General features: G+C 48.8%; 3 protein-coding genes, 1 non-coding gene and 1 pseudogene across 5 annotated transcripts; 1 reads left to right on the top strand and 4 right to left on the bottom strand.

Annotated features, from left to right (window-relative positions):
- Window positions 1-8,752: 8,752 nt before the first annotated feature.
- On the bottom strand, window positions 8,753-57,382 carry Il6r (interleukin 6 receptor). Of its 2 annotated transcripts, none has more exons than XM_032897940.1 (10): window positions 57,250-57,382; window positions 32,285-32,521; window positions 31,250-31,373; window positions 29,076-29,260; window positions 28,601-28,767; window positions 28,000-28,141; window positions 18,960-19,006; window positions 17,923-17,992; window positions 16,883-16,982; window positions 8,753-12,117 (listed from the first exon to the last, which is right to left on the bottom strand). In XM_032897940.1, exons 1-10 carry the CDS (start codon window positions 57,332-57,334, stop codon window positions 11,886-11,888), a joined length of 1,389 nt encoding a protein of 462 aa, XP_032753831.1. In that variant the 5' UTR covers window positions 57,335-57,382; the 3' UTR covers window positions 8,753-11,885. The 2 variants fall into 2 exon arrangements, with proteins under 2 accessions (XP_032753831.1, XP_032753832.1); XM_032897941.1 differs by having other exon boundaries at window positions 18,960-19,003.
- Window positions 57,383-69,288: 11,906 nt separating this feature from the next.
- On the top strand, window positions 69,289-70,400 carry LOC116895423 (annotated as a pseudogene).
- A 17,901-nt stretch (window positions 70,401-88,301) lies between these two features.
- Atp8b2 (ATPase phospholipid transporting 8B2) lies at window positions 88,302-111,596 on the bottom strand. Its single transcript, XM_032897939.1, has 28 exons — window positions 111,579-111,596; window positions 109,289-109,355; window positions 107,221-107,279; window positions 106,787-106,900; window positions 106,567-106,665; window positions 106,257-106,318; window positions 106,086-106,158; window positions 105,619-105,689; window positions 105,333-105,412; window positions 102,896-103,054; window positions 102,644-102,732; window positions 100,913-101,109; window positions 98,233-98,441; window positions 97,388-97,431; window positions 96,804-96,969; window positions 96,491-96,679; window positions 96,246-96,361; window positions 95,149-95,313; window positions 94,951-95,062; window positions 94,720-94,825; window positions 94,464-94,608; window positions 94,031-94,214; window positions 93,489-93,712; window positions 92,612-92,695; window positions 92,105-92,350; window positions 91,833-91,971; window positions 90,463-90,593; window positions 88,302-90,219 (listed from the first exon to the last, which is right to left on the bottom strand). Exons 2-28 carry the CDS (start codon window positions 109,317-109,319, stop codon window positions 89,941-89,943), a joined length of 3,573 nt encoding a protein of 1,190 aa, XP_032753830.1. The 5' UTR covers window positions 109,320-109,355; window positions 111,579-111,596; the 3' UTR covers window positions 88,302-89,940.
- Window positions 111,597-113,059: 1,463 nt separating this feature from the next.
- Aqp10 (aquaporin 10) lies at window positions 113,060-116,763 on the bottom strand. Its single transcript, XM_032896938.1, has 6 exons — window positions 116,665-116,763; window positions 115,612-115,738; window positions 114,458-114,595; window positions 114,243-114,361; window positions 113,790-114,007; window positions 113,060-113,225 (listed from the first exon to the last, which is right to left on the bottom strand). The coding sequence occupies exons 1-6, from the start codon at window positions 116,761-116,763 to the stop codon at window positions 113,060-113,062; spliced, it is 867 nt and encodes a 288-aa protein (XP_032752829.1).
- LOC116897437 lies at window positions 116,131-116,296 on the bottom strand. The gene has a single exon (XR_004387476.1). It is a non-coding gene; the product is annotated as a U1 spliceosomal RNA (small nuclear RNA).
- Window positions 116,764-122,428: the final 5,665 nt, after the last annotated feature.

Below are 122,428 nucleotides of genomic sequence, written 5' to 3'. Positions count from 1 at the left end.
CTATTCTTCACTTTTTAAAAAGGCTATTATATTTTTAGTTGTATGAAGACGGGTGGTTGGTATGTGGACCTTTCTGAGAGGCCAGAGGCATCCGATCTTTTGGAGCAAGGGCTACAAGCAGTTGTCAGCTGATGGATGTGTATGTGCTCTTAACTGGTGAGCGGCCTCTCCAGCCCTGATTATTTTTATTTGTGTGGATGTGTGCAGTGTCCGCAGATGACAGAGAGGGTGCTGGACCCCCAGAATCTGGAATTATGTGGTACTGGGAGTTGGAGTTGGTCCTGTTCAAAAACAGCAGCTGCTCTTAACCGTTGAGCATTTAGCATCTGGTTTTTACCTCCTGCTGAGCGTGGATGTGATTTGCCACCGGTGGTGTAAACACCTATTATTTTCCTGTGTTCATGTGCAAGAAAAAAGGATGCTTACATGCAGCACCGCTCCTTCTGCCCCATCTAGAATCAAAGTGAATGTTTTTTAGAATTCAGACTAAATATATTTGTAAGAGCCCACCCAGGTTTAGGCCCCGAATGCTGGACTCTGGCACTGTGAAGGGGCAGATGTGTAAGTAGCCTCCCTTTTCAAATAAGTGCCTCAACGCTCGGACGATCAGTATGTGTCCTGGGTCAGCCACGGGGAAGCAGCAGGCAGCCCAGGTGCGCCTCAAGTCCAGGTGTTTGTTGTAGCGTTGTTGTTTGTTTATTTGTTTTTTAATGTAGGCCAAGCTTCTTCAAACGTAAGGTCCCCCTGCCTCTACCTTCCTAGTCCTGGAATTGCTGGTGTGTGCCACCATGCCTGGCCAAGCGTGACTTTTAATTGCCACACCTCTACTTCCCTTCCAGGTCATACACTCAGCCTACGGAACCCTTCACAGCTGAAGAACAGGATCAGGAAGGCGAAGTCCTGGAGAGAAACTCAGGTTTAGGCGCACTGGCTGCTCTTGCGGAATTCCCTTCCGAGCATGCACTTGGCTCACAGCTATCTGGAACTGCAGTTCCACAGGAGCCTACACATCTCCAGGCTCTGTGGTCATACATTCAAGCAAACACTCATACACGTAAAATAAGAATACATACATAGTTTAAAAAACACCTCTAAGGGGTTGGGGATTTAGCTCAGTGGTAGAGCGCTTGCCAGGGAAGCTCAAGGCCCTGGGTTGGGTCCCCAGCTCGAAAAAAAAAAAAAAAAAAAGAACCAAAAAAAAAAACCAAAAAACAAAAAAACAAAAAAACCACCTCTATTCTCCCATATTTTAGGTGGTGAGCCTAACCTTTAACAGCCGAGCCCTCTCTCCAGCCCACCCTACTCTGTCTCTAACAATGGCAATGTATCAGGCCAACTGGAGATAAAGGTTTGCAGTGCCCAGTACAGAGTTCTCTCCCAGAGCCCCTGAGGTCTGAGCTGTCCAGTAAACCTGGGCCAAAGGCTCTCTACCTGCCCTTGAGGCAGCCATCACAAGAGAGAGAATGAATGGCTTAGAAAGAGGAGAGGCAGCCCCTGCCTATAATTTTGCTGGCCATTAAGATGAAATGGGCACTGGCCCTCTGTCCGGCTCAGCCACACCTCTGGACTGCATCCCAGTGGGCGTGGGGCAAAGGAAATGGACACAGGGAGGACTCCACCTCCAGGACAAAGCTGGGCTGAGGCTGACAGGTGGCCTCCTGGCTCCAGGCAGCCTTCCCCCTATCCAAGGAGCCCCTCCCCATCCTGGGCCACCCTGGGCCCAGACAGTTGTGAAATCCCACAGGCTGCTGAAGCCCTGACAGTCAGTGTAGGGTTACACTGAGGAGCTCTGCCCTGAGGCTGGATGGGTCGTTTCCAGTTTCTTTACCCACACTGTGAGTCACACTGAGGTCACCACTGACTCAAGATGCTTCCTCCATGACTTTTCAGTGATTCAGTTTGCCTTCTGATACATGTGCACAAATGAATAGGACTACTAATTTGAAATAATTACATTGAAAAGATGCATTACTGCATTTGCAGATTAATCCAGTTGACTTGTCAAAGAATGAACTGGTGTGGTAGACAAGAAAAAGCATCTACTGAGAACTAAGAGCCTGCTCTACGTAACAAGTTCCAGGCCAGTCTGGGCCACATGATGAAAACCTATCTCAGAAAAGTATAAATAGGGGCTGGAGAGGGGTTGGGGATTTAGCTCAGTGGTAGAGCACTTGCCTAGCAAGCACAAGGCCCTGGGTTCGGTCCCCAGCTCCGGAAAAAAAAAAAAAAATAGGGGCTGGAGAGATGGCCCAGTGCTTAGGAGCACTGACTGCTCTTCTAGAGGTCCTGAGTTCAAATCCCAGCAACCACATGGTGGCTCACAACCATCTGTAATGGGATCTGATGCCCTCTTCTGCTGTGTGTGAAGACAACTACAGCATACTTATATATAATAAATAAATCTTTTTTATTTAAGTATAAATAAGTAAGAGAGAGAGATAACAAAGATGTGTTCATTTTGGATTTTTTTTTTTTCCCGGAGCTGGGGACCAAACCCAGGGCCTTGTGCTTGCTAGTCAAGGCTCTACCACTGAGCTAAATCCCCAACCCCATTTTGAATTATTTTAAACTGAGTTTCCAACTAAAACATGGCTTCTACAACCCTGGTCTTTTAAAAACAGAGTATCAAGCTTTATTAGAGGGCAGTGCAAGCCACTTCATACCTACCAGCGCCTCCAGGACCACTGTCTTTGGGAGACTGACTATAGCCGCTTTGTTCCCTTGCTGGGTCCTTTGGTTGGTCAGTTTTTAGAAACAAAGAGGGCTTTACATTTGCATGTCCTTGGGCAGGGCCCACACTTGTTCTCTCTGTGCTGTTTCAATTTTAGTGTATGTGCTGCCCAAGTGACTGTTACACACTGAGTCTGGCTACGCTGCCCAAATACTCCTGGGTTCAAGTAATCTTTTAGCATCAGCCTTCCAAGGAGCTGGAACCACAAGTACGTACTGGCCTTCATAGACAACTGTTCTGAGACAGTTCAGCCTATTAAAAATAGAGGGAGGCAGGGCACAGTGCACTCACCTCTAATCCCTGCACTTGAGAGGCCAAGACTGGTGGATCTCTGTGAGTTCAAGACCAGCCTGGTCTACAGAGGGAGTCTCTACACAGTTGGGGCTACATAATAGAAGATCCTCCTCAAGAAACCAAAAAGTGAAACAAAGAAAGAGACGAGATGAGATTATAGCTTCTTAATGAAGTTTCCTTTCATTATAGAAACCATGCTCATGGAAAATGTTGCCACGTAATACACATAGAGGGAAAGAGAAAGCACGGGCCCACCTTGACTTCACAGATGTTGTTCTTAGGCTATTTTGCTGGAGGTAGCTCAGGTCTGAGGCCGCTGTCCCCATGAAGAGCTGCACAGCAGCCACCAGTCCCTGTACTGCTGCCAGAAATAGCCTAGCTGGGGTAGTGCCCCACCCAACTCCCAGGAGTAAATAAGAGAAGGAAGTAAGAACAGGAAATAAGGGGTTCAAGGCCGCTCTCTACTTCAGAGAAAACTGGATACCTGAGATTCTTATCTCAATGAGAAAAGAGAAGGAAGAGGAAGAGGAGGAGAAGGAGGAGGAGGAGAAGGAGGAGGAGGAAGAGGAGGAAAAGGAGGAGGAGGAAAAGAAGGAGAAGGAGGAAAAGGAGGAGAAGGAGGGAAGGAGGAGAAGGAGGAGAGAGGAGAAGGAGGAAGGAGGAGGAAAGAGAGAGAGAGAAGTATTAGGGATCTTGATTTGGTTTTTTTGTCATTGCTGTGGAAGCTCCAGAAAATCTCATATTATAGTTTGGTTGAGACACAGCAGAGCAGGGACTGGAGAGAGCTCTCTCTAGCTACTCTTCCAAGGCTCTCCCAGCACCCTGAGGCAGCTCACAACCATTTACAGTTGGATCCAACACCCTCTTCTGGTGTACAGACACATCTGCAGTCAAAGCACCCATATATATAACATACATCGATAAATCTTTAAAAAGAAAGAAGGAAGGAAGAAGGAAAGAGACAGAGACAGTGGAGCAAGGCTGGCTGTGTTGGCATACACCTTTAATCCCAGCAGTTGGGAAGCAGAGATAGGTGGGACTCTGTGAGTTCATGAACATGGTCTACAGAGTGAGTTCCAGGACAGCCAGGGCTCTGACTCAAAGCGAGCAGGAAAGCTGGAGATTCTGTCAGCTGCCAGGAGGAGGAAGCCCTGCCCTTTGAGTTTGGTCTGGTGGCCAAGAACCAATAAGAAAGCCCAGAGTGTCTCAGAGCTATATTTAGGCTTTAGTTAAAATCCAAGCAAGAGATGGGAAAATAAAGGAAAGTCATGCTTAGTTCCAGGCTGCAAGTCAGAGTTCAGAGGGCATCTGGGTCCTAGGCCAGAAGATGGCGCCAGGGGAAGTTGACTAGAAGTGGAAATAGGAATAAGTTATTCAAAGGGGACAGGGGGAGTCCTGAGAATACAAGTGGACTCAGGAGCTGAGAAGACAAGCCCCTAAAGCCAAGAGTTTGTTTCTCTTAAAACAGACTGGGTGTAACTCCCACACGGGGCAGGCTGAGAGGGGAGAACTGTGAACTGCAGGCCAGCCTGGGCTACATAGCAAGACTCTGTCCAGAAAAAAATAATAAAACAAAACAAAAGTCTCTTAGGGAGTGCTCCGTCTGCTTTCATCTCATGAGATCTAAAGGAACCCAAGTTTATAAATCCCCTGTGCGACACACCCACAGGAAGCCAGTGGTGAAGACTCTTCCCCTTAAGTAAAGACCTTCTCAGTAAGGTACTTCAAGTAACTGAGAGATATTTCTCAGAAACGGCTGTGATTTTATTCCAAGCGCTCCACGTGAACGTTTCCGAGATTTCTGGGTTTTCCATTGACTTTAACCTTCTGGAAGAGTGGCCGGTTCTCTTAACCACTGAGCCCTCTTTCCAGTCCAAGATTTTAACACATTTTATTATTTTATTTTATTTTATTTTATTTTATTTGTGTGGCCCAAAGAGGCCAGCAGAGCTGGGAATGGAACTTAAGAGAAATAATTAGAAATTTCCAGAAACAAAACTTTGTCTTCTGCTGCTTGTGTAAGGTCCAACTCAGACTCTCGGGGTGGGCTCTTAGGGTGTTTGCCTTTCCATACCGCCATGTGACAGAGCCCTGAGATCCAGGACAGAATTGGAGGGATCTTTAAAGGCCCATTAAAGTGTATACAAAATAAGCAGCAAAGTCTCACATCAAATCCAGGAATGAAAGGGAAGCCCCTGGTTCAGTTTAAGGAACTGGCCAGGGCAGCGGTGGTGCACACCTTCAGTCCCAGCACGGCAGAGGCAGAGGCAGAGGCAGAGGCAGAGGCAGAGGCAGAGGCAGAGGCAGAGGCAGAGGCAGAGGCAGAGGCAGAGGCAGGCAGATATCTGAGTTCAAGGCCAGCTGTGGTCTACAGAGCAAGCTCCAAGACAGTCAGGGCCACACAGAAAAAGCCTGTCACGGGAAAACCAAAGGTGGAAAAAAATTTAAGGAACCGATTTCTGTCCTTCCTTTCAGTGGCCCCCTCCTTGTGCTCTGGCTTCCTCAGGTCACCCCTGAAGGTGTCTGAGCCATGCCTTTGCCTGAGGGATCAGACTCCTGGTTGGCCGCCCGCCAGCCTCAGCTTACACACACAGAAGTTTGACAAACCAAATGAAGAAACACGGATCCTTGCTGGAGAGAGTAGTCCACTGGAGAGCACAAGGCCTGCAGAAGGAGCCATCAAGGTCACCAACAGCTATGGGACCTGAGCTCATAGTAAGGAAACAGCACCTGACTTGAGGTGGAGAGGACCTAAGCTTGGAGTCTAATTCCACCTCTTAACTAACCTGGGTATCCTGGACCACTCTTTACCTGCACGAGGTGTAAGCATCTCATGACCTTCCTGACACCCCCCACCTTAGGTGTCTATGGAGCTGTGCACCACTACCAATGTGTGTGATGCTGAAGGTCAAACCCAGGGTCCTATGTGTGCTAGGACTGCATCCTACCAGGTGGTCACATCCCTAGTACTGTGTTCTTCAGCTCTGAGCTTTCACCCTGGGCCGCTAGGCTCTGCCACTGCATCCCGTCCACCTACCCCTCACACTGAACAGGCACTGCAGTGGAACCTGCACTCCCCAGGGATCTGCAGAAAGCATTCTTTCCCTCGTGTCTTCAAAAACAAATAGAGTGCTTCTTAGCAGACACTTTCCACAGCGGAGCGCACCTTACATCCTTGACAAGAATCGCCATCTGCTCCCTCATCTTCTGCAGGGTGCAGTGCGGTAACTTGGCAGATGGGGAAGTGGCTCTCTCCCCACTCCTGGCCCCACAGCCCACTCTCCCTACAACCCACACAGCCTGGCCACCCTAAGGGACACCTGGTTCCTATGTTACTTTCTTCAAGGCAAGGAGCAACCTCAAGGAAAGAACAACTGTGCTGAGGGAGGGGGGGTCCAGGTGAAGGGCGGTGGGTGCTGCTCAACTCCAGCTTCATCGGAATTGGGGCCTTCGTATGCTTCTTGCCACCTGCTGTGGCATGGCCTTGGTGGGGACAGAATGACATGGCTCCTGCCCTTGAGACAGGGCCAGCAGGCATGGGCCTATAGAAGAGTGGATGGCTGCTGTGTTTGTATAATACTGAACATATTTTCATGGTTCTCTGAGGAATGTCCTCCCTGTGAATGTTAATAACTCTATGATAATTAGAGACATCATGAGTCCAGGAGGGGAAGGAGTAGCTAATGTCTCAGCCAAATGGTAAATACTGGGACCTTCAGGACAGCCCTTAAGGCTGTGGGAAAGAACTCTAAAAATATGAGTTCAAAAATGTATAATTTCTCAACTATGCAGAAATATAAAATGCAATATGAATTGTATAAGGAGCTTCACAGATCTAAAGGAACAGAGGCAGCTGCACTGTGAACCAGTTCATCAGAGCGATACAAAGGCAGGCAGACCCCTGAGTTCAAGCCTGGGACAGAGTGAATTTAGGTCCAGGAGTGGTGGGAAATGGTAACCTCAGGATAAGGTCCCACCCAGCTAAGTTTACAAAGGCAGGCAGATCTCTGAATTCTTTTTGCAATATTAAGGAAAGAAAAAAGGGGGGCTGGCTCAGTGGTTAAGAGCACTGACTGCTCTTCCAGAGGTCCTGAGTTCAATTCCCAGCAACCACATGGTGACTCACAACCATCTGTAATGGGGTCTGATGCCCTCTTCTGGTGTGTCTGAAGACAGCTACAGTGTACTTATATATAATAAATAAATCTTAAATGAAAAAAGAAGAGGAAAAAATGTACTTGCTGTTCTTTTCCTAAGAATCTGGGGGCTAAGGTCATAGAAGGCTGATTCCTGGGTGGTCAAGCGGGAACCTGGAATAAATAACTGACTTAATATGTAAATAAAAACCTAGGCTTTTGGTCCGCATGAGATGAGCTGGCAAAAAGTGATAGCAGTTCTTAGAATGTTTCCCTACCCAGAGCTGGGCTGTCTCAAGATCTCTGGAGAGGGAACACAGCTCTTCAAACATTTTGTTTTTAAAAAACAGGATTCCTGATTTTAGTTGGAAAATCCATGGAAAGCAAACACAGCTCTTTTAGAGTTTTTTCCTGATGGGATTTTTGACCACCAAGAATTACTTAGTAAGCTGACACCGCTCTTTTAGAGTTTTTTCTTTCTGATTTTGATTGGAAAACCCAAGAATTAATTTTAGAATTTTTCTAACAGGATTTCTGATTTGTTCGAAACATCCAAGATTTTTTTTTTTTATAGCAGTTTTTCTGACTTTGGTCAGAAAACCCATGAGCTAACCAGAGAGCTTTTAGAATGGTTAGTAGCAGAGAGAGTGGTCTTTAGCAGAAAGCTAGTTGTCTAACCAGAGAGTTTTTAGAATAGCAAGAAAAAGTTGTCTAGAGCAGAGCAGAACACACACATACACAGGTGCTCGAACCCCCCCACCACAGAGAGAGAGAGAGAGAGAGAGAGAGAGAGAGAGAGAGAGAGAGAGGGAACATATCTATCTCAGTAGAAGCTGCCAGCTTAGACCCACAATTTGACTTCAAGTTGTTTATTTTTGCTATTCCCAGATAATCCTTCTCTCAGAACCCTGACCAAGCTGAGGCTGGTCCTTGGCAGCCACCCCCTACTCTTACCTGCAAAGTGTCCACGTGATGGTTTTCCTTCTGTTCGGAACATAGAGAAGGCCGGGTCCCAGGTTTTTCTTGCCCAAGATCATTTTCAGTGGGAGACAGACTCAGCCATCTGATGACCAAGAAGGTTCAGGATGGCTCTCAGGGTCCATCATCACCTCCACCATCCAGTGGATACCTAAGTAGTGGGCCTTCCTTCTCTTTCCAACATGCCTACGATCTGGTAACGCTGAACAATGTAAACATGGCAGACACATGAGCTTCCTTCTAGAAGTCCCAGGCCTTGGTTGGGGGAAAACGTTCATTAACTAAAACCTTTTGAGAAATTGCTACTCCCAGGTTTAGTGTGTATCGTGTTTTATAGGGTGTGTGTGTGTGTGTGTGTGTGTGTCTGTCTGTCTGTCTGTCTGTCTGTCTGTCTGTGGGAGTGGTATAAGTGAAATACAAGGCCTCACTAGCCTCAAAGGTGCAGAAATCCTCACGCCTCTGCCTTCCTAGTGTCAGCTTAGAGGACCGAGCTGCTGTGCCCTCAAAAGCAGTCCTAATTAATTAGTTAACCATCCTCATTCTTCACTCCTCAATAATCACAGAAGGTTTCCCTTCTCATGAAAAGGTTCCCAACACAGAAGTACATCTCAAATGCAGTTTTAGAAATTATTTATTTCAAACAGTTACAATCTTCACTTTAAAGCAAACAATGGCAAAAAAAAAAAGGCATTGAAAAACCCTGACTTTGCAGAAAGTTTTAGGTATCAGCTTACAGGTAACAGAGCATAAAAACCTTAAAAACATTGTCTCAAAGACAAAAACATGTAGCACTGAGGTATTCTGCTTAACGGATGTGATCTCTTGCCAAAAAGTCTCTCTGTCTGCTCCAGCTTGCTACACACTGTACCAGTCCTTTCTCTGAAAACAAGATCTCCATCTGAGCATATGTTCACAAAACTGACAATGTTCCTTAATGAGCACTAAGGTTGCCATAGAAACTTCCTGGAACTGGCACCCGACCATACTAGGACTACAGGCTGGAGGGACCTTTGGCAGACCCTCCCCAGTGCCAGTCCCAGGACCTGAGCCAGCTGGCCTGCCTCCTCCCACAGTGAGGTACAGCCTCACTCTAGGCTCTCCCACTGAAAGCTTCTTGGGCTGATCCTGCCTCTCCAAATGAAAACAGCTTTCTCACCACCTCCACCTGCAGTTGAGTGTGGGAATCTTCCCCAACTAGGTCAGCCATAAAGAACTGCTAGGAAACTCTGCAGCTCAGAACCCAAGCAACCAGGCAAGCCAGGCATTCCTTAAACCAGCACACCATAACTAACCCTGGCCCACCCTGCCGGGCGCTGCTCCACGCTGGCTGCAAGCCAATTCCAGCAGTGAAGCCCATACCAGTTTCCTTTCTCCCAAGACACCAGGGACATAGGAAAGATACAGTGTGAGCTTTCAGCCAGGTGAGAAGGTGTAAAGACAAGGCTCATGGAGAGAAAGGACTGTCACCAAATGTCGTGGGTGTGGCCAAGGCTTCTTCCTTGAAATAGTTTAAAGCTATTTCACTAATGCCAGAAGGACCAAAGACCTCTTTAGAACCTGAGTTGGTATGGCTTCCCCTCGTTCTACCATACACGTTTAAGGTCATGTTTAAATCATCTCTGGGTAAACCCTCCACATCTGGCTGCCTGGGCACTGAATGCTGGTGTTAAGTGGTACTGTTGACAAGGCAGACCTGTGGGCTGTGGAAACTCTGGTAAGGATGACCCAAGGATGGGACAACCATTCAACTAGCACAGATCTGAGGCCCGAAGCAGCTGAGGGCATAACCTGTGCGAACTGAACAAAGCTGGAGCTCAGATGAAACAGACTTCATTGACTTAGCTTATAAAAAGTCAAAAGGGAAAAGCATCCTTTTGACATGGGGGGGAGGCTATCCTGTTACAACAATAGTGAAAGCAATAACAGCTTGGAGATCAAAGCTATTTAGCTTTCAGAGATAATGAGCTATCTGGATTTCAATCTTCCGCCAGCCTGCTCTGCCTGGCTTGGAACAGCACGCGGGCAGAGCCACGTGAGGGACTGAAGAACAGTGCGTGGGCACAGTCACCTATTCCCCGAAGATCGCTGTTTCTAATGTTTCCCTTTTCACAGCATTTTTTACTACCCTTGAGTCCCAAAGACTTAGCAAAGAAGGAAAAAAAAATAAACATGACTACCTGCCTGATGTTTTTGTCAACCGACAGAGCTTTTTTCTAAGACAGCAACAGGCCCTGAAATGAACAAAGCCCACAAAGAAAATAACTGCTTAAGTCAGTGGCCCCTTGGAGCTGGCAAGCAGATGGCACAAGGTGACAGCTTCCGAGCTCTGCCACGTCTCGTGGTGGTGGTATTTTGTGAAAAGGCGAGCTCCTAGCATAGTTCTGTAATACAGCAAATGTGGGGTGCTGTGGTTGCGTAACTCGCTTTAATCACAGCATTACCCTGTGGCTCTGTGGTCTCCTTGGTGACCACCAACCTCACTGGCTTTTTCAATGCCCCAGGGGAAAGCAGCTGAGGCGACTCAGTTGAATGTAAAGCAAGGAAGGCCGAGGTGGCAGTGAGGTGTAGCAGGAAGCAGACACCCTTCCTGCCCACGCCTGGGGAGTATTCACAGGTCATTCCCTGAAGCAGAGTATGGACAGACTATTTTTACACTTTTTAAGACAAAAAGAAAAAAATCAAAATACAAAACGAAACCAAAGGCTTTTCTGTTACAGGAAACAGGGTTGTTTTTTCCTCGATTTTCACCTGACTTGGTGTTTAGACTAAACTTACTGCACTTACCCTGGGGTGGGGGGGTGAGGGCTCATACACCAGGGTACAGTGAGCGGCCTCTTCCAGCGTCTCAAGAGGAACAAGCAACAGTCTTCTAGAAACCAAAATGGAAGTGCATTCTTGCTAGTTAAAGTTTTCTTTTTGCATGAATGTCATCTTTCCTAGTAGCTTAAGTCCAGTTGAAACCAGTATGGGCAAGGCCAGGGTAAAGTAGTTATACTCTCTGCCCTGGAAGAGGCGCCACCCCCTACCACCGTCCCTCTTCTGGGAGAGTAGGGGGACAGGAAACGTGTTTTCCGGGCTGTATCCCCCTCAAGTACCACACGGACAGTGGACACCCATCCTCTCTCTACTTCCGCTCCGCTTCTCTCCTGAAGTCCTGAGATCGAAGAAGATAAAACCTCAAGTCAGCAGTGCCTAGGATTACTATTCACATTTAAAAACTGCTTATGAGGAATTAATTGTCATTCCTCGTAAGCCATCAGGCCCTGAGATGTTAGTCACCACCACCGGGCAGCTGCTTCTCCAGGTGTTGAGAAGGAAAGTAGAACCAAGCTTCCTCGCGGCCTCGGTGGCCTAGGAAAGAGAATGGCCAAGGTGCTTGGATTCTAGGAGTTCAAGCTAAAAGGCAGCTTGGGGCAGTGAACCAGAGCTAGGCAACTGGGGCAGCCTTTGACGCCCCTTCCAGAGGCTTCCTGAGCAGATAGCTTGTGAGCCACCATCAGGTGTGGAGCTGACGGGCGAGCGTCTCTATTCAGAGTCATCGCAGGCTCTCTTCATGATGGCTCGTGCTCCTCACAGCCCCTTCTTTCGAAGCCCATGCAGCACACCAGTCTTCTCCCACTCAGAACCTTTGCAAGGCTCCTGTGGGATCGTGAAGCTGCAGCCCCGCCCACCCCGCCCCCCAGCCCTGGTGGCGGGGGCCGGCAGTGAGAAACTTGCGTGCCAGCTGCCAGGTACCCTCCAGACAATTATCTGGGGAATAAGTAGTCTCTGTTGCTGTTGTCATTAGGGCACTGTGGGTCCCTGACACCCAGGCAGCTGTGGCTTCCGGTGTTGTCAGTCCCAGAGCTGTTATGGGACCCTGATGGGGTGAGGAGAGGAACCAGGAGGAAGGTCGGCTTCAGCGGTCCCAAGGGATACGGTGGGGGAGAAGTCGTCTTGCTTTCCTTCTCAGCCTGTGACTTCCATTTCTTCTTGAGTCTTTATACAAACACACAAAAACAAACACACAGACCTTAGCCTCCGCCCAGGTCAAAGGCATAATGAAAGACCCTAGCAGCAGCAGGCTGCCTCTGTTGGTTAGGTGTGCCTAGGTTCTGCTTACAGAAATGCTGACTGTCTGCCTCCCACATCATCACCAGAGCTCCCACAACGCCCTGAAGAGCTGGTGAGTTTCAAAACCACCTCAAGAACATATCTTACTGACTTCATTTACAAAGGGAGGGCAATGGAAGTGTTCCTTTATGCACTTCAAAAGTCACCTGACATGCCCTCAATCTGCCCTGGGACAGGGGCTACCTATTGGGCTCACACCATCAGGTCTCTATCTATTCACGTAAAAAAAGAAAAGAAAGGAAAACAAGAAAAAAAAGGGGGGGGGGGGGGAGAATACCCTTCAGTAGGGAAGAAACATGGAACTCCGTCTAACTAAGGCTGGCAGGAGGCAGGTCATTCACAGAGCCCGCAGTGAGCAGCAGAGGACAGGCTGTCCACGTGGTCCTTAGCATCACTCAATCCTGTGCTCCAGATCCAGTACTACCATCCTCAGGTCTCCGGACACCTCCACCCGCCCACCCCACCCCAGCAGGGAGAGACGGGGGCAGCACTGGGCATGTGGTGACTCATCTGACAGGAAAGTCAGTGGTAGCAGGAAGGAGATAAGGCATCGCCTTCATCGCAGCCTCCTCCGTGCGATGTCTGGGCCCCGGGCCAGGCTCAATAACCACGAGAGTCACCTGACAGCTAGAAGAAAGCTGAGCCGCAGATACAGATCTGCAAAAGTGTGGTGGAGGTGGGGGGCTCCTTCCCAAGGGGCCCTTGGCAAGGCGTGCTGAACCAGGGCCTCCTCTCTCCCCTATGACTTCCATCTCCACGCTGATTCGCTGCATACTGACTCCACAGTGGGAATAAGGTGACCATACCTAAGGAAGGGCTAGGGTGGGGGAGGGAAAGCCAGCGTCATAAACAAGATTTGGGCATTTTGGGGGCTTGAGACCAGCAGACTATTCCTGTTCTTGCCATGATAAGTGATTGATAGCTGGCTCTGAATCTGCTGTTGGCTCTTGGCCTGTTATTCAAGCAACGTAAACAATCTGCGGAATGCTATTTGGCTGCAGGAAGAGAGCCCAGTAGTTGCAAAGGGGAGTGTGCTCAGTTGCTGAGTGGAATTCTCCCTGAAAGGATTGAGGACACGCTGCTACACCATGGACTGCAAAGCATTCAGACACTGGGGCCCAGGGATTCATGTGAGAATATACCCTTAAAATGGCTGTGGTGGTTTGAATAAGAACCACCCCCCCACCCCCCCAGACTCATATATTTGAATGCTTAGTCACCAGGGAGTAGTATTATTTGAAAGGATTAGAAGGACTAGGAGGTGTGGCCTACTGGAGGAAGTGTGTCACTGGGGGTGGGATTTGAGGTTTTAAAAGCCCCTGCCAGTTCCAGTGTTTCTATTTCTGCCTAAGGATCAGAATGTCGTTCTCAGCTACTTCTCCAACACCATGCCTGCCATGCCTGATGCCATGCTCCCTGCCTCCAATTAAATGGGGTGGTTCACGGCGTCTTCACAGCAATAGACTAGTGACTAAGACAATGATATAAACATGGAAGAACCTTAAGTGCAAAGATGTCCGGCACAGTGCTGTTTTTAAAAGCGAAACATCTTCCAGTGCCTGATAACAGTTACCCTGGGAATCTGTACTTCCAAGAGAAGCCTATTGCTAATGAGTGTGAAGTTTACAAAGAACATGAAAATATTTACAAAGTGAAAATATTTTCAAAAAGGTAGGATTAGAGGGGTTTTATTTTTATTTTTAGTCATAGGTATGTGTGCCTGTGTGCGGGTATGTACTTGTAAATACAGGTATCCAGAAAGGCTAGAGGAAGCTATTGGATCCCCTGGTGCTAGAGTTACATACAGGTGGTATAAGTCACCCAATGCAGGTGCTGAGAACCAGCTCAGATCCTATGCAAGGAGAGTTCGTGTTCTCAACTGCTGAGCCATCTCTCCAGCCCAGAGTTTAGAATACACACACACACACACACACCCCTGCAGAGGGGCTGGAGAGAGAGCTCAGTACTAGAGCACTTGCCTAGAATTCATTAAGCTCTAGACACTTAGCAAATTACCTGTAATAAAGCACAATTCTTACTGCTCTTTTAAACACCACATGGAAATGATCTCTACAACTGGAGGACTGTGGTGGTTTGAATGAGGATGGCCCCCATAGGCTCATATGTTTGAATGCTTGCTCCCTAGTTAGTGGAACTGTTTCGTAAGAATTAGAAGGTGTGGCCTTGCTGTAGGGGGTGCTTTATTCCTGTAGGACTTTGAGGTTTCAAAAACCCTCACCATACTCAGCACCCCTCCCATCTCTCTGCAAATCAGATGGAGTTCTCAGCTCCAGCTGTACCTCCAGTGCCAGCGCCTTATCTTCCTGCTGCCCAGACTTCCCAGTATGATAGACTAAGCTTCTGAAACTGGAAGCAAGCCCCCAGTTATACTCTTTCTTTTATAAACTGTTTTGTTCTCGGTGTTTTGTCACAGTAATAGAACAGTAAGTGAGACAAAGACAGGAGAGCCGAGCTCCAGGAGAAGTGAGCTTTCCTTTTGAAACATTGTTTCTGAGCATCACTAAACCAGTTGATACTCACACCTAGCATGGGCGCAGATGAATGAGCAGGACCTAGAGGCCTGGGCGTGGCCAATAGATGTGTCCAGTTTGCAGTCTGTGGGCAGCACACTCCCCTAGAGAGCTAGGAATACAGCCCAACACAAAACCATTAACTAACTTGAAACGATGTGACATATTTCATTTGGGGAGGATTGAGTCTCTGTAGCTCCTGCTGGCCTTAAACTCTGTGTTCCTGCGGAATTCATCACATCCCGCAGCAGTTTAAAGAATACCAGAATGAAACATTGTAACTAGTTCAAAATGACTTCGTGTCTGTTTGTTTGGGTTCTTTTCATCTGTTTGTTTGGGTCGGGATCTCATTAGGTGGCCCTATAGAATTCACTATGCAGATCACCCTGAACTGGAATTCAAGAGATCCTCCTGCCTCAGCCTCCCCAGGGCTGGGACTATGGTCATGTGCCACTACACTTTATGATGAGTTTTAAGCTGTAGGTATACAACTAATAATTTTAAGTCCACTCTAGGAAAATGTGCAGAAAAATAACAGAATTTTTTCAGTTTCAGGAGAACTGATCCCTGTAGGTTGTTACCTCCACCTAAGAAAGGGTAAACTTTGTCGGTAGTATATTTTAGTTGTTTTCATTTTCTCTAACATCGCTAGAGAAATATTTAGAAAAGTATTTAGCTCAGGGCATAAACTAAATGTTCTAAAACTATGCTATCCCGACTGGCAAAATGTCAAACGCCTACCACACTTGCAACCCAGACACTGTGTCTCAGCCAGCATTTAACTCCCTGACTCCATGGTGTCTCTAAGTGATAGTCTTTTCTTGCTAGGGAGTCTTAAAAAATAGAGGAGGTTCTCATTATTTGAAGTTACTAGGTTGTTTTGTTTTATTTGGGGGCTCAGGGGAGTTCAAGACAACAAGGTTTCTCTGTGTAGCCCTGGCTGCCCTGGAACTCACTTTGTAGACAAGGCTGCCTCAATTCAGAAATTTGCCTGCCTCTACTTCATGAGCACTGGGATCAAAGGCATGAGCCACCGGGCCTGGCTTGAAATTACTAGTTTTATCAGGCAAGTGTCACCTGCCTATAATCCCAATATGTGGGAGGTAGAGACAGAAGGATGAAGAGTTTGAAACCAGCCTGGGCTTCATGCTAAGACTCTCTCAAAAAAACAAAACTAAAGTAAGCAAACGGGCCTCTCTTACTAATAAATCTGCCCTATGCGGAATAAAGTAGAATCTCAGCAGGCAGGAAATAAATTGCTGGCACGTTCTTAGCACAGGCACTTACTTCCCTCAGGGGCTGTGGGAGCTGGCAGTAGCCAGTGTCTGAGCCTAAGCCACTGGCAAGCAAACTGATCTGTATTAGCACACCTAAGCGCCTAGTAGGGCCAGTTGGGTTACCTCAGCCTGTGTAGACTTGGTCCATGGGCTAGGGTCTACAGGGCATGTCATGCAGCCCTGGCTCCTGTACAACCCCTGGGGCCATTTCCTTATTGGTTGATTAAAGATTTTGACTACATGACCCTTAAGGCCCCATCCCATGAACCAAGCTTTGTGTCCTGGGCTTCTTACGAGGTGTAATCACACTACCTCTTTCAGCTTGAGTTTCCTCCTTCATTCTTTCACAGGAAAATCATAATTTGGACCCAGGGACATAGCTCAATGCCAGAGGTCCTGTCTAGCCCTGGGTTCAAACTCCAGCACTGAAAATAAGGAACGGAAGGAAGAATCAGAACAAGAACAGCCCTGAGCTGAGCACAGCCTGATGTGGTTTTGAGTGTTGGTTGTCAGGCCAGCTCAGGGCCTCTGTGAGGGCCTCAGGAGCTAGAATTCTCTGCCAAGGACCTCCGCTTCCTCCTCACCATGGCTGTGCTACTGTGGCTCTGCCCATGTCCCTTCTTCCTTGTCAGGGATTGTCACTAGACAGTACCTGTCCTGTCCCTGGCCCCCTGCAGCACCTGACCCAGGACTCAGTGTGTTATGTGTTCACTTGCTGAATGAAGAAATGAATGAGTGAAGCTCCTTAGGTTCTGACGCCCCCTTGGGCATCTGAAAGCTAAGACACAAGAGTGCAGCCCAGTGACCCAGGACCCATCTCACCTCAAGATGATGAAGACACAGAGAAGCAACCCAAACGCCAGGCTTCCTCCAGCTACCAGGAATGTGGGCAGGGGTATGGGCGAGGATCCTTGCACCGGGGCTGTGGGCAGAGGAGAGGAATGATAGAAAGAAGGAAGGGGGAGGGAAGAGGGCAGGACAGAAGGAAGGGAAGGGGGGAAGAAAGTCAGGCAGCGGATACTAGAAGCAGACACAGCTCTGGATGGCAGCAGAACTCTGAAGAGGCACTGCCCAGACTGATCCCTCAGTGACTGCGGGAGAATGCCCCATTCAATGGTTCATATGGGGTTGATGTCCACTGCAGCCAACCAAAGGGCCATTCACTCTCAAGAGTAGCTTTTCTGGTATCCTTTACCCTGGCTCCGGGAAGAAGGCTCATGAGAGTCAGAGGCTCCTAGGACTCTGTGGTGGTCACTAGGACCAAGTCAGGGAGACTCAGGGGCTTTCAACAAGTATTTAGAAGCAATTTCTACCTCGGGATGTCATCTCTTTCCTATTCCCAACTCGGCAGTGAAGCCACTGACTGGCCATGTCCCTTCTCCTGCAGGACTCCCCACAGATCTCCCTTCCTGACCAGAGTGTTCTGTTTACCTTTCCTGAGACCCTTTCCTGCCTAGTTCTAAAGAGAGGCCGCACGCTCTTGGCCGAGCCAGTGCAGCTATGCAAACAGGTTTCCTTCCACAGACGCTCCATTTTGGTCTCCGGCAATGATGCTCACGGTCTACTCTGTCACACTGTGGACTGACCGCAAGTTGACTTCCTGATCTGTCCATCTCTTCTCATGGGCCTCATCATATCTTGGCAAACAATGGCAAATGGGCGTATGGAACAATGAAAGGCGAGCCGGTGCTATAGTTCACTGGTGGCAGGTCGGCCTAGCATGCATGAGGACCAAGGTTCAGTCCCCAGTACTGCAAAGACTTACATAAAGCAATGGAAGATTGTTGCCTTTGATCATCTGCTAAGTGTCCACAGGAGAGCTTTTCTGCAGGCCAGAGGAACACCAAGATACTAGTGCTTACCGAGGACACTCGTTGCTTCTGTAGAACTTCCGTACTGATCCTCGTGGTTGTCATAGTCTTCAACAGAGACCTAGGAGAGATGACCCTCACCATCAGCCTGCCCAAACTTCACAGGGACTTCTACATGTCTTCCACAAAGCCACCACCTCCTTTCTGTGTCCTGAACCTCTCTGTGCCCCGCCTTCATCGACCGCCTGCCTGTCACTGGTGTTGTTTCTGTGCTCACTTCCCCTAGGCCAGGTGGAGTTCTTTCCACCCATGTCTCTGCCAAAGGCACACAGGATGTGTTCAGTAAACACAGCAGCTGTCCATGAGGTCTGTTGCCAGGTGCCATGGGAGCCTCCCAGGAAAATGGTCCTCCCACCCCTTCTGCACTCTGCACTATCCAGCTGTATGGGCAGATTTCTGAGTCCACATGGACTTACGTTCTGCTTCTAGATCTGAGAGATTTCACCCACATAGTGGAATGGGCGGCCAGTCTCAGCTGGTGTCAGTTCTCCTAGGACCTACCTGGAACTCTCTGGCCTGAGAGGCAAGGATTCACCTGCCTTTTCCTATGAAGGCACCAGAAATCTCCACAAAGATAGCCCCTTGAGGACATCCCTTCTAGAACAGCCCTAGATAGCCCTGTGTGTGAGGCCCAGACCCCTGCTTTCTTCTTTGTGCTTTGGGGGCAGAGGAACAAAGACTCCAGCTTCTTGTTGAGGGAATTAAGGACCACGCGAAGAGATAGAGATGGGCGGGAAATTGGATTAGTGAAGGAATTTGTTAAGCAGCCTCAGCCGTAATCCGCTTTCCAATACTTCATGATACCAGGCTGCCACAGGGGAGGGCTAAGATAAATTGAATCTGGTCTCAGACTAAGCTGTCAGTGATATCCAAAGACCTGGTGATGAAATAGTAGTCACCAGAGCCAGGCAGATGGCACTTTAAGGCTTCTGGGGACAGGGAACTGGCCACATCTCTGGAGGCTCAGTGGGCACTGAAACCAGACTTGGGGCAGTGCATGCCCTGACCCTTTCTGGGGGCAAGCTCACCTGTGTGGGGTTCCCCAGGATCCCTGCCGGAGTGGTCCTGGGCTCTGCTGGTAGAAGGAAGAGTTAGTGACTCATGGACCCTGGGACACACGGTCAGAGCAATCCAGAGCATCACAATGTGCTGGGAATGGCCCCACACCTGTAACCCTAACACCCAAGGAGGAGGGGTGCCTCAAAGTTGAAACTGGTACAGAGGAGATTCTATCCCCAAAGGTTTTTTTTTCAATATAATCCATATTTTTTGGAGCAGAATGCTGAGAATCCAGAACTCTCCAATACTAGAGGACTAGCTATGTCAATTATGATAAAGCCATCTAACACAGTGGCCTGGAAAAAAATCTGTTTCACATTATATCATATATATATATATATAAACATTACTATGCCTGATTATTTTGTAGCTACTAAAAATAAAAGTTCAGGGTGCACGCCTTTAAGCCCAGAACTTGGGAAACAGAAGCCAGCCTGGTCTTCATAGAGCATCCCAAGAGAGTCAGTGTTACACAGTGAGATGGTGTCTCAGAAACAAAAACAAAAAATAAAACTTCAAGTTTTAAGTGGTCACGAACACTGGCAGCTTTTCCAGAAGACCCAGGTTTGAGTCCCAGCACCCACATGTTGGCTCCCAACCCTCTATACCTCCCATACTCCTCAGTCCATCTGACCAGCCTCTGTAGGCATTGGCTGTGGTGCACAGGCACAGTGTAAACAGGACACCCATAAACAGAGATAAAAATGAAAAAAAAATCAAATGAAAAAAGGATGAGTTAAATTTTTAAAAGTAACAAATAAATAAAACTTCAAAATATGTATTTCAGAAAAACATTGAAGACATAGTATAATATATTAAAAAACACATGCTATGATCCAAAGTTTCTAAAACGTGTTTTGTTTATATTGTTGTACATTATATACTGCAATAAGTGCACAGAAAGAGAAAGGGCAGGATGGTATCCCTAGCGAGATATGAGCACTATGAACAGAAATTCCTTGAGCTCACTTTTCTGCAGTAAAATTTATGAAGGATCAGAGACTCGTGCCTGGATGGGCCAAAGACACCCTGATAAAAAGGAGTGGACAGCTGTGGAGGAGGCCACTCCCTTCATGGGAACTGCCTTCCACAGACATCAAACTTGAGAGCAGGCCCAGAATGGGGCCTGAGGGACCAGCTCTGAACCTTGCCAGGCAAGGAATGGAATGACTCAGAATCTCTTATCATCTCAGTGCTTTTTCCACTAAGAAGTTAAAAATACCACCAAATATAAGACATTCAGCGTCCCCAACCATGAAGAATAAGGCAGAGGACAGAGTGACCTGTTGCTGCTTGGGGGAGAATTTCCAATGGGCTACACCACCTCCAGGAAGGACAAGCACACGACAACCCTGGCGGTGTTGAAAGAAGGCCCAGAGAGGGAAAGCAATTTGTCTAAGTTCACAAAGCAAATTAACTCAGAACTGAACTTCAAATTGTGGCGAGGACCCAGCATCTCATACTTTTGTGCTCCTCCCAACTTAGGCTAATAAGAACAGTTCAGCCCACAGAAGGGTGTATACAAAAGGGAGTATACAGAAGGGAGTATACAGAGAGAGTGTACAGAAGGGAGTACATAGAAGGGTATACACAGAAGGGTGTATACAGAAGAAGGGAGTATACAGAAGAGAATATACAGAAGGGAGTACACAGAAGGGTGTACACAGAAGGGAGTATACAGAAGGGTGTACACAGAAGGGGTATACAGAAGGGAGTATACAGAAGGGTGTACACAGAAGGGGGTATACAGAAAGAGTATACAGAAGAGAATATACAGAAGGGAGTATACAGAACAGAATATACAGAAGGGAATATACAGAAGGGTGCATACAGAAGAGAGTATACAGAAGGGAGTATACAGAAGGGTGCATACAGAAGAGAATATACAGAAGGGAGTATACAGAAGAGAATATACAGAAGGGAGTATACAGAAGGGTGCATACAGAAGAGAGTATACAGAAGGGTGCATACAGAAGAGAGTATACAGAAGGGAGTATACAGAAGAGAATATACAGAAGGGAGTATACATAAAGGTGCATACAGAAGAGAGTATACAGAAGGGTGTACACAGAAGGGAGTATACAGAAGAGAATATACAAAAGGGAGTATACAGAAGGATGTGCACATAAAGGAATATGAAGGACAACAGAGCATGCATAGTCTGGTACTAGATAAAAAGCTAAAACCAGGAGATAAGGGCGGCAGTGAATAGAAAAACAGGTCGAAACACTCTGATGGCCATTTGGCCCAGAGGTTCCCCAGACCCAGTCATATTCAACACCATAGAATCTTTTTTCAAGCCCTACCCCATCCCTACAGGTCTCAGAACCCTGACAACAAGCCTCATCGAGTTCTACTAGGGACTGTGAACACGTGTGAGTGGATGGATTGGCTTTGGGAGACCGGGTCTCTCTATAGCCTATGATGATTTGGGACTTACTATTTAGACCAGGCTGACCTTTGACCTTGAATTCAATTTTATTTTTTCTTTCTTCTATTTTGGGGGGTGGGGTGAGAAGGGTTTCTCTGTGTGCCCTTGATGTCTTCTGTAGACCAGGCTGGCCTTTAAATCACAGAGATCAATCTGCCTCTGCCTCCTGAGTGTTGGAATCAAAGGTGTGCACCACCGCTACCAGCAAGTTCAATTTTCCTGAGTCCTAGGATCATAAATGTAAAACCATGCCAGGCTCCTGGCAGGCTCTTGTGGGTGAGTGGGTGTCTGTTTTGGTTTATTGGTTGTTGCTGTTGTTTGGTTTTGAAACAAAGTCTTACATTTCAGCTCAACTGTCCTGGAACTCACTATATAAATCAGCCTGACCCCAAATTTAGGTTAATCCTCCCGCCTTTGTCTCCCAGGTGTTAGGACTACAAGCACAGGTCACCGTGCCTGGTGTCTTTGTCATTGCTGTTTTGATCTTTGAAACAGGGTCTCATTCTGAAGCCCAGGTCACTCTGGAACTCACAGCAGTCCTCTGTCTTAGCCTCTCAAGTTCTTGATTACAGACGTGAGCGTCACACTTGACCAGAATCTTCAGTTTGGTGGGGGGAGGGGGCTGGAGAGGTGGCTCAGCAGGCAAGAGCACTGGCTGCTCTTGGACAGAACCTAGATTCGGTTCTCAGCAGCCCCAAGTCAGCTGTAACTCCGGGTCCAGGGGACCCAGTGCATTTTCTGCCTCCATGGGTGCCGGGCACACATCCATACACACGGGCAAAACACCCATCACATCAAATGGAACTTAAAACAAGTTAGTAAATGTGGGGAGTGCCAGCAAGATGCCTCACATAAGCCAGAAACCCACCCGCAGAGCTGGGGGAGGGAGAGAATCATGCCTGGAAGTTATCCTGTGACCTTCACATGTGTGCTTTGGTTTGCACACCTACACTCACAAGCACACCACACACTGAAAATAAATACATCTTTTAAAAATGTAAAGATGGGGAAACTGAGGCAAGAAGAAGGAAAATAACTTTCTCAAAGTTAGTAGAAAGTGGCAAAGCCATAATTTTGCATGTTTCTCCCCTCCCCCATGTGTATGTGTGTGAGCGTGTGCAGGTTTATGTGTGTGTGCTTACACGTGTGTGCCCATGCAAGTGTGGCCCATGGCATAAACATCGAGCGCCCTGCTCCATATCTTCCCTCTCCCTGAACCTGGACCGAGGCTGGCAGCCAGCAGCCCCCACTGTCCTCTATCTCTCCCCAGGAAAACATCCCCTCAGCCCCAAAGTAGCTTAAACCAAGTCTGTCTGGCTCCAATAGTGAACATTTAGAATACCTACTTGGATCTAGGGGTGTAGTTCAGTTTGACCCTCAGCACTGTATAAACTGGGCATGGTGGCACTGACCTGAGGGACACTCCCGCAATCCTAGCCTAAGGAGGTTGGAGACAGGAGGAGTGGAGAAGGAAGATATCATGGAGTCCTGGGTGAAAGCCAGCTCATAGCTGCTCTAAAATTGCCACTTTCCTTGTCTCTGAAGCCTCAAGGCTCCGGGAGGCAGGTCTGAGTTTAGGGTTTTCTAGGCAGGTGTTAGTACTCCTAAGTGACAAATAACCAAACTGGGGCTGAGTTAGGTACTTCCCCAAAGTCACACTAACAAGGGACAGAGCCAGCTATCGGACCCATGACCGTCCACTTGACTCCAAATAAGCATGGTGTGCCAGCTGCAGGTGGGGGACCAGGGGATGGAAGGTTTGAGAAAAGTGCAGAAGAGGCGCAGGGGAAGAAAGTGGGGGAGGGTGCTCTGAGGAGAGAGCTGGGCTGACTGAGACTGCAGCCAGAACCCTGAACCTGCAACAGTTCTATGAAGGTTCTGTGAAGGAGGAAATCTCCTTAGCTGCAGGAGCTCAGACCACGGGGAGTCACTTGCTGGAGCATCCCCTTCCCTGACAGTGACCTCCTGCTGACCCCAGCAGGAGAGGAGAAATTGCCAGACACCTTCCCTCCATCCTCCCAACCTTCTCACTTGTAAAAGCAGCCAGAGCTGGACCTGACCTCCAAAGAAAGGATATTAGGCCAGGTGAGGTGGCCACAGGCTCTGGGGGGCGTGGGTTTACCTCCCTTTCCCATTATCCATTGTTGATTTGTTTCTGTAGCCTGTGTGGTTTCCCCTCCTAGGGACTATGACAGGGAGTTGTAAGGGTTTTCTTGGAGTATAAAATAACCTATTACGTGCATGACTCCCAACTACACACACACACACACACACACAGAAACACACACACACACACACACAGAAACACACATATAGAGAAAAACACACACACACACACACACACACACACACACACACACACACACACACACACACACCATCTCAACCCTCCAGGCCACATCCAGCTCCCTGCATGGCCTTCCTAAGCACTTTGCCTCACATTCAGTTAAAACTGGAATCCGCAATCCTGGGCACTCCTTCTCTAGGAGCTCTGAGAAGTGCCTGTCCCCAGGGAATCCCTCCTCCCTGTGCTAAGAGCTCCAGCCTAGCTTTCCTACCCTAACACCAGTGGCATTCTCTCCAACAGCCACTGCTTTGGAACTGATGATGTGACCTGACCTTGCTTTTTGCTTTCTTTTTTTTTTTTTTTCTTTTTTTCAGAGCTGGGGACCGAACTCAGGGCCTTGTGCTTGCTAGGCAAGCGCTCTACCACTGAGCTAAATCCCCAACCCCCTGACCTTGCTTTTTGAAGCATGAACCCCAAAATGGTGTGAGTCTGGGACCCCCACTCTCCATACAGAGAGCTGTGCCAGAGCCTCTAGGGTGCAGCACCTGCAGACTCCCTGAGCCCCTTCTGCCACTCCTACCCCACAGAGAAGGCAGACCCTACAGCGGCCAGGAAGACAATTGTGAGCTGCGGTCCTAAGAGTGGAGCAGCCCTTATGCCTATCCCCATATTAAAATCACTCCAAACAAGATTTTTCAAACGTCCCACTTCATTTACTCCTCTAGATTCTGGTCCAGTCGGCTCAGGATGGCACCTGAGGGAGCACCTTTGAGTGTCCCAGCCCCTCCTTCTCCACCCCAGAGCTCACTACACAGGAGATCACTTCTGACGTGTCCCAGCCACCCCTTGCTAATCCTGCCATGCTTCCCTCGTGAGAAGACTGTTTTGACTCTGGACTCAAAAACCCCTGAGGTACCATCTCCACTCTACAGATGACAAGACTGAGGCTCTAAGATGTTAATCACCTTTGACAACATCCAACATGATTCCCATGTCCGGTGAGCCTCCTATGACCTCTGTGTCCCCCGAGTCATCAGTCCTACCTAATCTGGGAGCCAGCAGCTTCTTTTTGTCAGGGCCTGGAGAGCTTAAGGTCCTAATGGTCTGGAAGCCACCACGATACAGTATCTAATGCATCAGTGAAGCCCAACAGCCCAGGAGCTCTTTGGCCATGAGTGGGCCTATGCTTCCCACTCCAGCTTGTCTCATTTCACAGAATCAGGTGCCAATTTCCAACCTAGCCCCTCTAGCCTAAGACCATCCGAGTTCCTCTGCCTTGCCTCCCACGACCCTATACCCCACCGTCCCACCTCCATGCAGGAGTGCAGAGGTTTCTCTCTTAGACATGCCGCTGAAGTAGAGAGCCTCCACTCCACCCCCACCCAGGAAGGACCGCAGCCTTTGGCTTGTGTGAGGAGGCAAGGGTTCTGTATGAACTTTCTCGGCCATTGCACATGGACAGCACCTTCTACTAGAGATTCAAGGTCAGGAGACTAGATGGCTGAGGAACCCACCAACCACACATGCAGCCTAGCCTGGGAGTTGGAGCAGCCCCAGCAATGCAGGTCCTGAGGAAACCCAGGAGAGTTCAGAGAGCAGAGACTGCTGGGAGGCTCACTAGGGTTACTCCCCAGGGCTCAATGGGGTCATTGTAGGCCCTGTCTCAACAAAACAAACCAGAATAAGCCAAAAAAAAAAAAAAAAAAAAAAAAAAAAAAGAAAAGAAAGAAAAGGAAGGAGAAAAATGGACGAGAGAGAGAGAGAGAGAGAGAGAGAGAGAGAGAGAGAGCTAGTTTTGATAAGTTGAAGTTGAAGGAAAATGAAACCTTTTTAATTCTAGCGCTTGGGGTACAGAGGCGAGTGGATCTATGAGTTTGAGGCCAACCTGGTCTACACTGTGTACTCTCAAACAACACAAAGTGGAACCACTGCTGAGGTCGTTCCTCAAAAATACTAAAAACACAATCGCCCCACGTGTAAGTACACACTAGACCTGAACTCACTAGTCAGGAGAAGGTTTATAGCAGTATCCATCCGACAGGACGGAAATTCTAACTCACATGCATGAAGTGTGTAAGGTGGTCAAACTCAGAAACAGAAAGTTGGAGCTAGGGAAGGGGCGGGGATGGGAAGTGAATGTTCAGGGTCAAGGGATTCCAGATGCATCTGCCAGATGCAAGTGATCTGCAGATGGACGTGGAGACTGAAGGAAGCATTACAAATGTGTAACGATTAAAACAGGGCTGGCTGGGTTGGGGATTTAGCTCAGTGGTAGAGCGCTTGCCTAGGAAGCGCAAGGCCCTGGGTTCGGTCCCCAGCTCCAAAAAAAAAAAAAAAAAAAAAAAAAAACAGGGCTGGCCATGTAAGCTCAATGCCCCAGAATCCATGTTAGAAAAAACAGAATAAGGATGGGAGGGAGGGAGAATAAGGATGGCTGTGAGGGATGATGGTTAGGGAGGTGGACCAGCAGCATACCAGCAGCTCTCTGTTTCACCAGCCCAGCCCTCTCAGCAAGCACCGGGCCAATGGAAAAGCTTACAGCAAAAGCTGATGGGGTATAGTGCACAGGGAACCACACAGCAGGTTGACCTCTGGTCTCCAAACACACAAAACAAAAACCGTTATGATAACAAGGCATGGTGGCTCACGCCTGTAATCCCAGTACTCAGGAGCCCAGGTAAAACCAGAGTTCAAGGGCAGAATACATAATGAGGCCCTTCTCAAGAACCTCCTGCAAAAGAGTTTTAAAAGTGAATTCTTCAGCATGCACATTGTAGCACAATAAAAAAAAAATTAATTAATTAATTAAAAGAAAAAAAAAACTTGGGTTTCCGTTGCAATTGTTTGTTTTGAAATAGGATCTCACTATGTAGAACAGGCTGACCTTGGACTCACAGAGTGCCTCTGCCTGCACCACACTTAGCCAAAAGAAATTTTTGAAGAAGCTGTTTCTGGACCAGGCTAGGGATATAGATCAGTGGTAGAACATTTTCTTATCACATATAAAACCTTGACTCTCATAGCATACCAAAGGAAACAATAGGGATCAGAACTCTAACAAAAACTGTGTGTGGGTGTGTGTGTGTTTGTGTTTATGTGTGTGTCTATGAGTGTGCATGTGTGTGTATGTGTGTATGTGTGTGTGTGTGTGTGTGTGTGTGTGTGTGTGTGTGTGTCTCCATGCTGTGCAGAAGAGGGCACTGGAGTTACAGGTGGTTATTAGCCACTAGATGTGGCTTTTGGGGAACAAACTGGAATCCTCCAGAAAAGCAAATGCTCTTAACCACTGAACAATCTGTCCAGCCCCCAAACAGGAATCCGCAAAGGTGCTTATGACTATCTATCTAAGGTACGTGGTTGGAGCAGGGGCTGCAGCATAGTGGATTGCCCTTGCCTAGAACACATTCAACACCCAGAACCTATGAACCAGGTGTGGTGATACACACTTGGGATCCCAGCACTTCAGAGGTAGGTGTGAGAATGGAAAGTTTAACGTCATCCTGAGCTGCATAGTGAGTTCAAGATCAACCTGGGTCACAAGAGACTGCCTCAAACAAACAGAGTTGAGAGACAGAAACAACTGCCGGCCTGTACAGGAAGACGTCCTTTACACCATGCTGCAAGTTACTCGGCTCACCAAGACTTTATATGCTCCACATTCATGTAAGAGCTGTGTCAACACATGCACACGCACACGCCACGCACACGCGCACGCACACACATCAAGGACAGGTTGACACAGTCTAGCTTCTTAAGTGCTCTGATTTAAATGGCTTCACTAAATAAGTTATGTGCTCCTCACCCAGGTCGTAGCCGGAAGTAAGCTCAGAAGAAGAGAGCCCTGTAAGCAAACCACCTCGGGCTCTTGAGGGACAGCGGCAGAGCCTCACAGAGAGCTGGAGCCGGAGCGGACAATGCTGCAAGGGGAAGATGGTGCCACAGGGAGACCCCAAGACAGGAAGGGACAGAACTCCACAGGAGAGACGAGAGAGGAGGGGTATCTCTAATACCACACCTATGGGGCGAGAGGGATACACTGACACAAGAGTCCTCTTTCCCCCTGAGGTCAGGGTGGGGAAGTGGTGAGACTGGAACACGGCCCAGCCAGTGTTCTCCTTTTTGTCACTGAACTCAGTAAGTTCTAAGCCTGCCTGGACTGAGTGAGGCACTTTCTCAATGAACTGAAACGAAGGGGGTGACGGGGGCTTAGCATGCTTTGCCATACAGTACAAGGCTGACATACTCATAAGCTGAAAGGTGCCCCATCCTCCCTCCATGTAGACCCAGGTACCTAGCCAAGGAGTGCCTGTGACCTCCGGGGACCACTTGCTCCACTGGCCAATGTCAAACTCCTCCTTCCCACGGACCTGCACCACATGCTTTACTCCTCGCAAGGCATCATGGATGATGCATTGATGCTGGGCCACCTGGAGCTGAAGATGGAGACACAGTGAGTCCCAGTGACACCAGTGAGGCAATGCTACAGAGGGAGGGCACTCTTGACCACCCCGCTTAGTTGGCAGAGGCTTGCACCACCCGGGAGGCTGAGGTGGAATCATTCTCAAACAGAAGCCGGCCTTCTCCTGAGGCCAATCAGAAGGAGTCTGGCCTGGCATTATTAGTCTTATTTTATAAAGACAGAGCCAAGACTCATAAAGTTAAATGGCTCACCCAAGACTATGAAGGACAGAAGGGGCCAAGCTGGACCAGAACCCACTTCTTTCCTGATGTCCTACTTCCCCTAAGACCTAGGGGCATTTTTCTCTTTAGATATAGATCTCAGCTGGGCATGGAGGCACTTGGGAGCTTGGGAGGCTAAGGAAGGAGGATTGTCATGAGTCTGAGACTACTACAGGGTGAAACTTTATATCCAAATAAAGGAAACGAATTACCGGCCACACCGTGAACGTCTTTGACCATACAGGTCGGTATCGAAGCTCGAATTGCAACAAGTAGTAACTTGGGTCCCAGGACTCAGGGTCTTGCCAACTGACTTTGAGCCAACGAGGCCTTCCAGGTATGGCTGATACCACAAGGTTGGCAGGTGGATCCGGCTGCACTGTGGAGAGAGAATAGGGCTTCTATGGGGCAGCAAGCATGAGGAGACCTTCAAAGACTCGGCAGACATACACCACTCCCCAGAAATGTCTAAATCTTATTTATTTCGTGGAAACAGAACCCAGAACCTTGCACCTGGTAGGCAAAACCTCATTGGATCGCCCCTTAAAACCCCATGCTCGTCTGAAGAAGACCCCCATCTATTTATCAGCAATGCCCCAGAAGACCCAGCTGCCAAGCCCCTCTGCACACCCTCCCTGCCTCTCCCAGGGATAGATCAGAAACATTCCTCAGGAGAAGCTCGCTTACCCATTTTTAAACTCTGAAACACTACATTGTGGCTGGACCTGCTTCCGACACTGTTTGCAACGCACAGTGACACTATGTGGTACACTTTGTCACCCTCCAGGATCTCCACCTCGCAGGAGAAGCTTTTCAGCTGCTGAGAATACTGGCAGGGCACCTGGAAGTCACTCTTCCCGTTGGTGGTGTTGCTGTGGGACACAAGGGACGAAGGGCACCGAAGTTCTAGCAAATTTTTGTTTGTTTTTTCAAGAAAAAGAAGTCTGGCTCAGGAATTGGAAGCTCGGGAACTGATTCTAGCTTTCAGGTTTCAACTCAGCCAGTGTCTACTCCTATTAGTGTCTGTGATGTGCAGCATGCTTTTCAACCCACATGTTTATTTCCTCCCTAGAAAATAGGAAAGCTAATGGCATCAGTGCCCATCTGATAGGATCTTTGGCAGAGCCCAGCCAATGAGGGGCAGGTGGAGGAGAAGGCCCCTCTGATCTCACATTGTCACTGTGTCTTCATCTCTGACTTCCTTCCTGGGTCTTGTCCTTCGCACTATAAAGGATACAGAAATGAATAAGAAAAGCCCTTCCCTGTCCCAGGGCACAGAAGTGATACGGCAAAAAAGCTGGGGAATCACCAAAGCACACAAGGGGAACTGGAGGGAGAGGGGAAATAGAAAAGAACTCTTAAGACTGAAGACGGCCAAGGGAAGGCCCGGAAACCTGAGATCTCACCCACTTCCACCTTCCCTGCCACTAGAAAACAAGTGAGCAACCTCAGACTCAGATAAGGACCTTGGGCTCAACCCATGCTGGTCGCCACACTGGTTTTGTAATATGGAAATTCTCCCCCATCTGCTGGGGGTATTTGAGACCCTTCGGTGAGAGACCTGAGACAAGCAGGCCTGGTACAGCATTTGTTCCTAACGCCCTGCAGCACTGCAGGCTCCTGGGTGACCCTCGCTGCCTGATCTTGTTCTAGGGCCAGGGTGATGAACTCTGCTAACCAGATGATCAGGAGCTCTGTGGAACAGCGCTGGTACCAGAGCTGATTCACAACCTGGGTGGGGTAACTTAGAATGACCCAATTTAAAGGATGCATTTGTTTACTTCTGGGAATTTCCACTTAATATTCCGGGGCCATGTTTGACTGGTAGTAACTACACCCATAGGAGGGACCCATAAGAAGGAATACCACACTCTGACCCACTCAAACTTTATTATAAATATCTAGGCTTGTGGGTGGAGACTGCAGTTTCCCTAGCAGGGTACATTACACTTCCTCTACCTCCCTGACCCCAGGTCTCCATGCCATGTTCTAATAGGCAAAGGTCTGGATGGGTCGCACCTCATCCCCCATCCATGACCACTCTCTGTATCCTGTCCTTATAATGCTCACAGGGCCAAGGTACTGTCTGATAGCAGCCTTCCAGCCTCATTCCTAGCCCCCAGAGCCATTTCCTGTAGGACAACACCCCAAACCTTTAGACCCTGACAGAAAGTGGTCATCCCATCCTGGGCTTGGGTTCGCTTCCTAACCTCTTAGAACCACTTCCTAGCCAGATGGCCTCAAGCAAATTAATCAGTCTCACCGAACCCCATCCTGCATTTCCCATAGCTGTTGGGTAAGATAAATTGAATTGAGCCGAGAGCTTAGTTCCTTTATTCCAAAGGATCTTTCTTTCTTTCTTTCTTTCTTTCTTTCTTTCTTTCTTTCTTTCTTTCTTTCTTTCTTTCTTCCTCTCTTTCTTTCTTTCTTTCTCTCTTTCTTTCTTTCTTTTTTAATTTTTGGAATAACTGAGGATCAAAACATGGCCTTACACATGTTATGTGACAGACTTGGGGAGACTTTCTACTGATAAAGCCATTTGGTCCTGCAGCTGAAGAAATGGCTCAGTAGTTAAAGACACTTGTTGCTCTCGCAGAGGGCCCTGGAACCGAATGCTAGCACCCACAAGGCGGTTCACACCACCTGTAATCCCAGTTTCAGGAGGTTCAATAGGCATGCATGTGGTGCACATACATGCATTCAGGCGGAACACTCATACACGTAAAATTAAATAAATGTAAAAAGGTAACACAGGTCCCTTGCACTCAGTGCAGCAGTTATCTGGAAGAAGTCCACCCTTCTTCCTAGGACACCAGTGAGCATCAGCGAACCGGGAGCCCACAGCCCCCCCTCCCACTTACATTTTCTTTGCAAACATCACAGCCTTCGTGGTTGGAGAGGGCGTGCTGCTTGGATGCCACTCACAAAAAGCATTTACGAGGGGGTTCTTCCGGAAGCAGGAGAGCTTGGGCTCCTCTGGGGGAACTGAAAGAGAACTCAGCAGGATGAGGGAGTGCAAAGCACACCTGCTGTGTGCATCATCACCCCTCCCCCACCCCAGCGGAGGGGACAACCTGGTTCAGCTCGGAGCCACAAAGGACAACACAACTCCCCAGAGTCCCGGGCACAGAGAGAAGGTGCCATTCCCTTTTAGGGTTGCTGGCTACAGCAGTGGTTCTCAACCTGTGGGTCACGACCCCTTTGGCAAACTTTTCTCTCCAAAAACATTTGGGTTCCGACTCATAACGGTAGCGAAATTACAGATGTGAAGTGGCAATGGAAATAGTTTAATGGTTGGAAGGAGGTCACCACAACATGAAGAACTGTATTAAAGCATTAGGTAGGTTGAGAACCACTGCTCTAAAGGGTTGAAAAGATGAAGCGAAAAGATTGCCTCACCTGATGTGGACACTGAACACCAGAAGGACTACACAGGACGTAAGGAAGAAGAGAGCAGGGTTTGCCTCAGGGCATGACCCTCCAGCTTCCACTGGGGCTGAGGGAGCCTTTAGCCTGCTAATCCTGGGGGGTGTAGGGGGCGCCATCTGAGGGTCTCATGTGTGTTTCCTGTGAGCTGTGCAGTCTTCAGCCCTGACACTTACTTTCTCTTTGCAACACTTTGCAACAGGGAAACACGATAAAGTTCACTTTATTTTGCTAAAAGAATCTGAAGGAGTTAGCAGGAGTTAAGCCCAGGTGCCTGGCTGGGAGTCCAGAGCTATTAAATTTGCCAGACGGCTTCCACCGCTGGCCACATGCATGGCCCTTTCCTGAAACTCTTGAGTCAAAAAAGAAAACGACAAACTTAAAGGATCAGTCAGGAAATCTTTCTGGAATGCAGAGGACATTAAAGCCACCCTCGGAGCCACTTCAAAGACACTGAGGGCACAACTCACCATCCACCAGCAAGGGCACAGTCCCAACCAGATGATCATCCAGGAAGCACAAATAGTCCCCAGTGTCGTTGACCTGCACGGCCCTCAGAACCAGTGTGTTTCCCGTGGTAGTCCATTCTCTGCTCTGTGAGCCTGAGTACACCCAGTGAATGGTAGCATTGCCTGCTGCTTCCTTCCCGGGGCAGATCAGGGTAACAGTGGCCCCTGGCAGGCTCGTCACCGTACCATTTGCCACCTCTGGGGAAGAAAAACACAAAGTAAGCCATGGCAACTTGAAAATGGGGCTTTAGGTATGATTTGCAGAAGTCAAAGGCCTTCACAGGAACACCTGCGGAGCCCTCCCATGGTCAAGCCTGCCCCACATCTGAACGGCCTCCAGAAACCTCCCAGACCACCAAGCTGTCTGCTACAGTTCACCCGCTCAAGCCATGATCCAGCAATCCAGCTCCCCTGATAGAAAACCCTTTAAAGAGACAGGTGAGGTGGTGCTCACCTTTAATGTCCCCCATTTGGGAGACAGAGGTGACCAGATCTCTGATATTTCAAGGCTAAGGTCAACTTGGTCTACATAGCAAGTTTTGGATCAGTCAGAGCTACACTGTGAGACCTTGCCATAGAAAAAAGAAAGAGTTGGGCCTAGTGGTGCCTTTAGCCCCAGCAACATCCCTGCATTTGGGAAGCAGAGACAGGGGTTGGATCTCTGAGTTCCAGGCCAGCCTGAGCTACACAGAGAAACCCTGTCTTAAAAAACCCTAAAGAGAGAAGGGGGTGCAGGGGTGGGGAGGAAGGAAATGAAAGAAAAGAAAACAAACAAACCTTCAAGGACCTGATCCTGCCCGCAGATCTAAGATCCTAAGGCTCTACAGGGCCCAGGGTGCCTTCTTGGCCTCTGAAGCCTCCTGTCAATGCCCAGGAAGATCTGAGCCACTCCCTCCCTCTCTCCCTATGCTCTGCCCGTCCTGATACTCCCCTTTCCTTCCCCATGCTAGCCCCACAGCAGAACATTGTGTGTATTTCAGGGCTCAGCCTCGACACCCTTTTCCAAATGTGTTCTCCATTCCCAGTTGAGTTAAAGCTCATGCTTGGGCCGTCTTCCCAACCGTGTCACCGCGACTCACTGCCATACAACCAAATCCAAATCTGTCTACCACAAGACTTGAGGCACAGGGCCAGCGAGGTGGCTTGGTAGGTTAAACTCCTTGCCATGCAAGTCGGAGGACCTGAGTTGGACAAAGAGAACCAGCTCCCAATAGCTGTCCTCTGAACACATGTGTGCTGTGGCAAGCCCGCAAAACACACACATGCACCATACGCACGCAATAATAGCATCATTACTTTTTATTACTAAAAGACAAAAACACTAAAAATAAGCTGGGGCGTGGTGGCACTCGCCTTTAATAACAGCACTCGGGAGCACTCTGGGACAGACTGCACAAGTTCCAGGCCAGCCTGGGCTACAGAGCAAGTTCCAGGACAGCCAGGGCTATGTAAAGAAACCTGTCTCCAAAAATCCAAAATATACATAAATGAACAAATAAATAAGAAATAAAAGAGAACCACTTTTCTAAGTTAGACAGAGACAGGTGGACAGACAGACAGACAGAGACTGACTGACTCAGGCACCATAGGGACAAGCACCCTGTTTTACCTCAGTGTCTAGAATGGTGCCTGGCACATGGCAGCCACCCTTTTGCAACTGACGAAAGCACAAGTGAACTTATTAAGAATTCACCTAGGGATGAATGTCAGGTTCTCAAGCGGGAACCCAACATTCACAAATGCTCAGAAGTCTCAGCACGACCTCCTGCACACTGGCCCATTTTACACGCGGTAACCAACATTGAGAATTACTGGGAGCAGGGAGAAAAGAGCCAAGGCTTTGGACTCTCTGCTCCAATCAGAACCCTACATACCCACCACCATATAAACACCTAGGCACAGATGTTTTTATTTTAGGGACCAATTTGGGAAGTAAATACTACCAAATATATTCTTCATTCCCTGAAGAAGAAAAAAACCATAGTCTACACTTAAGGAAAACAAAGATTGAAGACTCAGGGAACACTGAGGCAGGCATAGTGATTCGTGTCTATGCTCCATTTGGGAGCCTGAGGCAGGGAGATCACCAAAAGCTTAACGCCAGCCTGGGACTCTCAAAACAGACTAGAGGGGCAAATCCACTTTTTTCTTAGTACAGGTTATAGATTATAGACTCACAGAATCTATGACAGATAAATAGACAGATAAAACGAGACTTGTATAAAAGTAGTCCCACTGGCTGAGGAAACAGAATCTAGGGAACATGGCCTTTTCAGGTTAGGATTATGTGGCCCTTCAAACCTTGTTATCAGCAAGGGTTAGCATCACATCTGGCCAAGGACTCGGAGAAGCCAGCTGCTGCCAGTGCCTGACCTCACAGCCACCCATGTGCTCCCGACACTGAGGATAAGCACAAGACTCTGTCTTTGGCCTTTGAGGCCTTCTTGCTTGGCCTGTGTATGAGTTCCCCCATACGCTATCCTCAGTGGCCATCAGAGGGGGGTGGGGGGTAAGTAAACTGCAAACATCAAGCCAGGGCAACCTGACCGTGTTCAGATACACTGCATCAGAGAAGCAGGCCTTCCGCCTTGCTACACAGATGTCCTTCATGCGAGGGAGGATGTTCTGATAGGTGCAATGTCAGAACGGTGGCCACTGTTTCCTCTCCACCTCCAGAGTCTTGGACTTAAAGGTGAAAAAAAAAAAATGGCAGAGGCTGGAGAGATGGATGAGTGGTTAAGAGTGACAGCATCTCTTCCAAGGACCCAAGTTCTGTTCCCAGTACCCACACCGGGCAGCTCACAACTGCTATAACTCTTGCTAGTCTCAGAAAGAACACACACAGTCGCCTACACTTACACCAGTGGTTCTCATCCCTCCCATACTGTGAACCTTCAATCCTCATGTTGTGGTGACCCCAACCATAAAATTATTTTCATTGTTACTTCATAACTGTAATTTTGCTACGGTTATGAATCATGATGTAAGTACTTTTGGAGATAGTGGTTTGCCATAGAGGTCACTGACCCTCAGATTGAGAACCACCAACTTACCAAGACACACGAATAAATAAAAATAAAACAATTCTTTAAAAAAAAAAATAGCCAGACATGGTGAAGAACACCTTTAATCTTATTAGAGTCTCTGTAAGCTCCGGGACAGCCGGGATTTCAAAGTCAGACCTTGTCTCAATAAGAAAAAGTCAAATAAGATAAAATAAAATAAAAATAGCATGCTACCTTGTAAGTAGGTGAGATTGAGGAGGCTCCCTAGACTTCTCTGTCCCACAGTAAGGAAGGAAGGCCCTCCCTCTGTCAATCACAACCCAAGGCTCCAATATGGGGCAGAGACAGGTCTGGGCACCAGAGAGCCCCGCCTGTGAGAAATGCAGCCTCTGGGGCAGACTCCACACAGTGCTCAGAGGAATAGCCTGAGAGATGACCCCAGAGCCTGAGAAGCCCAAACCTAAGGTGCTAAGGGGACTCTTGGGAGCCCTCTTTCAAGAGTCTCAAAAGTCCTTCATTCTTGCAAGCATTCGTACACATTCTTCAAAGACATTCTTTTAGCATTTCATTGTTCTGCAATTGTTTTACACACTCTTGAACATATGCAAATTAATATATGTAATACTCATAAGAATTATGAAGCATAAAATGCCCCAGAGATTCCCCTGAAACTAGAACACTTGTTATCTCTGAGTGGCTCTAGTCCCCAGATCTACAACTTCCTGTCCTATATGTACTTTACAATTGGCAGTTTGTCCTCCTTTACTTTAAAACATTTTATTACATTATTATATTACATTATCCATCCATCCACCATCCATCCATCCATTCACCCATCCATTCACATCATCCATCCATCCACCCATCCATATCCATCCATCCATCCACCCCCATCCATCCATCCACATCCATCCATCCATCCATCCACCCATCCCACCCACCCATCCACCCACCCACCATCCATCCATCCATCCACCCATCCACCCATCCACCCATCCATCCATCCATCCATCCATCCATCCATCCATCCACCCATCCACCCATCCACCCATCCATCCATCCATCCACCCATCCATCCATCCATCCATCCATCCATCCATCCATCCATCCACCCACCCACCCATCCATCCATCCACCATCCCATCCATCCATCCATCCATCCATCCATCCATCCATCCACCCATCCACCCACCCATCCATCCATCCATCCATCCATCCACCCATCCATCCATCCACCCATCCATCCATCCATCTATTATGGAGGGTTGCACTTGCCCTGGCACATGTGGAAGTCAGAAGACAATGTGTGGGCATTCTTCCCTTCAGTCATGTAGGACCTGGGGATTGAATTCATATCATCAGGCTAAGCAGCAACCATCTTTACCTGCTGAGCCATCTTGCTAGCCCTCTTCCTTCCCTACTTTAAGAAGTAAGTTGGTCACCCATGGGCCCCTTCCTCTTTTGTTCCTTTTGGTCTCTGAGCTTCATATGCATTCTCCTGTGCTGTGCTGTTTTCAGTCCTGTTTCCACAGTGCGTGGGTGTCATTTGCTTACTCTCACCTCAGTTTAGTATTCCATTATCTGAGGTTTCAACTTGTTTCCAGTGCTGTGGTGTTTGAATGCAAATGGCCCCATAGGCTCAAGAGTATGAATGTTTGGTCCCCAGTTAATGGGACTGTTTGAAAAGGATCAGGAGGTGCGGCCTTGCTGCTGGGGTGTGGCCTTCTGTGGGTGTGGCCTTGTTGGAGGTGTGGCTTTGTTGGAGGAAATGTGCCAATGAGGGTGGGCTTTGAGGTTTCATCTCCCTGCTATCTATCTGTAGATAAGGATGTCAAGCTCTTAGCTGCAGCTCCAGCACCATGCTGGCCTATCACCACGCTTCTCACAATGATGGTCTTGGACTTACCCTCTGAAACTGTAAGCATACCCCAGGCTCTCCTGTATCCCAGGCTAGCCTCAAACTATATAACTGAGGATGACCTTGAAACCCATGTCTGCACCTCCTGAATGCTGGGTTACAGGTGTGTGCTCTCCTGCCTGGCCTGAATGAGGTGAAGTTTAGCAGGTCCAGTGGTCCTACTATTTAATGTATCTTTATTCTCCCCCTCTTATTTCCTCTGGACAAAGCTCACGTCTATATTTTGAACATGTAGGACCTTAGATAGAAATACTGACCAAAGGGGCTGGAGAGATGGCTCAGTGGTTAGGAGCACTGTCTGCTCTTCCAGAGGTCCTGAGTTCAATTCCCAGCAACCACATGGTGGCTCACAACCATCCGTAATTGGATCCGATGCCCTCTTCTGGTTTGTCAGCAACAGAATGCGCATAAACATTAAATAAATAAATCTTTTTTAAAAGGAAAGAAATACTGACCAGAGAGAATCTCTGCTGGCAGGTGGCTCCACTGCAGTGTTGGCAGTAGCCGTCTGCAGCCGAAGAGCAAATATCAGAAGTCACAAGGCAGCCTGGGAGCACCAGTGCACCACAGATGAAAGTCCGACACCATGGATAGCTCACACTTTCTTTGGCATTTGTTCAGGCCACTGTCCTTAACTAGTCATGGGTACAAGATGTTTGGTCAACCACAGGCAGGCCACATACAGAATAAGACTCCATAAGATTAGAACTGCAGTAATTCTGGTGCAGTTCATGGCCAGTGACGTAGCCATCATGAGGTCACACCACGGCATGACATGCACGTGTCTGCAGCGCCGCTGGCATGGACCAAGTTACTGAGTCAGACAAAGGTATAGCACAGGGGCCAGGTAAGGCCAAATAATAGGGTTATAAGTATGTTTACTTTAGAATGTACTCCTATTTCCTTTTTTAAGTTTTAGCCAGACCTACTGCTATACTTTTGTCTTAGATAATGTTTTATTGCTGGAAAGAGACACCACAACCAAGGCAACTCTTATAAAAGAAAGCATTTTTTTTTCTTCTCTTTTCTTTTTTTCGGAGCTGGGGACCGAACCCAGGGCCTTGTGCTTAAAAGAAAGCATTTAATTGGGGGCTTGTTTATAATTTCAGAGGGTTAACCCATTACCGTCATATCGGAAAGCAGACCTACTATGGCACTGAGAGAGAGAGAGAGAGAGAGAGAGAGAGAGAGAGAGAGAGAGAGAGCGAGACCTAATCCTTCCCAAACAGTTCCACTAGTTGAAGACTAAGTATTCAAACCCATGATCCTACTGGGGTCCTTCTCATTCAAACACCAAATGCCCTAACCCAAATACTTTAGAGGTGGAGCAAGAGGATCAGGGGTTCAAGATCATGAGCTTCTGCAGATCCGGTTCAAGGCCATCCTGGGTTAACTGAGATTCTCTCTCAATAAACCAAAAGCAGCAGGCCAGTGGGAGGGCTCAGTTTGTAAAGATGATTGCACAAAGGCCTAACAATCTGAGTGTGATCCCTGGATCCAAGATGGCAAGACTGAACTAAATCCTCAAATTTGTCCTCTAATGTCTAATGTGTGTACATCTATGTGCATTGTTCACACACATACACACATAAGCATGCTGACACACACACACATGCGTATGCACACAAGTATGCTCACACACATGTGCACACACACGAGCATGCTCACACACACATATGCACACACATGAGCATGCTCATACACACACATGTGCACACACATGAGCATGCTCACACACACATACACATACAGTATTTTTTTTAAATGCAAGTGCCTGTAATCCTGTGCTAGGGGACTGGAGACAAGAGGATCTCCGGGGCTCACTGCTTAGCTAGTCCAGCTGAATTGGCACGCTCCAGATTCAGTGAGACACTGTCTAAAATAAAAAAGCCTGAGGTGGCGAGAGCCAATGGGATGGCTCAGCTGGTAAAGCACTTACTGGCAACCCTGAGAATCTGTGTTTGGCCCTTAGAATCCACACTGTGGGAGGCGAGAGCCAGCTCCTCAAATTTACCTCCATGTCCATGCCGTGGAATATGTGCACCCACACTCAATAAATAGATGTGATTTTTTTTTCCCTACAACAGAGTTTTTCTGTAGGGTCCAGGCTGTCTTGGAATTCACTCTGTAGACCAGGCTGGCCTTGAACTGGGAGATCCCACCCACCCACCCACCCCCGTCTCTGCCTCTGCCTCCTGAGTGCTAAGATTACTGCCAGGCTTTAGATATGATTTGTTTTAACTGACAAATGAATAAATAAGGTGGAAAGTGACTAAGGAACACACCCTAGGCCAACCTCTAGCCTCCACATACATGTGCATACAAATGCCCACACACACAATTTTAAATAAAATAATAAATGTTGCTGTAAAAGTGTATACCACGTTATGCTGGCCAAAGATACATCTGCTTACCTAGTATCAAGAGGGCCACATCAAGTGACTGACCAAAACATCAAGGATTGTGTAACTCTGTCTGCACACCAACAAAGCCATCGGACAGCACATTTCTCAGAGCACGTCCTCATTATGAAGTGGTGCATGACTGTCTACTCAGATCAGCACGCAGCCATGACGTAAGCCTGTAAGATCCTATTTGCCTCACCCCAGGGAACACAGTGGTGCTCCTTCCACACTTGTCTGAAACAGGACTCTGACGAACAAGGTCTCCACACCACACTCCCAGAAGCCCCGCTGGTCGATGGCACGGTGGTCCAAGCAGAGTCCTCCATAAGGCGCAGTGGTCAATCCCTGCACTGGGGTCCAGCCCTTCTGCTCCTGCCCTTGTCAGTTCCAAGAAAAATGTTCCTCTGGCCACTTCCCTATCCCTTTCCCTCCCAATAGAAACCTCTGTATGGTTGGTGACTGCATTGGCCAGGACTGTTCAGTTACTACCCTTGCAAACTGCGGCTAATGTATTCAGGTAACTGGGAGAAACACCACCCCCTCCTCCCAAACAATCTTTTTCCTTTCCACAAAAGCAGAGCCAAAAAGATCAGCACAATAGTAACTTCCTCCGACAGGGAACTTGACTAATGGGCTTCCGAATCTTTAAAACTAAGTCACTGGTTTGTTTCTTTCTTTCTTTTTTTAAATCAGGAACAATTAATTATAAAACCCATCTGTAAATGCTGCTTCAAAACATATTTCTTCTGACATTGAAAAAAAAATGCTGTGTTAACTTTGATTTCAGAAGCATGGTGTACGTTCTCAACAGGGAGGCCAGGACAAAAGAGCTCAGTGCCAGTCCAAAGGGACAGCCTGACCTCCCACCCACCCACTGCTCTGCCTCCCGACTCAGCTCAGTCAGCCTTTAGGTCCTGACAGTGGTCAGACAGCAGCCTCAGGGAGCTGGCGGGTGGCTTTTTGAAATGGAGGAACTGAAAGTCCTGGAAGCGCCCTCCCTGGATCCCTGTCTGCCCAGCCTGAGGATGGAATACCAGTGACTTCTTTCTCTATCTTTTCCAGTAGCTTTGCTATGTTTGCTTTGTTTTCTGAGACAGAGGGGTAACTACATTCCCCAAGCTGGCCCTGAACCCCTGGCTGAAGAGACCCTACTGCTTCAGTAGGAACGGGACAATAGGCATAACACCAATTTGGCTCATTAAAACCAAGGTTTTAAAGAGTCTTAACCTGCTCCTATTTTTTTTCTTTAAACAAAGACTGCATACTGATCCCAGGCATTACGTGGGGTGGGGTGGAGGGGATGGGGGTGTGCAGCATGCACGGAATCCTGGTGACGCAGCGGACTTAAGGCCGGCAGGTTCTCAAACACTTTCAGACCAGAGTGTCCACCCCACCCTTGCCCTCACCCTCAGCCCACCCTTCCCAGCAGGTTTGATTCTGGAGGGAACACAAGAAGCCATCTTTCCTCTGTCTGGAGGTCTCCTGCTTTGAAAGTGCCCAGGAATCCACCCCATTGGAGAAGGCACGGGAATCAGGTGGGTGCGAACTCGGGAACACCCTTCCTATGAGACTGGCCCAGGGACCACAGGCTCCCTCCCAGGCCCTGCAGGCAGCGTGGGGTGTGGCAGCTGCTACACGGATGAAATTCAGCAAAAAACACACAACATCTGCCCTTGAGCAACTGCTCAGCCCGTGACAACCAGTCAGCAAGCTCAAGCCTGTCCCCTCCTGAACAATTCAACATTTTTTGTGCAGCGTGGCACACAAGGCCACACATCTCCACTAGGAGAGACTCCTGTCAGCTCCTGAACGTTTCTTCCATGCCGTGTTCTCCCCACCTCTTCCGTACCGCTATCTTGTTCAATCTCCAGATTCCTGGGGGCCTTAAAAGAACCCATAATCCTGGCTAGTCTGAAATAAAATGTTCCTGATGCTGAGAACAGGGAGGAGAGATGAATTGTTCTAAAGGGCAAAGAGGAACTTGAGAAAGGCCTTGAAAAACCACTGGGAGTTTGATAAGCAGATTACCCAGCTCATAAAAAGGGAACCATGCATTTAAGGAATTCAGAAGGAAGCCACTGGGGGAACGGCTGGGGTCTGAAGTCTCCTCAAACAGAAAGGAGGGAAAAACCCCACTGAGGAGAGGCATTGTGTGAGATCCTCCAAGAGGATGGGTCAGCGCTTGCACTGCTGACAGAGGAGGCGCCAGCCAAGGTATGTGAGGACTAGGCACCGTTCTGCCTCCCATGCCAGCCTCCATGACAGTGGCCACATCTCTTCCTGCTTCTGTTTCTCCCTGCAATGACCTTGAGAAGGAACCAGCTCCTGGTGCACTTAAGGCATCACAGGCAGGAGAAGAGGGGCATCTGAGGATTGTGAGTCTTCCTGGTCCTTGCCAAGGCATTGTCACATGCACAAAGGAAGGTCCCTGCGTCCCAGGCTCCTAAAGAGACTCTGCAGGGAGGACAGGAGTACCTCAGGTGGGACTAAAATCAGGGAAGAATGCAGAACGTCCCTGCCAGTCTCCCAAAATGTGTCCTTGCCCCCCAGGGCACACGGAGTGTGATCTAGACACAGCTCAGTTGCTGGCTGGCTGGATAGTTAAGGCTTCCACAGCGTCTTGCCTAGTTTTGTTCATTTTTGAGACAGGCTTTTGCTATGTGGCTCTAAGGTGGCCTCAAAGTGATAGTGGTCCTCCTGTCTCAGGCTTCCAAAGGCTGAAATTATAAGCATGTAGCACCTGACCTTACCCATGGGTTATAGCAGTGTGGGGACCCCTAACAGGACCCTTTGCCTTCTCTGAGCAATGAGAGTTGAGACTGTGGTCTGGGGGCCTCTGAAAGCCCTGCTCCTGGTGTCTAGTGCCCTGTCACTCCCCAGTCATTACTTCCAAGAGGCACCTCTGTTTGTCACAGCAATGTCCAACTTGAAACATACACATCATCTCTGTGTGGTTATGGTGTGATCACTGGGTGGGGGTCCGGGACAGTTGATGGCTAGGCCATTCCAGGGCCCTCAGACTGATGCTTCTTTTCTCCCTCGGCCACTCTCGGGGAGGGAAATTCCCATGCCTTCCTTGCTTCCCTGCCTGAGTGGCCTATATGATCTCTCTGGAACACTGGCCCCACAGGTAGACCCACCCACCTCCTACTGAGGACTTTGCAACATAGCTTTGGTGGGGCTCTCTCCATTAGGATAAAGTCTGGTTCCAGAAAGCTGGAGAGCTTTGCTGTTGCCCCAGCTCCTCTCCCTCCTCGTGTAAACTTGCAAATGTCAATAGCCAGAGAGAAAAGTATGCACACGATGACATATTTCTCAACTTCTCCTGAAGCTACTGCTGCTCTTGCCAACAAAAACAAGTCCAGCTTCCTGGCCCTGCTTATGTAAGCAGTGAACCAGCTGCCAGCCTGTCACTGAGGACATGGGCTTCACATGTGCCTGCTAATCCCATCCCACTGCCCCACTTCAGGCAGCCCAAGGAGTGGCTTCCAGCCTCTTGGGTTGCAGGGCATCACAATGAAAGTCCTCTCAAGGTGCTAAAGCCCTCCATCTCAAAGGGGGTGGCTGTGCAACTGGATGGTGTGCAGCTAAGTAATCACCCTGCAGATAGAGACTTTGGGGCCACTCCGTCCTAAATAGGATCTCTTTCCTCGGGGCTCAGGCAGCTATGCAGAAGAGGAGGTGAAGGGACTGTAAGGGTCAGGGGTGTTTCTGAGGAAGCAGTGCCCTCCAGACACAACAGGACTGATGCACACATGAGTTCACAGAACTGGGGCAGCAAGCACAGGGTCTGCAGTCAAGCCTGCTGGGTCCTGGCACTGAGAGGGAAAAATGGACAAAACTCCCTTGTCTAACCAAGAACTGTCTGCTATTAGTACCCTCCTGCGAGGGGGAAAAGTTAGTGTTCTCCAGTGGAGTCTCACTGGGCACCTGACCCACACTTCAGGGTAGACCGCATGTCCAGGAGCAGGTGGCCAACATAAAATGGACTCAAGGGTATTTTATAGACGTTTTTGTCTCATTTAACTTAAGAGTTTTTTAGTTTGGTTTGGTTTGTGCTTACATATTTTGGCTTCTGGTTTTGTGTTATTGCCATTCAAGGCGTTTGTGGTTTTTGGTTTGGGGTTGTTTAGTATTGTTGTTGTTGTTGTTTGTTTGTTTGTTTGTTTTTTAAAGAGGGAGAGAAAAAAAGAATATGGAGTCTGGTGGGTAGGGATGATCTCAAAGTAGTTAAGAGAGAGGAAAAGCGTGACCAGAATATACTGTGTGAAAATGATTTCTTTTAATAAAAACAAAAAGAAAGCAGCCAGGTGGTGGTGGTGCAGGCCTTTTAATCCCAGCAATCAGGAGGCAGAGGTAGGCAGATCTCTGAGTTCCAGGCCAGCCTGGTCTAGTGAGCAAGTTCCAGGACAGCCAGGGCTACGTGCAGAAACCCCTATCTCAAAAAACCAAAAAGTAAAGAAAAATAAAATAATTTTTAAAAGCAAAGGACCAGCGCAACAGAAAAAAAAGAAAAGAAAGGGGATTGGTGTGGAGAGGTTGGAAAGTGTGCAGGGGTTGTCAGGAGCCTGTAGGAACTCATGTCCAAGCAGAAACAGACGCAGACTTAGGTCTGGTGGTGTTAAGCAAGCGCCCAGTGTTCATAGTCACCTCTCCTTGCATTCTCCACATAAGGGTTAGAACCAGTCGCCCATCTTCTGGTGTGATGGTACTTAAGCCATTTTTACAGGATGTTCACTGCACACTGGGCATTTTACTGAGCTCTCAGAAGTCTTGCAGGGACAGGGTGTTGTCCCCACCATTCCCTCCCCTGGTCTCATTGTTGAGGCAACAAGAGTCAGAGAAGTTAAAGAACCAAGTTAGGCACCGTACAGCCCATGAGCCCAACACTCAGGAGGCTGAGACAGGAGAATTGTGAGTTTGTTTAAGGCCAGCCTGAGCTACAGAGTGAGGACCCGTCTTGAAAATGAAATGGGACTATTAAGGAATTGGCTGCAAATCTCATAGCCAGTGTGTGTGTGTGTGTGTGTGTGTGTGTGTGTGTGTGTGTGCGCGCGCGCGCGTGGGTGTTGGGGGGGGGGGGTGGGTGCACACTAGGTATGAGTAAGTTGGGAGAAGCCAGCCACTCTCCACCTGACCCCAAGGATTTCTCTCTGACTCCCGCTCCACACACATGCACACACACACACACACACACACACACACACACACACACGCACACGCACACATTCACGCATGCACATACACATATGCATACACACTACACACAGACATGCATGCACACAAGCATGCACACACGTGCACACATTCCCCAGGCTGCTACCATCTTGTTTCCCTGATCTAATTTCCTCTCCTCTGTTAGCTCCCTTCATACCTTCCCTGCTTCACAGACCTTTGGATGCCTGAGTTCTGACGAAGACAGGTGAGGAAGAGGGAGCCATGTCTTCAGTGCCCACCACACCTAGAGGACCCTGGAGTCCTCTTCCTTTACCCTATACTAACAGCAACTGTATGATACCTCCCCTCTGCCTCTGAATCTCCTGCTCTCCCTAGTAGCCCCATACCTGGGCCTCTTCCCCCTGACTTCTCCAAGACACGGCCTACAGGCTCCAGCCAGACGACGTTCCAGGCTGTGTCATAGCCCTTGCCCTGTTCTGAATCAATTCCCAAACGTTTCTCAGAGTAATGGCTCCTGGCAGGACAGCAGCCCTCAGCCCACTAATGGGCCTGTACTTCTTGTACCTGCTTGTATTTACCTTGTATTTGGCAGAGTCAGTATTTACCTTGACCCAGCCTTCCTCCCCATCTACCCAGTGGACCATACGCCCGTGCGAGGAAGGCCCATGAGAGGAGCTCGTGTGGCCCCACAGAAGAGTAACTCTGGGTGCTGACTCAGACTCATGATGTGACTAACTCCAAAGCAGAAAGACACTGGGTCCCCTGGCTTCTTCAGAGGAAATCAGATGGCCCCAGACCAAGGACTCTCTGAGAGTATGAACTAGTCAGAGGAGAGATACCTGAGAGCAGTCCTGCAGCCCCACAGACATCTGCCCCATCGTAGGCCCTGCCTTCACTGACTCCTCACGGGGACTCTGGTGACCTTGGTCTGGAACCCACTGTGGGGACATGCACAGCAGGATGCAGGTGCTGAGACAGGCGTCACTCAGAAACCTAAGGACTCTTGCAGGGTTCAGACCAGGGTAGCCAGAACTGCACCCTGGGCTCTGGGCTCTGAGTTTGTGCCCACCCCACAGCATCAGCCTCTATAGTTGTACAACATAAAAGGGCTTTTCTTCCCATTTCTGACCTCTGTTAGGATCTAGCCAGGAACCTGGCCCGCAGTCAGGATTTCCGTGTTTCTGGAAGCAGTCAGCAGGAACCTTAAGTATCTCTCTCTTAGGATGTCCCACAGCGAATCTATCCAACTCACCTTCCCCCCAGCTCCCATGCCCACCCCTTAGACAGAGGGAATCAAAGCTCTAGAGCTGAATGCCCTCAGAGGGGAGCCATCCCTCCCCTGCTCACACAGCACCCTGACTTCATCATCGAAGTCAGCAGGCTCCCCTCATCTCCAGAGCCCTTCAGACCCACAGGATGGTCCTGGTATCCCGACAGTAGGTCAGCTTAGCTCAGACAAGATGCAGCATGGGTCCCTCAAAAAAAGAAAAGAAAGACCTTGTCACATCCAGGATGGACTTACAACAAATATCCTGAGCTCAGGGTTGGGGAGGACAGAGGCCAAGCAGCATCAAAAGGGTGTGACGGCTAAGGTAGACATTGGCCAGAGACCGAGCTATGCCTACCAACCGTGCTGGGAACAGTGCAGACCGCAAGGATCAAGGACAAGGATGGCCCCAGGAGGCCTTCCTAGGGAATCTAATGGGTGGCCAGGTGGAGCCTGTCTCAGGAAACCACAGACCTCCCTCGTCACCCCTCCCTGCCCCTCTCTTCTATGCAGCCTCCATAGGTCTTGCTGTGCCCTGGCCACCAGCACCCAGACATGGGAGTCAGCAGTGTTTGGAGCACAGTGCCTGGCTGCACACTCCCTCCGCAGCTACTGGCCCGAAAAGGTCCTCTGCCGGCCCAGCTCCTCCTGTCTGCTGACTTAGGGCCTGCTGCTCTTTCCCCAAGATTCTAGTGGGATGGAAGGAGCCACAGCTCAGTGCCCCTCTCCAGGGTCCCCATGACCCCCTCGTGAGACCAATCTGGCTCCTGGTTGCTGCCATTTTTGTGAAAAGAGAGAGAAGGAAACAGAAGGCTGCCAAGCACTGTTTTGTAGCCTTTGATAAAGAACAATATGGGAGAGAGTCCTGGGGTCAGCAGGATGGCTCAGTCAGCAAAGGGCTGCAAGAGGACGAGCTTGGTCCAGTCAGCCCAGCAGAATCGATGAGCCTCCATTCAATGAAATCCATCTCAAAAACGGTGCAAAAGCATGGAGGAAAGACCCCCAGCAGTCTATCTAGTCTATCTTTGGCTTTTACATGCACGCCTGTACTCGTCTCTGCATACACATGTGCACACACCTATAGCAACATGCATACATGTAACACACATGCACACACATACATATCTACACATACATGCATACACACACATACACACACATAAACTTAGGCAGACATACACATATATACATACACACATGCATACACATAACCACACATGTGCACACATATACACATACATTTATACACACATGCACACACATGCATACACATATGCATGCATACACATACACACACATACATACACACATACATATAATTTTTTTTAAATATAAAGGAAAGAATTTAGAGCTGTTGAGATGGCTCCGTGGGTAAATGCACTAGTGACACAACCTTGTGACTTGGGATTGATCCCCAGAACGCACATAAATATGGACAGAGAGAACTGACTTTACAAAGTGGTCCTCTGAGCCATTCAGTCATACAGAGTAACACCCTACCCTGGTGCTGGCATTTGAACCCAGGAATTTGAGCATTTTGAGCACACCAGGCAAGTGATCTACCATTGAGTTATATCCCAGATCAATGTTTTAATTATGTCTATATAATATGCTATAAATTGGGCAGGACTAATCTCTCTCTTTTTTTGCCTTTTCAAAAATTTCCTTGCTATCTTGACTTGTTTACTTTTAATCAAAGTTTACATTTAAACTTTAGAATCAACTTTATGTGTGGTATGTGTGTATGTGTGGCTAAGTGTGTGTGTGTCCATGTCCGTGTGTGTGTGTGTGTGTGCGTGTGTGTGTGTGTGTGTGCATGTGTGTGTGTGTGGTTATGTGTATGTATGTGTGTATGTGTGTTTTGTATGTGTGTGCTTATATATGTATGTGTGTGTGTACTGATGCCCATGAGTATGGGTATCCACAGATCCCGGAAGAGGACATCATCAAGTCCCCTGCAGTGGGAGCTACAAGCCGCTGGAAGCCACCCATCATGGGTGCTGGCAGTTTGATCCTCAGCATCAGCAGTGTGCTCTCCTAACCACTGGGCCATCGCTCTGTCTCTTTAAAACATACACAGTATCTAGGTTTTGGAGACAGGGTTTACACTGTAACTTGGCTGGCCATGAATTCCAAGTCATCCCATTTCTCAAATGTTAGATGTATAGGTGCAGTTTTTTTTTGTTTGTTTGTTTGTTTTGTTTTTAACTCTTGAAAAAGAAGAATCTCCTAAAATGATATTGGCGTGAAGATCTCACTAGATATGACACAAACTCAGAGGACATATAAACTCAACTATAGCTTTAAGAAAAATCTTGCTGAGAATGGTGGGCCATTCCTGCAATCCCAATACTCAGGAGGCTGAGATAGGAGGTTTGGAAGTTTGAAGCTAGCCTGGGCTACACAGCAGGACCTTGTTTCAAAAACAAAATGAAAAAAGCAAAAACCATCTGTGTGGGGGGAAAAACAAAAAACCTTTGCAATCAAAACAATAAAAGACAAACTGGAAGATATTTACAACTTGTATCAGAGAAGACTGTGTTCCTTTACATAGTAAGAGCTTCCGTAAACAATTGGAAAGAAGTTCACAGCTCAGTGAAAATGAACAGCATAAGCAGGCAGATTATGCAAATAAGTTATGAAATGCCTGCTGCACAGGGAAGCGCCCATCCAGCCTCACCCAGAGAAGCTGTGTGCAAAGAACACAGACTGTTTTGTGCAGAGACCAGTTTTTTGGTTTTTTGATTTTGTATTTTTGTTTCAGTTTTTTTTTAACTTGTTATTGTCATTTGTTTTGTTTTGTTTTTGAGACAGGGTCTCTATGTAGCCCTGCTGGCCTGGAATTCACTCTGTAGACCAGGCTGGTCTCGAAATCAAGACCCATCCGGTCTGCCTCCTGAGTGCAGGATTAAAGGTGTGGGCCACCCTGCTGGGCCAGATGACATTTCAGTAGCACACTGATAGAGTGTGTGGACATAGGCGTGCTTGTATTTTGCTGGAGCACAAATTCACAACTTACAAAGCTCGTGGCATCATTGTGTAAGAGGGCTACTGAAATCATTCCCCACACTGTCTGCATCAGCAATGTGGGGTGTGGCAAAATGTCTATCTGAAGAGATTGAGTGTGGGTGAATAGCTCGGCTGGCAGCATGCTTGCCCTTCAAGAGCAAGGCCCTTGTTTCCGTACTCAGAACCTAGGGGAGGGGCTCGGCAAAAAAAGCGGATATATTCATATAATGAAATATCTAAAGTGAATACATAAGTCAACTCTGTTTAGGTGGCACATGTCTCAATCCCAGAGTTTAGGAAGCAGAAATGGGAGGATTATTGCAAGCTCAAGGCCATCCTGCTTTACATAGCAAGTTCTGGGACTTTCTACCTCTCCAGCCTTGTTCTTTCCATTCACAGAGCAAAAATAATGACTGTACTCACGTCAAAAATGTTGCTGTGAGGGTAACATTCATATCTGAGGTGAAACCCTCAGTGCTGCTTTCAGAACACACCTAATCTCCCCAATCTGAGCTACTGTGTGAACTGTATTATTAACTTCTGCCTCCTTCCCACTCCTGTGACGAAGCCTCCCCCTCTACTCAAGACAGGTGTGTAGGATCAGCAGCAGTCGAGCCCCTGCCCTGGTTTGTTTCAGTATCAAAACTACTGTTACATCTTTGGAAGTCTAAAATAATGTTCCCAGAGGCTCCTGGGCAGGCTCACCCGAAAGCCCAGGTGCCTCTCCTGGAGACGGAAGAGTGGAATGTGCTTACAAAACCTTCCCTAGACTAAAAGTGATGTGAATGGATACTGAGGGGCCGCTGAGAGACCACACTGGCTTAAATCCACATCACGGCCTGGAGTGTTTTCTTCAGTTCTTAGGAGAAAGCAATGGGGACTTCCTGGGGGCAGGAAGGGATCATCTGGGTCACACTAATCAGGACACTGTCCCTAAGTCTCTAATGACAACACTGGGAAGAGAAATGACCTTGTACCTGTGCCCTGGAAGAGTTGTGATTGTTGACAATATACATACAATAAAAGGAGGGGCAGAGGAAAGGGCTTAGTCCATAAAGCTGGCCACACAAGTAGGAGTTCAGGCCCCCGGCACTCGTGTGGAGCACAAGGGCATGTGTCTGAAGTCCAAGTGTAGGGGCAGGGACAGAGAGAATCGGATTCCCCAAGCTGGCCGGCCAGCCAGAGAGACCCTGTCTAGAAAAATAAACCAGAGAACAATAGAAGACACCAGTGGCCATGTCTGGCTTTCACATGTGTGTATTGTATATGACCTCCACATATATGTGCACATATGTGCTTGTGAACCTGCCTGTGTATACACACACACACACACACACACACACACACACACACACACACACACACACACTATAAAATAAAAACTCAAAGCGTAGGCTCAGACCTTGCTCTGTCACACCCTTGCTGTATGATCGTGGGCAGTTTCTGAGGCTCTCTGGACCTCTTTCTCCTTTTACTTACTCAAGGACTCTGCCCCACCAGTTTTAACTTCTTTCAATCATTTTGTCTCTGGAGCCTTCCCATCAACATACAAAAGCCCACGTATTTCAATAATCTTTTTTAAAATCCTCACTTTAGCCAACAAATACGCTCTGAAATCTCAGAGGAGCTGACAAAACCTGTGTCTTCCTGACTGTTGGTCAAGCCTGGGTCAACCTGCCTGACTTTTCAGGAGTATTTGAGGAGGAGCAGTCCAACCAGATGGTTGGCAGCACACACTTTTAAACCCATTGCTCAGGAGGCAAAGGCAGACAGATCTCTGAGTTCAAGGCCAGCCTGGTCTACAAAGTGAGTTCCAGGACAGTCAAGGATACAGAGAGAAACCCTATCTGAAAAAAAACAAAACCAAAAACAAAAGAGAGTACTCCACTCATGGGCACACTGTCCCCCGGGTTCTCAGAGCACCAACCCTCCTTACTGCTGTCCTGCTCACTGGCCTCATGGTCACAGTCCTCCCTAATTCTGCCTCCTCTGAGCAGAAGGCTCCAGAACCTCAGCTCCAACCCGTCCCGCTGGCTGAGCTTGGTAATTCTGTAAGTTTAAAGTAACATCTGGCCAGATGCAATCTCAGCACTCAGGAGATAGAGCCAGGAAGATCTTTGTGAGTTCGAGGCCAGCATGGTTTACACAATGAGTCCAAGGCCAGTCTCAGGGGGTACACAGAGAAACTGTTTGAAGAAGAAACGGGGGCGGGGCTGTAGAGGTATCCACCTGTAGGTGACTCTCAAGTTCAGGTCTCATTCCCAAGTTGCTGCTGACTCCTCAGGATCCATAGGTGTTTCTCACTCCCATTCTCTCCCCACCCACCCCCACTTCCGGGGGTCTCATGCAGCCTAAGCTGGCCTTGAACTTCTGCCTTTCTCTGTTGAATACTGTGATTACAAATCTGCAGTCCACCAGACCTGCTTTAGCATCCTTTCTTGGTTGTCCTATAGATGTCCCAGTTCCCGCATGCCCCAGAACGACCTCTGATCCACTCCTCCGACACCACGGGCTGTCCTGTAGCTTCCCTGCCCAGCCAAGAGCCGGCCAGCAGCGCTCCTCTCCCCTAAAGCTGCACTGTTGTGCCAAGGGTCTGTCACGGTTTCGCAAATGAAGTTGCCACTCAGAACCACAGTTACTGTAACCACCACAGAAAGGGAAGCCCAAAGAATGATTTTCTGGAAGGAGATGGGGAGAGAAGTGAGTCAGAGAGCAGGCCCTTGGATTCGGGCCTCAGGAGCACCCTGTGCTAGAGACCGCCAGGCAGAGCTGACAAGAGACGAGTGGGGTGGCGAGAGCTGCTGAGGTTCTAATGCACCAGCAGCGCTGGGACTACAAAGATGGTGGCTCGCTGGTTTAGAGTTCCTCCTGAGCCCACACCTTTAGTTCCATCACCTGAGAGGCAGAGGCAGGAGGACCTCTGTGCATTCGAGGCCAGCCTGGTCTACACACAGAGTTCCAGGCCAGCCAGGTCTACATAGCGAGACTCTGTCTCCAAAGACAGGGAGCTCTTTCTGAGGACCAGGAATTGATCCCCAGCACCCACATGATGACTCACAACCATCTGTAACCCCAGTTCCAGAGGCTCCAATGCCCTCTCCAAACATAGCCTACAAGTGGACCATAGACCCTCATGCAGGCAAAACACATAAATGAAAAAAATAAAAATCAAGGATTTCTGTTTCCAAGGGGGCCATATAGTTTCTAAATATTTCCCTTCTTCCCTGCTATCTCTTATCCCTTATAATAGTTTCTGCAACACAGTAGGAATTCAAAATACATTTTTAAGACTGGCTGGATTCTTAGCCATACACACTTCAGCACTCAGTACCAGAGGCTCCTCTGAGTCTAGCACCTCACTTAGTCCGTCTCACCCTCAGCCACCTGTGAGGCAGCACAGTCATCTCACCACAGCCCCTGGTTTCCGGAACCACCATGTCAGTGCTGGGAACCAAATCCTGGTCCTCTGCAAAAGCAACAGGTGATCTTCAGTGCTGAGCCATCTCTCTAGTCCCCTCCAAGTTAATTCATATTCATTCTCTCTCTCTCTCTCTCTCTCTCTCTCTCTCTCTCTCTCTCTCTCTCTCTCTCCCTGCCGTGTGTGTGTGTGTGTGTGTGTGTGTGTGTGTCCTTCCTTCTTTCTTTTCTTCTCCTTTTTTTCTCTAGATGAAAACACACAGTCTCAGACTGGAGAGATGACCCAATAGCTTAGACCAGATGCCTTCCCAGAGGACTCGTTTGGATTCCCAGCACCTCCACAATGGCCCAGAACTGTCTGTAACTCCAGTTCTAGGGCATTCAGCACCCTCTTCTGACACCAGACACTTGTGTGTACACAGACATAAATACAGGCAAAATACCCATACACACAAAATAAAAGTAAATAAACCTTAAAGCCACATACAGTCATAGGAAAGCGACACCTGTTAGATTCCAAAGCCTCGGCCATCACGAGTAAAGAATGATGGATGGAGGAGAAAAAGGGTCGAGGAGGAATGACAAGAGCAGCAGAAAGCTCTGGAAAACACTGCATAGCTCTGTAGACTGGTACTGTCTGACACACCTTGCTTTGGTTATAGGAAAGCTCCGTGCGCAGGTCCGCACAGCCACACTGGCCACCGCTGGCCACTGTGCACTGCAAGTGACAGGCATGACGAAGGACAGAAGTTTGTTCTGCTTTTTTTTATTATTTTATTTTGAGGGTTCCCTCACCCCACCCCCACCCTCACACTCTCTCTGTAGCTTAGGCTGACCTGGAGCTTGCAATCCCCCTGCATCAACTTCCCATATGCAAGAGTTACACCATCAGGCACATCTAGAAATCACCCTTTCTTCCTCTTTCCTGTAGGAGACCAGGCTGACCACCAACTCACAGCAATCCCGGCACCGAGGGCATGTGCCACCTCACACAGCTTTTTCTTACTATATTTATTTGTTTGTTTATGTGCATACACTAGCCATAGTACTTATGTAGAGACCAGAGAAACAACAACCCTTGAGAGGTATCCTACCATCCGGGTGCCTAAATCATCAGGCAAATGCCTTTCTTGACCTGCTGACCCATCTCACCTGCCCGTTTTACTTTTTCTATTAATTTAAGTTTTAATAGCTACCAACCATCACTGGCTCATCTGAGATAGCGTTAGCCCTGGATTCGATCTGGTGACTGAGTTTGTGACACTCAGGCGGGCAGGGAGAGATGAAAGGCTTGCTGAGGGAGGGAACATCTGTTTGCAGCTCTGAAGTTACTTTGTTTACATAACCCAGCTAGGGCCGCACTTGCACTTGCACCCCACACAGTCTGATGCCAGCCAGATGAGGTAGAGAACAGGCAGGCTCCTGTTGCCTTGGGGTCCCAATCAGAATGGTTCCTCTGTCTAGCCGCCTCCCGAGACAATCTGCCCCTGGAGAGTTGGTACCCAGTGTCAAGTCAGAGAGACTGAACTGGCTCTGTCCTCGGGATTTGCTTTTGGCCACATTCAGGATCCTTTTAGGGTGGAGTGTGCATGACGGATCCCACTTGGTCCCCAAGGGCTTTATGGGGAATCCATAAATATGTGTTGCAACGAATAAACAAGGGGCAGAGCCAAGGCGGGGAGAGGCTTCTGGTAACAGGGAGCCTGGTAAGGGAAGAAGGTCTTTTACTCAGTTCTTTTGACCGACCATTTAGGCAGATGTCCTCAAACTAAGCAGTGCCCAGGGATCACAAGGAACAGTTTTGTTTTTGAAAGTGTAGACCTCACTCTCTGCTCTTCTGATGCAGGTTTAATAAATGACCAGGGGTCAAGAATTGTCATTTTTGGTTGGGCACTGTGGCCTTTGATCCCAGCAATCAGGAGGCAAAGACAGACAGACCTCTGAGTTCAAGGCCAACCTGGTCTACAGAGTGAGTTCCAGGACAGCTAGGGTTACCCAGAGAAACCCTGTCTCAAAACACAAAACAAAACAAAACCCTAATGTTTTAAAAATTGTGATTCTTACAAAGATCTAGCCTTCCTAGCTGAAATCTGATGCTAGATAAAAACTTACCCTTCAGAAAAATACTGATTCAGGGTTGGGGATTTAGCTCAGTGGTAGAGCGCTTGCCTAGGAAGCGCAAGGCCATGGGTTCGGTCCCCAGCTCCGATAAAAAGAAAAAAAAAGAAAAATACTGATTCAGGGTGAGGCTAGGAATGCAGGCAGGTTTTGTAGACAGAGAGGTTGCCCCAAAGGAAGTTCAGAAGCCGAGGGATTTAGCTACTTAGGCGTCTTTGATGCTGCATGTTTTCTCTTGCCTTGCAGAAAGGAAGGGGAACTGAGGCCGCCCATGCCCAGCCTGTCCTCAGTCAACAGCGCCTAGAAAGTTTGACCTAGCAGAAGTCTCAGTCTCCGCTGGTCCAGAACCCAGGTGGAAGACACAGGGGGGTCCTAGAAGGCCCTGGAGGAGCAAACTGTAAAGATCCCACCTATTGGTGCTGGAAAGATAGCTCCGCAGTTAAGAGCACTGACTGTTCTTCCCAGGTTCAATCATGCCCTGCACCACATTGCAGCTCACAACTGTAACTCCAGTTCCAAGGGATCTTGCCCCTCACACAGACATGAACACATGGAGGCAAAACCACTAAGGATGATGGATGGAGGTGTGTGAGTGTGTGTGTGTGTGAGTGTGTGTGTGTGTGTCTGTGCGCGCGCCCGTGTGTGCGCTGAGCTATCTCGCCTACCCATATATCTATGTATATCTCCCACCCATGGGTTTCCCCTGGGAGCCATCTCCAGCTGGCCTCACTTCTCTAAAGTCAAACATCTCACAGTCATTTGCTCCACACTTCCTGTTTGATGCTTGTTTCTTGATTGTCACTCTCCAGTTTGTAACTGTGCAAGTGTGGGTGTGGGAGATGGGCCGGGGACTTCTACTTCTCTGCCTTTTCCTTCAGAGCTGGGAGGGCTTTCACTTCCTCCCCAGACTCCCAGTTCTGCCTTCTAAATGCTGTTTGGGTCAGAAGAGCCCACCCACTCCCGTCCTTGGGTGTCCTTTCTGAGCCACAGGAAAACAGAACTCGCTGTCTCCAAAGTGCCTTGCAGCTCCTGAGGAACAATAGGAAGTGGTGGTGGGGCGCTCGGGGCTGTGCTGTGAGTAGTAACTGAGACAGACAGAGAGGCCCTCCCGAGATGGATGAGATGGACGAGAAGGCCTCAGTCCTGCCTGGCACCATGAAGGGCTAAGTGAGGACCTTCTCTTTCATCAGTATCTTCTGCCCCAGAATCCCACCAGATGAGAACGATGCTCTCAGCTCTGCCCACCGGGGATCTACCTACCACAGAGGAACACTGAGACACGGGGGGCTAGGGCTCCAGCAGCTGGGCCTGACAGCTTCCCAATGCACCTTTCTTGATCTCAGGCCGCCCGCAAAGTTTTATGTCAAGCCAGTAGAGGATTAAATATATGTGTAAAATACAGGGTGGTGGTTAATACCTGAAGTCCCAGCACTTGAGAGATAGAGGCAGAAGAGGAGTAAGTTTGAGGCCAGTCTGGGCTATGTGAGACCCTGCCAAGAAAAGAAAGAAAGAAAATATATGGGGTTGGGGATTTAGCTCAGTGGTAGAGCGCTTGCCTAGGAAGCGCAAGGCCCTGGGTTCGGTCCCCAGCTCCGAAAAAAAAAAAAAAAAAAAAAAAAAAAAAAAAAAAAAAAAAAAAAAAAATATATGCAGGGGTACCAAGCCAAACTTAAGTGATTCTGCCTTCCAGGCAGAAAGAAAGCCTGTCAGTCACTGACTGTCTCTACCACCAGCACCGTCATGGACAACTCTCCCCGGTGTCCTTTGGCGCTCTCTCTCTCTATGCAGTCGAATAAGTCCTCGGTGCCTAAAATAACCTGCAGAGAAGCAGTTTCCCAGTTCCTCCAGAAGAGACCAGGCAAGCTGCTGGGCCTGAAGCCAGAGCCCACAGAGAGGCCTAGACCCACAAGGCAGAGTGCAGCGAAGGCAAACACAGTGCCCCTACCCTCTCTCTGCCTGGTCCACCTGCTAACCTGGGAAGGCTGGGGCAGGGGCGGCGGCACAGTTCCAAGAGGTCCCACATCCTTTGCTGTCAAACTCACAGGACTGGGGTGGGCATGGGTGTCGGCAATCTGCATGCTGGGGCTAGTTGGCTAAAGGTGTAAGTATGTGAGGCGGGAACACCAGTGACTCAGAGCCCATGATGTCAGTCAGACCCTTCACCGTCAGGTCACTGTCATTACACACATAACAAGTAGTAGAACTAAGGAGAGCCACGCGAGGTGCCACCACTAAAGCAGAAAGAGCCAGTGGCACACAGGAATCTTCAGAAGGGACTACTACTACTCCACTAGGGCGCGCCTTCTGGGTATCTCTTTTTGGAGCGACCCAGGATGCAGTTGAGTAAGACTTGTGGGAACACTGGGAACCAGACACCAGAGTCAGGTTCCAGGAAAACACACTGTCCTGTACCCAGACTTTAGGTAACTGCCCAGACACAGACAGGAGCACGCAGCGAAAGGCGCTAGACGCAACAGGGGGCGCACGAAGCTCCACCGCGTCAGCACAGGTGGGTCAGCCCCAGGCTGGCACCCGGTACCGGCGGGGTTCACTCTGCCATCGGAACCAGACAGTGTCACATTCCCCACGCCCGCTCCGGCTCCTCTTACCCAGAGCGCGGCAGCTCCCAAGGACCAGCGCGACCGTGGGCGCGGCCAGCAGGGCGACCAGCAGGGTGCAGCCGACGGCCAGCATGCTTCCTTCTACGTGGGGCGGCGGGCGGCCGAGAAGCTCCGCAGCCCGGGCCGGGCGGCCGGCAGACTGGAGTCGCGACAGCAGCCGCCGTCCGCTTCGGGCTCCACACTCAACTCGCACTGCGAGCGCTCGCCCCGGCGTGGCTCAGTTCTGTGTCGGCGTGACTTCCCACTTGCACGTGACGCACAGCAGCGGGCAGTCCTGGCAACAGCGAAACATTTGAGGAACCGGTGCTGAAGCTCCTCTTGGCAGCCCCGGCTCGCAGTTACGAAAGCCCAGTAGGATGGCGCAATCACCCAGCGCTCCGAGGGGGCTACTTCTTGCAACCGCGCCACACCTGAGCCTCCAGGGACTCCCACCAAGGTCCCGCCCCAGGTTTTGACGCTGAGATAAGGGGAATTAGCCCCCTCCTTTCTTCCCTCTGCGCCCCGGTTTGGGTTTTGCTTTCATAAGCCCCAGCCAGTGGCTCTAGCTGTTAAAGTAGAGGGCGGGACAGTGTCCCGGGAGCTTACAGGAATCAAACAGGGAATCTGAAATCTTCTGCGACCCCAGAGATTGTGATTTAATTTAAGGGAAAACTTAGGCATCCAAAAAACTGAGAAAAAGATTTGCTCTCACCTTCCAGCGGAGGAGCAGCTCTTTGAAGCCTGCTGCAGAGGCAACGAAACCAGTGCGCGCTTTTGAGTCTGACACAGAGACACATGAGTCACATCCTCAAGATTACTATTCTGGATCCGGGAATCTCAGTTTTCTCACCTATTAGAGGTTTACTTTTAAGCCCATTATGAAGATTCCTGGAAACACTATCTAAGTATGTGGACCCCAAGTACTCAATGAGGAGTCTGGCCTTGACTACCCACGTGACTTGACTGGACCAAAAGGAACCGGCGCTTGCCATTTACCAGAGCCCACCACGGTTCCCTTCCACGCCACAGAGCTTGAAGCTACGGGGCATCTTCCCATGCAAAGGCGGAGGGAAAGAAACGCACTGAAAATAAAATTTAGACGAGGGGCCCTGGACCTACACCAGTATGTTATAATGTACTCTTCCATTTTGGGCTTTAGACTGATTAGAGTCCATGGGGCAACTGGAAGGGGTGCGTTCTGGCTGAACCCCTAAATAAGACATGACTTTATTTAAGCAACAATGTTCAACATGCAGACCTCAGACCTACGCATCCAACGCTTTCTGTGTAAACCACCCATAAGCAATGGCAGAACCAAACCTCTACCCAGGACAGTGGACTTTTGATGGCTGTCATGCCTATAGACAGAAAGAAAGGCATGGTTGTCCCCCTCTCCCTGTGGTGATGCAGGCACTTGGGAAGCAGAAGCGGGTGGAAAACAGTGAGTCTGAGGGTCCTGTCTAAAAAAAAAAAAAAAAAAAAGGAATACATAATTTTTTTCTCCTGCTCTTTAAAATGGGATTGCAGTTACACACCTGTAATCCCAACACTCTGGAGGCCAAGGCAGGAAGATCCAGCGTTCGAGGCAAGCATCGTGTTGTGGAACTTGCCCTATCTCAAAAATAAAATTAATTTCCAACAGACTCCCATGTGGTGCCTCCTTCCTTTCTGTGGTAAATGAAGACCTGAAAATAATTGCAGAGACAAATTGCTGGCCTGAAACAGGAAGGCTACAGAAGGCTGCCAGCTCAGATAGAGGTCAATAAAGGCACGTTGAAGGCAAGAGCAGGCGTCTCAGACATGACCTGGCCACTGTGCCCAAGTGGCTTCCCCCTGTTTTGATCCTGGGGGTTGGGGGATGGGGGTGGAGAATGTCCTATTTAGTCAGATGGTTTAGTTCCCGTCCCAGGTCTAGCTGTAGGATTTGGACAAGTTATCTTTAATTTCTCTGTGTTGTTTAGATTTTTCACAACCCTAATTTTAATAATGCTCCCTAAACACTTTAACCTCCCTTCTAGCCTAGCACCCACCATAGGCAGTGGAAAATAAAGGTATTAGGATACAGGGGAAGTGGACCTCTTTAGAACTTGTTCCTTGGAGCAAATCCCATCTGCATTATCAGGAAATCAGTAATTCAGTTCACAGGAGTCAGCAGCAGCAGCTCGATCCACTCGCAAGTACTTCATGGCTATACCAGCAGTCCAGTTCGGTAGTGTAGGGATAAAAACACAAATCAGCAGTGGTACAATCCAGCAGAAACAGCCAGGCCTCAGCCAAACCTGCACCAGTCAGCAGAAGTGATTAGGCCAGGAGAAGTTCTTTGCCTTGACTCTCCCAACAAAGCAAAAATCATTGAAGAAGACCATGAAGCGTTGCAAAGCTAGCTATGCAAGCAAGCTCCTCCCTCTCCCAGGCCTTCGAGTCCTAGTTATACTCCCTCCAAACATCACATGTCCTCAAAGAAGCTGCCAGAACACCACCAGAAGTTTTTCAGTACATTTCTTTCTATGGAGTCAGAAACAGAGCTCAACAGTGAAATGCGAGGTGAACCAGTACACGCATGTAGTTAGAGTCCTTCACCATGCATCCTTTCATGTGTCTGCTTGAGCAAAGCGTCCTTTCACCTGTGTCTGCTTCAGGAAAACACTCCTCCACGTGCCTGCCCCAGCCAAACACCATCCTGTACAACTGACTTTCCAAAGCACCATAAGTTTCTGCTTCATCTCTGAGCCTTTTTTACTGATCTGTACAGTAAGAATTTATGATATACAAAGTATTAGTGTTGGGGCTGGAGAGATGGCTCAGTGGTTAAGAGCACCGACTGCTCTTCCCGAGGTCCTGAGTTCAATTCCCAGCAACAACATGGTGGCTCACAACCATCTGTCGTGGGATCTGATGCCCTCTTCTGGTGTGTCTGAAGACAGCTACAGTGTACTCATATATAATAAATAAATAAAATATTAAAAAAAACCCAAAGTATTAGTGTTGTGCGTCAAGTCCCTGTATGATGTCTCCCACCTTTAACCCCAGCCCTTGGGAGGCAGAAGGCAGATCTCTGTGAGTTCAAGGCCAGCCTGGTTTACAGAGTGAATTCCAGGTCATCCAGGGCTACAGGGAGAGACCACCTTCACTTTCCCACCCTCTTTCCTGTACCAAAGCCTTGCATGTACTTAAGTTTCTACAATGATGTCCGTGGTTTCTCTGTCCTTTGGCCAGGCCTTCCCTTCCCTTAGTCTTATACCCTACTCAGCCTTCATGCTCGTCCTGGACAGGCATGGTGGCGGATGACTGTAATTCTGGCGCTCAGGAGGCTAAGGGAGAAACATGGCAAGGTCCCAGACAAGATTCTATTTTCAAAAAAAAAGAAAAATCCAAGCATATCTGTGAGCATGTGTATCCCCAATATCCAGGAAGGAGGGGTAAGATTACTCCAAGTTTGAGTCCAGCCTGATCTACATAGCAAGTTTAAAAAAAAAAGTCAGGTCTGGACTTGGTTGCCTTCTCCAGAAAACTGAATGGTCTCTTCCCTCAATTCTAAGAAGCCTGTTATTGGGGCTGGAGAGATGGCTCAGCGGTTAAGAGCACTGACTGCTCTTCCAGAGGTCCTGAGTTCAATTCCCAGCAACCACACGGTGGCTCACAACCATCTGTCATGGGATCTGATGCCTTCTTCTGGTGTGTCTGAAGGCAGCTACAGGGTACTCACATACATAAAATAAATAAATTTTTAAAAAAATAAAAAAAGGAAGAAGCCTCTCATCCACAGGTTAACCTGAGTGTCAGATCCCTGCTCCCAATGCCACGTGACTTTGTTTACCACCCTGCCTTCCCTGTGACCCTGAAGAACTCATCTTGCTGAGCAGGGCCCGACACATACTGAAGATCTATATCTTAGGTAAGGAGATTCCTTGAGGCTCTGAGCAGTCTCTTTCCTCCTTCAAGGCTGCCTGAACTCTACACTTAATGGAAGATCTGTTTTCGAGCCAACATTCCAGGTTGTTATGACAAACACTGATAAGGAGGGAAGAAGTCACACCTGTGTGAGCCTTGCTGACAACCCCCACAGTCCTGCAACCTCCCACCCTAAGCCAGACTCCTGCTACCTGTCCCCAGGAGTTAACCAGCTCCTCCTGGGTGCCTGCCAACCCCAGGAAGAAACCCTCCTATTGGTGTAATGGTGCATCAGATAAATCTCAACTTGTAAATGGAGACATCTGGCCTCCGGGAAGCATAAATGAACGACAGGTGAGGCTGAAGTACCTTGTGCAGGGAATTCAGACAAGCCACTGTGACTCCAGCAAAGGAACACAGGATTTTACCTCTGAACCAGGGCACCTCTCTTGGGATTTCATGCTGCTTTGTTTCCCTCAAGGATATAGTTGCTTTTGAAATTCTCAGCCCTGAGAGCTGGGAAGTATTGCTGAATGCCAGCTAGGCGTGAAGTAATTTGGTCCAGACTCTATAGCTGCTGTCACGTCTAGGCTGAGGTCTGGTCCATGATTCTCATTGAGAGAGGTCTCAGTACACTCAGGACTGACCGTGGGACACCCGTCTAGCCCGCCACAGCAGGCACTGAGGAATTGCACAGGCTAGGAGGGGAGAGTATGTTGTAGAACTTGGTTTAGGAACAATGCTTGGGGTTGGGGATTTAGCTCAGTGGTAGAGCACTTGCCTAGCAAGCGCAAGGCCCTGGTTGGTCCCCAGCTCGAAAAAAAAAAAAAAAAAAAAAAAAAAAAGGAACAATGCTTGCCTTCTTCCCGTCCCCAGACTCAATCCCTCTTCTGCTTTTTTTTTTTTTTTTTTTTCCGGGGCTGGGGACCGAACCCAGGACCTTGCGCTTCCTAGGCAAGCGCTCTTCCACTGAGCCAAATCCCCAACCCCCCTCTTCTGCTTTAAGTGTCCCTGCAGTTACCGTTCATGTCCCCTAGAGGGAGAAATCCTTGGCTGACTCAACCAGCAAATCAGCCCATCTCACCTTTAACCTGAAAAAATTAAACAGCTTTTTGGAGGCCAGGCAGGCTCAGACTTGCAATTCTACTGCTATCACTTCCCCAAGGGCTGACTTCCGGTTGTTCACCCTCTGGCCTAACTAAAAGTAAGCTCCTTAAAGTTTGCCTATTAGAAGGCTTAAAGAATAAAGAGAAGATGTAAGATTGTTTTTAATCCTTCCAAAAGGGATTTTGTAGTCATGGGCTCTGCTTCTCTTGCTTACTAGACAAGGAAACGAAGGACTCCAGAGGTGAACTCATTGCAAAGATGAGTGTGGACAACACATGTGCGACCCCAGCTCTGATGGTTTGTATATGCTTGGGGCTTGTTGGAGTGTGTCACTGTGGGTGTGGGCTTTGATACCCTAGTCCTGACTGCCTGGAAGTCGGTCTTCTCCTAGCAGCCTTCAGATGAAGATGTAGAGCTCTCAGCTCCTTCTGCACCATGGATGCTGCTATGTTCCTGCCTTGATGCTCATGGACTGAACCTCTGAACCTGTAAGCCAGCCCCAATTAAATGCTGTCCTTGTAAGAGTTGCCTTGCTCGTGGTGTCTGTTCACGCAGTAATTGCCAACTAAGACACCAGCTATCCTGGTTGCAGGTGGGGGTGCTGTTTGAGTGAGGTTTTTATTTTGTTGTTTGTTTTGTGACAGGCTTTCACATAGCTGAGGCTAGCCTTGAGCTTTTCTGACTCTCCTGCCTCCATTCCCCCAGTGCTGGGATTAGAGGAGCTCCTCATCGTATCTTACCCCACCAGGTGTTTGTTTTTTAAATAAATCTCCTCCCAAGACCCACCACCAGGCCTGGTCCCGTTCTCAGCGAGGGACACTGTGTTCTCTCCTCACCTGTGTGGGTCTGTCACAAGGACCAGATGGTTCTGAGGGAGGCCGTGAGGTAAAGCTAGGCTGACTGGCAGATCTGAGACCACACTCCCACACACCCCACACCCCCTGCCTCCTTCTCCCTGGGAGGGGGTGTGTGGGCAAACATTGGGCAGCACAACTCAAGTGCCTGCCTACGAGACTCAGACTCACAGTGGAGGCTTGCGGTATCCTCAGCAATATCAACCCAGTCTACCACCATCGGGTGACGTCACCCCAGAGATGGGACTCCGAAACCATTCTCAGAAAGAAATTAGCCCCCCCATAACACTTTCAGAATGTTGTTTTGTTATAAAGGTTCTCCTATAAATAATGAATATTGTGTTTTCATTATTTTATTTTGTTTGTTTGAGACAGAGTCTCTCTGACCTGGATGACCTGGAATCTTAGGTTTTTATAGCTGCAATGAAGCATCACAATTAAATGAAACGCGCACGCACAGGGGAGGTGGCTCGGGAAGCAAAATGCTTACCTGAGTTTAGATCTCCCAACCTCATAAAGTGCCACTATTCTGGCTATACCATGAGACTCTGCCTAAAGAAACAACATCAAGAACAACAATGAACCAGCCCTGGTTACCCACGCTCACGCCTGTAACCTATCCCTGGAGGGGCAGAAACAGGAGGGTCCGTTTGTGCAGCTCATTAGCCTGCTAGTCAGTGAGCTTCAGGTTCAATGGAGCCACTGTCTCAGAGCAGAAGGTGAGCCAGGCAGTGGTGATGTACGCCCAGCACTCAGGGGGCAGACGCAGGCAGACCTTTGAATATGACGCCAGTCTGGTGTGCAGAGGGAGTTTCAGGACAGCCAAGGCTACACAGAGAAACGCTGTCTCAAAAATAAATAAATGTAATAATAAAAAATAAGGTGAAGGGCTGGAGAGATGAATCAGAGGTTAACTGAGAGTATTTCTTAGCATACGAATGGGGTGTTTTCCCACAACTGCTTATAACTCAGTAAATATAAATCGCCTCCTTGGGCACCAGGCATGCATGTGGTACACAAACATACATGCAGGGCAAACTCTCACGCATAAACTAAAAGTAAAGCATACGTGAGGCAAGCCAGGACTCCGTCAGAGACGCCGCCTGGAAAGTAAACATTAAAAGAAGAGAGGGAGTAGTGCTACCCGTCTGTACTCACAGCACTTGTGGGTAGAAGGACACGGAGCAGAATGCTGTGCGGTACTCACCAGAGAAGACTGGTTTAAGCCAATGAACACAGGTCTAAGCCAAAAGAAAGTCTTTATTAGCCAGCCAATGGCTGCACTGGGTGTTCAGGATCCCAGTGGAGCTCTGAGCCTTTCTCTCAGGGTGAGCTTTTACTGACAAAATCGGTGCTCTGGGTTGACGAGCTTCAATTAACAACAGTTAGCCAGGGGTTGGGGATTTAGCTCAGTGGTAGAGCGCTTGCCTAGGAAGCTCGAGGCCCTGGGTTCGGTCCCCAGCTCCAAAAAAAAGAACCAAAAAAAAAACAAACAAACAAACAAACAAAACAAAACAAAAAAACCAACAGTTAGCCAGAAGCAGAGCTACAGAAGCTAAAAACCAAGGTTAGCATGTTTAGAGACTTTCCCAGAACTATGGACTTTGATGGATTAGGCATTTGTTTTAGCTGTGGCAGATGGTGCTGTCTACATGCTGAGTCTTACAACCTGAATGGGACTTCGATCATGGCGTCAGTTGTGCTAAGGTCTGGAGCCCTGTTACATACGAGTTCAAGGATGTCCTCAACTACAGAGTGATTTCAGGTCCAGGATGAGATGAGACCATGTTTAACAACAACAACAACAACATGACAAGGAGAGGGAGGGAAAGAGTCTTTATGACAAGAAACAATACAGTTCCTAGGAACCAGATTGTGTGAGCTTAAATTTCCAGTTACTAGTTTATCTTAAAAATATTACTTCGCGGGGTTGGGGATTTAGCTCAGTGGTAGAGCACTTGCCTAGCAAGCACAAGGCCCTGGGTTCGGTCCCCAGCTCTGGAAAAAAAAGAAAAAAAAAATTACTTCGCTTTTTGGTTCCCCATCTTTAAAAAAGGAGAAATACCCAGTAGGGCATAATGGTGCACATCTTTTTGTTTTGTTTTGTGTTTTGTCTGTTTGTTTGTTTTTTTATTTTATTTCCTTTGATACTGGGTTTCTCTGTGTAGCCCTGACTGTGCTGGCACTCTGTAGACCAGGCTGGTCTCAAACTCAGAGATCCACATAACTCTGCCCTCCTAGTGCTAAGAGTAAAAGTGTGCACTGGCACAATTTTAATGATTTCTTTTTTTTTTTAATGTACATTGGTGTTTTACCTGTATGAGGGTGTCAGATTCCCTGCCACAAAGTTGGTCCAGCAGCTCCTCAGTAGTTATTCCTTGTACCTGTATAGCCCATGTGTGTAAGGACCATGTAGTCTGTGTGTGTAAGGCCTGTGTAGTCCGTGTGTGTAAGCCCTCATCCCTGTGCTAACGCCTGAGCCCTTCTTCAGTTCAAGCCCTGCTCTGCTGGGGACTTCACAAACCACATAAACTCACTAAGCCTAATAGGAGAGTGATTTCCTGCTTAGGCTTGCTGTAAGGAGTCACTAAAAAATTCCTGAAGCAGGATCAGCACAGACCTGGCAGCCAGCAAACACTCTATGAACACCAGCCTGGTTATGAGAAAAGTCTGTATTTATGAAACCATCATCCCAGAAAGCAGCAGAGGAAGGTGGACGGCACTTGCTATCTAGTTTTTTCTTATCAGCAGAAATTCCCCTCTTAGGAAAAGAAAAAACTTTTTTTTCCTAATATCTAACTTTTGAGATGAGGTGACATGTAACACATGCTGACCTTGAATTCACTATGTGGCTAAGGATGACCTTGAATTCCTGGTTCACTAGTTTCTGCTTCCCAAACAGCGGTATTACCAACTCTAGCATCAAAGGAACAAAGGAGCAGATATGACAGCACACGACTTTAACTCCAGTACTTAGGGCAGCAGCAGCTCCAGCCCCCTCCCCACCACCACCACTACAGAGTGAGACCCAATCTCAAAAACAAAAATACTCACCAAACCCCCAAAACACAAAATCAAATAACCAAAACATTGATATTTACTTTAACCATTATTTTAAATTAACTGTTATCAGAAGTGTCTTTTTTTTTTTTTTTTTTTTTTTTTTTTGGTTTTTTTTTCGAGTTGGGGATCGAACCCAGGGCCTTGCGCTTCCTAGGCAAGTGCTCTACCACTGAGCTAAATCCCCAACCCCTAGAAGTGTCTTTCTTAAACCGTATATTTTTCTGACTCATAAAATGGTCCCACTGAGCACAAGTTTAACTTTGAAGTGACGTGTAGTAGAATTTAAGAGTCCTTTACCTAGCTAGAACCAAAAAGTCAGGTAGGAAGCTAAGCAGTCAAGAGCCAGAGATAGGACTCAGTGGTAGACACGTGTGTAGCAGGCACAAGACCTTGATTCCCCAGTTCAAAAAAAAAAATCAACTAATAAGAGTTTGAAACTGGAACCCTTATCCACTGCTGGTAGGAATGCAAATGGTGCCACTTTGGAAAACAGCAGAAGTTCTTCTTATAACTAAACATAGAGTCAGTCACTGTCTTAGTTAGGGTTTTACTGCCGTGAACAGACTCCTTGACCAAGCCAACTCTTGTAAAGATGACATTTAATTGGGGCTGGCTTACAGGTTCAGAGGGTCAGTCCATTATCATCAAGGCAAGAGCTTGGCAGCATGCAGGCAGGCCTGGTGCTGGAGGATCTGAGAGCTCTACATCCTCATCTGAAGGCTGCTAGCAGAAGACTGACAGAAGGCAGCTAGGATGAGGGTCTTAAGCCCACAGTGAAACGCCTACCCTAACAGGGCCACCCTCCCAATAGTGCCACTCCCTGGCCCAAGCCTATACAAAGCGTCACAGACACCATATGACCAAGCAACTCCATCTCAAGGTGTGTGGCCGGGAGGCGAGAAAGCATAGATCCACTCTAACTTGCATAAGATTGCCTAAAGCCAAGACAGGAGCCATGATGTCCATCAGCGTGGAGACAAGCACTCTATGTACACACAGAATAACACTGGGCCATAACATGAATAATTTTAAATTTTCATTTAATTAATTAATTGATTGATTGATTGATTAATTAATTAATTAGCTTATGTGTATGGGTGCATGTATGTTTGTGCACCAAGTGTGTGTCTAGTACTTGTAGAGACCAGAAGAGGGTATCAGGTCCCCTGGAACTGGAGATGGTTGTGAGCAGCCACATGTGCCAGACTATAACTTAAAGCCACCAACCAATGACCACATATCTTCATGAATATGGAAGTTCAGAACTGAAGCCAAATGTGCTTGCCTGCGATCCCTCAGCACTCAGGGCAGAGGTACAAGGATCAGGAGCTCGTCAATAACAGTCATCTGTCACCTCTGAGGCTTTAACCATAAAGAATGCACTCGGGGCCACTCCCATGCCTCACTTTCCCCTTCACATGAGCATGTGCTCTCTCTTCCCTTGCCTTGTGCACACTCCTGACCGCAGGAACCAGGATGTGCTGCTGGTAATCCTGTAGCCTAGTCAGCCCTATCCTCTCCCCCTGGCAAGGACTCTGCAGTGTGGAGGGAAGGGTTACCTGTCAACACAGTAACTAGAAAGTGGATTTCCTCAAATTGCTGCCTTTTCTGTCCCAGTGAGCAATCCTCAAAGTCCTCATCCCGACAGAGAGCCCCACAGGGACAAAGCAAACAGCCTAGGCCTTGTGACTTACGCCTGGATTATTATCGCCTCTACTTATCCTGTCTACTGGACCAACTCACCTGCCACCTCTACCTTGGCTCTCAGTGCTGCCATCCCCAAACTGTTGAAGTATCTTTTATTCACCCATACAATTGTCTTCTCAGAGGTTTACTGCTAAGTAAGCTCACTCTTTCTAGTTATTTCTGAGCTCTAACTGGTTGGTTCAACTCTGCCATTCTGGCCCCAAACTCCTCTCCAACTGACTGATTCAATCTGACTTCTGTCACCGTCTCACTGAATTGTTCTGCTTGGCCTCAAAAATAACTCTGGCAATCTGTTCTCATCCACTCTGATTCGTTCATTCTCTGGCTCGTTCTGTCTTCACCTGTGCCTAGCTTGTTCTCTCTGCAGCCTTCTTTGCAAAACTGTCCCCATAAAAACTGTCTCCGAACTTGACAAACTGAACCGCCCTGAACTCCACTCTATTCACTGTCTCTCAACTCCTTAACTCTAAACTGTCCCAAACTGACTGATTGGAACTCAAATGACTGAACTCAGAGATCTGCATGCCTCTGTCTCCTGAGAGCTGGGATTAAAGACATGTACCACCATGACAAGAACTGAGCTTTTCTTTATTTGAAATTTGCTCTATACCAGGCTGGCCTTGAACTCAGACATCTGCTTGCCTCTGTCTGCTGGGATCAAAGGTATGACTATATTCCAGCTGGAACACGCAGAACTAGAAGGTCTTTGGGTGTTGTCTTAGTTAGGGTTTTACTTCTGTGAACAGGTGCCATGACCAAGGCAAAGGACAACATTTAATTAGGGCTGGCTCACAGGTTCAGAGGTTCAGTCCATCATCATCAAGGTGGGAACATTGCAGCATCTAGGCAGGCATGGCGCAAGCAGAGCTGAGGGTTCTACATCTTTAACTAAAGGCTGCTAGTGAAAGAATGACTTCCAGGCACGCGCACAGTGACATACCTACTCCAACAAGGCCACACCCACTCCAAGGCCACACCTACTCCAACAAGGCCACACCTACTCCAACAAGGCCACACTTACTCCAAGGCCACACCTACTCCAACAAGGCCACACCTACTCCAACAAGGCCACACCTCCTAAAAGTGCCACTCCCTGACCCAAGCATATACAAACCATCACAGACACGATCTCTTGCCAGAGTAGCCATGTTGCTGGATTAAAATTCCCCTACAATAGACAACCACAACAGATGTGGGATCGAGTGCACACGCAGCTGGGAGCTGTCTCCTGGGCCTCCCTCTCCATCTCTGGTCTCCAGATGGTAATGAGATGTCTGCCAGAGTTAGGCTGGACAGATGAAAAAGTCCTGTCTGTTCTGACTTGATAGCAGAAATGACCAAGACTGAAGCCTGGGCTCTCTGCTCCTCCCTGTTCCAGAGACAGCGGCATCTTCTCATGCAGGGCCAGCCTCGTCCCATAGACAAGATGGTGAAGGTCGGCGTGAACAGATTTGGCCGTATTGGGCGCCTGGTTACCAGGGCTGCCTTCTGCTCTGCATCTGGCAAAGTGGAGATTATTGTCACCAACGAGCCCTCCATTGACCTCAACTACGTGTTCAATGTCCCAGTATGACTCTACGCATGGCAAGTTCAACAGCTCAGTCAAGGCTGAGAATGGGAAGCTTGTTATCAACGGGAAGCCTGTCACCATCTTCCAGGAGCCAGATCCCGCTAACATCGAATGGGGTGACGCTGGTGCTGAGTATGTCGTGGAGTCTACTGGCGTCTTCACCACCATAGAGAAGTCTGGGGCCCACTTGAAGGGTGAGGCTGAAAGGGTCATCATCTCTGCCTCTTTGGCTGACGCCTCCATGTTTGTGATGGGTGTAAACCATGAGAAATATGACAACTCACTCAAGATTGTCAGCAATGCATCCTGTACCACCAGCTTAGCCCCCCTGGCCAAGGTCATCCATGACAACTTTGGCATCGTGGAAGGGCTCACGACCACAGTCCATGACATCACTGCTACTCAGAAGACTGTGGGTGGCCCCTCTGGAAAGCTGTGGCATTATGGCCATGGGGCAGCCCAGAACATCATCCCTGCATCCACTGGTGCTGCCAAGGCTGTGGGCAAGGTCATCCCAGAGCTGAACGGGAAGCTCACTGGCATGGCCTTCTGTGTTCCTAGCCCCAATGTATCCATTGTGGATCTGACATACTGCCTGGAGAAACCTGCCAAGTATGATGCCATCAAGAAGTAGTGAAGCAGGGGTTGGGGATTTAGCTCAGTGGTAGAGCGCTTGCCTAGCAAACGCAAGGCCCTGGGTTTGGTCCCCAGCTCAAAAAAAAAAAAAAAAAAAAAAAAAAGTAGTGAAGCAGGTATCCAAGGGCCCACTAAAGGGCATTCTGGGCTATACTGAGGACCAGGTTGTCTCCTGCGACTTCAACAGCAATTCCCACTCTTCCACCTTTGATGCTGGGGCTGGCATTGCTCTCAATGACAACTTTGTAAAGCTCAATTCCTGGTATAACATTGAATATGGCTACAACAACAGGGTGGTGGACCTCACGGCCTACATGGCCTCCAAGGAGTAAGAAACCCTGGACCACCCAACCCAGCCCAGCAAGGATACTGAAAGCAAGAGAGAGGCCCTCAGTTGCTGAGGAGTCCCTGTCCCAACTCAGCCCCCAACACTGAGCATCTCCCTCACAGTTTCCATCCCAGACCCCATAATAACAGGAGGGGCCTAGGGAGCCCTCTCTACTCTCTTGAGTACCATCAATAAAGTTACACACACATACACACACACACACACGCACGCACACACACACACACACACACACACACACACACACACACTGAGGCCTGACTCCCACAGCAGAGGATACTGCTCGTACCAAAGCTGACAGACCCAGAAGCTAATCTCCCATGTTCCCCTGTTATGGAGCAGTCACTGGAAACTCCACCTCAGAGCCTGGAGAGGCAGGTGCTGAGGCCAGCTCTTGCCTGAGACAGGGGAACAGTGGCCTGCTGTCACCTTGAAACAGCTCAGAATTAGAGAAAGGCTACTCTCAGAGGTTTGAAATTTAAAAGCAAAGGCATTGGCATCTTGAATTCATTATCACTGGGCATGAGGGAGCCTCACTGTGATGAAGCTGTTAGCTTAGCTGTAGCTCTTTTGTTTCTTGGCTGACAGCTATTCCATAGTGTCAGCATAAAGCAGCTTGACTGTAGACACAGAAAAATAGTTTGGCTCAGAGCAAGGTCAAGTTGACCATACACTCTGAGGTGGAGGAGGAGGAGGAAGAGGAGGAAGAGGAGGAGGAGAAGGAGGAGGAGGAAGAAGAGGAGGAGGGAGAGGAGGGAGAGGAAGAGCAGGAGGAGGAAGAGGAGGAGGAGGAGGAGAAAATTCCCCAACTGCAGCCTTCACTCGGGACTCGGCAAAAGAGGCCAGCCTGAACTATTGTCTTAACTAGACCACCCTGCACCTCTGCTTATGAGCTCATTATGGTTTCCCTATAAACTGGCTCTAGTCATTGCTTACAGCTCCCAAGTTTGAGCTATGGCCCTGATTGGTCAGTCTTGGGTGTGCATTCAATAAACCAGCCCTGTTTAACTGAGATTGGTGTCTGAGAGGCTCCCAGACCCCAAAGGTTTTTACCTGGAAATCCTCTGTGAGAACCAGGTAAGAATGTTGAGGGTGGGGGGTTAGGGAGACACCTCAGGGGTTAAGAGCGCTTGTTCATCCCATCTTTTTTGTTTTGTTTTGTAATTGTTTGAGATAAGGTCTCCCTTTGTAGTCTCAGTTGGCCTGGAACTCCCTGTGTATACTAAAGTGGCCGCAAACTCAGAGATCCTCCTGCCTCTGCCTCCTGAGTGCTAGGATTAAGGGTGTGTGCCACTATGCCCAGCTTAAGAGCATTTACTGCTTACAGCCTATCCATAACACATGTGCCAGGGGAATCTGACACTATCTGCTGGCCTCTTTGGCCACCAGGAATACATGTGATGCCCAGATATACAGGCAAGTAAAGCATGCATACACATAAAATAAATAAATGTTTTAAAACTTTTAATTCTTGTAGCTGTATGTTTACTCATTGAATAGAGTTCTAGATTAGACCAGGGAATCTTATAGTTCGAGAAGCCATGTATATGGGGGATTTTTTTTTTAAAGATTTATTTATTTTATGTACGTGAGTACACTGTCACTCTCTTCAGACACAGCAGAAGAGGGCATCAGATCCCATTACAGATGGTTGTGAGCCACCATGTGGTTGCTGGGAATTGAACTCAGGACCTCTGGAAGGGCAGTCAGTGCTCTTAACCGCTGAGCCATTTCTCCAGCCCTTCTTTGGGAATCTTACAGTTCATGAAACAATTTCTTTCTTCTTCTCATTGCTTAGATTCCATTTCAATTTACGACCTGTAGGAACCAGTCCAACCTTTGAAAGGATGAACAGGAAGCATTGAAAGCTCCCGTATATGCTTGACATTTTCTTTATAGCGGCCTCTGTAGCTGCAGCCTTTGCCCTGTGGGTCTGACTGCCTCAGTCCAGCACTCCTGGGGAGGACTGAGCAGGCGGTGTCTGCTGCACAGGCTGGTCAATGTCTGGCACTGTGTCCTGCACAGTCCATATGCCAGTAGATTGGTCAGAACATACAGAGTCCTTGGCTCTGTGTGGAATGAAATCTGAATTAGCATATATGATGGCTTGGTCTCTCAGCAGACATACTCAGACTCCCTATGGAGATAAATATGACATTGAGCGTCTGGTCTTCAAGCTCTGCCCTGGTTATGGGGTGCATGGAACCCAGCGCCGCCTAAAGGTTAGGCACACACTCTACCCAGCTCATCCCAGATGCAAGGATGTTTAATCTGGATTGTCAGCTTGACAGGATTTAGACTCACCCAGGAAACACAGTCTGTGAGGACAATCCAGAAAGGACAATCGCCCTGACTGTGAGCAGCGTATTCCATGAAAAAGAAGTTCCAGGTTGAATAAAATGGAGAAAGCCTTGTCATTGCTTCCTGACCATTGGTACAAGTGAGCAACTGCCTCACACTCCAGCCGCCATGCTTTCCCCATCGTGATGGATTGTGCCTTCAAATGGGAGTAAAAGAAAGAAAGAAAGAAGGAAGCAAGGAAGGAAGGAAGGAAGCAAACCCTTCTTCCCCCTGAGTGGTGTTTGTCAGGTCTTGCTGACAGCAACACAGCAATGACAAAGTTGACTAATGTGCTTAGTCCTCAGAACGAGATTGTGCATTGGGCTGGGATGTGGTTTGGGGGCTCCTCTGGGCAGGACTGAGCATGTATCCCAGTGCATTTGCTGCCTGCAGCCAATCAGGAATTGTTTCTGTTCAGGTACAAGGTATCAGCAAATGGATTTATTCTCACAACCTAAAATCGTTTGTATCTCTAAGTAGACCAATGGGAAGAGTTAATCTTTTTCATATAATTATTCTTAAGAAAATAGATCGTCCTTAAAGAGGGAGCTGGAGAGACGGCTCACTGGTTAAGAGCACTGACTGCTCTTCCAGAGGTCCTGAGTTCAATTCCCAGGAATCACATGGTGGCTCACAACCATCTGTAATGGGATCCAAGGTCATCTTCTGGTGTGTCTAAGACAGCTGCGATGTACTCATCATATACATAAAATAAATAAATACCGGGGTTGGGGATTTAGCTCAGTGGTAGAGCGCTTGCCTAGCAAGCGCAAGGCCCTGGGTTCGGTCCCCAGCTCTGAAAAAAAGAAGAATAAATAAATAAATAAATAAATAAATAAATAAATAAATAAATAAATACCATCTCTTTTTAAAAAAGGTCATAATCATTGGATAAATGCTCAGTAATCCACATTCAATACATGCTGATCTATTACTATTTTTAAAGAGGTAGTGTGTCATTGCCATGTATTTGAAATAAGCAACTTCTTTATTCTGTAATAAAGTTAAACTTAGCTGCCTAACTAATTTTATTTTATTTTATTAGAATAGTCTTGAATTCCCATGTACCTGAAGCTGGTCTTGAACTCCTGATCACCCTGTTTCTACCTCCAAATGCTGGAGGTTATAGATTTGTGTCATGCTCAGATCTAACTCTGTTGTTGTTTTATTGTCATCGTTTTGCTTTCTTGAGACATGTTTTCTCTATGTATCTGGATGTCCTGGAGCTCACTATGTAGACCTAGCTGGACTCAAATTTAGAGACTTTCCTGCCTCTGGCTCCCCAGTCCTGGAATTAAATCCATATGCTGACTTACAGCTCTAACTCTTGATTTTAAAGTAGATTGAGACTGGAGGTGATAACATAGGCCTTTAACTCCAGTACTTGGATGGCAGAAGCAGGCAGATCTCTATGAGTTCAAGAGTTCAAGACCAGCCTGATCTACATAGCCATCTGGAGTTGTATAGTGACTATGTCAATATATAATATATAATATATAATATATAATATATAATATATATAATATATATATATTCGAGACCAGACTGGCCTCGAATTCATAGAATCAGCCTGCCTCTGCCTCCTGAGTAATGGAATTAAAGGTGCACTCCACCACCAAGCCATCTCCCAATTTTTCATTCTTTTAAATTTATCCTGTGCGCACAACATCTTGACTTGGGGCTTAGAACTAAACTCAAGAATGTAGAATATTGGGGCTGAAGAGATGGCTCAGCATTACGAGCATGTTCAGCTCTTTCAGCAGACCCTAGTTCAATTCCACACACCCACCATCACCTCCAACTTCAGTGCTAGTGGATAAAGCGCCCTCTGCTGGCCACTATGAGTCACTGCTCTCACATGTACACACCTCCACTTACATATATATAATTTAAAATCATTTTTAAAAGAATATAGTTACAGTCCAAGAGTTATAACTGATTTTATACATCAGATGTAGAAGTAAACAAATGAGGATACTCTCTTTTTAAAAAGGCATCACCAGGCCACTGCACTCAATGAACATTTTTTTCTCACAAATTATTAAAGTATTACTTGTTCGGTTTTGTTTTTGAAGACAGTTTTATTATATAGCTGAGGCTGGCTCCTACTCACTGTTATCCTCTTGTCTTAACCTCTTAAATGCTGGGATTATGAATGGGACTCACCACTCCTAGCTTAAAATACTTATTTTTTGGGCCAGGGAGGTTGCTCAGTGGGTAAGGTGCCTGCCTTCAAACCCAATGACCCGAGGTTGATTCTTGCAATCCACAAATTGGAAGAAAGGAACTGACTCCCACAGGTTGTCCTCCAACCTCCACACACATGCTGTAGTGCACATCCCCCAAACCCTCACCCAGCACACCCCCCAATACATACATACATACATACATACATACTACTACATACATACATGCATGCATGCATACATACATAAATGTACATTTTTTCAATTCCTTTTGGAGTTCCTAGAACTCTGCTAGTTTCTTCTTATGTATGTAATATTCAATGCACTCATCCCCCAGCTCATGCTGGGTCCTGACCAGGAGTTCTGCTCTGTGGAGAAGCATCTGTCTCACCTGCATGAGGCCCGAGGCTCCATCCCCAGTAACACCAAAGTGATGCAGTGTTTTCCTGTAAGCTATGTGTAACTCTCTCTCCTCCCTCCCTCCCTCCCTCCATTGTGTGTGCCTGCATTCATGCATGTGTGTGCGTGTGCATGTGCATGTGTGTTTCAGGGAATTGCACCCAGAGCTTGACACATGCTAGACAAGTGTTATATCCCAGAACTATAGCACCACCCTCAATATATCTAATTTTATTTTCAGATTTTTCTCTCTTCTCCTCCCTTCGTGTGTGTGTGTGTGTGTGTGTGTGTGTGTGTGTGTGTGTGTGTGTACACGCCATGGCTTGTTATGGAAGTAAGAGGAAAAGTTGTGAAAGTTGACTCCCTCCTGCTATCACATTGATTCTGGGATCAAAGTCAATTCGTTTGGCCTGGCAACAAGCATCTGTACTAACTGTGCCATCCCTCTGGCCCAATAAACCTAATTTTCATAAGTCAAGAAGTTTGATCAAGAAAATAATAATCTCTGGGCAGCGCTGGTACATCCCTTTAGTCCCAGCACTGCAGAGGAAGAAGCAGACAGATCTCTGAGTTCAAGGCCAGCCCGGTCTACAGAGTTGCAGAACAGCCAGGGATACATAGAGATAACCTGTCTCGAAAAAACAAAAGAAAAAAAAAGTTCTACCCTTATCTACGGCTTCACTTCTCGGAGTTTCTGTGACCTAAAGTCAGCCTTGACCCAAAATTACTAAATGGGAAATTCCAGGAATAAACAATTCTTTGTTTCTTGAGACAGGGTTTTTCTGCGGAGGGCTGGCTGTCCTGGAACTGTGCGCCACCACTGTCAGGCAAATAAATAATACTTAAGTTTTAAACAAGACGGATCTCTCCAGCCCTTGTCATCCATCCTGACAAGAATCATCCTGTGTGCAGTGCATTCCAGCTGTGTGCTTCCCACGCTATAGCAGACTTAACTTTCAAAGAGCCCAGAGCTCAAACCTTAGGCAACACCCTCTGGGCTCACCCGGTCGGGTCGCTTCATCTCCCGACACAGGGATGGACTCACAAAGGCATGAGTAAGTGCAGTGGCATGCGACAGTTTCAACAGGAGAAGCCACCCTGGGCCTCGCCAAATGGCTCAGCTAAGCCTGAGTTCTATCCCTGGATCCCACAAGGAACAAGGAGGGAGTTGTTCTCTGACCTGTGAAGGTACACATGCATAAATTAAGTACGTTAAAACGAGAAGTCACATTCATTCCTTGAATTACACTCTTCTGTTCTAACAGTTTTATTTCATTGTTCATCACTGTTGGTCTATGACCATCTACGTGGATTAGTTTTCTTGTTTATTTACGGGTATTTTCGTTTGTTTGCTGGATTGATTCTGTCAACTTGACACAAACTAGAGTCGCTTAAGAAGTGACCCCAGCCAGGAGGTGGTGGCAGTGCATCCCTTTAATCCCAGCAGTTGGGAGACAGGCAGATAGATCTCTGTGAGTTAGAAGCCAGCTGGTTTACAGAGTGAGTTCCAGAACAGCCAGGGTTACACAGAGAAACCCCATCTCAAACAAACAGAGTGACCCTTAATTGAAAAATTGCCTCTACTAAATTGGCCTTTGGGCATAACTGTAGGGAACTTTCTTAATTTATTATTGATGTGGAAGGACCCTGCCCACTATGGGCAGTACCATCCCTAGGCAGAAGGTAGCCGAGTAAGCCATGTTGTGGTAGTTTAAATATGCTTGGCCTGGGGTTGGAGATTTAGCTCAGTGGTAGAGCGCTTGCCTAGCAAGCACAACGCCCTGGGTTCGGTCCCCAGCTCCAAAAAAAAAAAAAAGAAAAGAAAAAAAATATGCTTGGCCCGTGGGAAATGGCACTACTAGCTTTGTTGGAGGAAGTGTCACTGTGGAGATAGGCTTTAAGGTCCTATGCTCAAACTCTGCCCAGTACAAAAGAGTGCCTCCCCCTAGCTGCCTGCAGGCTAAGATGTAGAATTCTCTGCTTCTTCTCCAGCACCATATCTGCCCGGATATTGCCACACTTCTTGCCATGATGATAACAGACTAAATCACTGAACCTGTAAGCCAGCCCCAACCAAACGTTGTCCTTTATAAGAGTTGCTTTGGTCACGGTGTGTCTTCACACCATAATACCCAAACTAAGACACATTTGAAACAAGCCAGCAAGCAACCCTCTCTCCTTCAGTTCCTGCCTCCAGGTTCCTGCCTCCAGGTTCCTGCCTTGAGTTTCTACCTGGGTTCCCCTTGATGTATGGTAACCTGCAAGACTTTCTTCCCTAAGTTATTTGGCTGTGCTAATTGTGGCAGCAATTGTCCCTAATTTATATGTGAAACTATATCATAAGTGTCTGTAGATAAACGCATGCAGGAGTGAGTTTTGGACCTCTCCAAGGTCTTATTAACCTATTCCCCCATCCTAAGGGAGTCGGCTATAGTGACATCCCAGTGTTACCACAAAGACCGTACAAGGCCAATGATGCTTGTCCTATCAAAGACACTAGGTCCTCCACTGTTCCACTGAAGTTGTGGGCTGTCACCTTGCAGGGTATCAGCCTGCATTCCTGCTCTCATTGCAGAAACGCAGAACCCAAGACTCCTGCCACTGTGCTGACTCCTTCAGGCCTGGCCCCCACACAGTCACTGTGATGCTGGACAGAACTGCCACTGCCACACCTGTGCTGAGGACACCTTGACTGGCACCATCACCCTCATGATGCTTCCCCAGCCAAGGGAGGAGCAGAGTACTTCCTCGTCCTCCTCGTCCTCCTCCTCCTCCTCCCCCCTCCCCTCCTCCCTCCTCCTCCTCCTCCCCTCCTCCTCCCTGCGGCTGTCCATCTAGTCTTCCACCATGACTTCCACCGATGGCATTTAACCAGAATCCAGATGAAGAGAATCATGGGAAACCTGCACACAGGCTGATCCTTGCTGTGCATCACAGCAAGAAAGGGCTTTGCTGCTCTGATCCTTGTGTCTGCCTGAGCAGGCCCTGGGGTACCCAGACTGTAGGTTCAGCACGATTCTGAATGCTTCTGGGAGGTGTTTGGGATACCTGTGTGTGTCAGTAGACTGAGTGGAACAGGAGTCCTTGCTGTGGGCCTCAGCAAGGCAGGAAGCTGACCCCATCAAGGAAGAAGGAATCACTCCTGCCTATGCACCTTCGAGCTGGGACAAAAACTTCTTCCACCGTGGAGCCTTAAAATGACCCATGAGCACTCTGTGGGTACAGAGCCTACTGACTCTCAGACTGGGACTGTCTGTGCTTATGGCTCAGGGCTCTGGACCTGCCTGAAATGACACCTCCTGTGTCATGTGTTGTGCATAGTGACTTGCCCTAAAGATAATCTGGGCTTAGCCTCTAAAATCAGATATGCTGATTTATTTGTACACTTGAGTGAATCTGTGTCTGTCTGTCTGTCTATGTGTGTCTCTGTGTGTGTGTCTCTGTGTGTGATATGTCTCTGCAGAACCTTGACCAAGGTAGGCAGGCAGGCAGGCAGGAATGGAGGTAGGCACAAAAAGGCCATTGAAAAACTTTCAGATGTGGGGATTCCTATACAGCTGAGATGGCAGGTTCTGAATGAAGTTCACATAGCAACCTGAAATTGTACCCTTAAAACCCATTGCTGGGGGTTGGGGATTTAGCTCAGCGGTAGAGCGCTTGCCTAGCGAGCGAGCGCAAGGCCCTACCCACGGCCCTGGCCCCAGCTCCGGAAAAAAGAAAAAAAATAAATAAAGGTACAATTTCTACAGGCAAGGGTGAGTAGTGAAAGCAAAAAGATTCCCCAGAGAAGCAGCAGCATGAACAAAGAAATTCTGAAAGCGCTGGAAAACATTACATCATGTTCAGTACAGCATTCCGTCTGCACACACCGACTGAGTCACCACACAGGAAGCAATGGGAAACCGAGCTAGCACAGGGGAAACTGTTCCTGGTAACTCGCCTGACTAGTGAGCCTGGGGCCTGGCCTCAACCCCCAGCACTGTAATAAAGCAAAGCAAACTACTGTGGATGTTTCAAGCTGAGGGGATGTCCTGCCCTTGGCCACAGCCTCACTTCCTGCAGCTTCTCTTGCCTGCAGTGGGCCTTGGCCCAAAGTACTAAGTGGGAAATTCCAAGAATGAAGAATTCTTTTTTTCTTTTTCTTTTTTTTTTTTTCGGAGCTGAGGACCGAACCTAGGGCCTTGCGCTTGCTAGGCAAGTGCTCTACCACTGAGCTAAATCCCCAACCCCAAGAATTTTTTTTTTAAGATTTATTTATTTATTTTATATAAATACACTGTAGCTGTCTTCAGATCCCATTACAGATGGTTGTGAGCCACCATGTGGTTGTTGGGAATTGAACTCAGGGCCTCTGGAAGAGCAGTCAGTGCTCTTAACCACTGAGCCATCTCTCCAGCCCAAGAATGAAGAATTCTTGTTTTGCAAAATGCACCATTTTGAGCAGCATGTCAAATCTCTCCACCCCTTGTCATCCATTCTATATGTGAACCATCCTTGTGTCGACAGCATGCCAACTACATACTACTGTCATGACATTGCTTATGTCCAAGGATGCCAGGGCTCAAACCTAGGGCAACACCCCTGGGGTCACTTGGGTCACTTCCTCTCATCATTGTAGGGATGGACTCACTGCCCCAGATCACAAGAAGTACAATGCTATGAGACAAAAGGAAAGGTCACACATAACTCTGTGTGTGTGTGTGTGTGTGTGTGTGTGTGTGTGTTGTGTGTGTGTGTGTGTGTGTGAGATCTCTACAGCAATGGTTCTCAACCTTTCTAATGCTGCAATCCTCTAACACAGCTCCTCATGTGGTGCTGACTTCCAACCATAAAATTATTTTCACTGCTACTTTATAACTAATTTTGCTACTGCTATGAATTGAAACATACACATTGAAAAATCTGTGTTTTCCAATGATCTTAGGTGACCTCTGTGAAAGGGTCATTTGACCCCCAAAGGGGTCACAACACACAGGTTGAGAACCACTGGAATACGGGGACATTTGTGCAGGAGTAGTCACTCATTCAAGCACTCATGGAAATCAGAGGTTGACATTGGAATGTCTTCCACAATCATGGCTTCCTTTGTTTTTGTTCTTTTTGAGACAGGGACTTGATATGTATCCCTGGTTAGCCTAAACTCAACATGTAGACCAGGATGGCTTGGAATTCACAGAGAATCACCTGCCTCGCTTCTCAAGTGTCGAGATTAAAGACACATACCAGTTGAAGTTGATCCTCCATGTTCTTTTTGAGATGTGGTCTCTCATGGAAACTGTAACTTGCCCACTGGGCATCTTTCCTGTAACTTCTATTATGAAATGATGTTTTCATTATTTCACTTTGCTATTTGTAATTATTCATCTCTTACTGTCAGGAGCAGCAGAGAGAGGCAGCCCAGCACTGCTGAAAACTACCCTGCTAGGCATTTCCAATTGGTGAAGCCAGTTCCCTGACAATATCACAGGAAAGAACTTCATAATGAAGCAAGGTAAGTTTACGAAATAGCAGTAGCAGACAATTTGGGTTAATTGTGAGCACTGAGAAAGAGCATGGTACCTAGAAAAAGGACAGGGAGAAGAAGGGAAGGGTAGGAGACATAGGCACACAGGGATATCATATTAGTCAGGGTTCCCTAGGACAGAACTGATAGAATAAACCTATATGTAGATATAGAAAGGGAATTTACTAGAGTGGCTTGCAGCCTGTGGTCCAGCTAGTCCAACAATGACTGTCTACCAACAGAAAATCCAATAACTCAGTCATTGCTCAGTCCACAAGGCTGGATGCCTGGGCCCGTCTTCAGTATGCTCCAGAATCCTGAAGAAGCAGGCTCTAATTCCAGTGAAGAAATGGGCTTATCTGTGAGATCAAGGAAAGCAGGCAAGGAACTTAAGCTTCCTTGTCCTTTATTTAGGCTGTAACCAAAAGACGTAGCCCAGATAAAAGGTGACTCTTCCCACCTCAAAAGATCCAGATTAAAAACGGCCTTCCTGCTTCAAATGATTTAATTAAGGGGAAAAAAATCCCTTTTCAAGAGGTTTACACAGCCTCTTGGATTTTAGTTAATTCCAGGTATAGTCACGCTGACAATCAAGAATGACCATTCCTGGTTGGAATTTTACTGATTCCCTCCAGAAGAGATATAAGTCGATAGAACCCAAAGCTAGAACCAGAATTAAAGGGAGTTATCGTGAATGTTTGAATAGTTTAAAGTTCCAAAGTGGGCATGTGTCCTAGTTAGGGTTTTATTGTTAGGGACACCATGACCATGACAACTCTTATAAAGGAAAGCGTTTTACTGGGACTGGCTTACAGTTCACAGGTTCAGTCCACTACCATCACTGGTGGGAAAGCATGGCAGCGTGCAGGCAGATGTGGTGTGCTGTAGCTTGAGCATAGGAGACCTCAAAGCCCTCCCCCACAGTGACACACTTCCTCCAACCAGGCTCCACCTACTCCAAAGGCCACACCTCCTAATGGTGTCACTCCCGGAGGATAAGCATTCAAACACATGAGCCTATGGGGCTATTCTTATTCAAACCACCACACCCACGGTCACCAGTTAAGTCTGAGAGGCCAGCTCCGGGGAGCTCCCTTCCAGAGACAGAAGCATCAGGTGCCAGGGCCCCCATCTTAGTGAGTCCAGATGGCGGCATCCTTCTTCTGTGGCCACTCTAACCCCATAACTCATTCCCGCCTACCATCTTTTCTCCCTTGGTCCACTTCATTTACTTACTTGTTTATTGAGACAGTCTCAATATGAAGCCCTGGCTGCCCTGAATGAACTCTCTATACCAAGTTCATACTTGAACTCCCAGAATCCACCTATCTCTACCTCTTGGGTGCTGGGATTAAAGACATGTATCACTGTATCCTGCTCTATTTCTATTTTAATGTTTGCATCTAGTGCCTTCTTGAGACAGGGTCTCACTTTGTAGCTCTAGCTAGCCTAGAACTAGCTACGTAGACCAGGCTAGCCTCAGACTCACTGCCTGTCTCTGCCTCTCAAGTGGCAGGATTAAAGGTCTGTACCACCATGCCCTGCTTTAATTTTAAGTGTTTTATTTCATGTGTGTGGGTATTTTGTGGACTACATGTGTGCCTTTTAGCCCATGGAGTTCCGCTGGTTGTGAGCTGCTGTGTGAGTGCTGGGGACTCAAACCCAAATCCTCTTCACAGATTCTCCTGGAGGTCAACGCTGTTTCCCTAAGGGAGCAAGTCTCTTCACTTCAACTCTGGTGAGCATGGCCGCTGCTTTGGCCTGGACTGCAGCACAGTCTCAGTGCCACAACCAAGGTCTTTCCATATATAATCCTCTAGGACTACAGCCCTAAATCACTTAAGCCTAAGGGCTCAAGGCTACACTAGGCAAAGTCAGAAGCTCCTCCCATTCCAAATATGGTTTTTGTGTTGATTTGTCTCTTAGGTCTCCGGGAATTGAACCTAGGGCCTTGCATATGCTATGAAATGTTCCACCACTGAGCCACAAACTTAGCCGCCCAGACTCTACTGGGGAAGGAGGGGGGGTGTTTTGTGTTTAGAGACAGAGTCTGACTATGCAGTCCCGGCTGGCTTCAAACTCCCTGTGTAGACCTGTATAGATCAAGCTGGCCTTGTATTCCTGATCCTGTCTCTGTTTCCTGAGTTCTGGGATTACAGACCAATGCCAAACCACTGTGCGTGTGTGCATGCGTGCATGTGTTGTTATATATTTCTCTTGATCGTTTTGTGTTATCTCATCACAATCTGAAACGTTTTTCTTTCTCCCTCTTACCTTCCTTCAGTGTTGAGAATGGGATTCAAGGTTTGGTGCGCGTTAGAAAAGTACAGGGAAGCTATGGCACCCCTCTTTGCCGCACTTCAGTCAGCCTTCGCCCAAGGCGCTGTACTAGACTCCGAGATTTTTGTGCCCACTCTCTGAATCTCTGCCATCAGCACACCTAACAACAATAGGAGTCGAGCACAGCTGTTTGTGAGGGCTGCAGAGCTGTCCCTCTGACCTGGGATGAGACTGTGGGGGAGTCTGCGGCATGGTGCCACACGCAGGGAAGGCTGGGAGATCAGGAATCAAAGTAGAAATGTAACGTTCTCATTAGCTCTGGGGAAGCCTGGGCCAGCGACCTCCCACCCCTACCGCATTGCAGGTGGGCATCCAGCCGCCCATGCCCACTTCTTCCTGCACCAACAGAGGCGCCTGGCCAGCATCCCCTGCCCCGGAGTGGCTAGGGAGTGCCCAGCAGCGCTACATCTTGGCAAAAGGGACAGGTCTGTTCCTTCCACCAGCAGCCACATCCTCACCTCTGTCTTAATCTCATCTGGCATGTTCACCTTTATCTCTGCTCAACTGAGGCCTGGGAGACAAAAGAGAGAGAGCGTTCCTAAAATGGCTCAAGTCTCCCCAAGTGGCAGATAGAGAGAGGCTGATGGGAGTGGATGCCCACGGCCAAACTAGCGGAAGAGAGAGCCCAGGTTAGAGGTCTCAAATGGGTCCCTCCTCTCAGAGCTTAGGGAAGTATGCAGAAAAGGAGGAGGAATTATGGGAGAACACCTGGAGAGCTCAGCCCACAGGTCTCCTAAGCAAGGCTCTTGAGGGCTCAGAGACTGAAGTGGCAGTCATGTGGAGCCAGCATCCAACTACGCCAGGTCCCCTGCATATATGTCAGGTTGTTGGCTTGGTGTTTGGGGGGACTCCTGACTGTGGTAGTGGGGGTATCCTAAGCAGCCAGAACTGGGTGGCCTCATCCAGCCTTGAAGTAAGGGTTTGTGCTTGGTCTTACCGCATCTTGTTAGGTGGTGTTTGGTTGATGACGCTGGGAGGCCTGCTCTTTTCTGGGAGAGGATGGGGTGTGACTCTGGAGGAGAAAGGATTGTGAGGCAGGAAGGACTGAGAGGAGGGGAGGAAGGGAAAGCTGCAGTTGGAATGTATTGTATGAAAGAAGAATAAATACAAGAATTTTTTTATACGAAGTTTTTTTATTGGTTATTTCATTTATTTACATTTCAAATGTTATCCTCCTTCCCAGTTCCCCCTAGATGGTTCAGCGGTTAAAAGCAATGGTTGTTCTTTCTGAGGTCCTGAGTTCAGTTCCCAGCAACCACATGGTGGCTCACAACCATCTGTAATGGGATCTGATGCCCTCTGTATTCAAATATATAAAAATAAATACAAATTTTAAAAAAGAAGTGGAAAAATTATTGAAAAAAGATAAAGTACAAAAGAAAGACTACAGCATATCCAGCCTGCAAACCTCAGGACACTCTAGCCCCAGGCAAACCCTGTTCTCTGTCCACTTACATACTTTTGTTAGTATTTGTGGTGTTGGAAATGGAACCTAGGACCAAGCTCAATCTAGGCCTACTACTGAGCTGGACTGCAAGTGCGCGTGCACGTGCACACACACACTTTTTGTTTTGTTTTTGGGTTTGTTTTATTCTATTTTGAGACAGATCTATGAAAACTATTCTGACCTTGAACTCTACACTTACTATATGCAGTGGAGGTTGGCCTTGAACTTCTGATTCTCCTTCCTCAAGCTCCCAACACTTGGAGTTAGAAACCGACTGTGCCTTAACAGCCTTTTTGCAGAAGAAACACTCACAGTTTTTGCTGTTGTGTTGTGGTACAGGGATCAGACCCAGGATCTGGCACAAACTGGCCCAGTGCTACACCTTAGCAGCACGCTTACTCGGCTCAGGGAGAACGGGGCTACCCCTCCCCAGCTGGGGACAGGGCAGGGCAGCTCCTGGAAACTGTGAACTGGAGAGCTTGCAGAAAGCTTGGGAGGATCAGACAAGTCCACACCCTCACAGTGGTCAAGGGCACTGTCTCAGAGAGAGGTGGGTCAGCCGAAGCGTTACAGAAACCAAGCACAGGACACTTTCTCTATTGCTGGGCAGAGCCAGACCTGAAAAGTCAAGTAGAAATGCAGATGCAGTTTCCAGATCAGACATGAGGAAGAATATTGCATCTCCCCTTCCAGAGCTCCAGGAGTCAATGCAGAAGCCTCCTAATGCCTAGCTCCCTCTAGTCTCAAGAACAAGGTCTACCATCCTGATTTTACCTCTGCGACTCCCTCCCTTGTGCCCCATCTGGTAGCGACAGAAAGGTGCTACAGCTGCCTGCCTGGTCAGCCTGGGCGCTTTAGTCTGTTCTCTTACGAACGATGGGAAGGCATGTCTATCAAGTCCTTCCGATCCTTTGTGTTTAAGACAAGGTTTCATCATATACAGCCTAGGCTGGCCATCTCAAACTCATAGCGTTTCTCCTGCCTCGCCCTCCTGGGTGCTGGGATTGCAGGTCAGAGCCACCACAGCTGGCTTTGAGAACTCAACATTGTTTCAGCAGAAACAATGGAGGAATGCTGCCTGCTTGCTTGCTCGCTTGATCAATCTTTTTAATACAGCCCAAGACCACCGGCCTATGAGTGGCACTGCTCACTGTGGTCTGGACCCTCCCACATCAATCATTAATGAAAAATAAATACCCAGACTTGCCTAGAGGCCGCTCTGATAGAGGCATCTGTCTCGACTGAGGTCCCCTCTTTTCAGATGATCCATCCTTGTGTCAAGCTAATGCAAAAATAAAAGCAGCACACACTCAACTACTAGTCCCATCTTTAGAACAGAAATGGCTCAGTGGGTCCAGATCACTGAAATAGTGGCATAGGAATTGTAATGATTATTTCTGCCCAGTAGGAGACAGGACAGAGGAGGGCTGAGGAGAGAATAGGACAATCAAAGGGCCCAGATAATCCAGCTGGAGACAGAGGCAGGAGGACTCCTACCAGTTCCAAGCCAGCCTAGGTTGCATGCTACGACCTGTCTTGTTCAACAAGACAGGTATGGTGGCTTAGCCTGTAATCTCCCAGCATTTGGAAGGCCAAGTGGGAACTCACCATGAGTTCAAGACCAGTTTTGGCTATAGAACAAGATACGCTCACCAGAAAGAAAGAAAAGGGAAGGGGAACACTCTCTCTGTGGCTGACTGACCCTATTCTGCCTGGAAAACCTCACCACAGGTCTAATAAGGAGCCTCAAGGGACAGAAAGAACAGGTAACGCCAAGGGCCCACTGGTCACGGGAAGGGTATTAATTAGCCTTTGGGTGGGGGTGACAGAGGAGGTAGAGGGCACAAGGCCAGACACCCTGAGCTGTTGTAGGTTGGGAGTTCTTCTCATTTAGAGGCAGGCACAGGCTTTTAATCCTAGCACTCAGGAGGCAGAGGCAGGTAGATATCCTTGAATTCCAGGGCACCCTAGTCTATATAAGATCCTGTCTCAAAAAACAAAAGACAAAGACAAACAACCAATCTAGGCTGTTGCCAGGCTTGTGGTCCTCTTCTTGTCCCATTTGTTTGTAACAAAATCCTGCTCTATAACTAAGACTGGTCTCAAACTGAAGACAACCCTCTTGTCTCAGCTTCCTTACCTCTCTTGAAGGATGAGGCTGTTCCTCCTGACTTCTGAGCTGAGCATTCACTAGGAACTCCTGGGGGAGGGGGAGCAGGAGGAGGAAGAGGAAGAGGAAAAAGAGGAGGAAGAGAAGGAGGAGGAGGTGGTGATGTTAGAAGAGGAGGAGGAGGGTTGGGGATTTAGCTCAGTGGTAGAGCACTTGCCTAGGAAGCGCAAGGCCCTGGGTTCGGTCCCCAGCTCCGAAAAAAAGAACCAAAAAAAAAAAGAAGAGGAGGAGGAGGAGGAGAAGGAGGAGGAGGAGGACAGGGAGCACTGCCTCAGGACAGATGGATTAGCAGAGGGGTAGACTCAGCCCAGGGGTGGGTCAGATCACTGTACTGAAGTTGCCCAGCACCCTGGCCTACCTCAGTCTGGAGTCACAGTCGATCTACAAATGTTTGTTTGGGTTCACTGGTATTTACTTGAGAAGCCATGAAGCTGAGAGGCTATTAGGATATTCTCTGAGGAAAAGAAGCAATAGGAGGGGGAGATTAAAAAATAAAAACCTTGAGAACACAGTGGTGAATGCCTGCAATTCCAGCTACTCAGGAGTCCAAGGCAAACAATTCAAGACCAACCTGAGCTGCAGAGCAAATTCAAGGGCAGCTCGGTAAGTTTCATCTATCTCCAAATGAAAGGGCTTTAAAAATGAAAAGGAAAGTTGAAGGCTCAGGTAGCGCTTGATTGCCTAGAATGCACCAAGGCCTGGGTTCAAATCCTAACCACATTAACCAGTCGTAGTGGTACAGCCTGTGCTGTACTGGGGAAACAGAGGCAGGACAGACTTCATCTGTAACTGTGTGGTGAGCTGGAGGCTAGCCTGGGGTACATGAGTTGGTTGGTTGGTTTTGGTTTTTAAAGGTGGTGGTTATTACAGAAACTCGTAACTGGCCGAAGTGCCAAGACTGACAGAGGTGGACTGCTCTAAAGAGGACATCTTTATCACCCTCTCCAAGCCTCAGGGAGCAATTGGAGAAGAGTGGGCAGAGAGAGCCAAGAGCCAGGGCCTGGAGGGATGGTTCAGCGGTTCACAACACTGCTGCAGCTCTTCCAGAGTTTCCCGCAGAAACTGGGCCGATCACAACCACCTTAACTCCAGTTCCACAAGATCCAACATCTGTGTTCTCCTTAGGACTCTGTACCCATATAGGTATGTACACATGAACATAAAATTTTTTTTAGATCTCCTTAAAGATGAAATAAATGAGCACTTGCCTATGCTAAGACCCTAGGTTCAGTCATCCCTAGACAAGAAAAATAAAACCTTAAGATGCTGAAGTTACCTTTCCGCATGCACTCGTCTGCATGTGCATCTAGCATGCGCACGGAATGAGCTGGCCTGTGCCATCTCGCACTGCCCAGTGCTGTTGAAATTCAAGTCACAGGAGTGTGGAGAGCTGCCCCGAGGGCTTAGCTTCCACTCAGATTCACCCACAAAAACCCCTGGAGGGTTTCTGCCTGTGCTTTTACCCACAGTCTTGTTTAGACATCAAAAAAGAGACAAATTACTCACCACTCAGAAATTGGAATTTTATAAAAAGGCATTTTTCTTTTATATCCATAAAATGATATAATTTTTGCAATTATAGAAATGTCATAAATTATACAGAATGTTCCTTAATTACAGCTCAATGCAATGTGGTACTTTCCTCCCTCCCTAAAAAATGAGAGAGAACAAAAAATAATATATATATAGCTATATATATATAATATGTATTTATATAATATAGACAAACCAAATACAAAAAAAATCATTTCCTCTTTGGTATAAAAATCAGACTTTCCTTTTAAGAGACACACAAACAGACATGATACTGGGCTTGTAAACTGTGTGGCCAAAGGGATTTCCCAGTCTTGTCCTCCCCCTCCTTCCTGCCATCCTGGCACCCATTTCCCCGCAGCCCACCTCCAACTCCTCTGGGGCAATGCATGGAATACCTAGATTCCCGTGTCCCCCACTCCAGTCCACACCATTCCCCCTCCCTTACTCTGCTCCTGGCAAACAAGAGGAAGAGAGTCTTCAGGAAGCGACAAGGCAGAAACTACCTCCATATGTACCTGACTCGGACAGCGGGCTGTAGAAAGGGTCCAAAGACGCTCTGTCCGGACCGAGCAAGTGGTCTGAACAGGTTTTATCTACCTCCTACCACACTTGCTGGAGGCTAAGCCAGAGGACAGAGCCCTAGGTTACTGGGCCAAAGCAGCAGAGGTCATCTTCCCCTTTCAGTCTCACCTCAGGGTAAGGTAGAAAAAGCACCGGATAAGGAGGGGTAGGAAGGAAGGGAAGTTGGAAGTGAGTAGCTAAGGAACTGGGGACTCAATTTAGAATCCGAAAACCCTATCTCTGGTCTCAGAACTAGACTGCATTCTCAGCTACAGCTCACTGAAAATGATGGAGCCGCTGTCTGGGCTCCAGTCCAGCATTAGCAGGACTTAGGAGATCCAAGGACCCGTATGTGTGCCCTGGGGAGGCCACAGCTCTATGCTTCCTTTCTGTTCTTCCAACATTCTCTTGTTCTTCCCTGTCTGGTAGCTCCTGTGTCCCATCAGGACACTGGCACCCTAAAAGTAAGGTGTGGCCCTCCCGGCCACTCCACCAGCGAGGACATCCCCGTGTGTGCCAGTCCCCTCCTCCCAGGAGAGTTAAGATACTAACCACAACGTAACGTCACACGAAGGCCTCCTCCACTTACCAAATAAAAAAGACAAAACCAAACAACACAAACATAAACCAAGAGGACATACGATGATATGAGGGGCTCGGAGGCCCCAGCAGGTCTCTGGCTTCCCGGCGTGATACATTCTTGTGTAATTCAGGAACAAGGGCGCAAGGCCCCTCTGGGGAATAGAGTAAAAAAATATGGAGATTACAGTCTCCCTGTGGACTCCAAGCAGGACAGGGGTGGACCCAATCTCACAGTTCTTTTTTCATGTTTTTTTGGTTCCATATCTTGTCCCTCACTGTTGCCCCATTCAAGGCCTGAACCAGTGCTGCCCCTGAGACCCACTTCCTCCACTTCTAAAAACTGGTGAGACCGGCAGAGCAGTCCACCAGGCAGAGGCGGCAGGCTGCATGGAAGACCAGCAGTTTCCAGACGCTGGCCCTGTGAGCTCTGATCCCCGACGCAGGTGGTCTCAGCCCAGGCCTTCAGCCCTTGAGGGGCTTCTCAGCTCCGCCACTGGGGCTGTTGGCACTGTCACTTTTCTTCCTGCGCAGGCTCTCGATCCAGCTGGAGCTGGAGCGTGTGCTGAAGCTGGAGAGGGCCAAGGAGCTGAGCCGCATGTTCTTGCCAGACATAATGAGCTCCCCAAAACCTTCCTGGTGCGAGAACGCATAGCCAGAGCGCCGAGAGCCGGTGCGGCCCACTCGCCGCATGCAGCGGTGCTGAGCCTTCTGCTTCTTCCTTACCAGCTGGGTGTAGCGGACCTGAGGAGGGCACAGTGAAGGGGAATCCTTCAGTATTCGCTCACAACGTCAGGCACCACCATGACTGAGGGGCCCAGAGCACCATGGCAGAGCAGCGCAGGAACTTCTGTAGCCAGGTGCAGCGCGAGCCCCCAGCGTCCCGCAGCCCCGACACAGCTCTACAGCACCCAAGCAAAAGAGGCTTCTCCTGTCACATTGCAGCTACCCCCCAGGGCCTACGGCCAGCTTTGCCAGGCTTCTCACCGTGTCGGAGAGATCCGGCTTCAGGCTAAGCCTGAGGAAGCGGAAGGCAACCACAGGCATGATGCAGACAGCCGTGGTGAGCACGATGGTGAGCCACACGGTGGGCTGGGCCAGGGTGTTCTGGGCATTCCCTGAGGGACAGGAGTCAGGAAGTTGACAGAAGGGATCTTCTCACTTCCCCGTTGCTATTTCTGATGGTTCCATGTCCTCGAACTCAAAACCCAAGCGCCTTCAACGTCTTTCTTTCTGCCTGCCACCCAAACGCTCATCTCCAAACCTGGTCCCCGACTCTCCTAAAACTCCAGTTCTGTTTCTCCAACCTCCTCAGTCAAGGAGTCTCCAGGCTAAACGGCCCACATGGTGGACTATCTCCTCTACCCCAGATCCGCTCTGTGCCTTTTCCAGGTAGGGAAGCACTAGAGTGCCACTCTCTAGGCTAAAACAATGCCCTTCTCACTCCTTTCTCTTCTTCAAACTCACAAGCTAATGTGCTGGCTTCAGTTCCTAAATATCTAAGGAATCCCAAGAGCCCATTGTCCTGCTTAGATTCCTGCTGGGGGTCAGCCATTCTGTTTTCACTTGTGTCCTTCTACTTCATTACCCAACACAGCATCCAATACAGTAACACCGACCTTTAAAACAGAAATTGTTTTACATACTTCCTGCTCAAACCCTCCAATGGAGCCAAGGCCTTTTGTGCATGGTAGGCAAGCATTCTGCTGAGTTATATCCCCAAGTCTACACCCCTCTCTTCTACACACGCACACTCCTTTTTCAGACAGGTGCTCATGAAGTTCAGGCTATTCTGAACTTGCTGTGTATCGGAGAAGGACCTCAGTCCTGCCTCCATCTCTCTAGTGCTGGGATTAGAGGCACCTGAAAGCCCATGTATTTTCTAAAGGAATCTTTTGAAAAGAACAAAACAAGTAACAACAAAAAGAAAACAACTCTTCTCTAAGTAAGTCAAGACTTCTGGCAAGGAAAAGCAAGGCACACTTGGTAGCCTGGCATTCTAAGACCTCTCTCTCCAAGAGGCAAGTGGTACCTTCACATTCCCAGCTCCGCTCACTAACGGCAGTCTCCTCTACAGGCCTATCCCTGGTCACCCCCACTGGCACACTGCTGACCGTGAAGCCTGCCGCCCCGACCTCCTGGGAGCTCTGACATTCCACAGCCAGAAGGGCTTTTCATCACTCTCACGGACATAGACGCTCCTTGGCGGCAGGGCCTGGGTCAACCACCTCTTCATATTGCATTGTACCTTGCAAGGTACCTGGCATGCAAAGTACTGGTAAATGTTAGCTGTCTACCCTATGTCCCTAGATCACACACGAGTCATCCATCATTAAAAGGATGCCACGGGTACTCACCCACAAACCGGAACTGGTTTGGAAACATGTCAAAGAGCCCATTGCTGTGCATGGCAAAGAGGATGGCGAAGTAAACTGCGAGGCTGCCCCAGATGAAGAAGTGGTTGATGGCTGTCCAATAGCCTGTATCCAGCCCAATCTGCAAAAGAGTAGTTATCGAAGGTAGGAGTACCCCAAGATCCCACCCCACCACCAGAAACAAAGACGTGATGCTGAGGCAGCCCCCCACCCCCCAAGGAAGGCTCCCTCCTTCCTGAGGGAGAGCCTCATACCTGCACACTGACCACAATGACCAGCGATGTGGCCACAGTGACTGCGAAGGACTGGTAGTCTGCCAGCTGGGTGCCATCATCCCGGGTGGCCTCGGCAAACACCCCATAGGGAATGAAGAACATGAGCACAGAGGTGTAGATGCCCTGGGCGATGCAGATGAAGAACTCTCGCTTGTTGAACAGGAGGTTCAGCTGGCCAGGCTCATACAGCTTAGGGTACTCCATGCTTCGCTGCTCTGGAACATCCTGTGAGAGAAGGGCCCAGAAGCTGCCATGGATGCTCTCCAGTCCCCCTTCCTAAAGTCTCGGGTAACAGATACAGGCTCCAGCTAGATTCTCCCAACCTCTCTTGTGTTCAGCAACAAGGGGAATTACAGGTTCCAGAGCCAAGATGGGAAGAATCCCACTGCCTCCCCAAATAGAAGTGTCCACTGGCATCGGGGCACTGCCCCTGCACCTGCTGTATCAGACAACTTTTCATAGCCCAGCCCCTGACCTCCCCCATACCTGGTCAAAGACGCCCATGGCCAGGACTGGGAGGGAGGTGTACACGATGTTATACAGGGTGATGAAATACTGGTCATAAACGGTCTAGAAGAGAAACGGGGCGGGAGAGTGAGCGAGAGCCTTCTCCAGCAATCATGCACAGAGAGACAGCTTCCCAGCAGCAAGCAGCCCTACCAACGCTCCTCAGGGCCCTTGGAGCTCCACTCTCCCAACAAATACTTTCCTTTTAGGATGTTTATTTTGAGACAGGGTTTCCTATGTGTTCAGGTTGATCTGGAACTCACTATGAAGCCCAAATTGACCTCAAACTTTCAATGCCCTATCTCTACCTCCCCGAGTGTTGGGGTAAGTGTGCACCAATATGCCCAGATTCAGAGTTCAAAGCCAAGTGGTGCTACACAGTAGATAACAGGTCAGCCTGTATTAAAATAAACCATGCCCCTGCCCCTAAAAAAAGAAAGAGGAAAAAGAAATGCCAACATTTATTAAATGCTAAACAAATGAGACTGGTCAGTTAAAAGCACAGACTTAAGGTGTGTTGTTAGGTGTTTATTTACTCCTCACGTGGATAAGAGAGATGTGAGGCAGTGTCTGTTTGGGGTGGGGGTGGGCCGTGTGTGTGCTATGGTGTGCATGACGATCAAAGAACAGCTATTGGGTGCTGGTTCTCAGCTTTCTGCCATTGTGTGAGCCAGGCTAGCTGGCCCACAAGCTTCTAGAGTCTTCCATATCCATCCACCACTGTTGCTGACTTCTACATGGATTCTGGGGATCTGAACTCAAGTTTTCAAGATTGCCCAACAAGCTCTGGCCTCTCCCCACCCTCCTTTACGGAGTTTTTACATATGCAGCAGAGACGTCTGGAAACACTTGTTACCTGGGCTGAAAAACCGCAGAAGAAGCCAAACCAGAAGTGGACCATGGTGAACGCAAAGTTCTTGTAGAAGAAATAGCAGAGGAACTTGCACATGCGCAGGTAGGACCAGCGCCCGTGCACCAGCAGGAGGCGTTGCAGGAACTTGAACTGTGAAAAGGAATAATCGGAAGCCAGGACAGCCTGGATCCCTTCCTGCCCACTGATACCCACACCAATGTGAGCAGCTGCAGAGACAAAAGATACAGGAAGGTGAAGGTGGCCATATACTTCAGATCCCATCAGTTACAGCCCCGCCCCTTACCCCTCCCTCCCAGTTACAGCCCCATCTCCCACCCCTCCCTCCCAGTTACAGCCCCACCTCCCACCTCTCTCACCCAGTTACAGCCCTGCCCCTCACTCCTCCCACCCAGTTACAGCCCTGCCCCTCACTCCTCCCACCCAGTTACAGCCCTGCCCCTCACTCCTCCCACCCAGTTATTGCCCCCCTCCTCACCCCTCCCTGTTCCTGAGACTTTACAGAGTCCAGCCAAGCCCATACTCACTTTTAATCATGCTGACATCATTGGCCCCATCCCCAATGGCAAGTGTCACTGCCTTCTTGTACTTCTTAACCAGTTCCACCACTTGTGCCTTCTGCAAGGGTGTTACCCGGCAGCAGATGACAGCTTTGCAGGCGCATGCTGTCTCCAGAAACTCTAGCTCCATATCAGCCTCCAAGGCATGGGCCTGAAACAGAGAAAGAGTCACAGTGTTCCCAGGGAACACCTCATCTCTGGTCCTCTGATAATCACAACCCCTCCCTCCCTTAAGTCAAGGAAATGAGATAAAATCTTGGGGCATACTGAGAGAAGGCATAACCATGCTCATAGCCCTCTCTGCCAGGAGGGAACAGAGGAGCTACGGGCAAGCACTCAACAAGGTCTGAGCACTGTCCTGCCTGGTAGCCTGCTCCAAGATAAAGACGGCAGGCATTACCAGGCTGTGCCCGTTGATGACCAAGGCGTACTCCCCAGCAACAGCCTCCAGGACAGAAGTGAGCTTTGAAGAAGAAAGGTTCCCCTGGTAGGTGAAGCCATTGCCCACAGCATGGGAGGAATCTACCATCTTCTTCCGGGCTTTCCTGTAGGGCAGGGAAGAAAGTATGGTGGGGACTCCAGGACAACAGCAGAGAGAGAGTCGAGCCTGCAGGTCCCGGGCAGTTCAGGGCAGCTGCATCCCTAGCCCTGCTTACCTGAGCTCCTCTCGCACTTCCAGGACAGTGTGGCCTGTGACTATGAACACCTCTGTCATGTCGTCAGTCAGCATCTTACAGGAGTAGCCGATGTTCACAGCTGTCTCTGCCAAGACAGAACAAGCTGGCTGCAGCCGGCACCCACCAGGTCAGCATGCCTTCCCAGCTGGTGGCCCGGCTCCACACAAGGGTGTGGCAGGACTAATGTGTCAATCTGCCACCAGTTCTCACCTTGCTTATCTCCAGTTAGCACCCAAATCTTGATGTTGGCCAGAGTCAAGAGGGCAATGGTCTCTGGAACTCCCTGCTGAAGCTTGTCCTCAATGGCTGTGGCACCCAGCAGCTGAAAATACCACAAGGGCTTCTGAGGAGAGCTGTACGCTCTACAGCATCCCGTTGCACCCTCAGTCTGCCCTGCCCGGTCCATACCATCATGTCACTCTCAACCTCCTCATAGATGCTGGCCAGCCTGTCCTCTCGGCTGTCTTGGGCCAGGCTAGCCTGCAGGCGTCTCCGGGCCCATTCCTCATAGTATTCTTCATCCAGGTCTTTGTAGGCCAATACCAGGGTCCTCAGCCCATCCCCCGCATACTCCTGGAGGAAGAGTTAGAAAAGTCAAATCAAAGGGATTCTAGAAATCACAGCAAGAGAACTGCATCTCAAATCTCAACGGCTAGCTGAGACAATCTTTGGTTGGGTGTTTAAAAATGTTTAACAGTATTTTGTGTTTGAGTCTGCATGAGTCTGTGCATCGCGGCACACAGAGAAGCTGGCTGCTTCCTCCCACCATCCGGGCTCTGGAACCGTGATGATTGGCCTCCGTGGTTTTGTGTGATGAGCCCTTTTGATGACCCTCTTGGTTTTGGGTTTTTTGGTTTTTTTTTTTTTTTTTTTGAGACAAGGGCTCATGTAACCCAGGCTAACCCTACACTCCTAATCCTTTTAGTTCTATGTGCCAAATGCTGAGGTCATAAGCATAAGGTAATGCCAGGCCTGGCTGATTTAAATACTCGCACCTCAGAAAAAAAGAAACCTTAAATGCATTCATTGTCTATCAAGATCTTAAATGTATCCAATAAAACAAAACAAAACTCCACCAAAAATAAGGGCACCAAGGCTGAGAGCTGAGCTTACTCCCCAGAGCCCAGAGTAGAAAGATAGCATCAGTCCCTTCAAGTTGTTCTCTGACCTCCACATGCATACCATGATGTGAATGCCCACACATATATCAACTACAAAATACATATACACATACATACATAAGTACATATACACATACGCTTTTATCTAAAAAGGACAACACAGGGCTGGAGAGATGGGTCAGCAGTAAGGAGCACTGACTGCTCTTCCAGAGGACCTGGGTTCAATTCCCAGCACCCACATGGCAGGCAGCTCAAAGCTGTCTGTAGCTCCAGTCTGGGGATCTGACATAGTCACACAGATATGAATGCACACAAAACATCAATACACAGCCCTTGCCCCTCACAACGCTGAGCTGTGCCGACGCCCCAGGCCGTCACACCTACATTCAGGTGGTCGGTGGTGCTGTTGAGCAGCTCCTGGGTAGAGGGGTGGAGCCTGTCCAGCAGGATTGTGTCAGCCCCTTTGCAGTAGAGTCGAATCTTCCCCTCTGGATTCCGAACTGTGAAAGGCACAAGGGAGAAAAGTGCCAGAAAATTTCAAAGTCCACACTAAATCAACCAACAGGAGCCGCTACCCAGGCCCATCTGCTGTTCTACGTCTCCTCAGCTCCTGCGCCGACTGGCCTCACCTATGACCGACATCCTCTTGCGAATGTTGTTAAAGTCCAAGATGGCCAGCAGCTGGTAGGTGATGGACGTACCGAGCTCATGGACAGTGATTGTTTTAGGGGTACGAGAGCGGAACACAAAGCCAAAGTTCCTGGCTGCGGTGACCAAAGCCCCCTCATCTGGAGACTGAGCTTTGTAGTACAGCTCCCCTGTAGGGAGAGGGAGCAGTAAGTGGCCACTGTCCCGGCACCGGAAGCCCAACCCAGCAGCAAGGCAGAGCAGCAGCACCCAGGAACTCAGACTGGGCAGAGGTGAGCCAGCTCCTTCACTCACCTTCATTCTTCTCTTCTGACATGACCGTGTGACACAAGGAGAGGAGACGGAAGAACTCATGTGTGTGGGGGTCCCCCATCTTGACAGCCTCCAAGAGGCTTGGGTCCCAAAACAAGAATTTCTTGTCAGCCAGAGGATTAAAGGAGAAGTCAACAGGCTCTGGTCTCTGGAACAGACAAGAAGAATCTGAGCTGCCCACACCCAAGGAAATTAACTCTCCCCTCTCCTACCTCTCAGTAAGAGCCCTGGCCACTGTGGGCCTCAAAAGTCTAGCTGGCCTTTTTTTATTTCTATTTTTCCTTTTTTCTTTGTAGCCTGAGATGACCTGGAATTCCCTACATAAGCCAGGCTTGCTTCTACCTTGTAAGCCTATCTCAGCCTCCCAAGTGCTGAGATTACAGTGTGCTTCATGCCTCACCCAGCAATCCCCACCCCCACCTCACTCCCTCCCCCGCCACCAGTGTTCCTTCAAATATCCACTTCCTGCTGGGATAACACTGTCCCATGTACGCCAGCGACTGCTGGCCAGGTGCCCAGACTGTCTCTAACGGGCATAGAGAATATTCATGGAGGATGGATCTTACCTCTCCCAATTCAGCCTTGTGTCCCAAGACATCAAATACGTCACCTACATACATACAAACAGAAGACAAAGAAACATCAGGACTGCGACTCTCCAGGGTATCACGGAAAACCTCCAGTGTAGACCCCAGAGGTACTCATCCTGTAGATGCTGCCCACACTGATCCTGTAAGGTACCCAGGATCCCAGGATGCAGGAACATGGCCACAGGGTCACAGTGCCCACTTCCCACCATGTCCATCCAAGCCACCTCCCAGTAGCTCTCCCCACAAGGGCAGCTGATTCTCTGCCTGCTTCCACCAACACTCCAGGCCTGCTGGGGGACCTGGCACCTTCCAGGCCCAGAAACAGATAAAGCCTTATACCCTGACCATGAAGTCTAGGTTCACACAAAAAACATTTACTGACCACAGGGTCTCGCACTTGCACATCATCCCAGCAGCTCAGTCTCAAGGCCACTGTGACAGAGCCATACCAGGAAGACTGTAGTTACACACCAGAGAGCCACGAGGGCCCCTAGAGTAACAAGGAAAGCTGCACTTCATGGGGCAGCCAAGGTCCACCAGAGCCAGCCACCAGAGCCAGTACACCCAGAGGCCAGTGTCTTGAGGCTCACTTCAAATAACCAGGGTATTTCTCTGGTGCAAGAGCTGAGATTGGGGCAATGGCCACAAGAGAAGACGAAGAAAGGATTCTCAATACAATTCTGGGCACAGATGCAGAGCATACCCCATACCCAAGCAGGAGAGGAGTAAAATCCAGTGTCAGGATAACTAAGGGAGCCCCAGTTCCACTCTCCTGCCAGCCAAGACGTAAGCCCTGGCTAGCGCTGAGCACTGACCCTTACCGTAGCTGTGGCCATTGATGGAGCACTTGTTGAACACCATGATGTTCTGGGTCAGGGTGCCCGTCTTATCAGAGAAGATGTACTCCACCTGGCCCAGCTCTTCGTTCAGAGTGGTGGTACGGGCCTCTGCAGGAGTCCGCTTCTTCATACAGAACATCTTCTTGTCCCAGTTGATGAAGTAGCTGTGGCCCAAACGGATGACTTCCACACTGCATAGGGGACAGGAGGTGAGGCCTGGGAAGCAGGGAGGGAAGGAAATATCCCACCCACACGGGCCTTGGCTGCAGGCACTTGGCCTGGGGAGAAACAGGAATGGAGAAGACACCTGGACACAGGACCCTGGAGAGAAGGGGCAGGGAAGCCTGCAGGTGGAGCTGCTCACTGACAAAGGAGCCCCAGACCCGACCCTCCTGATCTCTCCACACAGAAAGGTGCGAAGGCTCTGGGCAGGCAGGACAGACGGCACAGGCAGAGAAGGAAGAGGGACTGCACACGAGGCGCTCGGCCAGTTCTTACCTCAGGACTAAAGACAGAAACCATGCAGAGAAAAATAAGAGAAAATGCAAGAGGGAGGGGAGAGAAAAGAGAGATAAAAATGAGGGTGCTGTGCGTGCCGCAGCAACACAGAGCCAACTCCAAGAGGTCACACTGAGGAGAAGCCCAAGGCGCTCCCACTGCCCAGCACAGGCAAGGGCTTCACTCCTACACTGGGATGGAGGCCTAGAGACTGTGGGAGTGACACCACGTCACAGGGCAGGGGACTTCCAGCTAATCATTACTTATAGCATCGGGCTGTTAACATTCCCAGAAAAGAATCCTGTGTTTGGGTCCAGGATGGCCAACCAGCAGGCCACACATCTAGAATCCTGCTTCAACCTGGCTCCTTTCAGGATCTTGTTATGAGGCAAAAAAAAAAAATGGGATGGATGCCTAGGAATGTAGTCCTGGCCCTTCCCCAGGACGCTAACCAGTCCCACCCCCACCCTCCCCCAGACATGCACACTGATGCAACTGGGGGTGGGGAGGGGGACTCTCTTAGGTGACTGCCAAGGGCTCCAAGAGAACTCAGATACAAAGCAGGTACAGCACAGCACAATGTGAGAAAACAAAACTCAGTCAGAAGCAGGAAAACATTTAAATAACAGCAAGGAAGCAAAGTGGTTCCCACAGTGTTAGCTAAGTACCCAATATTTGCAAAGGAATGTGTTGTTGCTGTTGTGGCTGGTTTTGTTGGTTTTTTGTTGTTTTTTTTGGGGGGGGGTGTTAGAGCCAAGGCTGACCTTAAATCTATGGCTGTGCTCCTGCTTCAGCCTTCCCATGTGCTGAGAATTAGTAATGTAACTTTTTATCAGTATTTACCAACTCAGTGCCTTCTATGAAAACATCCATATGAAGGTAAGGACACAGGGATCATGTGAGAAGGAAAAACAGACAGCATGTGAGGCCCAAAGTGACTGTGGGCTAGCCTGAGGTCACATGGCTGACAGTAGGCATCGGTCAACCCAGGACTCCAAAACTCTCCTTCCCATTCTAGGAAAGCCGTGCCCCACCCCTGCCCCTGCACCCCATACACACGTTTCTACGATTTGGGCTAGCAAGGAGAGCCGAGTACCACCTGGGGCACTGTCATGAACTAAAGATGAAAGCTAGAGAGATCTGAGCATCTGCAAAAGTACTTCCTTCAAAATGCTAGAGACTCAGCCTGGTGTGACGGTATAGACCTCCAATCCCAGCACTAGAGAGGCTGAGGCAGGAGGATCACCAGTTTAAAATGGCATGGGATAGACACTGACTGATTCAAAAACAAAAAGCCACAGGCTCCCTTACCTCAACTGCAAGGCACTAGGTGGCAAAGACTCCTGCCTTCTCCCTCTCCCGCCCCTCCTTCCCTCCCTCCCTTGTCCACACTGGCTCTGCTTATTAACATTCTCCTTACTGCCGATGTCCTACAGATGCTGCGCACCACCGCGGGCCGACGGCTAAAGCATTCCAGACTGTTCAGTCTTCAGGCATTTTCAAAAACTGATCCTGCAGACCCGCAAAGTCCGAAGGCCTTAACGACCCAAAGCAAGTTTCTGTTCCCAGATCTCTCCCATACAGCTCCTCGCTCATGGCCGAAGCTCCCGACTCCTACACTAACCCAGCTTCTCATCTGCCTGCCCTTGTGTCTGGCCCCTCCTCCTCCCCCACCACAGTATGCCCCCATCTCCTTGTCTAAGGATTCCTGACTAACTGCTCGAAGAACTTGCTGTCTATCACACGCTACCTCAGGGGCTAGCACTGGTTCTAGTCTCAGGTCAGCTAATCTGCTCCTCTGAGGGCAAAGGCAACCTACAGAACTCAGTAGCCCCAGCTTCCCACAGAAGAGTCAAGGCAGAACCGCTTCTATTTTGTGACATGTTTGGGGTTTTCTTCCTCTATCAGACTTAAGCTTCAGAAGGGAAGAAGGTCAGTTCTTTGTTATCTTGGTACTTCTTGCCCAGAACAGACATGTAACAGAATAGCATGTGGTGCTGAATAAATTAATATCGTTTCTATTCCACTATAATCCAGATGTCAGGAAATTTAGGTGACATAAAATGGTCACAGTATAGAAAAGACTCCACATTCCTTTTCACGGCCTCATCTTCCTGGGAAAGTGAGCAAGGAAGCCTAGAGGCTCCCTGGAGAAAGCACATACCTGACATACAGCGAAATGGGCACAACGGTGTTGAGAATGATGATATAGGACCAGAAGGAGAGGAAGCCAGAGAAGAAGGCACTGTCCACCGCCTCATCCCAGGGCAGGTAGACCTGGAAGCGCGTCCCGACTTCGTGCTCCCAGATGGCATTACCGATGGCCAGGATCACACCCATGCAAACCAGGAATCCAAAAATCTGAGAAGGGATGAAAGCCGCAGAGGAGGCGGGGCTTAGAGAGCTCTCAGAGCCAGTGCACTCTAAAGAGGCCTATGACATTCTGAGCCCAAAAAGCTCAAGCTCTGTGACACTCTTCTACTGTAAGGGACCAGGACGGGCGGCAGGTGCTTGTCCACCACCACAGCACGCAGTCCTCTCTCTGAACATGTTCTCACTCTGCGACAGGCAGGCAGAAACACTGAGTAGCTCCCAAACTGAAACTTTCCAGAATCCTCAAAAGATGTGGCTGGGGTGAGCTACTTCTGACAGGATGAAGAAGCTTACTGTAAATGACCAATCTCCCCGTGCGGGCCCACACACGCCAACAGAATTTATGTATTGTATAGAATGCTTTTTTCCGTTCTTGGGAATTAAAGCCAGAGCTCATCTACACTAGGCAATCTACTAAGTTACATCCTAAGGTCTTCCTTCACTTTTTTGTTTTGAGACAAGGCAGGCTTCAAACCTGTGGCAACCAACTGGCCTCAGGCTCTCCAATCTTGGGATTATAGGTGGGAGCCACCAGGCCTGGCTTGGGAGGATCTTGAGTCAGATCAAGACTTTATCTGAGCAAGAAAGAGGACAGGGGGCTGGAGAGATGGCCCAGTGGTTAAGAGCACCGACTGCTCTTCCAGAGGTCCTGAGTTCAATTCCCAGCAACCACATGGTGGCTCACAACCATCTGTAATGGAATCTGATGCCCTCTTCTGGTGTTTCTGAAGACAGCTACAGTGTACTCACATACAATTAATAAATAAATCTTTAAAAAAAAGAAAGAAAGAAAGAAGAAGGACAGGGAGGGAACTATTGAGGGAACAACAGAGACCACTGTCTGGTCTCCAACAACTACTTCCGAAACTGCCTCAATGTTGAGGCTCAGAAAAGCAGGCGTCATCCTGACCAGTGGCCACCAGGGGGCGAGAAGAGCCTTGGCATGGGGAATTAACCCTGCTTCAATGAGGGGTTTCTGCAAACCCTTTAAGGCTAAAGTGGAAATCTCAACAGCGGCTGCCCTCGGGCCTCCCAAGCTGGCATGTTGGGGGCAGGCAACTAGCAGAAGGGGTACAAAAGGGGGTGGAAAAGCCCAACAGTGAAATCCAAGTCTAGGCAAACAGGAGAGGGACTCAGGAATTGCCAAAGTGAACACAGAGGCTTTCCCCCTTGGGATCCTTCATCCTTAGAAGTTGGAGAAAGACCCTGCTAAGCATCTTCCCCGTGGAAAGTTTTTAAACTCTGACTCCATCCCTATGAAGGCCTCCTTGTCCCTGGCAAAGGCTACAGGTCACATGCATGTTAAGATGCCATGGTGGCCGAGCCCACAGAAGGGGTGGTTTGGTTTAGATTTCTTTAAGTTGATTCATGAACGTCCCTGAGGCTTTTAAAAATAACATCTGCAGGTCTGAAAGAAGTCTGTAGTGAAGTCTGAAGTCCCTGAGCTAGATCCCGGCCAGGGAAGAACCACGGGGGCAGAAGGCCTCGTCAGGGAAGGCTGCAGGGGCAGCCGGGAGCTCACCCAGAGTACCAGTGTGTTCATCAGGCGGTCGATGCTTGTTCTCTTGAACTTCGTCCTGCCACTGTTCTGCATCAGCTTAGTATCAGGACCTGGAAAATAATGGGAAATAGGCCAAATAAACAAACCCGAGGGCCACTAGAACAGAAGCCCTGGGCAGGCAAGAGGCTGCAGCCAGGGAGGGAGACGCACTGCCTCTGTGTTGTACCAGCTCCATCAGTTCTGTCCCACATGGAGGGAGGCCAGGAGGCTCACCTGCAAAGATGACGAGCCCGAAGCACCACTCGGTGTTTCTCAGCACACAGCCACGCAGCAGCATGTTCTGGTTGCTCAGGGGGAATTTGTTCCCCTTCCAGTACAGTGCTCCACTGAACTTGTCCAGCTTGTTGTTGGGTGGTTCACAGATGACTTCGCCTGGATGGGAGATGAAGGTGCCACCACTCAGGGTTCAATCACACAAGGAAACAGACAAGTAGTTACAGGGCTGGGGAGAGCCTTAGCGGTTCAGAGCACGTCCTGTTCTTCCAGGGGACCCGAGTTTGTTTCCCAGAATCCTAGAGTAGCTCACAATACCCCATAACTCCAGATCCAGGGTATCTGCTACACTTGCACACATGTGACTCTTATGTGCATGCACATGTCACACACACACACACACACACACACACACACACACACACACTCACACACACACACACACACACACACACATACACACACACACACACACACACACACACACACACACACACACACACACACACACACACTCACACACACACATACACACACACTCACACACATACACACACACACTACACACACACACATACACACACACTCACACACATACACACACACACATACACTCACACACACATATACACACACACTCACACACACACAAATTTTAAAGTAACAATACAATTTAATAAATGTAAATATCCAGGCTTAGTGGTTCACACCTTTAATCCCATTACTGGGAAGGAAGAGGCGGGTAGATCTTTTGAGTTTGACAACAACCTGATCTACATAGAATTCTAGGCTACAAGGCTCCATACTGAGAGAGACCCTATCTGCAAAAAAAAAAAAAAAAAAAAGTTTTTAAATAGAAAAAGTAGTGCTAGGGGTTGGAGGTTGCTATAAGGACTTGGGATATTGCCACACTACTGCCAGGACTTCTCAAGAAAAGATTACGATAAAGACTCTGAAGCCCTGGGTTCAATACCTAACACCACATAAACCAGGTATGCCGGTGCCTGCCTGTCATCCAGAACTCTAGAGGGTGGGGAAGGAGGCTCGGGAGTTCAAGGTAATCCTTCACTACACAGAAAAACAACATGGTGGTATGACTGACATTAACACGTACAGCCAAAAGGGATGTAGCTCAGTGGAAGAGTATTTACCTGGTCCTAAGTTCATCTCTAGCACCATACAAAAAAGTACATATATTTTAAGACTCCAAAATCCCAGTTCTGCGTATGTGACACATGTATGTGGGGCAAGAGGTCAACATGGGCCATCCTCTTCTATTGACTTTTTTCTATTATACTTATTTCTATGTGTGTGTGCATGTGTGTGCCAAGCACATAGAGACACACATGCCAGGGCGCACATGTGAAGGCACTCGACCACCATTGTTCCCTCCCTGCGAGTTTCAGGCCTACCAAGTCTGCACTGAGACTAGGACACTGCAGAACCCAATGCTTTCTTTCTACCTCATGGGTCCCAGGACTTGAACTCCTTACTGTTTGGGATAGAGTTTCTCTCTTGTTGAACCTGGAGCTGTCCGATGAGCCAGCGCTGATGTCAAGCAAACCCTAAGGATCCTCCCGTGTCTGACTCCTGGCAGTGGGACTGCAGGTGTGCTGCCATACCTGGGCATTTGGGCTTGGGTCCTCGAGCTTATTCAGTAAGGACTTTGACAACTGATCAGTGCCCTCAGCTCCCAAAAACTCACAACCTTGAGACTACATACATACATACAGAACTGGTCACAACACTGCTTTTTACTTAAGCATCAGTGGAGCAAAAGACTAAATGGCCGAAGGGTGGCTGGATAGGGCCAACTTCTGGCACACTCGGAAGACGAGGCAAGTTCCTTTTGTAGCGGTAAGATATTTATAAAGGCTAGGTGTGGCTGCGCACCACCTACAGTCTCCGTACTCAGAGGGCAGAAGCAGGCAGATCTCTGGGAGACCCAGGTCTACCAGCTCTACATAGTGAGACGATCACAAAGCAAATAAACAAACAAAAAACTTACAATGTATTTAACAGGCAAAAGGGCATCTTGTAGAGATTTTAGTAAGATCACACTTACTTAGGGTTACACACTTGTAGGTGAACTGTCAGCTAATCTGGTAACATAAGGAGAGCAGAACTGGAGAGGAAGAGAGAATACTGACTTCTCACACACAGATGGGCTGATTTGCTATGAGGAACATAACCACTATTCTGATCTGATAAGCAAAAGGAACCATGCTAAATCTGTCGGCAGCAAGTCAACAGCCACAAAGCTCCCTTGAAATGACCCTCAGTTCAAAAGCCAACGGTACCACCTGGCATCCCAGACATGCCCCTGCCGAAAATGGCCAGAGACTTGCACAATCACAGAGACTAGAAGCCAAAAGAAAAGATAAAATATAAACTCAAGCCCACCGTCTTTATCCAACGTTGTTCCAGGACTACTCACCATCAAACTTGGCCAGCTGACTGATGTCCCCCAGCTCCGAGGTGACTGGAATTGCCTGGCGCACTTTCATGTTGGTCTCTCTGGAAGAACAAGCAACACCTTGAGTCCGGCCTCTCCCGCAAGCAGCCGGAATCAATCCTTGGGCACTCAACCCCCAACAGCTTGGCCTAGCAAAAGTCTGACATATTTTTCTAACTCCTCAGATCTCAGACCCGGGAACCTCCTTCAAGAGAATCTTTTACCTCTAAAGATACAGGGAGAAAACAGACAGCAAGTAGCCACTCACCCATCCAGTTCCGCGGTCTCTATGTAGCACAGCCCGTGGGGCTCGCTGCTGGAAAGGAGGAGGAGGTCCGCCTACACAGAAAGTGTGATGAGGACTCACAAGCACAAACCCCTGCTGTGGGAGGACTTGGGGACCACCCTCCAGTAAACAGAGGCTCTCTTTTGTTCTGAGACAGAGCCTCCTACTACACAGTCCTCTTAGCTCTGAAATTCATTATGTAGCCCAAGCTGGCCTTGAATTCAGAGATCCACCTACCTGTCTCTGCCTCTGCTCTAGGATTAAAGGCCCATGCCATTATGGCTGGCACAGAGATCTGTTCCATTTGTTCTGAATTCAAAAAGCATGGAAAACTAGTCCCAGCTACCTTAACATGACACAGAAGCCCACCATCTTGGAAAATCTCTTTCCACAATTCTACCAAAGGGGAAAAATAGCCCGGCAGACTGAAAAGGAGCCTTGTCCCTTACCGCCACAAACTGGTTATTTTCTAGCTTGATAATATCACCAACGCATACATTCATCCATTGCTCTTGTTGGAGACTGCGGCAAAGGGAAGATAGTAGAGGCCATCAGTAGCTACAGAGGTTCCCACGGGAACCTCTTTCCTCCCCCAGCCCTGGTCTCCAACAGTCACTCACACTCCATTGATCAGCACCTGAGAATGACGGTTATTCACCTGGTTATCACTCTTGTGGCGGAACTGAAAGAGAACTAAGAAAAGTAAGACACCGTCTCTCCCCACACCTGGAAGTTTGTAAGGAGCATCCTGGAACCAACTCTCTCCCTAATCCCTGCCTAACCCTCAGCCTAGGTACTGCCCGTCTATCAGGACCCTGAGGAACATCAAAGTCACCAAGGCCTTGTGCTGAATAAAAGTGGCTTTGGAGGTTGGGGGAGGGAGGAATGAAAAGGGGAGGTGACCAGAGAAATCAGAATGTGACAACTCACATAGTCATCGGTGGCATCTTTAACAGCTGTGATGGTAAGGACGAGAACCAAAGGCACAATGGTGGTGAACCAGGACAGGGACGAGATCTGGGGGATTAACTGAAAAGAGCAAGAAGCATGATTCCGAGGCTCCTGTCTGAGCTCCTCCCCCTAAATTCATCCTCATCTTTAGCCTTACTCAGTTTTGTGATATACAGAAGACATAAGAGAGGTCACTTACCTGCAGAATGAGAAGGAACAGGAAGTAGGTGTTGGCAACTTCCTGGAACTGCTCAAAAAGGTTGACAGGCAGGAAGGTGAGAATATTGTACTTGGAGGTCTTGATGCAGTTACTCTGTAGCAACAAGGGGAAATAATGAGGCATCCCTCACTCCAACCTTCTGCACTCATACCCCACCCTCTGCCAGCAACCCCAGGCGTGGGGCAGGGAGAAGGAGAATGGAAGAAAGTCTTCCCATGACAGTGTATTTGTCCTCTAGGTCAAAGTATTTTGCTTCAGTGGCAAAAAGCCCGAAAATGTCAGCCTAGGAGCAGATGGAAACTGGGCAGAAACGGTTTTCTGCCTCCCCCAATCACCCTTCCCAGTCAGCCACCAGCCTCAGCCTTGGATTTTCCAATATTCTTCCCTCCAGTTCTGAAACAGGGAACACTTACTGCATACTGGAATTTCTCATTGTATTCACGGTCATTAGCCCGTGCCCTCCGCTCTTCTTCTGCAATAGAACGAGGTGTCGTCAGGAGGAGCAAACTAACTCAGTCCTACACAACCTTTGTAAGAGTTCTGCTCAACAATGGCTTCTTCCACAGGATACAGCCTTGGTCTTATTAAACTCTTAACTTTAGTCTACGGTTTGCCAACAGCTTAGGCCACATGGCTCTGCACACTACTCCCCTACTTCCCTCTGAGATAAAGTCTCACTGTGTGTTTCTGTCCTCCTCAGCCTTCCAAGTGCTGTGCCACCACTCCTTAGGATACACTCATAGCACAGGACAAGTTCTCTGTTCCTATCACCCATCAAGGTCATCCACTGGGAGCTCTCTGTTCCTCCCCCTACCAGTGGCATCCTCAGATCCTTTGCTTTTGTTATTAATATATCCATCCCCATAACCAAGCAGTAGTGCCGGAAGCTTCCTTCCGTGTGGAGGCCACTGCAAACCTACTCATGGCAATCTTCTCACCCTAATCTCAGGGAGGAGCTTGGTGGGTGGTGCCAAGACAGAGGGTCACAGTGCCCTAAAAGCACTCTGCTGCAGTATCCCAGGCCCACGTGCAGTATCTCTAAAGGAGCCTCTTGTCACATGTCACCATAAGCAGCTTCTGACTGGTGGACAATGACATCATCCTGTTGCAAAGCTCATCTTCAAGTGTGGGGGTGTGTGTGTCAGAGATGTGGGTCATGCACATTGAGCAGAAATGGAGACAAGATAAGATGTGACTGCAACCTTTTTCCACCATTTACAAGTATTTCCCCTAAAGGGAATGTCACTGTTAATGACCCTTATTTAGCAGCACTCAGCCTAAGCCCTGCAGACTCAAGCTGCAGGTGCCAATTCCAGGGCCAAGAATAAGAGATGCCCTATGAAGGGTTCCCCCCTCAGACTTAAAAGAGTTGTAACTTGGTTACGCAGTAAGCTTGCCACTTTATATCTGACAGAATTCCAGACCTCTTCCCCCAACAAGCACAATGCAGTAACAAACCCCAGGCCACAGAGTCCCCAGACAAATGAGCCATATGACACCCAGAAACTTCCCTCAGAGGGTCCCCTTTACTACTGAGACCCTAATCTCCAAGCACCATGCAAGGAAAAAGGAGGATCCCAAAGGGCCCTCAAAGAATGTAAGGAGGAAGGGAGGCTAAAGACAAGGGAATGTGGAGGTCAGAGGGGGTAAATTACAGATTTGTGAGAGCTGCCAGACTCTGCCTCCTGTTACCTGTCCCCCAAGAAGGCTTCTTCTGGCTCCAAGAGGGAGGTGCCCCGGCCCGGGCCCACTTCTCCGGCATCTCCTTGGGGACCGTCATGATCCCGTTTTTAAAAGGTGCATTGACTGTCCTTGGCCTCAGCGTCGCCTATGGGGCGGCCCCCCGGGGAGGCGCAAGAGCTGCGGCCACGCAGAGGGGAGCCCCGGCCGCTGGGCGTGCGCGACACCCGCAGCCCAAGCCATCCTCACGGCCACCTGCGCCTGGGACCACCAGCTCTGCAGGAGCTCCGCTCCCGAACCTCAGATTGAGGCGAGCTCCGAGTGGCCGGGACCTGGAGCCCACGCCCCAGGCTCCGCCCCACCTGCTCCCACTGCAGAGCTGAAGCCTGCCAGCGCCGCGTAGGCGAAAGTCAGCGCACGGCCCCGCCCCCTCCCACAGCCAATGCCGGAGAGCCGACCGCCCGCGTTGTCCAGGACAACGGATTTCATCCCACACACCCCCTCCTTCCGCGGGAAACCGAGGAGGACTCCGGTGGGTAGGCAAAGGAGGACAGAGCCCAAGAGCCCAGGCCAAAGAGTAGGAACCGCAGATGCTTTTGAGTTAAGAGGCTGGTGATTAGCAGTCAAGGCTGAACACCGGCCCAAGGATGAAATGAAGAATTCTGTTTCTTAAACTACCCCCTCAGGACGCCTATGGGCCTTAAATACCCTTTTCCTCAGAACCATACTAGTCTTCCCTCTTCCCTTGGCTAACAGCCATTTTCATTATGCCCCCAGAGACCCGCTTCTTGCCTCTCTTACCTGGGGGGCGCTTTTTTGCACACAGTGCCATCTCACCCAGCAAGGTTCCAGCAATCCATGGGAGACCCTGCAAAAAAGCAGCAGACACACACGGCTGAGAATTCTTCATTGCCCACACCAGACCCCTTCTGAAAATTATCCTAGCTCTGCCCTGCCCTCCCCACCACCTCCAACTGCACTAACATTCATCTTCCTGCACTGGCATGAATACCTGAGAGGAAAGGAAGGTCTTCCCACTGTCCTGGATAACATGAGGGGACTGAAAATTTACAGAAGCCAAAGCCTATCGGGAAGGGCCTAGAAGAGACCAGATAAAACAGATGAGACAAGGCTCTCAAGGTGTTCACTTGAGGAACAATGGATGTCCCATGTGCCCTCTTGGTGGCAATCAAGGCTGCCTGTACTAGAAAGTAGAATTTCCCCTAACAGGTTGGGTGGAGACATATGAACCAGGAAGCACCTGGCAGAGCATCAGGAAACAGGGTGGGCATGTTCCACCCTTCTAGAAAGCTCCTAATTTTCCCACCTCTACTTTCATTACTGGCCTTCCATTATCGCCTCCTCCCCAGAAGGGTTCTTTCTCATCAGAGGCACTTCCTGCAGACAGTCCTCAAACCACTTCCTCTCAATCGTGTCTAGCCACCCTCTGGGGCCATCAGAGAGGTCTTCCCAACCCTGCTAAGGGATCACCTTTCTTTTTTTTTTTTTTTTTTTTTTTTAAAGATTTATTTTTTTTTTTTATTTTGATTACACTGTAGCTGTCTTCAGATACACCAAAAGAGGGCATCGGATCCCTTTACAGATGGTTGTGAGCCACCATGTGGTTGCTGGGAATTGAACTCATGACCTCTTGAAGAGCAGTCAAGGTGCTCTTAACCGCTGAGCCATCTCTCCAGCCCAGGGATCACCTTTCTTTCTCACCCTGAGTCCAGTCAGTACGATACTAAGAATGGGAGAGCCTCTGCTTCCTTCCACCTCTCCATGTACTTTCTCCTAAAATGGTGTAAGTCCAGGCAACAGGAAAATTCTCTTCTTTGGATGGGAAGCCTCCCCCCTCCTTAGTTCCCTTGCCTCCAGCCTGTCAGTCCCAAGAGATACTAATTGCCTGTCTGCCCAATCTCTGTAATTACTGACTCTGGTCCTGGCCCAGTCGTCCTTACCACTTCTCCCTTCACTAACCCACACCCCGTCCCTGACCTCAGAGCAGACAGTCCTGAGGGGCACTAAGTCCTTTTCACTTCTGACTCTCCACAACTGTGGCAAGCAACAGTGCTGCCCCCTTGGCTCAGGAAGAAAAATCTCATGAACATTTTGGTGATGCCAAACCCTCTTCCAGGGCCCCAGCCAGGGTCTCCACCCAATCTAGAGCATGAGTCATGGAAGGGTGGAGTGTGAAGCCAGAGGTTAAAGCAGAGGATGCAGGGTGGGCATTACTGGCTTCTGTCCAGCCCCACTCCAGTGGGAGGCTATCAAACCTCGTTAGCCCTAAGATCTGGGTCTTCCTTCTTGGAAAGAGTTAACAGTGGAACAAGCTGACCATCAAGCATCAAGTCTGGACAAGGATCAGGAAAGTTCTGTTACCTCTAGGACCCTGGGGAGACTGAGAACAAGTTTGGCCTCAATCCTCAAGAGGGGTGCAGTAACAGAAATCATTGGTAACAAGGTCCCCCTCTCAGGATATTCTCGTTTTCTAAACTGACTAGGCCCACCAGCCACGTCGCCTTGCCCCGTCGCCCTACCCCAGCCCCCTCTGCAGCCACATCTGGGATAAAAATAGCCAGCCATGGGAAGGAGGCAACGCTCCATGAAGGAAAAAGGCTCCTCCTCTGGGTCTGGCCTCCGTTCCTTTCCAACCAAGAGTCTTTTCAGGGGAAGCCAGCAGATCCGCGAGACAGGAGAAAACAATAATACCCGAGGCCACCTTCTTTCCCTCGCCAAGGACAGTATCCAGGTCCCAGTACACAGCTTTGATCTCCCAAAGCTAACATCCCTGGCACCCTTGGTTTCCCTGGGGCACAGAGAGACCTCCACCTTCGCGGGACAAATCCTATCAGCCCCAAACTCCCTCTCTGGGCACCTAAAGGCTGGGACCAGGGTTACTCCTCGCACCCCAACTCCGCACGACCCTTCGGGGCCCCATCTTCCCAGTTTGCGCACAGCTACCCGGTCTTTCCATCCTGGGGAACCCTTCTCTCCAGTCTCCCACAGCCTCTCCCCGTGGCACCGCTGCCCGCGCCTCCCAAAGCCAGCCCTCCCGGTCCACACCCCCGGCCCCACGGCGGCGCCTCACCTTAGCGCTCTGCGCTCGGCGCTCCGCCCGGCGGCCCCGTCCGGCCCATGCCGGGGGCTGGGGCGGGGGCGCTCGGCTCCGCTGCCCGCAGGCTCCCGCCCCCCACAGCAGCCGGGCTCTCCTGCCCACCCCCCGGGGCCCCGGCCCGCTACTTTGTGTCAGTTTCGGCCGCGGGGCGGAAGTGACGGCTACGGCCGCGGGCGGGGGGCGGGAGGGGCTTTGGGGAGGTGAGGGGCGCGGCGTGCGCCATCTTGGTGCGCAGAGGCGGGGGGGTCCCAAGCTCCAGCCCTGGACACGCAGACAATCGGCGAGGCTAGAGGACGCTGTGATGCTGCTGCTTTATTTTGGAAGCCAGAAACCGATTGAATGCTGCTTTCTCTGACAGAAAGCATCTTCGGGGCGGAGCCTGATGCGGGAGAAGCGCCGAAGAAGCCCCTTAGCACGCTTCTCTCTAGCCCAAGTCTCTGCTGTGCTTCCCTCCTCGCCCTGGCTCATCTCAAGGCCTTTCAGTTTCCTGAAAAGGCACAGCTATGCATTGACTGGGCGTTGTGCCTCAGTTTCTCTGCTTGGTTCTCCTGACGCTGAGAAGTTGACTTTGCCCCTTACCACATCCCCTGGATGGTATATTGCGCGCGCGAGCACACACACACACACCCCTCGAAGAACCATCTGAGGTCGTTGGAGTATAGGGGAGGTGCACCTGTCAGGCCAAAGGTAGGAAACGTTAAGATTGCCCGAGGTGGCAGCAAAAAACAGGGAGATAGTTTCGAGGCCGAGCCCTTGCCTAGGCCTTAAATTAGTACTAGACCCTAATACTGCAAAATACAAGTGTTTTTGTTGTGGTGTTGTTGTTTTGAGTCGGGAGGTGGAGGGAGGGGGTGTCTCACTATGTACCTCTGAGACCTAAAACTCTCAGGGACCCGAAGGGTGCTCCATCACTTCTGAGTCGAACTTAAAATCCTCTTGTTGGGTTTGTTGGGTCACACCCTGTGCTCCCTTGACTGAAGTCAAGGCCAGTACGGTCAGCATAGAAAATTTCGGGTTTGGGGATTTGGCTCAGTGGTAGAGCGCTTGCTTAGCCTTGGGTTCGGTCCCCAGCTCCGGGAAAAAAAAAAAAAAAAGAAAGAAAAAAGAAAATTTCAGGACTCCATAGGGAGACCTTGTCTTAAGGCGAAAAAGTCGAGAAGGAAGAGCCGAGGAAGCCAAGCTTCTCTCCAGAATCTCCCAGGCCCTACCCTTCAGGATTGTAGAACCCCTCCATCCACCCGACTCTAGAAACCTTCCCAAAGCCAACACCCTCTGGCGGCTACCTTAAGGAACTGCATGCCTAGAGGTTCCCAGGGTTAGAAGACCAGTCTGGAGTCCTCCAGGAGTGGTAAACAAGTATCTTGTTCTGGCATATTAATTAATACAAAGAATATCTGTCTTGTATGCTGGCCAGCTCACGGTGCTCTTGCAGAGTGAGATAAGGTTGATCATCATCACAGCTTACACTCCAGCTGAGTCAGAGTAACCAAGTCTGAAGCCTTGAGTTGAGATGAATCCTCAGGGTGATGCAGAGCCACCAGGAGCTGGTAGGTGGCTGTGCCCAGGGTGGCCCCCACCATAGGAGCCACTACAGGCACCCACCACCAGCCATTACCAGCACTGCAATGGAAGGACAAAGGGAGGTGTCAAAGATGGCTGTTAGACACACCTCTCCCCATAAGCTGGGACTAGTAAGGCAAGTCCCCACACTTGTTCCTGTCGTGACATGTCCAACAGTGAGCATGGGATCACACTCTTTCATGGGAAGCACTTAGGAAGGAACCCCCAGCAGAGCTTGGTCCAGCCTCTAGTCTCGCTGAATAAACTGTTGGATGGAGTCACTAAAGCCCAAAATAGTAGCATGACATTCCCAAGGACACCTCTGAGTCTACTGTATGCATGAAAAGAGGGTGGGATGCAGGAGATCGATGAAGGAAGGGAGAATTTGCCAGTCGAAGAACACGGTTGAAGAATACAAGAGAAGTGTGTAAGTGGGAAGTGAGACATAGCAGCACACACCTTCGCTCCCAGCACTTGGAAGGCAGGAGGCTCTCTGCCAGCCTGCTTCAGACTGAGCCCTGTCTCAGAAAAAAAGGAAGGAAAGAAAAGGGGGGACTGGAGAGCCATGAACAAAGCTGTTAATAGGGTGGATGGAAGAGTGCACCAAGGGAAGCTGCCTCCTACCTGAAGACGTCAGGGCCCCAGCCAGCAAAGTAGGTGAAGAGCCTTGGGCCCAGGTCCCGGGCAGGGTTGAGTGGAGAGCCACAGTTAACACCCATGGACAATCCAATAGTGAGGATCAGCAGTCCCACCACCACGGGCTCCAGACCTGCAGGTACCCCTTTATTCTGTCTGTCTAAGATAGCTAACAGCCCCACAATCAGCATCCAGGTACCCAGAACCTTGGGGTAGACGGAGGTAAACAGAAAGCCGTCAATGGTCACATAGGTGCTTCATTTGCTCTCTGTCACTCAAACACTTCATGCCACCACCTCTACACCATCTGTGCAACAGGAGGTAGGACTGCCAAAGTAGAATGAACCCTATATTCCACCCAAAATCTGAACAATGGGCTGGGATCCCAATAAACAAGGCAAGAGTTGGGACTTACTTTCCATATCTTCCGCTCCCACTTACCTGATCCAAGAAGCCATTGTTCAGGGACAGATATGGGGAAGGGTAAGTGGCAAAAATGGAGGCCGTCTCTTTGGGACCGGTCACTGTCAGGTTCCCACCTGTGTAGTGCTGGAGGGCATCTTCGGGAGAGAGGGATACTCGGTGTCCATCTTTGTTTATCTAAAACCACAGCAAGGCACCTCTGCCCAGAACTGTCCCCAATCATGTTCTCTTACCATAGTAGAGAACGTAGGTGGCCCCTGAGGCACAGAAAGCAGACAGCAGTTGCACAAAGCAGTAAATGGGGAGTTTGGCCCATGGGAGGCGTCCCACCATGCACATGGCCAGAGAAAAGGCTGGGTTTAGGTGGGCTCCTTCACAAGACCAGTGGGGAAAGACAATATTAGGCACCACTGCTAAACACTGTCACAGAACCATATTTTCTCCTACGATGCTTACTTCCGTTGCATAGTTTATAGAAGCCTCAAAAAGATAATGATTGGGGCCGGAGAGATGGCTCAGCGGTTAAGAGCACTGACTGCTCTTCCAGAGGTCCTGAGTTCAATTCCCAGCAACCACATGGTGGCACAAAACCATCTGGAATGAGATCTGATGTCCTCTTCTGGTGTGTCTGAAGACAGCGACAGTGTACTTATAATAAATAAATAAATAAATAAATAAATAAATAAATAAATAAATAAATCTTTAAAAAGAAAAGATAATGATTGGGGTTGGGGATTTAGCTCAGTAGGCCCTGGGTTCGGTCCTCAACTCCGGGAAAAAAAAAAAAGATAGTGACTTGGGGACTGGAGAGATGGCTCAGTGATTGAAGGCACTGGTTGCTCTTAGAGAGGACCAGCACCCACATGGCAGATCAAAACAATCTGTATCTCCAGTCCCAGGGGCTCCCTTGCCCTCTTTGGGGAACCTCATGCACTCACATAGACATACATCCAGGCAAAACACATACTTTTTAAAAAGTGATTTGCCAAGATCATACATTGAAACCAAAACATGACCTGAAAAGGTGTGCCTTGCCTCCCCTGCAGCACACTGTCTGGAGGCTCGGCCCAGAGACACTCTGATACATGAGTTAAGAGACAAGCTGATGAGGTCCTGAGTCCATGTGAGGCACAAGATAATAGTAATTATCCTTAACACTCTGCCATACACTGTGCCTGAGTGAGGTAGGGCCACATGTATGAAGAATGGGAGCAGGGAGCTAGACAAAGGAGAGGGACTGGATGAGCCCAAAGCCTTATCTCAGTCCAGAACACTGGTCAAGCTCAAGGGGATAATGCCCAAGAGTCACCAAAAGAATCTAGCTTTTCCCACTCACTCACTCACATGCATATCCTATGCACCCACATTCAGACCCCACCCTACTCACCTGAGACCTTTCCTGCCACGTAGATAGCTATTGTAACAGCCAGAGAGCTCGCCAGACAGGTGGTAAAGTAGTTGCCTTTTTTCTCTTCACTAGTGACAGCCTGGGCCACAGACCCCTGAGTGAGGAGCTGGTGGGGAGAGGCCCAGGAGACCAATGGGAAAGAGATTGAGCAGGCGCAGAAAGCCACCAGAAGGGGTCGGGGATTTAGCTCAGTGGTAGAGCCCTTGCCTAGGAAGCGCAAGGCCCTGGGTTCGATCCCCAGCTCCAAAAAAAAGAACCAGAAAAAAAAAAAGAAAAGAAAGCCACCAGAAAAAATAAATGAATTAGAGAAACTAACAAAGAAGGGAAACAGGTAAAGGAAATAGAAGTGGAGGCCAAGAAAGAAGAAAAGGGGAGAGGTGAGAGAAGGAGGAAGCGGGAGCCAGGTGTCTCTTTAATCCCAGATTCACAGTAGTCTCCTCGAGTTCCAGGCAGCTGCGGCTACATATTAATATAATAAGTAAGAAAAAAATTCTTACTTAGGGGAGAGCACAAACATAGTCCCCGCCACTACCACAAATTGTACAGTCGAGTTTCCCGCCTTTAGGGAAATCGCAGGGGTCAGCACATCCAGAGTGCAATGGCTGAGCCCCGCCCTGGGAAAACCACCTTTCTCATCATGGCATCGCCCCCGCCATGTAAGTATATAAATAAGATAGTTTTTTAAAAAAGAGGAAAACCGAGGTGGGGATTTAGCTCAGTGGTAGAGCGCTTGCTTAGCGCTTAAGGCCCTGGGTTCGGTCCCCAGCTCAAAAAAAAAAAAAAAAAAAAGAAAAAAAAAAAAAAAAAAAAAAAAGGAAAACCAGGCTAAGCTGGGAGGGTCCTTGAAGACTGTAGAGCCCAGCCTAAGACACAAAGCAAGACCTTAAATCCCAAAGAAGGGGATTAAAGAAAGATTAAGAGAAGGAAAAGAGAAGGAATTAGGTGAAAGGAAGTGGACATCAGGGGACATGGCAGTAAGAAGAGCAGAAACTCTGACCTCCCTTCTCACTTCCCCGCCACTACCCCACCTACCAAGAGCACAAACACACCCAGAAACTCTGCCAGGCACTGCCGGGCCACGAGGCTTCGGATCTGGAGGTGGGCCCTCATTTCAAGCAGAGCACAGGCCATGGTGGGAACACCCGTCACAGCTCACCCCTGCCTCCGTCTGCTCAGACACAACAGCTACTACACACACAACTATTGCTGACAAGAGGGAAAGATAAGAAAGAGACTTTAAAACCAATTATCTCAGCTCTAGAATAACAGTTACATCTGTGACACGTGTAACCTGGGAACGGGGGTGGCTTTCTCTGACATGTAGAAGCTAAAAGGTAAGGAGGTTGGCCGAGCTCTCTTTCTTCTGCCCTTCCCATTCCTCACAGGGCTGGCTTCCTCTATGCTGATGGGAGGGACCCTGCCTCACACATCAGTTCTCTTGGTCCTAAAGACAACCCTGGAGGAGGCTAGAAAGGCGTGGAAAGGAAAAGCAGCCCCGTACCCAGGATTTTAGTTGGAGATTCTCAACAACTAAAAAGAACTCAGCACAGCTCTCAACCGCTTAAGACTCTCCTGTCTTCCCCGTTGAAAACCCTGCCATTTTCTAGGACTCTGACCAAAGGCTGTAATCCTAGTGGCTCCTGGTTCCATCCCAGGCCTCTAGACCTCTAACCTCAATAGCAAGAGAAAGAAAAAGGCTATTTTTTTTTTAAGTTTCTATAGCAACCTTTTAAGATATAACATGAGCACCATAGCGGGGCGAGTTGAGGTATATATGGCTAATTAATCCTAACTGCTTTGAGGACCCCACACCCATGCTTAATAAGCACACCTTACTTTCCGTGATTCTCTATTAGAGAAGCCCGCACCAATGTTAAAATCTCGACTAGCCAGGCATGGTGACACACACTTTGGAGGCAGAGGCAAGTGTGTCTAGTCTCTGAATTTTTTTTTTTTTTTTTGGTTTTTTTTTTTTGAGCTTGGGACCGAACCCAGGGCCTTGCGCTTCCTAGGCAAGCGCTCTACCACTGAGCTAAATCCCCATCGGCAAGTGGCTCTCTAAGTTCAAGGTTGATATAGATAGTGAATTCCAGGACAGCCAGAAAGAATCTACACACAGTGAGACCCTGTCTCAAAACATAATATTAATAAAACGCATTAGTTAATTTTAAAATATTTAATAAAATCTTCAGCTAACTGTGTATCATGGAGCATCCCTATAATTCCAGCAGAGACAGACCTCTGTGAATTTGAGGCCCTCCTGTGTGGCAAGAACCTTCCCCTAATGAATAAAGATTTCAGGGGACCAACCCCTGGGCGGGGAGTAGGCGGGACTTCCAGGTCAGGAGAGGGGAAGAGAGGAAGAGAAAGGGGACTTGTGGCTTTTTGGACTGGGTGAGAGCTTAGAGTACAAGATGTAATGAACTAGACCCTCCCACCCCACCCCATCCCACTCCCCACCCCCGTTAGATGGAAGATCCACTAGGATCCACCACCAGAGGATTTAATTTAGCATGGCTTACTAATTAGGATGTTAGTAGTTGCGCCCAGCGATTGAGTTACCTTTTGACTCTAAACTAAGTTTGTGTGGTTTTTCCTTCATATAGCGACTCAAATGAGTTCCAGAGAAAGGTATGGATGAATACCCCAGCCAGCCTCAGAATTTGGATGCGTGGGACTGGCATGGTAGCGACCTGCCATGGGAACTCAGCGAACCCAGCCAGAGAGTCTGGGGAAATGAAAACAGCCCACCAGTGCCATGTGGCCCGCCGGTGCCCGGCGTAGTGTGGGATGGTGCCCTATTTTTTATTATTTAACGCAACAATCCTGGTCTAAATATTGAATTGTAGGCCAGGAGGAGGTTCTTTTTTGAGGGGGGACGGGGGTTGGGGAGCAGAAAGACAGGATCTATGTAACCCTGGCTGTTCTGGAACTCACAGAGATCCACCTGCCTGCCGCCACCACCAGCAGCAGCTGCTGCAATTCTTTTCTGCAACAAAACCCTGGTTTGATCTTGGTCAAAGCCCCTAAACAATTAGGGAGAACTCCTCATGACGTTTGAAAGTGACCATGTGGAGCTGTGTCTTCCCCTCCCAAGACTGACAGACCCTATCTACAGATGAAGAGACGGAGTCCGGGTATCCCCTCATAACTACACGCTGGCTAAGTGAATTCAAATCCAGGTTTCCCCATCCCGTATTCTCCAGCGCCTCTCATATGAATGTGATATCTCCCTCAGCTACTGGGATGCACGAAGAACTCAACAGGTACCTAGAGACTCTGGCTAAAGCCTATAGGCCACAGTGAAGATTGCTGACTTTGGTGCAGGGGTGAGAGAGGGTCTCCAGGTGGTGCTTCCTCAAGCTCTTGAGTATTAAGGTCACAGCTCTGTACTGTTCAACAAAACAGATCCCTTTCTCAGAAACGACATGCCCATTCCTAGCTCCTGGGAATACCAGCTGCTGATACCACACGGCTACTTTTCCTCACTGGGCAGCACCTTCCAAGACAGGTCAGTGCCTCACCCGGGGTTCTGTGCCCTACTTTAGGTCCCATGTGCAATGATTGGTTGAGACAGCGATACAGAGCCCCCTGGCCCCCACTTTTGTGGTTGCGGTTGTTGTGGTGGTGGTGGTGACGGTGGCAGCAGTGGGGACACTGGCATTGTTGTCGTCGTCTCAGTTAGGGAAAGCTCTAATTCCCATTTCATCGTAAGAGTTTGCAATAAATAGGACCAACCAAGGCCTTCATTGTACCTGGTGTGTGAGTTGCTCTCTGTACCTAACCCTGCCTTCCTTGCTCTCTCAGATGTCGCCTTAGTTTCTTTAAGTGCTGATAAGAGCAACTGAAGGGAGAAAAGTTGTAATGAGCATAGTTAAAAAAAAAAAAAAAAGGGCTGGGGATTTAGCTCAGCGGTAAAGCGCTTACCTAGGAAGCGCAAGGCCCTGGGTTCGGTCCCCAGCCCCGAAAAAAAAAAAACAAAAAAAAAAAAAAAAAAAAAAAAATGCCTTTCAGACATGTAGAAGTACCTGAGTCAGGAACTCCAGCCACGGCTGCACCCGATAATCAGAACACAGTGATAGCACTCCCTCAAGATAGCCAGACACAGTCCTAGAACCCCAGGATGCTCCGTGCACAGTGATAGTCAGAGACCAAGAGCTAAGCAGTGCTCTGCACATCTTCAGGACTGCTGGAGACACTACAGAGATGCCGCCTTCGTCTGCCTGCGGCTGGAGAGCCTCCCCTGGGATCCTGACCATGAACTGGAGACCACCGTGAAAGGCCAGTTGCCCCAGTGAGCAGCCCTGGGGAGACAGGCTTAGGACTGTGGTTATGAGCTTAGAGTGCGGATGTTGTGTGATGGCCCTCCGCATAACTTCTGTTATACCAGTGAGCTTACCACCTTCTTCCTGGTGACAAAAGGCTTATTTTATCTCACAGTTCAAGGGTCTAGTCCACTGTGACAAGAAGGTCCTGATGGGAGGAGCTTGAGGCAACGGGTCACACAGACAAGAAGCAGAGAATGGCGAATGTTCCCATTTAGATAACTTTCTGCTTTTTAGGCCATCCAGGATTTAAGCCAAGGAATCGTGCTGCCCTCTCAGAGGACCTTTAGCGAAATAAGTCGTACACTTTATTCCTCATGGATAAGACCTTATAAACATTTGGGGATGGTTGGGATGTAGGTGTTTTCTAGTAGCTCGGTGTGAGCTGTTAGGGATGCCTCTTCTGCAGTAGAAAGGCTTCAGGCGCTGTCGTCTCCTCTCTTTTGGAATGGAATGTAATGTCCTGTGCTACTGTATGCTAGAAGTATGTGATCTCCTTTTTGACTTTTATTTTACAGAATTGTCAAGTGTCTCAGGAGAGAGTGGACTTTTAAGCAGTGTTGAGACTGTGATAGACTATGGGGACTTTGGAAGTCGGACTGCGTTTTTGCTTTGTGAGATGGCTACAAGCCTAGGGAGACCAGGGCCTGGAATGTGGTGGTTTGCATGAGAATGACCCCATAGGCTCTTCTGTTTGACTGCCTACTCCATAAGGAGGGCTATTATGAGACAGGACTGCAAGGATTGAGAACTTTGACTTTGCTCTTGCTCTTCCTCTCTCTTTTCTGCTCTCCTGCCCTCTTCCCCTTTGTCCTTGTCCTTTCTCTTCCCATCCCCCACTCCCCATCCCCCACCCCCACTTCCCTCCGCGCGCTCATGGCCAGCCTTTATTTCTCCCCTCATCTACCCTTCTCTCATTAAACCTCTCCACGTGGAACCATAAAAAAAAAAAAAAAAAAAAAAAACCCTTTGACTTTGTGGAAGGAACTGTGTCACTGTGGGTGGGCTTTAATGTTTTAAAAGCCAAAGCAGCAGAGTGTAGAGTGTTCTCTCTCTCTCTCTCTCTCTCTCTCTCTCTCTCTCTCTCTCTCTCTCTCTCTCTCTCTCTTCTTTCCCCCCCAGATCAATCAGGATGTAGCTCTCAGCCACTGCTCTAACACCATGTGTATGCCATGCTCCCAGACATAATGATAACAGACTGACCCTCTGAAACTTAAACAAGGGCCAAACTAATGTTTTCTTTTATAAGAGTTTCCACTTCCCTGTTGCCTCGTGACAGGAATAGAAGAACACCAAGAGACTGTGTGGTATATGCCTGGCCTCAGGACCCACTGGTGTAAACCATTCTAATGCATGAAGGACGATATTTTGACCTTAGTCAGGAGGTACTCATACTGAGAAGGCTAGGCTGATCCCATGACAGGCTTCAAATTGGCAGTTGAGGAGACTAGGCCTAAATCTCTGTTTCCAAGAACTGGGCAAGTCCAGGCCTCAGAAGCTGCCCTGCCACCTGGCCTGAGGCAAGGGCAATGGGTTAGCAGCAGTTTCCACACTTCCTCAGCTACTTCCTCCGATACTTCCTCAGCTACTTCCTCCACTATTTCCTCCACTACTTCCTCAGCTACTTCCTCCACTACTTCCTCAGCAACAATTTTCAGACCTTCCCAGCACATTTCCAGCCCCGACACCCCAGTAATGGAATGAACCCAAAAGATTAACACAGAGGTCCCCTACCCCGAAATTCCCTACTGTGCTTTAAGTCAGGCCTGCAAACTCACTTGGTTGTCTCTCTATTCTGGTAATGGTAGGCCCCAGCGTGCTGGACTTCTGCAGAACAAAACACTCTTTGCGTTTACATACTGTTTGAATTCAGGGTGTCATTCTTTGGTGACTCAAGGACATTTGCAATACTCTGTTGTTGTAAAAATATAAAAATAAAAAAGTAAAGTGGGGTAAAGTTGTCTTTTACCCCACTAGGTCCTCACCGAGGTGCCCCAAGTTATCTGCTAGATATCTTGGCGGAAACACATCCCAGCCGCACACTTTCCTACACGCAAACCCTCACATAAAAGAACACACAACGCAATAATCTTTGACCCAATTGGTAAGATATAATTGCCCACTTAAACATACAAAGCCCGGTACCATCCATCCCTTAGGAACATTGATAACAACCTGTAAATACACAGAGCAGAATCTTAACATCACCTGCCATGGCTTCTCCCCTCTCTCTGTCTCTCCTCTCTCCTCCTCTCTCTTCTCTTCCTTCAAACTTCTCTCCTGCCCATCCTTCCTTCTCCTCTAATGACAGGCCTCCTTCTATCCTGTACCTGCCCCTCACCTATACTTTACAAATTCAATGGGGAGGTGGCTCTGGTGAAGTCACCTGCGTTCTGAGTCCCTGACTAGGCAGCTGTTCTTGGGCCGGTGGAATTAGCATCAAAATACAGATAACTTCAGGGTAAACCACA

The sequence above is a fragment of the Rattus rattus genome, chromosome 3, assembly GCF_011064425.1.
Source record: "Rattus rattus isolate New Zealand chromosome 3, Rrattus_CSIRO_v1, whole genome shotgun sequence".
Lineage (NCBI taxonomy): Eukaryota > Metazoa > Chordata > Mammalia > Rodentia > Muridae > Rattus > Rattus rattus.
The sequence above is the reverse complement of the archived record's forward strand: the minus strand, read 5'-3'. Positions and strand labels throughout refer to the sequence as shown.

Excerpts from the sequence above, each read along its gene's own strand:
- Il6r (XM_032897940.1), bottom strand. The coding sequence starts at position 57,334 with ATGCTGGCCGTCGGCTGCACCCTGCTGGTCGCCCTGCTGGCCGCGCCC. Across the intron at positions 29,261-31,249 it reads GTGATGTTTGCAAAGAAAAT|CAACACCACCAACGGGAAGA; the intron begins GTAAGTGGGAGG and ends TGTGTCCCACAG. Across the intron at positions 28,142-28,600 it reads AGACGTTCACGGTGTGGCCG|CTCCAGGTGGCCCAGCATCA; the intron begins GTAATTCGTTTC and ends CTCCATCTTCAG.
- Aqp10 (XM_032896938.1), bottom strand. The coding sequence starts at position 116,763 with ATGGCCTGTGCTCTGCTTGAAATGAGGGCCCACCTCCAGATCCGAAGC. Across the intron at positions 114,596-115,611 it reads CGTGGCAGGAAAGGTCTCAG|GAGCCCACCTAAACCCAGCC; the intron begins GTGAGTAGGGTG and ends GGTCTTGTGAAG. Across the intron at positions 114,008-114,242 it reads ACAATGGCTTCTTGGATCAG|GTTCTGGGTACCTGGATGCT; the intron begins GTAAGTGGGAGC and ends GTCTACCCCAAG.
- Atp8b2 (XM_032897939.1), bottom strand. The coding sequence starts at position 109,319 with ATGGCACTGTGTGCAAAAAAGCGCCCCCCAG. Across the intron at positions 98,442-100,912 it reads CCCATTTCGCTGTATGTCAG|TGTGGAAGTCATCCGTTTGG; the intron begins GTATGTGCTTTC and ends TCCCCTATGCAG. Across the intron at positions 94,609-94,719 it reads GAAGTGCGAGAGGAGCTCAG|GAAAGCCCGGAAGAAGATGG; the intron begins GTAAGCAGGGCT and ends CCTGCCCTACAG.